Source organism: Microcebus murinus, chromosome 1, assembly GCF_040939455.1.
Source record: "Microcebus murinus isolate Inina chromosome 1, M.murinus_Inina_mat1.0, whole genome shotgun sequence".
NCBI lineage: Eukaryota > Metazoa > Chordata > Mammalia > Primates > Cheirogaleidae > Microcebus > Microcebus murinus.
Window position 1 is genome coordinate 10,305,757 of NC_134104.1, and position 144,179 is coordinate 10,449,935.

Genomic DNA, 144,179 nt, shown 5'->3' on the forward strand with positions numbered 1-144,179 from the left:
TGTAGGGTCAACCAGGAAGGGGAACGTTGTACAGTCCTGAGGCTCCTGCAACCGTGTGGGGTGGTGAGAACAGGAGGCTTCATGTTGTTGATCTAAATCCCAGGGCCAGAGTGATCCACAGTTAAAAACAAAATAAATCTAAAAAAGAAAAAAAAATCCATACAGGCTGCTCAGAGGAAAGAACCACAGAGCCAGTGGGGTGGTGGCTGCTAGGGGGTGGACCAGGCTGCTGGGCTGGAGTCGCCCCAGTGCTGCCACCTTCCACATGGGGGACATTGCCTAGGCTCTTGCCAATGGTCAATTTTCTTATCTAATAAATGGGGCTTATTGGAGTACCTACCGCACAGGGCTGCTGTCAGGATTAAGCTAATTACTGCAGGGCCAGAAATAGAACAGGTGCTCCACAAATACTAGATGGCTTTGTTGAGGAAAATGTGATGGATGAAAAGAAACATTGGGTGGTTCGTGCTCTGTTGGGGGCCTGGTTGAGTGAGGGAGACTGGGGGGACCCTTAGAGCATTTAAAGCAAAAAGGGGGCTGTGAAGGTGTTTGAAGCAACGAGGAACACTGCAGGGTGGGCTGCGGGCAGGGGAAATTCTGGGTCAGACGACAGTGACAAGAAAGAAGAGAGGTCACATGGGATGTTCTGCGGAGCTGGCAGATATGGGGAGTGGCTCAGAGTGGGGATGACTTGGAATTCAGGAGCCCCCACAAGGTATGGCAAGAGCTGCTTTTGTTGTCACAGTGAAAAGGGGCCTCTGAAATTTTGTCCCCTGCAACGGGGCACTCAGGAAGTCCAGCTCTCAAAGTAAAATCCATCATGCCAAGTGGCTGGCTCCCTTGAAGGAAAACCATTAATGACCTAAATTTAGTAGAGACAGAGACCCTCCGTGCCGGTGTCCCTCACCTGCTTGTCCAGTTCCCGCTTGAGTTGAAAGTGCCATCGTGGGAGTGAACCTTTCTGCTAATCAGAGAGAACACGTGTGGCGTCCCGGAGCAAGGGGAGCTGGGCTTCACTGGAATGCGTCTTCAGACTGTCTCCAGTCGTCCACACACATTCTGTCAGCTGTTAGCAGTATACAGACACTGGGATTCTATGAAAGACTGAATACAAAAAGGGAAAGGTGTCCTCTGCTAGAAGTCATTTGCAACCACAGTTCTGCTTCTGACCTGCCTGTGGCATCCCCTCCCCACTCCCACCTCCACCCTCCAACACGGACACAGGCAAAATAATTTCCCTTGCATGGCAGGAAACGCACAGTTGAATGCACTGAGCAATTACGTGTATTCAGCCATCAGAGTTGGAACTGATTTCAGGTGCATCCTGATTTTCTTTTATTAATAATACAATATATGTTTATTGTAGAAATGTTTCAAATACAATTAAGCAAGAAAAAATAGAAACATTTTAAGCACCCCAATTTTGCCATTCAGAAATTGCTACTATTAAAATTTTGAATTCCAGTTCGCATGGCTTTAATAAACACATACACACACTCAGGGGTGGGGAAAGGGAGGCCCCCACCCCACCCCCAGCTTATTTGAAGGCGGAGGAAGCCTGGAAACTTGAAGCTGGGTGCATGGAGCCGGGTAAGACTAGAAAACGAGGAGGAAGCACGACTGCTGGCATGGTCTCTGGTCCCCAGCCTGCCCCGTGGAAGGCTGTTCATCCTCCCAGTTCTTTGCCCAAAGCCGCATGGCCGGACCGTGCACAGGACAAGGCGCAGGCTGCAAAGACCACAGTGGGCATGGGCGGGCATGCTGGCCAGATGGCAGCCCCTCGCAGGGCACCAGCAGCAGGAGCAGGGGTGCAGGCAATGGGAACCTTGAGGTCAGGGAGAGATTTTGAGGGTTCCTGCTCCTGGCACATGAGAAACACCCCTAAATGCCCCTCGGGAATAACTGGGGAGACTGAGGAAGAAAGTGCCGCTGTTATGCAAATGAAGGCCACCAGCCAGGGGAATTTGAGTCATTATGATGAATGCGACTTCATTTTTTCCAAAGACTCATGAAGCCTGGGGAAATTAGCATTTATATATTTTTACATATGGAATTGTAAGATACCATAATCGATCAGTAAGCTGTTTTCTTAACCAGATCTCATGTGCTCGTTTTCTTGTAGATAAAAAGATAATTACAAGAACGAGTTTTAAACTGTGCTCTATCATTTTACTGAATTCTAGAGACCATGAAGGTGTTTCAGAGTCCCCACAGAGGGGAGAGTAGATTTTGCAGGTACAAGTTGAAGATTATCAGTCCCACCCTCTAGTTAACCCAGAAGAGCTCTATTTTCAATAGATCTCTATACAGGGATTCTAGAAAGACTGAATATGGAAAAGGGGAGGTGTCCTCTACTAGACATAATTTGAAACCACAGTTCTACATGATTTTTTAATGCTGTCTAGCATTTCATTGCTTGGATAACTGATAATTTATTCATCAAGCCCCTGTTTTTGGACACGTAGGTTGTGTAGAAGTTAGGAGTTATGTCCAGTTACAGATAGCAAACTCCTGAGAGACAGGGACTTAAACAAATTAGGAATTTATTTTTCTCGTATAATGAAAAGTCTGGAAGGAGACAGCCCTGGCATTGTTGGGTAAGGGGTCATGGTTATCTCCAGCAGCCAATCAGAGCTCCAGGCAAGGTAAATGGGGAGAGGGGTACAGGGTCATTAGTCAGGAGGGTGCTGGTAACTGGGTTGATGGGTACTGGTAAGGCATTTTCAAATGGTTGTCTCCCAGTGACTTCTGTTTATGTCTCCTTGGCCCCTTGGACCTGCAAACAGTCCCTAAAATGGTGAGCTCACTGTCCCCCACCTACAAAACTGGAGTTTTGTCAGTGATGAGGAAGAGAAGATGAGAAAAACAACTAAACCATCACCGTGAAAATTCTTTACACCATATCCTTGGAGCTACATCACAACCTTAATTTTTGTTTAAGATCAAGTCATAAAAAGGATATGGATTCTTTGAAGAGCTGGTGGTCAAAGGATATATAATGACAATTAGATAGGAGGAAGAAGTTTAAGAGATCGGTCATACAACATGGTGACTGTAGATAATGTGAATATATTGTATTCTTGAAAACTGCAAATAGTGGATAAGTGTTCTCACCAAAAATAACTCTAGGAGGTAATGAATTTGATAATTAGCTAGAGTGAACCATTCCACAAGGTGTATATACTTCTAAACAACATCGTGTTGTACATGATAAATGCATATAATTTTGTCTGCCAAGTTTTTAAAATAATAACAAAAGAGCTTTGGATTGTTCTAAGACTTCTCAAATAAGTTGCCTTTTATTTCTAGAAACATTGTACTAAATTACATTCCCACCGGGAGTGTCCAATAAAAATACATCTATTTAACAAAAATATTGGGATAAGCTTTTTATTTTTAATCTTTGCAATTTAACAAGCAGATTTGTGTTACTTTAAAAAAAATAGTTTAAAACATTTTTAAAATATGGAATATTCTTGATTCAATTTATATCATATCAGTGTGACGTGTGTGCCCTAGAGCAGTGCTTCTTAAATTTTCATGAGTATGCAAATAACCTGGGAGCTTCATAAAATGCAGATTCTGATGCAACAGGTCTAGGGTCAGCTGAGACTCTGCATTTCTCACAAGCTCCCAGGTGACTCAGCAGATGCTACTCCTGGTCTACAAACCACACGTTGAGTAGCAAGTTCCTAGACACCCCACCACAGCCATTTCATTTTAAGACAGAGCACATCTGGATTGTTGAGTGGGAGCTGTTTTCTTCCCTGAAGATGATCAACCCGCACACAGCGGAGAGTCAAGCTACCACACATCCCCAGTGTGGACCTGGTCCTATAAGCCAATCTCTTCCCCACAGGCTGCTGCAAAAGGAATAACTTAGTTCTACTTAATTCAATACGAGATTTCTGAGTGAGCTGGGATGCCCTGCAAAGACTGAGGGCTGCCTTAAGCAGGGTAAAGGCGGGGTGAGGAGTGGCATAAGAAAATCACATACCTTCGAAGCTGTGGTCCAAACAGAGACTAGGGCCTGCAGGAGCCCGAGGGAGCATCAAGGTGTTACGGCAGGATCAACTGTTAAAATACTAACCTGGGTTTGGTTCCTTCTTTCCCCCAACCATGCCGATTGCCAACTGGTAGCCCAGCTCCAGGCTTCCTTGCCTCTAGGATTTGGGCCAGCCAAAAAGATTCTTCCTGGCTTCTGTAAAAATCTAAGTTCCTGGATGAGATCATGCCAAAGGCCTGGAGGATGAGAGGAGAAGGACACAGAGCAGGGAGGAGAATGCAGAGCAGGGTGGTGGCAGGAGGAGCTGGGGGGACTCAGAGGGCCTATGGAGCGCCCAGAGAGGGGCCCCGGGCACCCCTACTCTGGTGTCCTGCCCTGACCAAGATTCCCGTTCCAATGGACATGGCCCAACTATAGGGTCTAAAGGGTCTAGTGCCAATGCAGTGTCAGGGTGGAGGAAGAGGAAGGGGTATTGTGGGGTGGGGGGCTCTTCCCTGTTCATACTCCTCATCTTGAAGTTGCCTTCATCTGATCTTAAGATAGCCACATCAGCTTTCTATGCTTAGAGTTTGCAGAGTGCAGTACATCTTTTTCCATCCTTTTGGCTTTATTTGTGTCCTTATCTCTAAAGTGTGTCTCTTGGGCAGGACACAGTTGGCTCATGTCTGTAATCCTAGCACTCTGAGAGTCTGAGGTGGGAGGATCTCTTGAGGCCAGGAGTTTGAAACCAGCCTGAACAATAATGAGACCCCATCTCTACAAAAAAAGAAAAAATTAGCCAGGCGTGGTGGCACATGCCCATAGTCCCAGCTACTTGGGGGGCTGAGGCAGGAGGATCTCTTGAGCCCAGGAATTTGAGGTTGCAGTGAGCTATGATGACACCACTGGACTCTAGCCCAGGTGACAAAGTGAAACCCTATCTCAAAAAAATAATAAAGTGTGTCTCTTGTAAACTTTTGTGTCATAATCGGACTAGGCCATGGGATACAAAAAAATTAAGATTTATTTTGTTTGGTAGAAAAGGGATATGGCATTTACAGGGCTTAGAAAGTCCCCAGGGGTCATAAGATCAAAGAGTTTTTAACACCACTGACATAAATTAAGTATCTTTTTCATCACTGGGAAACCATAATACGAGCGGGAAAAGATTAGAGAACAGATTAGAAGTTGACGTCATGGGCACAGTAGCTTTTGTGGCTACTGGGGACCCTGTGTGACCAGTGCAAGGGCTTTTCAGCCTGGGAAGAGGGTGTGAGAGTGAGTATGAGTACCTGTGTGTCCATCTGCCAGGTGGGCTTAGTCCTTGCAAGTCTTGTTTCCCAAAAACGGGGCCAACAACAAGGAAACCCCTCCCAGGGCCATGAATACTCCTTTGGCCATCAGTCCACATCTACAAATGTCATAGCACCACCCACAGCGACAGATGTAGACCCAGAAATCCCTGCAAATATAGCCATGAAATAGCTTTCACTCCTCAAGTTCAGTAGTTTTCCATCTTGGCTATCTCTTAGAAGCAGCTACCTGGGAAGATTTTTTAAATGCCAAAGCCCAGTTTACATCTCGAAGTGATTCTATTGCATTGGTCTGAGGGTGGGGCTAGGTATCTGTATTTTCTTTTTTAAGGCCATTTCAATGTGAATCAATACTCCTAAAGGCTGCCTAAGTGCGCTGAATGTGCAATCAGATCCTTTTGCAGGCTGGGAATATGCCAGAAGGGAACCAAGTAGAGAGCTGCCTGTTTTAAACAGTCCGATCTATGTCTTTGTGTGACACTACCAGTGACACCGGGGCTGGCTGGCCGATGAGAAGGAATGTGACCAGGCAGTATCAGGGCCCTTCAAAGGCACTGGTCCCCTGGGGAATGACATCTGACACTGCTGATCTGAGGCTCTAGGCGGAAGAGGACCACAGCTACAAAGCACCCAACACGAGGCCTGCCTGCCTCTCGGCAATAGGCCTCAACTGCCACGTTACTCGGTATCTATCGCCAAGGTCATTGCAAACGAATAGGTCTCTTAGCTTGATTTCTTTCCCCAAAGCAAATGTTTCAATAATCTGCATGTTCCTCCTCGATTCAGCTCATTGTCAGGCATGTTTGAGCCACTCTATGAAAAGAAGCTCTTAGCCGGGTGCGGTGGCTCACGCCTGTAATCCTAGCACTCAGGGAGGTTGAGGTGGGTGGATCGCTGAGCCCAGGAGTCTGAGGTTGCTGTGAGCTAGGCTGACACCATGGCACTCTAGCCAAGGTGACAGAGCAAGACTCTGTCTCAAAAAAAAAAAAGTGCATTTCCCTGCTGTAAAGAAGCTCATCTGTCAGTATAATGAAAATGAAACCATTTTCATGAGAAACAGCATTTCTTGTTCAACCCTCTTTGCAAAAGCTTACTCAACCGGCAGAGACGAAAAGCAGTGCTTTTTCCCAAATACGGAAAACTACCCATTATCCATTAGAGAGCTGCCAGTGGAGGTTGAAACCTTCCGGCTTCAGGCAGAACTGGTGAGTTGGAGGCTCGCTTTTTCAATGAGAAATGAATGCTCTTTTCTTCTTTGTGACTCACAGGCAACCAGTTCATGGTGTGAAACCACAAAACTGGGCCCTCTGAAAATGATATTGTCCTAGGACTCGGAGGTTGGGAGAGGTGAGAAGATTTTTATCCAAAGGATGACAACTTTTTTCTGTCCCTTTGGTCAAACTGAATCCCATCCACTTGTCCAATCCAAGATCCTCTTCCTGGATTTACTGTCTCCGGATGGGAACTTGCTAGATTTGATTCATTAAAACCAAGGCTCCCTGCTTGCAGGCACCAAGTCCTACCTGCTGCCACATCTTTGCAGCCCAGTATCAGCCCAGCCTGTCCTCTTCTGCCACCAGCTTGCAGGCTCCTGCAGAACCAGCAGTGGGTATGTATCTGGGGGATTCGTGCCTCGAGTAGAAAAACTTACCCAAAGACCAGTGCCCCATTCCCACATCCGTTTTCTGCAGCCATTTCAACGCAAAAAATGCTTGGGGTGGAAGGCTGGAGAACGGAGAAGGATCAGAAGATTATGCAAGGAACTTACGGCTACTGAAGCCCAAAATATAATTCCCCCCTGCTGCTTATAAACAGCAGCAGGAGACCACGGCCACCTCCTTCTGAACTTCTGACCGCTTGATAAGAGAGATGAAGTTGTATTCATATAAACATTGCTGCACCAACCTTCCGTCCACGCTCAACGAACAAAACTCTTTGAACACAGCCAGGACACATCTTCCATGTTTAAGAGCTCGACTGTGGCCCTTGCCTGCCCCTGTGGACACCGTGAAGACGAAAGCGGGTGGGAGAGAACACTGTATTTCTTCTGAAGCCTCAGGCGGGGGTGGCTTTGCAAAACAGAAAGCCCTGGAAGTAAATGGAGTACTCACCTGGGTAAGTGGCAATGGTCTTAATGCATTGCATGGCCTTGGATGTCACATCGGCTAACAAAGATAATGAGATTTTTTGCCCTTTGCTTAGACAGAAATCCTACTGGCCAGATATCCTTGTCCCATGCAGTATCCAATTGTCTGGAGGGAATTTTACCTTTGAGGATCCTTTCTCTGGAGTCACTGTCTCCAGGCGGGAACGTCCTAGCTTTGATTCCTTCCTGGCTGCGTGGCTTTCTGTAGCTGGAACCGACAGTACACTTACACAAACAAACAGAAGTGGCTCCCCTGTGTACCCCGCTACTCAGAGGCAGATTTTTCTGCATGAAAGAGCACTTGCTATCATGGGTGTGGACATAAAAGACACTTTCAAAGCAACCGAGCTTTGCCATCCGAGACTGCTCTGTGCGTGCCCTGGGGAAGAGACACCAAGGAATGAGTGGACCTGATCTTAGCCTGGAAGCGTGTGGTCTATGTGTGCGCACGTGTGTGAGCAAGCACGCATGTGGGGGGGGGGTGCGTGTGCACACATGCGTGTTCGTTTTCCAAGTCTTGTTTTCTGTCCTCTGTTAGACAGCAACGACAGTACCTGACCCATCTACTTCACAGGACTGCCTGGTATATGAAGTAAGAAATGGATGTGTTAGTCAGGGATCTCCAAATGAAATAGAACCAATGGGATGTGTATAGAAAGACATTGAGTGTTAGGGACTGGCTCATGCAATTATGGAGGCTGACAGGTGCCCAGATCTGCAGGGTGAGCGAGAAGCTGGAGACCCAGGAGAGCCAGTCCCTGCGTGAGTCTCAAGGCCTGAGAGCGGGAGAGCTGGCGGTGTAAGTTTCAGGCTCAAGTTTCAGGCTCAAGTCCCAGGAAGGGCTGATGTTTCAGTTTGAGTCCAAAGGGAAGAAAAAGTTGATGTCCTAGTTTGCATGCAGTCAGGCAGGAGAAATTCCCTCCTACTGGGGGACCGTGGGGACTTTTTGTTCTATTTAGGCCTTCAGTGGACTGGAAAAGGCCCAGCCACAACCGGGAGGGCAAGCTGCCTCACTACGTCCACTGATTTAAATGTTAATCCCATGCAAAAACACCCTCCTGGAAACATTCAAAATAAAGTTTGACCAAATATCTGGGCACCCTATGGCCCAGTCAAGTTGACACATAAAATTAACCATCACAATGGGGTAAAAGGTAATGTCCAGTACTAGGGGGCGAAAAAAAGACATTTCTGGAGGCCAATAGCCCAAGGTCAAGTTCCAGCTCTTTTACTCACTAGGTGTGAGATTTGTAGGTTACTTGATCTTTCTGGGCCTCAGTTGCCTCAGTAAAACGAGGCTAAGAAAAGAGTCGAAACATGACATGTACCAGAAACCAAAGCATTAGTTGTTTTGGATGCAAAAAGTACTTTTTAAAGGTTCAATTTGCCCTTTGCATTTAATGCATTATTATTTTAGACAAAAGGAGCTGTTAGACATAGAAAATATAGGAAGAAAAAGAGAGTCATTAATATCAACAACAAGAAAATCATGAACCAGAGAGTAATACAGACCTTGTTAACACAACTTTACTCATAAATTAGTAGTCCAGGATCTGTGGGCCTTGGGGAGACATCAAAACTACCAGACTACGCCTGTAGTTTCAACTACTTGGGAGGCTGAGGCAGGAGTTCAAGACCAGCCTGGGTGACAGAGCGAGGCCTCGTCTCTTAAAAAAAAAGAAGAGGAACTACTAGACTGTGTGGCTCGGCTCCTCTAATTGAAACTCTCCTTTATTCTCCCAGGGGCCTTGTGGACCCATGTTTGCTTTGGAACTGAATGGAGGGGTGGCTGTAGTCTCTGCAGAGCATGGGCATGTTTCACATTATACGCATGAGTGTTGGATGATAGTGAAACCCAATACATTTGGGACCTGACACCATCATCCACCGAAAAAGCAAAATATTTTCCCATCTAGAAATCAAATTAGCAAACCTCTCTCACAGTTGGTTTAGGTTTGAAAGGCACAGGGATGGCTGAAAAAATGGCCTGTTGGTCCAGATAAGACTTGAGCCAACCTGACACCTCATTGCAGCCCCGGTCCCTCTTCCAAAGTCCTGTTGCAGCGTGTGGGTGGTGTGAACAGTGTCCTTCTGTCAGCTGAAATGGACCCAGAGGAGGGAATGATGGCTGGAGGAGTACTGGATGGTCCAGCAAGACACGCGGTGGCTGGGCTGGCCAGACACGACTACCGGGGGCCAGCACTGTGGCTCCCACAGAGTGCGAGATATTTGGGGTTTGGCAAACCCTAAGAAGCTGGCTGCCAAGTCCCGCAGCTCCCTCTCCCCCTGGTGTATTTCAAAGGAAATTAAATCCACATGTTGCTGATTTGCTGACACTTCAAGCTCATCCAAAGGTGGTTTTGCAAGAGTGGTTTGGACACAAAGAGCCCAGAGAAACTTTAATTATTATTGTTATTTTTCATTTTGAAATGTGGACCTGTATGCTTACATAATACATGCCATGCCTACAAAATCAGAGCCCAGTTTTGCCTTACCAAAACTCTTTGCCCTGGGCCCACCAGTGACGGATAACTGAAGGCAACTAGAGAAGAGGAACAGTGACTTTAACATCCAAACTAGAAATTCGGCACCTAAGAAATGCCAAGGCTAGCATTCAGAAATAAAAGCCCCATGTGGATTGGGTCTGTGGGTCTCATTATGTCCTCAGACGCTGGCCAAGGGGGCAGGCACCAGACTTCAAGATGGTGTCCACACTAGGTCCTGAATGTGGGGTCCGAGGTTCAAGGACGTGGGGCTCAGAACTTCAAGGGCAAGAGGTGTCCCAAAGGTGTTCTGTGGAATGTTCTGAAATTTCCTGCCATGTCTCTGAATGAAACTTAGACAAGGGGCAGCCCAAATTCTGCTTCAGGGAAATAGAATCACATTATACACTGAGAAATAACTTGGCACCTTTGAACATGACTTGTGACTTCTTCAAGCCCTGCCACTTGAAGACTATTTGGCCAGAGAGATCAGAGGCCAAGGTGTCACTGTCTTCTGACCCAGAGATTAATATTCTTGGTTTCTCCCATCTCTCTCCCCTATAGGCACTGCTTGTGGCTTTTTTGTTCTCTGAGGCCGCTCCCTCAGTGCTTACCTGGCAGTCTCGTGGTGGGCTCGGCCACCCCCGCTGGGAGACTGGTGAGTGGAAAGTATGCATTAGGCATTTGCAGCAATAAAGGCTGAGAAAAAGAATTGGAAAACGCCCAAGGCCTCCCTCAGTGGCTCTCTCTACTCCTGAGTCGGATTTCTTTTTCTTTTCTTTTTTTTTAGACAGAGTATCACTCTGTTGCCCAGGCTAAAGTTCCGTGGCATCAGCCTAGCTCACAGCAACTTCAAACTCCCGGGCTCAAGTGATCCTCCTGACTCAGCCTCCCGAGTAGCTGGGACTATAGGCATGCACCACCTTGCCCAGCTAATTTTATATATATATATATTTTTTTTTTTTTTAGTTGTCCAGCTAATTTCTTTCTACATTTTTAGTAGAGATAGGGTCTTGCTTTTGCTCAGGTTGGTCTTGAACTCCTGAGCTCAAACGATCCTCCCACCTTGGCCTCCCAGAGTGCTAGGATTACAGGCGTGAGCCACCGCCCCTGACCATGGATTGGATTTTTCAAGCCCCTCCTCCCCTGGCCCTTGAAATTTCACACTTGTACCACCTCCCCCCACCTTTTAAAATCCAGGTGGCCCTTGCTTCTTGGGTCTCAGCTGAGATGTCCCTTCTTGGGAAGGCTGGTTCCTTTCAGCCCAGCTTGGGGCACCTGGGGTACCTCCCCGTGGTGCGTTCCCCTTCTCCTGGGTGCACTGATGCTTAGTCCTGTTTAGCTAATGAAGCACAAGGTCACCTGCACGGCCTGGCAGGCTTCCCACCTGACTGCTGGCTCCTTAAGGCTAGGAACCAGGGCTTTCTCAGTCACCTCTTCTCAGCGCCTGGCACTGAGGAGGCGAGAAATTGGTGCTGGTTCTCTGACCGGCTTCTCTCCCTAGCCCTGCAGACGTCTTCTGCCACCACGATGGCTCAGTTCTGTGAAGGGGACAGACTGAGAGTGATTAGAGCATAATCAGACACTTTGAAACCAGTACCCACTTGAATCAGTTTGCTAGAGCTGCCACAACTGAGCAACACGGACTGGGTGGCTGACACAGCAGACAGTTAGTGTCTCACAGTTCTGGAGGGCAGAAGTCTGGGGGGTCAAGGTGTCAGCTGGGTTGGCTCCTTCTGAGGCCTTTGAGGGAGAATGTGTTCCAGGCCTCTCTCCTAACTTCTGCCGGTTTGCTGCCAATATTTGGTGTTCCTTGGTTTCTAGATGCATCGCCCCAATCAATCCCTGCCTTCACCTACACATGGACTTCTCCCTGTGGCTCTGTGTCCACAATTCCTCTTTGTATAAGGACACCAATCCTATTGGATTAGGGCCCATCCTAATGAACTCATCTCACGTGGACCATCTGCACAGACCCTATTTCCAAATAAGCTCATGTGCACAGGCAGTGGGGGGAGGTAGGACTTCAACATCTTTTGACGGTTCGCAACTCAACCTACAACATCACTCTTGTTATAAAGAAAAAGGGAAAAAAGGCAGCTTAAAGTTGACATTGAAATACAGTAAGCATTTAAAACTTATTGTCCAAAATGGGACATTTTTTGAGGATGAAAAGGGAGTACTATGGATAAATACAAAATTATCAGTAGTCCTGGGGGTGACCCAGGACTGCCCTGGGCACACAGTGTGGGACATATGGCCACCCTCTGAAATGACGCTCGGTCCCCAGCCTTTCCTACGCAGGGAGGCGTTTTTACCTGCGTTGCAAGTCCCTCTTTGTTAGTACTACCCGGCGAGTCCACTTTGTTTCATACACAGTCGCAGCGAAAGCCGGAGAGTAGCTGTCTTCCGGCGGTAGTTAATTCGCTGCTTCCGGTTACCAAATGCAAGATCAATCTCGGCAGTGAATTTGGCCAGCTCAAGTCAGGTCCTCTTTACACCTGTCCCCTGCTTACTCGGGTCCTAATCTCCCAGGGAGTTGCAGACATCAAGGACCCTTGCCTCAGCCTTGGGTGACAAGGGAGGAGTCACACGCCCCGATGCCACGGCGATGCACATAGGCCATGTTCCTGAGACAGGGCCACCCTTCCATCCAGAGATCTGTCCTGACAAGTGCAGTGCCCCAGCAGGGCTGGGGACACGATCCCCTTGTTCGTCTCCTTTCATCTCCTCCCAAGGGGAGGGAATGTTCCCGGTGGTTCTTCTTGCTGAGGTAACAGTTGGACAGGAGTCAGCAGCGAAGGCTGCCCATCTAATTAACGGGTCTGTCATGACTTACCAGGATAATGAGATGGAAACAAAGGCATTGCTTTTTCATTCCCTTCCTGATATTTTGGCCTCTTTTTTTTCCATTTGGAAGATGACCCAAAAGTAATGAGAAACGAGTCACTTATTGTTGGTATGCAAACAGAGAGATAAATGACATCAGTAATTAAGTCTCAAGCCCTCTGTGGTATAATGCCACCATTTGTCAGGCAATATTATTCAATTAATTAATTCCATTAGGGCTACCACACTTCTCCAAATCCAGCCATTCAACCGTCAGCTCTGATCATTTGTATAATACAAAAATAGAATGGTTAATAAATGCATCGTGAAACCAAAAAGAAAGTATTCTCACCACCCCTGGAAACCTAGCTCGAAGCATTTGATTTGTGAGTGTGTGAAGTGCTCACAGCCAAGCATGTCCCTCTCCCCATCATTGACTGAAAATGCTCTGGATATTCCTGAGTTCAAATCTCTAGAAAGAAAAAGGGTTTGGTCCAGCTCATCTTCTTACGCCCTGTCAGTGGCTGCTGGCAAGGCATCTGGTTAGCTGCCCACCTGTGGCCAGCCAGGGGACAAGGAGTCAGGTGACGTGATGGGACCATCTAAGGTGAAGGGCAGGCAACTACAATGGGAAGGAAATTTTCCAGAACAGCAGCTCCAGACCCGTGTGGTCAGCGCTTGTCTATTTCTTTCCTCTCTGTTGCCAATGTCAGAGGAGACATTGTCTGTCTGTGTCCAGTTACCTCAGTACTGGTAACTCCAGTTAGCTCCGTCTCCACCGATGCTTGTATTGATATTAATAAATCAGCACCCCACATTCTCCTTAATTCCCTTATTCTTTCTACTGCCCTTTTCAGTTCTTGCCAACATGTCTCAGAATTCTTTACCTCCCCCCTCATGGGAAATTTGCCTTCAGAATAAAGGAAGGTAGCAATCCAGGACTATATTTGAGAAATGTCTGCCTGAATGAGTCAGTATCATGACATTCTAAGGAGAAAAGCCAGAAACGACTCTAGAAACTTGACAAATCCCCATTTACCTGGTCATCCATTTCCAAATCAACCTTTCCTTTGACCACCGATATTGGCCTAAATAACTTACTATCTCCCTGTCTCATTTATGGTTTTGCCCTGTTTTGATTACTTGCTTATACACCAGGATTGTTGCGATCTGCTCATTTTCACTGTGACACAGCAGTATTTCAGCTAAATTCAGGACAGACTATGCCCTTGTGTGTGGTATGGAAACCTATTTGCCAGTCCTAGGAAAACAGCTCACGGTCCAAACAGCTGATTTCCAAAGTCCAGAACACCATCTATTTGTAAGCTGGGTGGCTGCCTATACAGTTCCAGCCCCTTCTTTCTCATCTACCAGCTAACCAAGTCATCTCCTGTTTCCTGGGCCCATTTTGTAGACAGGAGTATGAACCAACAGTGAAGGTCCCTAAAAGCCTACAGGCCAGGATGAGGAGGAACAGGCCAATGGCACTGGTTCTCAAACTTGAGCCAGCACCAGGGGCGCCTGGAAGGCCTGTCAAAGCAGATTGCTGAAGATCTGGGGTGGGACCCAAGAACTGGCATTTCTAACCTCCCTCCTAGTGGAAAATTTGCCTTCAGAAAAAGATGGTCCAGTGCAGAGGAGAACCACTGGCCTAGATCAGGTGGGATAGAAGTACAGAGAGGTACAAGGGGTAACTAGATTTTCAGAATCTTGAGCATCCAGCTACATGACCTGGCTGAATTGGAATCCAGCCCTTGCCTGGGATGGATTTTGACAGAGCAAAGCAACCTTCCTTGGTTTCTTCTGCCTTTACCTGAAGGCAGAGACCACACCCCAGAGTGAGATGAACAATTTCCTCGGAATAGGTCAACATCACTTGCAGTTATATAATTAGATCTAGAAATAGTGCAGATGGCTCATGAAATTTGAGGATTTCTGAACGTTGGTGAGAATGTTTTGTTTTCTGTTTCTTGTTGATGTCTCACAACACCCAAAGATGTTCCACAGACTTGACAAGGCTTGGGGATCTTCTCCCACGGCTCTTCATGGAAGACTCAGGTACTCCTCCACCCGGTGGAGCTAGATAGGGACCTGACAGTTCTAATTCCGAATGCTGTGACTGCAACAGCAATCGGGTCCAGAGTTTCCCAAACTTCTTTTGAGTCCTGTTCACAAAGATATGCAATTCAACCAATCTCTTAGCAATCTGTATCCATGTCTTCATGCTGATGTATCATTTTAGTGTCTTGGCCTTGAGTTGCTCTCAGAAGGCACAGCTTGCAACAAGGGCTTTTGTAAAGGAAGGTTGTTTTGGAGCATGATCCTGGCAGACAGGAGTCAGGGACTAGAGGGAGTAAAGCAGAGAAGGAGAGAAGGTGGTGACATGATTCATCTCATGTTCTGTGGCCACCCTGTAAGAAGCTGTATGGAATACACCTCAGAATTTCCAGTATGAAGGAAGAAAAATGGGAGCATTAACTCATGGACTCCCAACCCCTTTTGTTCAAAGGTTGCCTCATGGGGTGTTGACTCCCTTGCACTTCTGAGTTACACAAGCCTGAATGTCAGGATACTGTCTCAGAGAGATGCAAGGCCAAAACCACTGACTGGTTATACCTGCACAAAACTGTTCTCCCCAGCAACGGCTGGCATCAAGGTGGGCCAGAAAATGAGAAATGCACACAGACATCCAATATGGTGTGTATGCAAAAGAAGAAGCTGGGAGTAAAAAATATTTTCTATTTTATCATCATGTGTTATAGGTTTCATGTTAGCTATAATCTTTAATTGAGTTTATAATCTTTATAATCAAGTTTCAAGAGTGTGTGTCTAAAACCAATAAACTGTACAATGCTCCCGCCATGCTCCATTTCTAGAAAGTTCTACTATTTCTGTGCCCACGAGATCTAGGAAGCAGTGGCTACACAATAAATTTCATGATAAACATTTCACAGCCACCAGACACAAGGAGGTAGTCAATAGAAGAGTTATTTTGTGTCAGCTGTTGGGTGCTAGAATTAAAATAAAGGTTGAAATTAACTAGGAGTTGGGACATCAAAAATTGCTTTCATGACCTCATGTCTGAAATTCTTATACTTTGTGCTTAAAATATCAACTAGCTGCCATTTGTAATCACTTCTGCACAACCGTTTGTTCTGTCTAAATGAAAACCAAAATTAGACATAATTGCCACTGTCTTTTCTCTCTGTAGTACTGAGTTTCTGAGGTCCAGGGACAGACTTTGAGGAGAGAAAAGCCATCTTCACATCAAATGAAGACTACCAGGAGGCAATTTGCTGAATTATTAGGATGCATTTCAACGTCTGTGTTGCTAATGCAAATAATCCATTCAGTATATGGACACGCACATTATATTTTCTTACCATATAAACTTCTAAAGTTTTGGAAGAGGTTAAGGAATTAATGCATCCATTTCCATATGACAACTTCCAAACGACTAAGAATAAAGGGCATTTGAAACTGCCCAACAGGTGGAACCCCGGGGGGCTCAGCTCGAACGGACTGAGGCAGAGGCTGAGGCCGAGCATGCGCAGTCGCACAGCCCTGCCTGCCGCGCATGCGCACGTGGTACCCACTCAGGGGCTCTGGGTTCGTTCAGAGCTGAAACAGGGAAAATTTATCATTGAAATTTTCAAAAATGTACGAAAGTACAAAAACTAGTAAAATGAGCCCTCAAATACCTCACCCATCTCACACAACTATCGTGGGCAATCTTAAATACTTTTTAATTTATTTAATTAATGTTTTTTTTTTAAAAAATTCCCACAGGCATCCTTTTTGCTCCTAAAAACAGGAAACCCGGGAAGATTTTCATGACCCTCTGAGGGTTTGTGACCTGCTGGCTCTTTGGTTCACTGACCTCGTTCAATCCTCTCTTTATACAGGGGAATGCTGTGCTTCTCCCATTCTGGCTGTTTCTCATGCTTGCAGCAAATTAAGTGGATTCTTGTCTATGATTTCAGCGACGGTGACATATAATCCCAGTGTTAAAGGATGGAATTTTCCAATGCAAGAAGCAGCAGAAAGTGAACAGAGGAAACGTTGCCATGAGCAAAGGCTCTTCAATACAGTGTCTCCAACTGTGCTATAAAGCCACCCAGCGTTTGGATGAAAAGTGGGGGGAAAAATCTGACAATTGAGTGATTGTTCTCTCTATACAAGCAATCCTACTATCTCTGACCCCTCCATGGGCTGCGCTAGCAATGTGCAGCCATGGAGGTCTTCCTACAGGGGCTGGTGAGCCCAGGGGCAAAGGGGAAGGAGCCCGTTGTTTCCAAGAGACCAAGACCCAACACTAGGATGGCAGTCACCAGACCGTTTCTCCCAAAACAAAGAGGAGGGGGGCAGGGCAGCTACTCACCTCCTCTCATTGGTTCACAAAGAACCCAAAGCCAGCAACATGGATCAGCTTCTTGCTTTTTGTCCAACTACTTGCCTGTTACTCTAGAAAAACAACGGAAGTCTGCCAAGAATCTGCAGTCCCTTAAATCTCAAAATAATGACTAGCCTATCCAGTATTTCCAGCCAAGGAATTGTTGGTTCCTATACAAGAAAACCCTTTGGGGTGAGAGTCAGGAGTCCAAGAAAGGCATGTGGTTATTTTTGCCGCTTTCTGGACCCTGTCTGCACTTTGGAAAGAAAGGGAAAGTCTATTTTTGACATTAGCTATTCAGCTTTCAAATAACATCAGCCCATAGAGCATATCTAATTTAAATGTTGGTTCCAAATCTTACTTAACTTTAAGACCTGCTAGTCTCCTTCCATGCTACTGCTCCAAACACACACATAGCCTCACAAGCACATTCTATTTTCTTGGCATATCTCAGCTGAAGTTTCAAAATAGGTTAAGGAATTGATGCTTCCATTTCCATATGACAACTTCCATCTTTTAAAAAATAATAATAAACTGGAGTGATCAAGTGGAAAATTTGATTGCTTCACTCAGATTACAATGCTTCTAAGTGTGGCAGTAGTTTTAGAATGGGTATTTAAAGTGGGTATCTGACTCATTACACATCAACCCTGACACTGATGGCAGGGACCAGACATGAAGTTCTCTGGGGCCTTGTGAAAACTAATAAGTATTGTAGTGTCACTGACAACCTAATCGCCACATATGCATCCAGACTCCAAAATGACTTCACATGGCCTCCTTGCTTGAAGGGAAAGCCACGAATATGCATTTCGTTGTTTCAAAGAGGAAAAAAAAACTATATTTCTAATAGCCATGGAAACATTTGTAATCCAGAGTTCAGCTTGTCTTTTAGGTAAAAAATAAAAAAAAAAACACACCATTTTACCCAATTATTCCTAACATGAAAGGATGGAGTTGTTTTTGCCCTTGACTCATTTCAAAGGCAAAGAAAATTACTCTTCTTCAGAGACTTTGGTTGATATGGTGCATCCAAAGTAAAATAAAATTACAAAAAGAAAGCAGATTCCCCTGCCCTTCTCAACTCTGCTTTATCAAGTACCCACATTCTCCCAGCTGGAGCCTTTGGTGGACACTCTCTTATGTCACTACCTTCTAGCTATTTGGGGACAAGTTTTCTCACTTCTAGTAGCTACCTTGACCTATCACTGTAGCTCCTGAAGGACTTTAAGTAGGAGCTAAACTGGTGTTGTTGAATGACTGAATGCATTTAGGAATTATAAGAGTTTAATCATATCAATTAACCTCTTTTTATGAAAATAGGAGAGATGGGAGTGGAAAAGAAAATAAAAGTCACAGTTGTAGATTAAGTATTAAACTTCATTAGACATGGAAATAGTAATAAAAATATTAAACTTCAAGGAAACTGACTTTGAACTCCCACGGGGTGGCCAATTATGCCAGGATGCCTGGGACTGCCCATTTGAGGACTTAAAGTCCCACATCCCAGGAAACCCCTCATTCCTGGAGAAACCTTAGGATAGTTGACTACCCAGCAGGCTGTCAATGACTCTCAGAAACCAAAATCCAAATGTTGACTTAGTTGGAAATGAGCAAGATTTGAGGGGGCTCAGGACGCATCTCAAATGCAGGTATACACCCTGTACCCACTTTATTGTAAGGCTCCATCTCAGCTTCCTGTTTACGTCCTTCATTGCACTTAAAATAACACAAAATTGTTCTGTGTATTCATTTATTGTCTGTTCTCCTTACTCAGCGTGAGCTCCATGTGGGCAGAAGAGTCATCAAGCTTGTTTCCTGCTGTAGCCCTAGAACATTCCCCAGCAAACAGAGGATGTTTAAGAAACGTGTCTTAAATGCAGAACTCTCTCCCCAGTTGCAGAATCTGACTGAATTACGAACTCCACTGATTCTAAGATGCACAATTTTTCACAGCGTAACATCCCTGAAATCTGGATGCATCTTAATCGATGGTGCCTTCCAAAAGCCATCAGCCAGCCAAGCGGCAGGCATGACACTGCTGCCATTGTCTTTGCACGTGCATCACTCAGTGGTGGCTGTTCACATTGTCATCTCTTCAATGGAGATGTGTGCATTTGTTAGTTTCACGGGAGAGTTTAACATTGTCCTCAGAAAGATTTCACTATGATTCAGCATGGAAATGACAAGCTATTTTGTGCTCAGAAAGGCACGGGATCCAAGCAGTAGGATGGAAACGTAATATTAGTGAAGAATACACCTTCTGGCAAAGGAACGACCAAGTGCATTGGAAACCTCAGGGAGGAAGATACTCACTCACAAGTCGGTCAAGCTGTGTTACTTTCTGTTGCCGAGATACTCGCTTCATTGCCAAATCCCACAGAAGAGATGAAAATTAATTTAAAAGGAATCTGATGTGCTTGATTCCTATGTCATTCACTGAAGGCATCCATCACAGTCTATTAGTAGGGTTTTTCCTGCCTTATTGATGTATAAAATAATAATTGGTCTTGCTATGAAGGGCATCTTAGACTTGACTTGATGAAATAAGGTATTAGGATTCTCCACTCCTATTCAGGTCTATGAAACAGCCCTCCCTGAGACCAGTAAGAAGTTTGCTGGTATAATACGTGGCAGGGTCAGTGTAGCACTTCACTTGGTCTATATGACTTTTCCAGAACCTTCTGGTGATTGAGTTATCTAATGGCTATGGATGAAAATGATTGAATAATTCTAGAGAAAGGATTTGTGTGTTGAATTGTGTTCCCTCTATAGGACAGAAGCAGGAGAAATGCTCAGAAATTGTGCAGGTACCACCAGAACACAAGACAGAACTTGGTCAGTGGCCCAAACAGGAAAGTACAGTTAGGAGAGTCATTAGAGAGTTTAGCTCATAATTATCAACAGTGATTACCTATTGGGTTAAACAAAATGTGGTCCATTTTTAATTAAAGTTTTTAGAGTCTCTCAATGCATTGTTACATGTTTAAATCATTTCATAGTTCATTCATTTCATTTATTATTTTATTCACCAAATAACTGAGTGCCAGTCTACTAGGTGTGGGTCACAGAAAGATGAACAAAAAAGACACAATTTCTACACAGCATATATTAATATCATAGAGCAGTGTTTTCAAATTGGGGCCCATTGACCTTCCTTCCAGGTAGCTCATAAACAGAACTCAGGGGTCCCTGAATTTGATGGGAAAAAATAACAACATTGTCTCCTCTAACCTCTCACTCCTGGAAATCACTGGCTTGTTCTGTCACTAGTTTTATCTTTTTGAGAATTTCACATAAGTGAACACAGTATGCAGAACTTTTAAGATTGGCTTCTTTCACTCGGCATAATAATACCTTTGAGATTCATCCAAGTTGTGTGTGTCAATGGTTCATTCCTTCTTATTGCTAAACTGAGTAGTCTGCTATCGTAGGAATGTACCAGTTTATGTACCCATTCACTCACCGAAGTGCATTTTGGGTTGTTTCCTGTTATTGGTGATTACGAATGGAGCTGCCGTAAACTTTCATGCACAGGGTTTTATGTGAACATAAGTTTTTAATTCACTTAGGATTGCTGGGTCATATGTTAAGTGTGTGTTTAGCTTTATAAGAAACTGCCAAGTGGTTTTCCAGAGCAGTTGTGCAATTTTGCACTCCCATTGGCAATGTTTGACAGTTCCAATTGCTTTGCATTATTGTGAGCCCTTAGTACTGTTAGTATTTTTTATTTTCCCCATCCTAATAGATGTTTAGTTACATCTCCTCAGGACTTTAATTTGCATTTCCCTAATGGTCAATGATGTTGAACTTCCTTTTGTATGCGTATGTGTTGCTGGATATTTTCTAACATTTTGTTGAAAATTTTCGCATATATGTTCATGAGTGATGTTGTTCTGCACTTTTACTTATTCTACCATCTTTGTCTGGTTTTAATATCATGGCAATGCTGGCTTTATAAAAAATGAATTGGGAAGTGTTCCCTCATCTTCTATTTTCTACAAAAGATTGTGCAGAATTCATTGTATTTCTTTTTTAAATATTTGGTAGAATTTGGTAGTGAGTGAATTTATTGTATTCCTTTTTTAAATATCTGGTAGTATATGTTATTGTATATGCTGAGTGCTAGAATCTGGAGAGTCCATCTACATAAGGTTTCTAAATATAAATTCCATTTTTAAAATAGTAATAGGGCTGTTCTATATGTCATCTTGAGTGAGTTTTGGTAACTTGTGTTTATTGGAGAATCTGTCCATTTTATTAAATTGTCAAATTGATGAGCAGGGTCTATAGTGATAACTCCTCTTTCATTCCTAATATTGATAATTTGTGTTTTCTCCCATTCTCTGCCAATCCTAATAGAGGTTTATCAATTTTATTAAGATTCTCAAAGAACCAAGTTTTGCTTTCATTGATTTTTCTCTATTGTTTTTGAACTCATTTTCAATTTCATTGATTTATGTTTTTAATTTTTTTATTCCCTTTCCTTTGCTTGTTTTGGGTTTATTTTGCTCTTCTTTTTCTAATTTCTTGAGGTAGGAGTTTAGATTATTTGTTTGATACCTTTCTCTTTTTTCATGTGAGCATTTTAATAATGTGAATTTCCTTCTCAGAACCTCTTTAGCTGCATTCCCCAGATTTTTATGTATCTTCATAGTCATCCAGTTCAAAATATTTTCTAATTTCCCTGAGACTTCCTCTTTGACCCATGAATTATTAACAAGTGTGTTGATTAATTTCTAATGGTTTAGAATTTTTTTTATTCTGTTATTGACTTCTAGTCTAATTCTGTTATGGTCAGAGAACATATTTTCTATGATTTCAGTTCTTTAAATTTGTTAAAGGTTTGTTTTATGACCCAGGATATGGTCTATCTTGGTGAAAGTTCCATGCAAATCTGAGAAGAATGTATATTCTGCTGTTGTTAAGTAGAGTGTTCTATAAATATCAATTAGAACCAGTTGTTTATAATGTTCAATTTTCTATACTATAGCCTTTCTGACTGTCTGCTAAGTTCTGTTGATTACTGAAAGATAAATGTTGAAGTTTCCAGCTATAATCATGGATTTGTATGTTTCTTATCTCAGTTCTGTGAGCTTTTGCTTCATGTATTTGCAAGATCTGTTGTTTGGTATGTACATATTTATTATTGTTATGTCTTCTAATGAAAATTATTATGTATTGCCCATTTTTATCCCTGGTAATTCTTGTTTGCTCTGAAGTCTGCTTTGATATTATTATACCTTTGCCACCCTAGATTTCTTCTGATTAGTGATATATATATATATATTACTTATATATAAATACATAGATTTCTTTACTTTTAGCCTATGCATGTTGTTATACTTGAAATGAGTTTCTTGTAGACAGTATATAGTTGAGTTATTTTAAAAATCCATTCTAACAAACTTACCTTTTACTTGGCATATTTAGTCCATTTACATTTAATGTAATTGCTGATATTTCTGATTTAGGTTTGCCATTTTACTGTTTTCTGTTTACCTATTTATTTTTAGTTTATGTTTTCCCTTTTCTTGCCTTCTTTTAAGTTATTTAAACACCTCTTCATTTTCTATTTTATCTGTTGCATTTTTGCTAAATTTCTTTGTGTAATTTTAAAGCAATTGTTCTAGAGATTTATATATGTATACACACACTCAACTTTTCCAGTCCATGTGTTGACAGAATCAATATTTTAGCACTTCAAGTGATACATTACTACCATATAGGTTCATTTACCTGACTACCTTTATGTTGTGGTTGTCTTATTTGTTACATCAACATACATTGAAGCTTTGTACAGTAGTAGTATTGTAGCCAATGAGGTTTATCTTAGGTGCAATTATTACTAATTGAAAACTTTTCCCCATACCCCGCCATCACAACTTGCAATTTTTGACAGTCCCAATGGGGATTGAATTAAAAAATATATATTGAAAACCCCACAAAATTCCACTAGACAATCTTATAATTTTTGCTTTCAAACATCAAACACATTATTAAGAAATCAAGAGGAGAATAGTCTATTTGCCCAGATATTTACCACTTTTGTTGCTCTTCCTTCATATCTTTTTGATATTCCAACTGTCTTTCTGATGTCACTTCCCATTTGTCTGAAGAACTTCCTGTAGCAATAGTGCTGGTACCAACAAAGCCTCTTAGTTTTCCTTCACCTTTTTATTTCATCTTTATTCCTAAAGGATATTTTTATTGGGTATAGAGTTATGGGTTGACAGTTCTTTTCTTCTAGCACTTTAAAAATGTCCCATTTTCTTTTGTAGAAACTTGCAACTATTTGAATCATGTTCCCCTATAATTAATGTGCTGTTTTTCTCTGGCTGCTTTAAATATTTTTTTCTTTAGTTTTCAGAAGTTTGATAATGATGTATTTAGGCATGGATTTCCCTGGATCTATCTAGCTTGGGATTTCCTGGACTTTTTGAATCTGTAGTTTTATGTTTTTCTCCAAATTTGGGAAACTTTCTGCCATCTGTTTCTTTGAATTTTTCCATGTACCACATTCTTTCTATTTTCTTTCTAGAACTCCTAATATAAGACTGTCAGACCTTTTGATATTTTCCTACAGGTTCATGAAATTCTGTTCTTTATTTTTCAATCTTTGTTCTCTGTATTGTTCAGATTTTATCATTTCTCTTGATTTATATTGAAGTTCGCTGATTCTTTTCTTCATCATCTCCATTCTGCTATTGAGCCCATCCAATTAGATTTTTATTTCACTTATAGTTTTTTTCATTTCTAAAATTTCCTTTTGTTTCTTCTTTATTTTATTTCTTTTTAAAGAAATAGTTTATCTTTTCATTTATTTCAAGAATGTTTGCCCTTACATGTTGGAGTATTTGTATTATACTTTATAAATAGCTGCTTTAAATTCTGTTTCTTCTCAGCATTGGTATGTTGATTGTCTTTTCCCATACTCACTGAGATTTTTCTCAATTCTTCATATGTGTTGAGTAATTTTTTATTGTACCCTGGACATTGTGATGATTATAACACTCCAGATCTTATCTAAATCCTTTGAAAAATGTTGGTCTGATTTTTGTTTTGTTTTGTTTGTTTTTAAAGCAGAGGATATATCTAATTGAGTTCAGATCACAAGTTCAAGGTCAACAAGTCTTCTATGCGTTATGGTTCCAATATCAGTTCTGTTTTCCAAGACTTCAGATCTGTCCCTGTGTACATGTACCCTACTCAGTGACCAGTCTGGGACTTGGGCAATGGTTTATTTTTTAGTTTAATTCTCAAAGTCTATAGTATGTTATTTAGGGTGAAGTCTATTCTTGTGCATCTCAGAGGTGAGCCCAGAAGTTCATAAACAACTTTATAGGGTTGCTTTCCCTAGTTCTTTCATATCTCTGGTACTTTCCAGTTCCCAGGAGGTCAATTATTTTGGTCCTCTGGCCAGGAAGCTGGGGCTTTACTTAGGCTGTTATGCTAGGCACTTCCCACAACTATATCTGTGTCTGGGGACAAGGGTGAGAGAACAAAGAGAAAAGAAAAGTACTGGGGATTTTCCCCACCCTTTTGGGACTGCAGCTACTCTGATCACAGGAAAAATTCTCCTCCCTCAGAGTTTTAGGTTCCTGCAAGTTCTAGTGTCTCAGCCACCATGGGATTATTTTGGGACTGGGGCACAAGAAAATGGAAAAAAGAAAAAACCAAAACAGGTGATTGATTTCTCCACTCCTTCTAAGTATTAGGAGACCTCATTCCTGCTCCCTTGAGCCAGACCCTCTGGTCAGACCCGGGCTCCTTCTGGGGTTCTCTCTGTCTCCACCAGTGTGTCCACTTCTGGACTTCAGGCTGCACTGAATCCAGGCCAGGTGATTCTGAAAAGGGAAAAATGGTCACTCACCACCAGGTCAGCACTACTTGACATTCTGTCTTGTTTACCAATTTTCCAGCAACCATTTGCTTTTCAGAGTCTTCAAGTAGCGGTTGCATGCATTCTTGTATGGGTTTTACAGCAGCTTTCTCTGAGAGACAGAGTGCTTACTCCCTCCTGTCCTGAACCAGACTCCAATGTATTTTATTTTGTGCATTTAAGAACATAATTCTGACAAGAGATCCCTAGGCCCTACCAGCTTGCAAAGAGACTCCACGGCACAGAAAGAACCCTTAGCTAAAAGGGAGGGACAGAGGTATCAACAATCACTTGCAAACCAGCACTGTACTTGCTCAGGAGGAGCAGCTAGGATCTTTGGAAGCTCTTGGAGAGCACCTAGGTTGTTTTGGGTTCAGGAAAACTTCCCAGTGAGCAGCAGGGGAAGAGTGTCTCCAGCACTGGAAAACTAAGCTCACACATCAGAAAAGAACCAGAGCATAGAAAGTGTGGGGCATTGCAAACAGATCAGAATGGCCAGGATGTGAAGTTCTATGGGCTCTTGAGGCCAAGCTGAAAAGAGAATAACCTTGTTTTATTGGTTTTATAGCATTGGTGAACTATTACATTCAATGAAATTCTAAGTCCACTGGAGTCTGTCTTCTTCATGATATCCATCGTAGAACCCAATTCCAATCTCCATCTCAGTTCTATACATAGATTCTGCCATTTAGGCATTTAACATTTGAATAAAGAATCCATTCATTTTGTATGCTTGGCAACAAACTCTGCTGTGCATACATATACCATTGGGTAGCTGTTTTAAATTGCTATTTCAGAGATCAAAAATTCAATGAGGAGAAGGAAAGGAAAATACAAAAATGATGAATGCAGAAAAAAAATAGCCAAAGGGAAAAATGTTTAATTCCATCTTTTTATTATGATAAACTAGCAGAACAACTGCAAATAACTCACATCATTGGTAGAATGGATTTCTCTGTGCTTTTTGACAAATTCATATTTGTCAGAGCTTGAGGCAGAGCACAGGAATAAGTACGATGAAATGGAGAAAATGTGTTTAGAAATAAAAAAGAGGAAATAAGTTCCCAAGGAAGGTAAATGCAGCATGCAATAATACGATTCACATCCCCACAGAGAAACACACGTAGGCCTGTTGGGAAACCCCATGGCTTTGCCCCATGGTGAAGCGGTGAGCTGAATCTGACCCGAGGCAGAGAACTCATTTCCGCCCCATGAGATAGAAGGATGGTTTGGACAGAAAGGGAGGCAAGGGAGACCACATATCCACAGCACTGTAGAGGTGACAGGCTAAAGATGAAATGACAATAGGCAATTCAGAGACAGGTCATTTAATTTAGCTTAAGAAAGAATTTGGTGCCATCTCACGCAACACAATTTGCCCGAAAATCCAAACAGAGAAAGAGAATAAATTGAAGGAGCTTCTTTCAGGCACTTGCCCTTTATTGATCAGCTGCTATAAGATGAGCCTGAACTAAGCTCTAGGGGTGTTTTATAGGATGAATTGTTTCCCTCCAAGACTTATATATCGAAGCCCTAATCCCTGGTACCTCAGAGTGTGACTGTGCTTGGAGACAAGGCCTTTAAAAAGGTGATTAAGGGCCGGGTGCGGTGGCTCACGCCTGTAATCCTGCTCGGGCCTATTCTGGCCTGCTCCTACTCTGGGAGGCTGAGGAGGGAGGATTGCTTGAGCTCAGGAGTTCGAGACCAGCCTGAGCAAGAGCAAGACCCCATCTCTACTATAAATAGAAAGATATTAGCCAAACAACTAAAAATATTAAAAAAAAATTAGCCGGGCATGGTGGCACATGCCTATAGTCCCAGCTACTTGGGAAACTGAGGCAAGAGGATTGCTTGAGCCCAGGAGATTGAGGTTGCTGTGAGCTAGGCTGATGCCATGGCACTCTAGCCTGGGAAACACAATGAGACTCTGTCTCAAAAAAAAAAGGTAATTAAGGTTAAATTAGTTCATTAGAGTGGGCCCTGGTGCCCTTATAAGAAGAGGACACTTGGACACAGAGAGAGCCACCAGGGCTTTGTGCACACAGAGGAGAGACCATGTGAGGACACGGTGAGAAGGTGGCATCTGCCATCCCAGGAGAGAGGCCCCAGAAGAAACCGACCCTGCCAACACCTGGATCTGGACTCTAGCCCCCAGGACTGTGAGACAATAAATTTCTGTTGTTGAAGCCACCCGGTCTGTGTGTGGCATCTTATCTTGGCTGCCCGAGCAGACCGAAACAGGTACAAAGGTGGGCGGGTCTCCCAGGCTTGTGAGGAAGCCGACCCAGGGACAAACGGTAACAGTGACCAGAACACGTTGGCAGGGTGACGTGCAAGCTTGGGGGCCCGTAATCAGAGCATGAAGGGGAAAGAGAAGTGGTTCTGGCAAATTACCAAGAAGGTCAATGGATAAATTTAACTTCAGAACTGTCTACACTGCTACTTCCTCTGAAAGCTGATTCATCCTGGCATCGGTCAGACTGAAAACGTCATGTAGGGTCAGCCTTGGAGTCAGAAGCCACCCCCTTACCGAGGTAGTCTCCCCATCAAGGGGTTTGGGATCCTGTTGCCATCCAAGTGTGAACCATCCCCAAGCATTAAGCATAAGAAGTGCTGAGTGCCAACAGTTTATGTCCATCTCTCCGCCTTACACTTTCTCGAGATGGCACCATTAAGCCAGCTGCTCTGAATGGTCAGAGAGAAACTATCTCACAGCACAGAACAAAAATTCAGTGAAGCGAAAATCATGAATAAAAATATAAGAGCCAGAGAGTACAGATTCAAGAATATTGTATACTGGAGAATATTGGCTATTCATTTTTTTTTTTTAAGAGACAGGGTCTCACTCTGTTGCCCAGACTCGAGTGCAGTATAGTACGATCATAGCTCACTGTAGGCTCGAGCCCCTAGGCTCAAGAGATCCTCTTGCCTTGGCCTCCCAAAGTGCTAAGATTACAAGCGTGAGATAGCACGCTGGCTTTGAATACTGAATATGAGAAGTTCCTAAAATAAAAGGGGGTAGGGGGGAAGATGTGGGAAAACAAACTTGAAAAACAAATAGAAGAAAAAAATCCTATTTGTTAAAAACCAATTTTTGGACGATAATGTAAACTGTTAAGTACCAAGTAAGATTAGTAATAATAATTTGAAAAGCAAAAAAAGAGAATCACACCTGGACATAATCTGGTGAATTCCCCAAACCCTAGCTACTGGGGAATAGGAACAAAATACAACAAGAATTTTGCTACACAGTTGAGCTCAAAACCAGAGAGCCCAGAATAAAAAGGGGGTAACACAAGGTAGTGAGCAGTAGCTAAAGTCTCCAAACCAACTTAAGGCCCAACAAAGTCAAATAAAGGTCAAGACATCTGGGCTGGGATTCCAGGTCTGCACAGGAAGAAGAGCCCAGGCTGGGAACTGAAGGAACCGGCAGCATAAAACCATGAGTTCCCAAGAGCGACTTGGCTGCTGAAACCGAACTATTAATAGAAGGACACTACCCACCGACCCAGCAAGCCTGCCTCAGAGCCAGACTGAGCCGTGGATGGAAAAAGAATCACCCATAAGTAATTAGAATGAATGAATATATCACACATTTTCTTCCTGTTGTGAATTCAGAACTACCCCCACACTCCTAAATTGGGGTGCAGGTGCAAAACCACTTCTGCCCGAATCTTTTACCGAATCCCCAAGTAGAACTTCAGACAACTGTGTGTGTCTCTGCTCCCTGCTTCTACACTCAGAGAAATATCTGTTGGAAAACACGAAACCACAGTGCAGCTGATTCCTTTCACCACTGCCCCACCCACTCTGCAAGCCTGAGCTCAAGTGCATCCTGTGAGAGGTGGCCACCGCGGCACCAGTTCCACGGCGGGCTTTGCACATTTCGGAAGCTGGTACAGTGAGGAAGGCCTGGCTTTGGGGATCAAAGAGCTGGACTTCTCCAAACCTCAGTTTCCTCATCTGAAATGGGAATGATAACAACTACTTTTGAAAGTTATCATGTGATATACGGAATAGTAACTGTAGCAAACAAATGAGTATTTTTATTGCTATTATGATGACATGTTTAGGTATCAATAGGTTCCTTGATACGAAGGGAAAAAAAAATGCCCTAATAGTTTATTTTTTATTTTTGGTTTAAATATCTTGCTAGAAATCCAGACTAGATTTATAATGTGTAGGCAAAAGCTCAATGCCTTGGGGATAAAAGTATGATCACCTGAGGCTACCTGCCTGAATGAGGCAGGTGTCTCCCTGGTGGCTTTCCTGCTCTGGCCGTGGGGGCTGCCTGAGTGCGGATTCTACCAGGTAGGCATGCATGGCCCGCTCCACCCTAATGGGGCTGTACACCTGCAGAGACGGCAGGGTGTGGTTTGAGAGCCAGCCTACGTCGACATCTGAAGTGTCCGTGTCTTCTCCCCAGGAGCCCCTCTGCAGGCAGAGGTCTCGCCCTGCCTCAGCCCCCACACAAGCCATAGGCCCTGGGAAAGCTAAATTCAGAAGTCTCGACAAGCTGAGGGTGTGTCCACATCCCGTCATCTCCCGCAGGGCCGTTAGACCCCTCCCTTTTTAGTAACAGCCCTATTGAGATAGAATTCACAGGCCAGTCACCCGTTTAAACATTAACTGCCCCGTGAGTTGTCTTTAACTCGTGCTGGTTTTGAGCCTGGGGCCTTGTGAAGCATATGTAACTCACACATCTTGTCACCTTGGGAGCCACATGAACCATTTTTCAAGTTGCATATAACTCACAAAAAATAAGAAGGAGTAACAGATTTTTATTAAATTAGAAAGGATCGTTTTGTTTTTGAAGATTTTATTCTATTTTCATAATAAAACACCTTCGCCTCAGGGGAAAAAATTTTATTTTCTAGTGTGGCAGTCAATGTGTTAAAGTGTATAAGTCAATGGCTTTTAGTAGAGTCACAGAAGTGTGCAACCATCACCACAGTCAATTCTAGAACAGTGTCGTTCCCCCAGAAAGGAACCCCTTACCCACTAGCGGTCACTCCCCATCTCCCCCCAACTTCCCCACTAATCTACCTTCTGTCTACAGGCTCACCTCGTTGGCACATTTCATTTAAATGGAATAATACAATACCTGGCCCTTTGGGACTGGCTTCCTTCACTTAGCCAGATGTCTTCAAGGCTTAGCCATGCCGTGGCACGTATCAGTGCCGCATTCCTCTTTATTGCCAAATGATATTCCACTGTATGGCCAGAGCACATGGGATGCACCTATTCTTCAGCTGATGGACATTTGGGTAGTCTCCACTTTGGGACTATTATGAATAATGCTGCTATGAATATTTACATACAAGCCTCTGTGTGGACATCTTTTTCCTTCCCCTGGGTATATATACCTGGGTATATTCCCATGGGTTTTATGGTTACTATGATTATCTTTTTGAGGAACTGCCAGACTGCTTTCAAAGCAGCTCTACCACGTTTCGTTCCCACCAGCAGCGTTTGAGGGTTGCGATTTCTCCACATTGGTAGGGTGTTTTCTAAAGCAACTGATGAGCAATTGAGCTACAGAAAAATGGGATATTCAGCATCCCCAACTCCTTCCTAGAGAGCATTACAAATTGGTGGAGATCTGCTTCCCTTATGTTTGTACAGATTGAAACAGAAGCAATAGGGTTTGATCACAGCCTTTCCCCTAAATCGTGGGGCTTTCAGGCAAGGCACGTGCCCTCCCCTGGATAGAAACATAAGTCCCTTATCTGAGTACCTGCTTAGCCCAACTGTAGAAAACATGGTAAAAAAAAAAAAAAAACTCAGTAGAAAAGGGTAAGAAACGTGGCTTCAGACCTAAGAATTAAGGAATGAGAACGTGTAGCAAGGCTTCATGTGAAATACAACCGTTGCAAGCCCGCTTGAGCAATTAAGGAACCACTCTCCTTGATTCTAAGGAGGGAGATTTTGCTTATCCTCTTTCCAGGCCTAAGACAGCAAAGAGCAGGTGATGGAGAAGTAACCCGGGGAGCCCAGGTTGCAGTAACTGAAGGCTGTGCTGAAACACCCAGAGTTACACGGTGTTTTCAGCTGGTTTGACTGGGAAGGCAGAGAAGCCAACTGGGCGGTGTGCTCAGAGCTCAGACTCCTTCTCAGAAGCCCCAACCATCCTGCTGTGCTGTGTAGTGCAGCCTTGAGCCACCCGCCGTGGGAGGAGTGGACTTTGGGTGTGGTGTGCGGTGTTGGCCACACTTTGGACCTTGTGTCCACCTGTGTTGAGTTGACAGGGTTCACACGGAGAGTTCTTTTGATTGTGAAATGTAATTCTGTTGGTCACAGGCACAAAAACACCATGTCATCAGAACGTACAGTGTACAGAATGACGAGCAGGATGCTACATCTTTTTTTTTCCCCCCACAATCAACCATGGGCGTTGGAGGGGGAGTATTCTTTTATGTGTTTCTTTCCCTGTGCAATTCGGAATGCAAGGCAGTACAATAATAAAATTAAATGCGCCATAATGGAAAAAACCCAATGCCACTATAAATAAGCTTTATTACTCCATCTGAGAAAGAAGAAAGGGAGCTGGATGGTGTGTGCCTCTTCCCTTTCAAAACCAAACCGTAATCAAAGGCAAACAGCCTCAAAAACACAACAGAGATAAAACTGGAATTTGCAGCTGTGACAGAGCCCCAGGGAGGGAAGCAGCCCCCACATGGAGAGCCGCGCGCTGTTTTATCCGGGAGGCGCTCAGATCCCTTCACCGGGGGAGCCCCCCGCCCCCTGCAACACCGCGTGGTGGGCACCGGGAGGCAGGAGTCTGCAGCGCTGGGCGGGAGGCAGGAGGGGAGCCGGCCATCTGCAGACCGATCGCCATCCCAGGGTAAAATGCAGCCCTGCAGGCCCTACAGCGGCAGGCGCTGCGTGTGGCTCCAGAGAATGGCCAGTTCCTCCCCAGCTTTCCCCATCAGCAGGCCTGGTGACACGGAAGGCACCGTGTCCTGAGAAAGTCCCAGCATGAGATGTCCACACCACGCAAACCGGGGTCTGAGGTTGCCCCACGCCTCTGGGCTTGGGCCAGGGTAGGTTGCGATGTCACTCGGACTCTCAGACCGTCTGGTCGTGTCACCCAGATAGTGTTCACGGGGGTTGGGCCTCTCATGGCTTCCTCCATCCCAGAGACCGCTTGGCATGGTCCAAAATTGACCCTCTGGGGGCCAGTTTTCTCCTAGACCCTCGTTGCCCCTATAGGTTTCGCATCCCGCTCCCCTCCTTCCCCAAATCCCATTTTAAACAAGACTTTCCCTGTCAGCCTTGTCTTTCCCAAATCCCTCCCTCCACGTCTTCAGTTTTATTCTGGAGTCTGACCCTCGCACCCCTAGGGCTCTTGTTCAGGACGCTGCTCATTGCAGTGGTCAGAATGGGGGCGCCCCCCCCCGCCCCCGCCAGCAGACCCTACTCTCAGCTAGCTGCTGAGGTTGGAAAAAATCCAATTCCCTCTTGCTCACCGAGGGGTTGACTATTCACCGGCTATACCTGAGCAGGGACGCGTCCTCCTGCAACGAATAACCATGTATTCAGCCTACAGGGTGAGGATGGACGTCATGCTCTTAAAGCTGTGCCCTAACGTCTCCTCTTCTTCCTGTCAAGGTATTAAGCTTCAAAAGTTGAACACGTGGCTCTCATATAAATACAAAATGAACATTGAACTCATTCATGAGCAAACCCACAGGACAGTACAGATGACTCAAAGAGCCTTTGTGGAATTTACCAGCATTTAAGAACAAAACACAATGTTAGCAAGATTGCTAGGTTAGACACAAAATGGGTTTTGTGTTATGGGTTAACCATAACCTTTGTGGTTATCTTTTCTATGGGACAGAAATCTACAGGTTAACTCCCCTGTGTCTGGGCTTATCAAAGAGTAAATAGTAAAGTCAAACACAGGTATATTCCCCTCAAGAATGCAACAATGCTTGGGTGAGCTTGTCAACGCCCCAGCGTGACCGGCACAGGACATGCCCATTTGCCTTTATTTCTAAGATTTGGATAATTTTTCTTAACAATTCCTCAAGAGAGAAAATTCTAAACTAGTTACTTCACAATTCCCAAATGTATCCCTTCCTGAACTTAAAAAAAAGAAGAAGAAGAGAAGGAAACCGCTCACACCCACTCACTGGGCTCTCGGTGAGACAGAAATGAGCGTGGCCTGGTAGGGTTTCAGACAGCAGGAGTGGTGCTTTGGCAGCCCCCCAGTCACACAGATGGCCACCGGCTCCCCTAGGACTGGTGCTGGCCAAGAATGGAGACTCTCGGAGTTCCAGGAGGTCGTTCAGGAAGGGATTGGGTGCATTTACACCTTCATCAAGACATCACAGGACTGGAACTTCAAGGAACGTGCTGGCCAGCCCACGGCAGGAAAGCCCCCTCTGGATCTTCTGTGACAGATGGCCTTTCCCCAGTTAGTCCTCCCAGGAGTGCGGGACCACCCCACCCCCGCCTGCGGCAGCTCACCCTCCTCCCTGGCAAGGATGTCTCTTCAATCCTCCTCTTCATCAGTTTAGGGCCATTTCTTCTTGCTCTGTCCTCCTGACAATGCTTAACAATTGATCAGTGTCTCCATCTAAAACCTCTTTACTTACTTAAAGACCATTTTAAAGTCGTAATTTGTTAGGCTAAATAACCCAAACTGTTATCATCTTAATTCTATTATTGCTTGTGCTTTGCCGAGAACCTCTTGGGTCTCTCTGAAGACCAGAACGAGCTTAATAAGGCCCCGGGGACAATGACTTCACAAACCAGGTCAACAATTATTCCAAATCCGATTAGCTTTCTCTAAATAAAAGCCTGGTGTGGCTCCCACGTTTGCAACACAGGAGAGTTTGCTGCGATGACCCTTTGGGCTGTGACTCATATTGTTCTGCTTGTTCAGTCTTTCTTCATTGTTACTGGAAATTTTTCTAATGGGTTTTTTTTTAAGCACATTGTTTTTTAAAAAATTAGAGATTATAGTTAACAAAAGAAAATAAAAATTACTAGCCATCACACTCCTCAGAGGTCACTACAGCCCACAGGTTGGTGCTCAACACTTTTTGGTCTATTTTCCCTGATACTTTTTTTTTTTTTTTTAAAAGAAGAGATCAGACTGTATTGTAAGGGTCTGGAAGCTATGTTTTCCATGTGATGGCATGGAACATGGGTGGACAACCAGGGTCCCACACTCTGCCCCTGCTCAGGGTGGCCTCATGCTTCCCAGCACGTGACCGCCGGCAGAGCTACAAACCCTACCCAATACAAGCAAGAGCAGCTCCCAGTCTCAGGACCGGTCCTCACGGCAGTGGACACGCTTGGGCAAATGCAATGCATCCAACGACATTGACGCGTCTACGCTGAGATCAGCCCAGTGGGAGAACACGACAGCAAGCGCTCCAATGTGCTCGGGCAGGAAGGCACCTTGGGTTGAGAGAAAGACATATAGATAAATATATACACATATATATACATATTTTAAATGTTTTAATTGACAAGTAAAAATTGTATATGTTTATGGTGTACCATATGATGTTTTGATGTATGTATACATCGTGGAATGGCTAAATCAAGCTATTTAACATACTACCGCACATATTTTTTTTGTGTGTGTGTGTGTGGTGAGAGCACTTAAAATCTACTCTCCCAGCAATCGCGTATACACGCTATCACTGCTGACCGTAGTCACCATGATGTACAGTAGCTCTCCTGAACACACTCCTCCTGCCTCGCTGAAATTGTGTGTTCTCAAGCCAACATCTCCCCCTTCGCCCTCGCCCCAGCCTCTGGTGACCTCGATTTTACTCTCTGCTTCTACACAGGAGTTTGACTTCCTTAGATTGCACATTATGCGTGAGATGGTGCAGTCTTCGTCGTTCTGTGCCTGGCTTATGTCACTTCATAATGTCCTCCAGGTTCATCTGCGTTGTCCCAAATGGTAGGATTTCCTTCCTTCTTAAGGCTGGGGGTTGGGGTATTTATTCAAACCCAAACCTCCCCTTTGTTCCCTCTTGAGTCCAGCTGGGTGGCACCGGGCACCCTCTTCAGGGCACTCTGTGCCCTCACAGTGGGTCACCGAGCTGTCAGGACCCTCACGTGAGCACTGGCATCCCTTGTCATCGAAGGAGTGTCTGAGGCCCAGGCTGCTGTGCTCACCACCCACCCAGCCCTTCCTCGTGGATGACTTTCACGCTGCTTGGTTTTCCTCCAAATGGGACACCAACCCAATGTTCCTATGCCCAAAATTATGCCAAGAGCCAGACACTGACTCTCAATTATACCTGATGAACCCACTGACACTACACTGACCCATTGCCTCTACATTTTTCAATTATCTGCAAAGTTGGTTCTCTTTTTCAGTACAAATCTCTTATTTTCAGATCAATCTCATTCCCCTAAGATACCATTAGGGCATTGTTTAAATTTCATTCTACTCCTGTTGATGTCGTAACTATTTTCACACGCTATCACGTGTTGCCTTTTAATGACGGCACAGTAAACTCACACACAGTTTATTTCTGTAGTCTGCTACTGTCGAACATTTAGGTGATTTTCAACTTTTGAGTTTCATTAAAGAGCAATCTGGTGACCATCCTTGTGCCTTAACGCTGTGCACTGCCATGATCAACATGTCAATGCCTGCAGCGGACTCGCTGGGTCACAGGGCACATGTCCCGTACGGCTGCTGCTGACTGCCCCTGCCATGTCACCCTTGGTGGTCTGTGATTCCACATCTACAGGTACTCTGCTGCACTTGTCCTTACTGATCCTAACCCACTCTTTGGCCAGTCCATTTTCCTCCCGGAACACATGGAAAACAGGACTGTTGGGAGTGCTGGCTCTCTTAGAGTGAGAGGTTTCGCAGCTGAGGACACTTGAACTGAGGTTTGCCATTTTCCTCTTAGAAAATTCCTCTTCTCTCAGCCAACTGCTATAGGCCAGGCACTGTTCTAGGCTGAGGATACACTGATGAACCCGGCAGATAAAACTCATACCTCAGTGGAGCTATGTTCCACTTGGAAGATGACAGACAATATAAGGAAATAAAACATATATAAGAAGGCAAAACAAGTGCAGCGGTGAAAACCACACAGGTAAGGAGGTGCGGAAAGCAGGGGTGTGGCTGCATTAATGTTAGCAAGCAGGTGGTCGGAAAAGTCCCCCAGGGAGGGTGACACTTGACTGAGCTTTGAAGGACAGGCAGTGCTCTGTGCCCCTCAGGAGACATGGCACCACGAGCAGCTCATCAGCAGGGCCTGGAGGGCACAGCGAGAGGTGCAAGGGCTGCGGGAAGTCCAGCATTTGTGGAGTTGTTTCTGCTGACTGCCTTCAATTTTTTTCGGTAAAATAGGGAGCAAAGTCACCAGCACAGAGTAAAATGCCGGCCCAAAGGCACTGGAAGACTGAGAAGGGAAAGGAGGTATTTACCTGGGGAGGGCAGACAATCTGTGGACCCGTGGACCGGGGCGTGCCAGGAGCCACGTTCGGCTGCACAGGTTCTCACTGGTGGCGCAGTCTGAGTGTCAAGCAGAGGTCAGGAGAGGTGAGGAGAGACTGCAGTAGCTGACTTGGAGCTCAAGGAGGAGAGAAACAACGAACAGGTGGTAGGATCTGGGGGGCCCAGTGGGGTTGAGGGAACAGGTTTGCAGCTAGGGGACTAAGAGGAGTGAGTTGGGTAGAGCAAGGTGTTTGAAACCAGGATTCTGGATAATGTAGCTCTGGGTAACAACAAGGCCCGAGGTGTAACCAGGGAGCTGGAGACTAAGGTCAGATGATGGCAAGGTGAGGGGAGATCAGGCTGCCAGGAGGACAGGGTATCAGAAGTCGCCCGGAGTCATCAGGGACTGGACTGGCAGAGTGAAGCGTGGCCACGAGCTGAAGTCTTCAAGAAACAATGGAGCACCCAGGGGTTCAGCCTGATGGCACAAGACTCAAGTCTTGGGGTTGAGGGGCTAGAGAGGGCAGCAGCATGGAGGGGCCAAGGGTCAAGGGCACCTGCCCTACTTCTGGGCCTGGTGGGAGAGGAAAGTGCCACCACCAAGAGGGCTTCGGGGCCCCTTTCAGTCTTGTGTGATGATGCACATTACACGTGTATCAGAATGGACACGCTCACAGAAGGGGTGGAGGAGATGAGAGATTCAGCTGACGACTGAGGCTAGGGGCACAGGGAGCACGTTTCAGGGCTGGAGAGGAAACTGAGTCACAGGATGGAAAATACGGACTTGAACGGGATTGGGCTGCCCAGGGTGAGGGACGGTCTGGAAATGCTGGGGTTTCCAGGGTGACTCTCATCAACGCGAACAAAGGGCATTGTAATATCAGTCCTGAAGTTCTCGAGGCAGAGAGTGGAGCCAGGCAAAGTGCAAGGGGGGGGCATGGAGAATTCTGGGGCCCTCTTCACTCCTGCGGGGGCGGGGTGGGCTCTTAAACCCTCTTCTGAACTGCACTTGCATGGTAAGCGCTGCCTGTTTTCTTAGGTCAGAAAAATAATAAACAACCGAGGAAGGAAAGCAGCAAAGTACATTAACAGGCAATTAACACTGAAAAAAAAAAAGAAAAGAAAAACCAGAATGACTGTTACCATGGAAACTCATGCTGATTAATAATAAAAAATATATAAATTTAAAAGAGAGACACTTCTTGACACTCATTAGACTCAAAATTTTTTAAAAACATGGCAACACCATGTATTAGGTGGTGTTTGAAAACAGGAACTCTTAGATCTTGCTGACAGATGTGTAAATTGATACAATGACTTTGGAGAGAAATTTGTCAATGAGTAAAGATGAAAATGAAAATACCCAATGAGCCAGCAATTCTGCACCCAGTGAAACACTCCCACATATGCCCGGGCGAGAGCGAGCTACCAGTAAGGTCACTGCTGCAGTGTTACTTGAAACATTGTCAAGTTGGACCATGAATCCATTTATTTAAAAATCCACAAAACAATGTTATAAACTGCAGCTGAATGTATAAAAGATGGACATAAATGACACATATTATGACTTTAGGCTGGCTCATGGCTACCTTCCTGGGAAGGAAGGAATAGGGTAAGACGGGGTACGAAGAAGGATTTCAACTCCAGCCAACATTTTATTTCTTTAAAATAAAAGATCTGAAAGCTATATAGCAAAAACACACTGTCTGTTAAATCTGAGTGGTAGGTACCTTAAATTTGGTATATTAGCTTCTGTGTTTTTAGTTAGTTTTCAGTTTGAATGTTCTAAAAGATGGAATGTTTCTAGTTTCTCAGTCCATGTGCAAATCTTAGGAAAGAAGGCAGAGCCTGAAGACGGCTGTCAGGCTACAGAGCCACGTTTCACCACGACAGATTTAACCCTTTCATTATGAGTAGGAGGCATAAGGGGGCATTGAGCAAACAGAGACTTCCTTAATATTTTATTTAATCACATTAAATAACTTCTTCCCTATTATTACATTCAGATCTGGTAAGAGGTACATGAGAGAGGAACAAGCCTTTAGAATATTTGTTGTGGCTGGGCACGGTGGCTCACGCCTGTAATCCTAGCACTCTGGGAGGCAGAGGTGGGTGGATCTCTTGAGCTCAGGAGTTTGAGACCAGCCTGAGCAAGAGCGAGACCCCGTCTCTACTAAAAAAAATAGAAAGAAATTAATTGGCCAACTAAAATTATATGGAAAAAATTATCTGGGCATGGTGGCGCATGCCTGTAGTCCCAGCTACTCGGAAGGCTGAGGCAGAAGGATTGCTTGAGCCCAGGAGTTTGAGGCTGCTGTGAGCTAGGCTGACGCCACGGCACTCTAACTGGGGCAACAGAGTGAGACTCTGTCTCAAAAAAAAAAAAAAAAAAAATTGTTGTTAACTGCTAAAATCAGCGCCTCTAAAATTCCTTGTGATTATGCTTTGTGAACAACCCTTTGCTGTTGTTTTAAAGGTTATTAAAACGAATTTAATGCAGAGAGTTTGAAGACCCCTGAGCTCTCATGGCTCGGGAGAGAGGGCTGCTGTACCGCTGATCTCAGTATCCCTCCCCTGGCCTCTCTGAGCCCCACCCGGCCAGCCTGCCCCTAACGCTGGAAGACAAACGAGCACTGTGTCCAGCCTCTTCCGTGCCAGCCTGGCTCTTTCTGGCCACATCACCAAACTCTCCGTCGAGGTACCCTGTAACTGTTCCCTGCAAAGAGAAGGCTTTCTAGTCCACTAGAGAGCAGGGGCTGGTGCAGGAGAACAATGGTAGGAATAAAAATCTTTACTATAGATAAAAGTTGGAGAGTTACAGAAAGATGTCAAAGAAGTCCTCAGCAGAAAAACAAAGTAAAATCGAAGAGTCAAATGCAGTCCATTCTTACGACTCCAAGTAGTTATGTTCTGTAAAGTTGTTGTGAGCGCTGACTTAGAGAATCCTGAACCCCTGCTCCCAGGGGAAATGACAGGGTTAGATTCCGTGAGCCTCTGGTCACACCCCTCATGTCAACCCATCAATACATGACCTTGTTTTGTGTGTTTTCTTTTTAAAGACATCTTATTTACTATATATCATTGATTCATTGAAACTGAACTCAAGGCCAACCGTACTAGAACTCGTGCCAGGACAAAGCTTATCTAACACGTATTTTCTCCCTAAGGCACCTCACGCCCAGCACTTCATCACCACACTTAGGAGCCATTTTAATCGCCACCAAAAAGTACACAAATGCAAGAAACACGGCACTAATTAGACCATGGAAAAGACACTTGTTTACAGCATGAGAGCTCAAACAAGAGGGCCGAGTGTTGCTCTGTTCGGCCTTGGCTGGGAACAGACTTGTCAGGAGACTCAAATTCTTTGCCCCTGTACACATACCCGTGAATGACTGCAAAAACATCCCAAAGTGTCAGTTTTGCAGTTACAAGTCCATCTTAGCAAGTAGGTGAATTTCCAAACATGAAATCCACCAGTTACTGAGCACTGAGTGCAGAGATTAACAGAGCTTGACACCTCTGCCAAACAGTAAGACTTTATCTTCCAGATAGAGGTGCTCACATTTTGGGATCCTTCTAGACAAAGGGTGCTACCTCCAAGCCACTGAGCTCAGCATGAGCTTCACGCAAACAATGGAATTTCCCACTTAGTTGGAATGGAGGGTCAAGAGTGCATTTTCCACAATCCTCACTTCTGGCATTGTCTGCTGAACAATGCATTCTTGTTTTTTCCACCCACAAGGGAATTGTCTCAGGGCAAATGGCCTTCTCTGGGAAATGCGATGATGCTGGCATTCCGGGGACAAGGGCTAAGATGCAATACCTAGATGCCAACTCTGCCCCTTTAGCTTTCCGAAGGACTCGAGTACTTTGGCAAGGAGGTTTGGTTCCAGGAGTCTGACTTGGTAATCTCGTTGGGTCACCACGGAGCTGGGAATGCACAGGGTCGTCTAAGTATTGCTGCAGCTACTATAAACTTAGGAGTTGATTTTGGGGGTCATGGTACAGCTCTCCAAAAACTAGACTTTACTACCACCCATGGGCTTCTTGGTTACGACGCTGTTTTCCTCCTGTGACTAACAGAATGCCTCTTCCCTGTATTTGACTCTAAGTCCACGTCCTCTAAAGCTTCAGTTTTCAGAGAACAAAAAGAATGCTGGCAACATGAGCCCAGCAAATGACTGTGCTGACCTCTGGGGCTCCCTTTGCTGTTTTCTTGTGATTAAAGACAGTGCCTATTCTGTTTAGAATTAGAGTAATAGCCCCACAGAACCCACTGGCAGGTTACGAAAACAACAGCTATGCTTATCACAAGATGAAAAGAAGTGTGCACAGAATAGGCCTCTGAGAAATTTTTAACCCTTCCCACTCCCTATCCTACTGTTGGCCTTGAGTTCAGTGTTCATGAATCAATGATATATACAGTAAATAAGATGTCTTTAAAAAGAAAACACACCGAACAAGGTAATGTACTGATGAGTTGACATAAGCGTTGTGACCAGAGGCTCACAGGAACCTAACCCTGTCACTGCCCCTGGGAGCAGGAGTCCAGTATTCTCTAAGTATTCTCTATGCTCCAGTATTCTCTAAGAATTCAGAAACTACCCAGTTTCTGAATCACCGACAGAACCACACAGCAAACCAGGCAGTGGAACTCAGTCCAGGGCATCACAAGCTTGGAAGGGCTCTCTGAGACCACCTGGTTCCCCAGCCACACGGGGGACAATGATGAGGGAAGAGAAGCAACTGCCCGTGGTCAAGAGGCTGGTGGTGGCAAAGCCAGAGCCTCTGAGTAGGTCTCCGACCCAGAGTCCTTCGCTCATTCCTCCACTCGACTGTTTTCAAGGTGACCAAGAATCCCGCAAATTGCCCTGGGAGCTTTCCACCATCAACACCCTTGTTGCCTGTTCCCAGGGGCAGGGGGCAGGGCAGGGATTGGCAGGTGACGTTACAAGGCCATTACAGGTGCAGCGATTTCTCCGAGTCCTCCTACTGCAATGGCAACAGCTCAGACCACAGCGGAGAGGACGACGCGAGCTTCCCCAGTGCTCCCACGCACAGTGCAGAGCACGCCCTGCTCGGTGGGGTCACTAAGCAGGCACTTCCACCATCCTGTCCATCTGTACCCTCCCTGTGGACAGCAGAAGACCTGGCTTCAGCCCTCTTTCCACTTCTCCTTAGTGAATCTGTAGAATCATTTCTTTCCTTGCAAATATGCAGGTGGCAGGGTTGCTCCACCAGGAGACACATTTTAGACAAAATTACTATGCACAGGACTCATTCTCGGCTCTTGGAAAAGATCCTTCATGAAACCCTTTAGTCTCACCTCCAGCTGCAGGCTCCAAGCCCCGCCACTCCAGGCCCCTGGCCACCACACCGTTCCTGCCTGCTCCAGGGACTACAAGAGCTCAATGCACAGTCTGTCACCTCCCCATCTCCCCAGCCATGCCAGCTGCAATGCCAGCCCGCTGGGAAACCTCCCAGCCCCAACCCACTTCTCCCCATGTCCACAGCGCTTGGTTTGAACCTCAATTATGATTTTTATTATGGCCTGTCATGTATATAGCTGAATATTCCTGTCTCCCACATCGGAGAGCCTTGAGGCCAGGGACACTACCCATTTGGTCTTTGTACCCTGCCCAGGGCAGCACCCACCACGTGTGTGCTCCAAATAGACCCCAGGACAACGTGGAGAGACAAAGGCTCTGTGGGAAATCATGGAGCAGGCAGAACCGTGACAAGAGGATGCCTGGTTTCCAGCAAACACTAACACTTTCTCCTGTCGTTCTCAGCACTTCCTTTGAAGACCCAAGATTAAAACCTCTCCCTCTTGTGGCAGTGAGGAAGCCCAGGGCCTGGGTCCAGGTGTGGGGTTGGGCCAGGAGTAGGTCATGCAGAGGTAGCCCCTGGCAGCCTGGCCTGGGCTCTAGAGAGTGCACAGGCCAGGAGGGGACTCTGGACACAAGTGCTCCCGGTCCGACTCCTCCCTTTGTGGCTGTGGGCCAGCTCCTCATGAGTAGAGCACGCACCTTGTGGAGTTGTCAGGTAAAGAAAGCATCGTCTTTCCCCTCAGGTGGGCTACACTGGACAACAGCTCTTCCAGACTCAACTAGAAGCATGGCAGCAAGGGTCATGCTTGCAACACTCCTCTAATCTTTTAACCAATTACTTCGTCTCAATCAGCATACATTTGGTCTTTCAGCAAAAACCTAAAAGGCTCACTTGGGCTTCATGGTCCTTCTTTCTTGACGTTGCATGGGACGGGGCTCGTCTCTGTTCACAGGCTTCCTGAATGACTGTGTCCATCACTTGTAAACGTTATGGGAACCGCTCATCTTCCATCTCCCTGGGCCCACCTTCAAGCCCACCTGGCTCGCCACAGGCCTGAACTGTGGCCACTGCCTTTGTACGCAGGCACAGCCGACTCCTGGAGGCACTACTGTCACAGGGGACGCCTGGCGCTCTGCCCTGGTGCACCTGAGTCGGCACACTTTCTTCCAAGGCAGGTGGCAGAGCCGGCCGGCAGAAGTGAAAGTCTTTCAGGAAATACCAGAAGGAAGGAGTAACTCCGAGCGCCGGGAGGACGGTGACCCCGACCACTGTATCCTAAATGCTGAGACAAGTTCCTCTTAAATTCCTCTTAGAAGTCCAAGTCGGGGGTCCCACTGGGCAGCTGGGGCAAGCCAAGAACATCAGGCAGATCAAAGTACTTCTGGAAGACTGATCCCATCCAAAGTGCACCACAAAGCGTCAAGGTTGCAAACCCAAGGACACCCCTGTGCAAGGACGTGAGGGCCCCAGGAGTGCTGGAGCTGCTGCGTCACGTGTGGCCACCCTCTGGTGCTTCTGGCTCATTTCCCGGGAGCAGTCCCCTGGCCCTTAGTGCTCACTCCCCCAGGGGTCTCCAGCCTCCCAGATCTCGCCCCTCTCTGCCCTTCGCCCAAGCCTCTGGTGTGCATGCACAGTGTCCCCTGCCCGCACCACACAATGCTGTCACCTTGCAGTTGGCAGCCACCTCCCACGTCACCTCCCACACGGTCCTCAGCAACACTGGCCCGCCTGGCGCCCCACGCACTGCCTGCCTTCCCAGTTGACCTCCAGCCAGGCACTGTCTCTGTCCATGGCTCTGCTTCCAGCCCTTTGCTCACCATTGTCACCGGCCACTCAAGGAGGGAACCACCCAAACAGTGCCCCAGACCACCACCAGCCTGGGCAGAAAGCTGGGGGGCTCGGCTCTGACAGCGAACGAGTAGCCTGCACGAGCCCTGGTCAAAGGCCAGGCACACTGCGGGCAGGTGGCTGCATGGGGGCAAGGGCCCCTTCATTGCTGAGGGGACAGCTGTGAGTCAGCAGCTCAGAGGGAAAGGACAGTGGCTCCATACTGGAGCTTCCAAGGAGGGGAACTGGCACGCTGCATGACCGTCCTACTTAGCCAGCCTCCTTCCTAACACTCTCTAAACTGTGCCACACAACTCTGAACACCCGCATGATCTGGAATGCCCAATGGTGTCAGTCGTCTTCTCAGGGACTAGCAAGGGCAAGAAAAGAAGTGCCAATGCCACACTCAGGCCACGAGGACAAATGCCACTACCTGGGCTGGGCGCGGTGGCTCACGCCTGTAATCCTAGCACTCTGGGAGGCCGAGGCGGGCGGATTGCTCAAGGTCAGGAGTTCGATACCACCCTGAGCAAGAGTGAGACCCCGTCTCTACTATAAATAGAAAGAAATTAATTGGCCAACTAATATATATAGAAAAAATTAGCCGGGCATGGTGGCGCATGCCTGTAGTCCCAGCTACTCGGGAGGCTGAGGCAGGAGGATTGCTTGAGCCCAGGAGTTTGAGGTTGCTGTGAGCTGGGCTGACGCCACGGCACTCACTCTAGCCTGGGCAACAAAGCGAGACTCTGTCTCAAAAAAAAAAAAAAAAAAAATGCCACTACCTGAGTGACGACACTTCACCCCAGACACCTGGTGCCCTGCTTAACCTAAGAGGGCAAAGACAACCTCAGCGTTACAGGACAGAAAAGACCAGATGGCATCAGAGTCCCCAGTTCAAGATCCCAGCTGCCACCTGGTACCCACAGGGTCAAAGTCAAATATGAGTGAGTTTCCTGGTCCAACAGCAGAGGTAACAATGCTCCTTTCATGGGTCGCTGGAAGGACTGAACGAGGCTAACAGACAAGAGCACCTGCGGCCCAGCATATGGCACGCGGCAGGCACTCGATAACCTCCAAGGACAAGGGAGCACGTCCCTCAGGTGGCACCTGCAAGCCCAAGGACACCCAGGCGTCTGGCAGGAGAGCTGCTGCTCTCCCAGCGCTGGTGGAGGCCACGTGCTTTCAGGAAGTTCCTAGTAAAACAGGAAGTAGCATGTTCTCCCAGATCATCTCACGTTAGCCCTCCTATTTCCAATCTAGGGTTCTGAAGGACCCTCTTTACTAAATTACTGCTCTTTAAAGAGACTTTTTATAGCTTTTTGTCTCTGCAGAAAGGTGAAGCTGGATACACCCCGGCTCATAAGAATAAGCAGAGTGACAACACTGCTGACACAGTGCAGAGACGGGTGGCTGTGCAGAGGAAGTGCTGCCCAGGGGCTGGGACACGGGGCCCTCCTGGCTCCTTGGGCATCTCTCGCACATCTCTCCGTCCTCTGGTCTTGCTGTGGTCACAAACAAGGCAGAGCCCAGGGCTCTTGGCTCCTTCCTGCTTTAAGGTGATCTGACCGTACAAATCAACATACCCACAGATCGTGCACTGGAGCTCCGTCACCTGTGCTGGTGACAGACACTCTGTGCAGCGGGGACGGTGGAAGGGCTGGGCCAGTCTTCTCAGCTCTCCAGCCCTGAGGAGACAGCGGACGAGATGCAAGCGGCTGTTCCAACCTTATCCTCACCCGCCCCATAAGCTAAGCCACTTCCACAAGGTGACTTCTTCAAAGAGGCCTGCCCGCGGCCGAGGGGCAGGGAAGGCAGTCGGTGCTCGGGCAAAGAAACGACCCGGAGCAACGCCAGACCTCAACTGCCCCAGAACACACGCGGCCCTCCACAAAGACAAGTGAGATGGAAGCAGAAAAAAAGAGTACTGATTTTGTAGAATGGCCACTGGTCAAGGAACAGACACACCTCCACCTGCCCCCCGATCCATGGCTGAACCCCAGCAGGCGTTCGGGAAACACCTCCCCCGCACTGCTGGGCCTTCGCAGCCTGCCCGGAGCCGCGAGGCCCTGGGCAGCGCGCCACGCTGGGGCAGGCGACGAGACAGAACACCTCGCAGGGTTTCTCCAATCAGGTTTATTACTCTGAGCAAAAGCTGCCCACAAAATCCAGCAGTCTTCAAGTTTTATTTTTGCACAATTACACAGTCTGAATGACTAGCTCACAATCCCAGGCAGTTTTATAAGTTTTGCTCTTCAAAATGACGTTACTGTGGTGAGGGAGGGGGAAAGTCCTGACAGAGAAATTACATCGATGAAAACAAAATCCAGAGTGATTTGCTGGTACCAGATTACAGAGCAGTTCTCAGCAGGCAGTCCCCCCACCTCTGCAAGCAGAGGGGACCGAGAACTAAAAATATCCTAGGAAAATCAGCCGCACCTGCAACACACGCTCACATAAAGGCCACGCCTGTAAACTATTCACATCACCCCGGCTGCTCAAACGGGAGAGAATTAAACACAGGGCTAAAAGCTGCTGAATCTTCTCACTTCTTCTTATTCTTTGTGGAATATAATTTTTCTTCAAGTGGGACCGGGATGATCCCTTCACACTCTTTTACTTCCTGGGTCAGAGGGTGTTTTACGATATTCGGTCTGATCACATCAATGTCTCGAGACAAGTGCTCCATCATGCTTTCAACAGCTGTTGTTGGTGCATAAAAATCCACCAAGAAATACCTGCAACAGAATAAAAATTTGTGAATGCCTGCATTCTGAAACATAATAATTCTACCATTTTGGTCAATGTTTCCACTCATTCTTCCCAGACAGACATCAACTACACCCAAACACACCCTTGTGCAAACAAACTACCAGCTGACCAGCTAAACAGAAGTGCCATAGTTTGCCCGATCTCCCTTTTCCTATGGCCTTTGCCATTATTCTTGTGAAAATACAAATCCAAACGAATGCATGGAAGCAGAAAAACGTCGTGACACAACATACAGTGGGAATGTTAGAAAGCCTGGGGAAATTATGGGTGCAAGAACAGAATTTTCTAACGCATGGATGTGATTGAATTTTCCAAACCATCAGGTGATTTTTTTTTGTGTGTGAAAACATCTATTAAGTAGTCTTCTAATTTTCCGAAGGATTTTATACATGATCTCATGTACCTAAGAGATACGACAAGTACCATGAGCCCCACTTCACAAACAAGGGAAAAGATTAAATAAGAAAGGCACAGGACTCATCTAAGACTACACTGTATGTTCAAGACTAACAAAGAACAATTACAAAAAAAAAAATTACCTGACCCTTGGATACGACAAAGAATGTTCAGGCTCACCTGCTCAGAGCAGACTCACGCCCACTGCGCTCGCTGGACCATTCCAGCAGCAGCCGGCTGGATGGCGACACAAAGAAAGCAGCAGCTTCTTCCCCGCCCACCCCTCCTCTCAGACTGAAAGGCGCAGGCCTCCCTTGCACTGTTTGACTTGGACCACCGCATGGCTGAAGTTTTCAGCGCAGTGTTTCAAAATGCTGCCCCGTTCTAGCTGGCAAAGATGATCTTTTTGACACCACTTGCTACGTTCCAGCCACACCGTTCTCGGGACGCCCAGGCACGTCCCCAGGCTGGGCCTCTGCGCTGGCTGTTGGCTGTTCCTTCAGCCGGAAACGGTCTTTGCCCACATTCGGCACAGCGCACCGCTCACTTCCGCCACCTCTCTGTCCAAATGTAGCCTTCCGAAGAGGCCTTCTGTGACCACTTCTCCTCAAGCAGCTCCCCCCTTGCCCCACCCGCAAGCCCCATGACTCCCAGCTCCCTCACTCAATGCTTGAGTTTGTTCCCCACAGCATTTTGCCACCAGGTGCACCGCCCACCTTTGTCACCGTGTCGCCACGCTAAGACGTAATGGCTCTGCTGCCATCCCCTGCACCCTGAACAGAGACTAACGCAGAAAAGGCCCAGGGTAAATCTCCGACAGTGTTGGTGTCACCATGAAATGTGGAATTTTCAAAGAATGAAGGAAAACCAAATTGAACAGGAACAAATTCAGCAAGAAAGAAACTATAGTAGAAAAGGGATGGCATCTTGCGTAATTCTGCACAAAGAGCAAAACAGGTTCAAAACTTCTAAGAAAATTTCCTGAGGACCATTCACTCTTAGGCAAGCCTAGTAGGAAAATCATTCGAGTAAAGAAACAATTAAAACAAAATGACAGAAAAATATTTAATATATATCAAACAAAAACACTAATCAAAAGAAAGCTCAAGTGTCTATAGCAATGTCAGACAAAGTAGACTTCAGAGCAAAGAAAATTACCAGGGACAAAGACAGACAATACATAATGGTGGGTTCACCAAGCAGGCACAACAAATCTTAAACGTGCGTGCACCAGATAGCAGAGCTTCAGCCAACAGGAATTAAGAAGAAAACTGAACAGAGAAATAGATAAATCCATGATTACAGCTGGAGCCTTTTAACATTCCTCTCTCAGTAATGGACAGAACTACACAGAATCAGCAAGGAATACAGAAAAAGTGAACACCAGCATCAACCAACTGGAAGCGACATGTATAGAACCCTTTACCCAACAATAACAGGATACACATTCTCCTTATGTGCACATAGAACATTTCACCAAGGTCAACCATATTCTGGGCCATAAAACAAGTCTCAATAAATCTAAAGGGATTCAAGTCATGCCGAAAGATCTTGGGATAATCCCCAAATACTTGGAAAACTATATACATATCTAAATAACCAATGGACTAACTGGTCGCAGAAGAAATCAAAAGGGAAACTGAAAAGTACTTTGGATTGAATGAAAATCAAAGCATTTATCAAAATTTGCGGATGCCACTGAAGCAGTACTTGGCAGGAAATTTAGATGCACTAAAAACCTAGGAAAGAAACTGGAAAAAGAGCAAACTAAATCCAGTAAGAGGGAGGGAGGGGGGAGAAATTCCTAAAAGCAGAAAAAAGAAAAACAACAGAGAATATCAATGAAACCAAATATTAAATACTAGTTCACTGAGAAGGATCAATAGAATTAATACACCTCTAGCCAGACTGACCAGTGAAAAAGAGGTAAGACACAAATTACCAGCAACAGGAATGAGAAAGGCGAAATGACTACAAGAGGGCAGTAGGAAATATTATGAACAATTTTTGCAATAAATTTGATAGCTCAGACAAAATGGTCAAATTCCTTAAATAATACAAACAACCAAAGCTTATTCAAGAAGATACAGATAACTTGAATAGCCTGTATCTGTTAAAGAAATTAAATAATGTAGTTAAAAACCTTTCCACAAAGAAAACTACAGGCTCAGATGGCTTCGCTGGTAAATTATACCAAACATTTCAGGAGGTTTACCCCATCCCCACATGGCGGTGATCCTCAAAATAATTATGTTGAGGGAAACTAGGGTAAAAAACCTATATTGTCTGATTCCATTTATATAAAATTCTAAGAAACACAGCTGTTTTTTGACTTACAGGGGGGCTATGTCCTGATAAACCCATCGTAAGTTGAAAATATCCAGAGTTGAGACACATTTAATACACTAACCTAACCTCTCTTAGCCAAACCTATGGTAAATGTGCTCGGAACACTTACATTAGCCTACAGTTGGGCAACTTCATCTAACACAAAGCCTGTTTGATAATAAAGTGTTGAGAAGCTCACGTAAGTTTACTGAACACTGTACTGGAAGTGAAAAACAGAACAGTCAGGCGGGTACTTAAGCACAGTTACTACTGAATGAGAATAGCCCTCACGTCATCGTGTAAAGTCGAAAAAGAGAGTCAGAATAAACAGCCCTAAAGTGAAAGAAAGCAGATGGGTGGTTTCCTGGGATGAAGGACAAGTGGAGGGAGGGATCAGAGGGGCAGGAGGAAACTCCAGGGTGAAGAGTATGTGTACGATCGTGACTGTGATTTCATGGGTGTGTACGTCTGTCAAACCTTATTAAACTGCACACTGTGTAAGTTACACCTCTCTATGGCTGCTGTTTAGGAAGCTGAACAGGCAGGACTTGGCAGTGACCTGGTGTGGGTGTGGATGAGAAGGGACCACCACTACAGCTGACAAAGAGCCCCAGGTTCCCTGGGAAATGAAATAAAATGGTGTAAATGCCATCTCACAAAATTCTTGAGGCAGTGACTCCCACATCTGCTCACCAATGAGACCCCCACTTTGGCTTACTGTGAAAACTACACACCACCGTGGCCAAATTTTCTGAGGTTTAATTCCACTTGCTTATTTCTACTCCAGATAGCAGGTAATAGGACTGCAAACACCCAACTCAGGAACAGCTCATTTATTCAACATTTAATTATTGATTAGTTATTTTGAGCAAGGCTCTGGAATAGCCTTAAAAAAAAGTGTGATCAACTTCAAATTATATCCTCCTTGCCAACCCCCAGCCTTTACCCACACATACACCCACCCTGCCCTCAACAATTTCCCTTTGGCAGCCTGGGTGGCCAGGGCAGGGCAGGGGACTGTCACCCAGCAAAACCCCCACGATGTCTTCCTTCCTATCTATACATGTGTTCTTCCACTCAGTAAATTCGTCGAAGTGTTCTTCCAAACTGCCACAGGCAAGTCATGACTTCACCTCTGTCAACATTCTTGCAACATTTAAGTCTACGGCAGGCAGTCTTTGAACACATGTGCATTCTCGCTTAGCTCCGTCCTCCTTACTGCCTTTTGCCTAGTTTCCCTGGATGAGTCCTCCTGTCTTTATTCCATGGACAGCCCACGCTCACAGCAGTGCACTGGTGAGATGCCATGTATCACGTGGTACTTCTATGGATGGACGTGCTTAGCAAGGGCCGGACACACTGGGGGCATCCAATAACCCAGCCACTGCCACGGCCGGCCCCACAAGTGCTCCAAGTCCCCGCCTCTGCCTCCAGAAGTCCACAGGCACCTCCTGTTCCCCTGAGTTGAAGCTTCCCTTCTTTGCACTTGAGTATTCGACTTATTCACATGTCATTTCTCGGGCTAGTTGGTTTTACTTATGACACCATTAACAACACGCATTGCTTTCTTCCATTTTCCATTCGACTGCAACCCAGGTTTAAGAGGCATTTCTGTGGGCTAGCATAGGAGTCCAAACATGCTCTAAGAGAAAGTGTGTTTCACGTTGCCAACTCAACTGCCCACATATCAATCCTCATACGGTCCTCCTGAACGGCGTTCTCCACACACTCACCCTCACCAAATAACCCTCACAGATACACCCAAAGCTTCTGGATACCATTTTGTGATAAGGCTAAAAAGAACATCCAAGGGTGGAAACTAGCGGCCAGATAAATCAGAAACCTCACAGTCCAAAACTTAGAAGGGTCTGACACGGGACTCTCTAATTTTCAAAGTGCTCTCACGTCTTTCCGACAGCCTTGAGGAGAGGGCGGGAGAGAAGCAGCAGCTCCTCTCTTCGTGGCCATCAGGGGACGCAAGAGAGGCGGCGGTGCCCAGCGCTGGGAGCGTCCAGAGCCCCCCCCAGCAGTTCCCAGGGTGGTCTCCTCACCGCCGCCTCCTGAGAGTCTGCAATCCGCGCAGTTAGGACAGAGACTCGGGAAGGCCAAGTCATCATCAGCCCACGCTCACCCGGCTACTAAGCGGCCATCACCAGGACTCAAACAGAGCAGGTCTTTCGACCCAGCACCCGAGAAGTCACCGACAGCTCTGGGACCAAATGGGCTCCAGAATCACAGAATGGAGGTGCTGGGAATAGATGATGCAGGCCAACTCCTTCGGATAAGGAAACTGAGGCTTCAAGAGGGCACTGATCTGCCCCAGGGCACAAAGACAGTGTCAAGCTCTGGAATCCAGACTCCACAGCTCCTCACTCTGTCCACCACACCTCTTGCTACCCAGCAGGTCGGTTTCTTGAAGATAAAGAGAAGTCTCAGAGAAAGACCTGGAACCCCAAGACCGGGCTGGACAGGCTTCTGAAGGCTGCCCCACTGCTGCCCAAACCGCTCTCACCTCACACTCCGCCCTGCTCTGACGCCCCTCCACCAGCGGCGACACTCCTCAGCAAGCAGCCCGGACAAGAGCACCAGCCAGCAGTGGGTCTGCGCCCCCACCGCGGTCGTGACCCTCGCTTCACACTTACCTGCCGATCTGGGCCCACAGCCCCTGATTCCAACGTGGGAGTCACACGGGAAGGAAACACCGCCTCAACAGTGAGGGGGGCAGCGGCTCGGAGCTGGACACATCTCACCGTGCTCACCGCTCTCGGCGGGAAGCTGAACCTCCTACCTCCGCACCTCTTCTCCCGGGAACCGGCTGTCCCTCCCCCCGCTGAGAGAACAGCACAGAAGTCCGGGACGAACTGTCTGCCGCAGTGGCCCGGGCACACAGATTCATGGGCCAGCGTGGCCTTCCCACACAGGAAGGACTCGACCAATTCCTGGTTGCTTCTAGTAGCCATCCTTTTTTCCTACCTATTGAACCAGGCAAACTTAGCTGGTTAAGGAGCACCTGCTACGGGCAAACCTCAGAAGGAGGCTTAAGAAGATGAGGAACGCACAGTCGACTGCACAGTGTCACAAGCGCCTCTCTGTGCAGCAGAAACCCAGGCCCACGCTACTCCAACAACCCCCACCCCCAGCTCCCTCAGGAGACTTGGCAATGACGCGGCCATCACAGACACCCAACTGCTGGGCTTTGCTAACCACAGACGACCCAAGGAATGAGGACGACACTACACTGGTGCAACAGCACGGAGTACAGCCCTGCCTTTCCATTTTTACACATGTAGAAAGTAAGCACTACAACAACCCCCTTGGAGTTATGAAGCTGTGCTGCTTCTGACGCCTGCAAGGACCTCTTTCCATGACAGTGCAGGTCCATATGAGACCTACAAAAATGGAGATTGGGTTGAAAAAATGACCTTGGAACCCCGGGACGTGCTCCCTCCATCCTCATAAAGGTGGCCGTGGAGAGACCATCCTGCTGAGGCTCAAAGGAGCCGCTGGTCCAGGGAAGGGGCCACAGGAGAGACTCAGTGTCTCGTGGGAAGCTGAGAGCCCTCCACCCCACCGTCCTCCTGGCCCTGGAGGAGGGAGGACCAAGAGGCTTCCACATCTGCAACGTGGTATAAATGTTTGCTGCTTCTCCTGACCAAGCCAGGCAGAACCAAAACACAGAAGCCCTAACATATGCGGACTCTTCTTCATCTCCATCTTCAAGATCAACTCCTCACTCAACGTAGAACAGTTAAGAATTCTGATGGCACTGCAACTGCCTAGACAAGCCCAAAAGCTGACATTCCAATAAGAAAATAATAAAGTGCTCCAAATAGCTGGTTTCCATTTCCCACCTTTAATCTAATCAGTGATTGGATAAGTAGTGAGTGGACAGATCATCTTGAAAAACCCAGCTCCAAAGTCTAAAATCTAATTATACTGCACATTCCCAGCACCTTCAAGCACGTGCTACACGGCAAGAGTGAAAGGGCTGAGCACAGCAGGCAGCCAGGTCCACGGAGGTGTCACCACTGCCATGGGCACAAGCCCAGCAGTGTTTACTGTCACAGGTCTGCTTCCCTGTGTGTGGTGCTAATTACACAATCACTTCATCTGTAAGGTTGCTATCAGCTTTACCCAAGCATCTCCCTTTTCTGTAGAAAAGCACTTCGCTTTTATGCGCACCAGCTCCGCAGAGGTGGCAGTAAGGAGATGACTGACAGGGGCCAAGAAGGAGAGGAGGTGCCAGAGAAGGTTCCAGGCACTATCGCAGCTCTTCCTGCAGGTATCAATGTTCACAGGCTGGAGCAACAGGGCACTACTCCCCAGCTAGAACCTGCCCACCTGGTCTTCAAGCTGAAGACCTTCATCTCCTTTGTCTTTCCTAAGATACTCTCACACTACAAAACTCTCCACTACGTGACCAAAACCCCCTACAGATCTGAGAAAAACAGAACAATGGCTTCCCCAGGATAGATGGTGTCCAATATCGGAAAAGGATGCCACCAAGAACGCGGCATCACTGCAGACGCAGTGTGGGAACAGCAGCTGCCCGGGGCCTTTCTTAGTCACCTTCCGACTCGGGCTACGCGGGCTGCTGGGCCTCCAGCCCCCACCCCATCCCCCTAGTAGTCAAGGGAGAAAGTGTGGTTTCTTAGAATGCTCTTACATGTAAAGGTTGTGTTTTGTTAATTTCACTTTTGTCTTAACCCTGTATTTACAAGTTTTCCATAAAAACAGCTCGCTTGAATTTGAGTTATATTCTTTGTCTGTCTCCCTCACCCTCCCCTTCCTCCAGCAGACAAGTGGAAATTTCCACTGAAGCGCTTAGTGGCTCACAGTGGGTGGGGGAGGGGGCTCCGCAGCCCCGAAGCGTCTTTGAGCCTTTCTGAAGATAGAAAACAGATCTGTTTGAATGCCAGCTCCTACACCGGCTCGGTTAAACCTTGCTGGATCCAGGCTTTCAAACCAAGGCACCCTCTGCATGGAAAAGCCCCAGTTCTTTTTCTATTTGTTGGTTCTTATACATTTTAAAAATCACTAAACAAGCTGCAGAATCCTTACAAATCTTGGGACATTGCCACTAAAAAGAAACCTCCAAGGCCACAGCAGCCCTGCCTTGAAAACTCGGCGCAGAGCACCTAAACACAAGAATGGGGTCAGGATGCTGGCCTTGACTTAATGCTGGCAGAAAGCACGAGAACATGGAAATGTTAGCTAACGGGAAAACTACAGAGGAGAATCAATCTCCTCTAGAGAGGGTGCCAGCGCTCTTGGAGTAAGCTGCAGACACATTTGGGGAGCGAGTCGGTAAAATTCCACTGATTCACCATGGAGCCAGTTATTTTTACCATCCCGCTTACCCGTAAATAGAAGGGTATCTTATATGTAGGCCAGTAGATCTCTGCTATAGGCACCCACCCAGATTTTAAAGCAGATAAGAATAGGGAAAGGTGTAAAACAGGTGAGAAAAACTGCTTTCACTACTTAAGAGTTCTCACACACAGGCATTTGGAAGTCAGCCCGATCTCACTGCGGTAAAATCAGACCTGGGAAAAAGAGTCAAACCCCAGCAGAGGCGTCTTTTACACACCAGCACAGCCCAGGGCTCCCACACCGACTGCCATTCCTACAATTCCCTCGCAGCCTCAGCCCAGCCCCATCTAGTGGAACGAGGACCGCAACGTGCATCCCAGAGTAAGATGCTGACGTAGTCCTGGCACACGGCGACTGCTACTACAACTTGACTCCGTAAAACACCTGCCCCTTTTTAGCAAGGGGCTAAATGAACCTCCATTCCCGCTGCTCCCTCCTGCCTAGGTGACATCCCCTTCCAGACGCCGAGGAATACAGTAAGAATTTTCCACACCACCCTTGCCTTCCCCACAGGGTCCAGAGGATATTGAGGTGAGCACCCTGGAGGCACAAAGGGGACACAGCCTGGGGGCCTGAAGGAGACCAAAGCCAATCCAGCACAGGGGATGATTCCCAGGCCTTTTGAGGCCTCAGCTCCAGGGCATGCTCAAGGGGTTTCCAAACACTGCTTGGTGACAACAGGTGGTGAGTGAAGCCGGAATCTTCCATCCGAGACCCAGCCTCCCCGACCTACAGGGGTATCTAGTGAATGCCCCCTCTTCCTAAATTCACATCCCCTGGGGACAGCTGACTTGAAACAGGGTTGCCCTTGGAAGACAGAAAAATCGTGTTAATAAGTTACAGATGTCTAAGATATTGTCCCCATCTCTAAGGGTGACTCGACCCAGGCCCCATTCTCCTGGCAGGTGGTACACAGAACAGCATTTTTAAAAACAAGGTTAAAATGGTCCTCAGCTGTACATAAATGACTCACCCAGTTCTACTGACCCCCAGAGATTATGAATCAAGTAAATTTCTGTGGACCAGTCTGGGAACTTAACCATCAAGTTGTTCCAATGGGAAAATAAGTTCCCATTTATAAACAACAGACTTACAGACAAATTTCTGGAACATAACCTGCTTCTAAAGTGGAGACTGACTAAATTAATATTTAGAATGACTATATTTTTATTTTTGGCATGAACTGGTAATAGTCGTGATATAATAATAAACACCAGGTGCCACTTCCAAAGTATCCCCTCCCGCTCTGGGAAGACTTCCCAGATCACCCAAGAGCAGCAGGGTCTCTCCTACCTACTTCTCTCTTCCAGCCTACTGGACATGCGTGGGGTGGGGGGGTGGACTTGGAGGGAGGAAGTGGGGATGGGGAACGGTGGAGCTATCACCCAACATGTTGGAAACAACTGGAACAGAGACGCCTGACGAAGCCCCAGGCCTGGCTCCATGCGCTGCTGTTCTGACCACCTTCGCTCACACCTCTTGCCCATGCCTAGGTTATTAGCACTATGCAGCCAACTCCCTGATTAGACTGAAAAACTCCTTGAGACCAGGAACCATGACAATCCCAAGACACAACCTGAGACCTAGGGATACCACTAGGACATACCATTTCTCCCCATAAAATGGAAAAGCAATTAAACACGTGACACCAACAGCACCATAATGGGACAGGGATTCTCAGAGCACCCAGGCTCACTCTGGCTAAAACACCGGCTCTCACACCCCAGCGTCAGGATCAACGTCAGACCAGCGCCTTCCCCAAACTGCAGATACTTGTCATGACCTCCAGGGCTGTTCAAAAAGGGCCAAAATTTTGAATGCTAAATGCATAACCAACAAGACCACTGTTTCTTCCCAACCATTTCAAATAAGTGAGCCTTCCCGGCACCATGCACACCACAGCACATAATCCACTTCATAAATGTTTCTAACACCTTTGGTGGCTATGTGTACACAAAATTTGCCAAATGAGCAAAAAGCCTGGTGACAGACAAGGCTGGGGTTGGTGACTGTGGAGGGACTGGCTGAAGCCAAGAGAATATCTGACTAACCTTAAGCTCCACACTATAGACGTCTGGACACACCGCTCAATTCCAAATCCTTATCCAGGTAACTCTAAACTACACTAGCCCCTCATTTCCCAAAAGTCACTATGAAGCATATTCATGGAGGTTACAAAAATCAAAGGCAATACGGTCAAATAAAATTAATAAATGAAGGGATCTTACTGAAGGACTTCCCTTCAAACAGGCCAATGCACGTGCCAGTGTGCACTGTGAATCTCTGTAAGGCTGCAGTCCCCAACCCCCAGGCCCGGGGACCAGTACCGGTCCTAGGCTTATTAGGGACAGGGCTGCAGAGCTCAGCTCCTCCATTACCCCATGGAAAAATTGTCTTCCATGAAACTTAGGAAAGGGCGGAGGTGTGCATAGCGGGAGGTGAGTGGCCGACGAGCGAGTGAAGCTTCATCTGTATTTACTGCCACTCCCTAGCACTGGCATCACTACCTGACTCTCCTCCTCCCGCCGGGCCTCCAGTCTGTGGAAAAACTGTCTTCCATGACACCGGTCTCTGGTGCCAAAAAGGTTGGGGACCGCTGCTATAAGGGGTTAAATCATGCAAATCTTCCACATCACACACACCCCACTTTTTCTTTTGGTGGAGCATCTCTATAGAAAGCGTTTCAGGGACCATACTTTAAAAAACATGACCTTAAAACAAATAAATACCAGACATTGGTTTATGCCAGAAAAATGAGCTTAAAACGTGAACCTCCCCCTCTGCAGCTGGGCACCACCTTTCTGTGTCTGTCTATCATAGACATATGTGATACAGAACGTTGCTTCTCCTTTGCTGAGGAGGGTGAAAGTAAAAGAACCAGAAATAAGGTCTTCAAACGTCAATGGATGAAGGGAACGCAACACAGTAACACAGTCCTTGGTGAGGCACGTGCCCCTTGTCAGGAAGCCAGAATGCGGGGCCAGTGGGCTCAGCAGTTCTGGCTTAGTCCCAGATGGATTCTTCCAGAACCTGAAATTTTTCCACTTGAAAAGTGAAGCAGCAAGTCCTCTCCCCCACCCGTCTAGCACGGTACACAGAGGCCTGAAAACTAAATGAGTTAATAGGCTGGCTCTCAAAGTGTGGTCCTCAGACAAGTGGCACCATCATTATCCAGGCACTTGTGGGAAGTGCAAATTCTAGGATGCTGGTCACGCCAGCCCTCAGCAAAATCATACCCTCAACTTGGAAAGAGGACGAAAGGAAGCACCCCTCCCAGGCACCCTGCAAGCACAGCGTGGATGAGGGACCTGACTTCTTCCTCCCTCACTCAGTGCCTTCCACCCAAGAACCTTGCTAATAATTTGTGTCCAGATTTTATACGCTCCTCTTTAAACAAAAAGGCAAAAGAATTCATAGCCTTGCTGTTAAACCAACCCATTGTGGTTGCACAGAAAGAAAAGAAAGAAAGAAAGAAACGTTCCACACACACTCACTCATCCCTCATTATTAAGCCGACGGAGGAAGCCTAGCCACTGCATTCCCTGTTGCCTAGCAACGTCCAGGCACTCTCCTCGGAGGTGTTCTCGAGAAGCTGAGCACCAGCACAAAACAAGGTGAAGCAATCAGAAGATGAAACGTGCAGTACGTGCAGCGGAAGGTTTAAATGCAGTAAGGAAGCCAGCATGGGGGAGACGTGACTCCACTCGGGCCCATGGCTGTGCTGCACCTGCACAAGGCCACTAGCTCCACGCGGCGCAAAGCAGCACTGTGCTGCACAGAGCGCATCTGAGAGGCTATCCCGCTTGGGCCCCTGACGGTGCAGACAGGGGAAGGCTTACCCCAGTTCAATGCTCGAAGAAGCTGGAATCAGAGAAGCTGAGTGACTTGCTCGAGGCCACGCCACTGAGGACCGAGGGAGAATCGAGTTCTCTACTCCTGTACTTTCCCCATCATATACTAAAAACCGATTCCCATCTTCCCTAACACCTACTTCTAGGAAACCCAACATGAGAAGATTTTTTGCCCCTAAATCAGAACCACAGGTATTTAAAAAAGCCACCATTATTAGGGCCTATAGAAGCTTCAAACCAACTTTATATTGTTCTCAAAGAACTTCTACAAAGACAGTTATTACTTCAGAATCAAACCCCTGCCATATGTTTGAGGAAGCTGCCTTATACACAGTGGGAGAAAAAAATCCCATTACGGAAAACTGTGACCATTAGTTGGAGTAGATAGAACCATTTTCCTATTGCGGATTAGGCTCTGGTTATATCTATCAGGCAAAAGGAGCACAGTTTGCAACCTACATATTTACAACGGATGCACTAGTATGTGGACAGCACGGTCCACTAAGGTGTTCTAAAGGCAAAAGTTAAATGCCAGGGAGAAACACTGCTTTGGCTGATAAGGAAAGCTGCCCACAATGTAGAGCTTATCAGGCTGTTGCTCCAGGCTGGCCTGCCTGTTTTTGTGCTCTAATTAGAGGCTAGTTAGGGCCAGCACAACTGCATCCCATTTGTTGCTAGGGCATGCGTGTGAACCACACCGGGCACCACGAGGAGCTGACTGTATGCAGTTATGACAATTTCTAATACTGGCGAACAGTAGGCTTGCCATTCCCAGGTGCTTCACGAGGACACTTACCCGCCTCGGCTGTGCCGCTGGCTGTGCATGGAGATCTTATAGGGCAGTGCTCGTTCGCCCAGGTTTTCCAAGGCCCTCACGACCGCTCCTCTGTCCATCAGGGCTTCTATCGTACGTTTCAAAGCAGCAGCAGTCTCTGGCTGGTTTTTGTTTTGTTTTGTTTTCGTTTTTAAAGAAAAGAAAAAATACCATCAGGACCAATATGAGAACGAGAACAATTAAGTCTGGTCAGTTCCAATCATAATAGCTCTATAGTGGTAGGCATCTTTGGGTAAAAGCAACAGAAACTGGTTTTGGCTAACTTAAAATAAAAAGAGAGAGAGAGACATTTATTGTAAGGATATGAGACAGCTCACAGATATGAAGAAAAATCTGAAGAACCAGGCTCTAGCAAGTTCAGGGACCAGAGCAGCTCCAGGGATCTTTGGAGGCAGGAACTAATGAGTGGCTTCTTCAGAGCACCTCGGCCGGGCTGAATCCGTGCCAATCACTGTCAGTCCTTGTATCCCACGATTCAAAATTCAAATTCCAGAGGAGCATCCTGTTGGCAGGACACCTTAACTGCCATCCCACCAAAACCACAATCAGTGGGAAAAGAGGTTGTGTTCCCAAAGAAAAACTGGGAGATTGTAACCAAAAGGGTCTGAAAACGACGAGCAAGACCCAATCTCTGCCCTCATGGGGCTTACAATCTAATAAAGGATATAACACAAAAACACTTGTAAGGTGACCATAAGGCAGAACACAGACGGTGGCACAGGGACCAAAGGGTTCATGGAAGGAAGACGCACATTCAGCTGGAGAAGCATTTCGTTAAGGAAAGCTTACTTGAAAGGAGCCCTGAAAATGGTGAGTGGAGACACAGAGAACGGATGGCACTGAGTAACGGAGCAAGGGCAAGAAGCACGTGTGCACGAGGAACAGCCAGGAGCCCAGCAGACGAGGTCCAGGGCAGGGGCGTGTGGAGAAGGCAGACTGCAGGTGTGGCACGACAGTCTCTAAGTGATAAAGGCCTGTTACAAAAAACAAAACTCAAACAGTACAGAATCCCAGCATCCAGAGACAAGACGACTTTAAACATTTTGGTGAGTTTCTTTTCAGATACCTCTCAGTACATATATGCATACACGAAACATTTTTGAAAGAAAAGGTATTTTACAAGGGTAAATCCGAAAAATGCAACGAATGCAATGTGGAGAATTAGGGCGGGACGCGGCAAAGGTCGGCGCCAGAACCTGCTGGCTGGAGAACGGAACTGTTGTCAACAGCTAAGTGGAGCACTGGAGAGGCTTGTGGGGACAGTAAGAGATGAGTCTGGTTTAGGACATGCCGAGTCTGAGAGGCCCACGGATCCCCTAGGTTGACCTCTTAAGATATAAACTTTAAGCTCAAAACAGGTGGGTGAGCAACGCACGTTACAGTCGTCTGCACGGGCCACCCGAAGCCTGAGGAAGAGCTAAGATCACCAAGGGTAGGGGAGAGGAAGAGAGATCAACAACAGATCTTTGGGGGGCACAAACATGGGGCGGCTGATGACAGGACTTACAGTCAGAGAAGCAAAGAGAAAACGTACAAACAGGACAAGGAGGATCAGGAGGCTGCCTGTCACAGAAACTAAAGAAAAGAGGCAGCCTCCAGAATGACAATGGGGTAGAATAGGGAGATGAAGAAAAAACGCGCAGCGTGGTGGCTGCATGGGCACGTAAGAGAGACGGAGCCAGGATGGAGCTGGAAGGTAGATTGCCAAGGCTTCCACGGCAGAGGTGAGAGAGCAACGGTGACAAGGAGAAAGCGCCAGGGCTCAAAGGATAAGTGTGAGCAATGTGTTTCAGGAGAGAAAATGCATGAACAAGTTAAAAAAGAATGAACCAGTCAAGATGATAAAATGTAGGATTTTTAAAATAACAACGATGACCACTATGAATTACTACACAACTGCCATATGCCCAACATTGGTCTAGTCTGTTTTACTGGTACATATTTAATCTGTAATCTGGGCACTTCTCAAAGACCACGTGAAGGGACACAAGCAAACAAGGAGATTTTAAGGCACAAAAGGGAACTTAAGAAAAGGCTACCTTCCAGTGGCTCATCCAGGGTCAAATGAAAAGAAAATTGCAGAATAAGTTTAAGTGCTCATTATGGCAACCAAAAACAACAATAAAAAAATCCACCAACTTTTATCAATTTCCTTTCTGACAAATGCTGCTAAAATGGTATGAATGCCCTACATATTAGCCTAAGGCTTAGAAAAGAAATTTTTACTTTCATTTCATATTGCAGCCCACTAAGGATTTTTTAAATTCTAACTGAATTGTTTTATTTATATATGTAAATAACTTTAAGATAAAATGGAAATTTCCTGAAGGCAATAAAAACAGAAGCCAAAAATCTCTTCCTTTCTCCTTATGATTGTATCAAACATACTCTTATACAGTCATAATCACAAAGAGACTAAATTCTTCTCATATTTCATTAGTTCACAAAAATATTTCCATATATCTACAGAGACTCATTATTAACAGAAAGATAATATTTCATTAAAAATGCCATTTCTTGACCTGGCATATATCAATTAACTTATAATAAGGTGGATGAACAGTCTATCCAAATAAAAAATGGGTAAGGTTTTTTAAAAGCAAACTTTGATTGATTAGTCTTCTAATGATTAGCTATCCCAATAAATTTTAATTTTAGTTTTACCTGATTAAAAAGGACTATATCTCAATATTCCTTCTTTATGAAACATAGTACTCTCTTCTGAAGTAAGAGCTTGATGAAATAAAAAAAGATTTTCTTCTAACATCTGTCAGAAAAAGGGGAAAGGCTATCTAACAAGAATGTAACTTAGGAAAATATCAAAATTCATTTTGTTGGATTTTGATATGTCAAGGTCAAACTGTAGACTGCATTCTTGAACAGCCACATTCAATGGACTGTAATCTCAAATTACCCAAAAGTTAAAAAAGATGGAAGGAGTAGCAGAAATATTTCTTGTTTGTTAGGGTTGCTGAACATGTCCCATATACCTGACCTCATAATAAAGCAGGGTCAGCGAACCAAGGCCCTGGGCCAAATCTGGCTCGCTGCCTGTTCTGGCAAACAAAGTGTTATTAGAATACAGCCAACTCATACAAGTGCACAGTGCCTACAGCTGCTGTCATGCCAACGGTAGATCTGTAATTACAACAGAAACCGTGTGGCCCCAAATCCTGGCCAACCCTGCTCTACATTGTTATGGGGTTGAGGAAGCTGGCAGGGCCTCTATCCACTCACCCTAAAATGCACCACAAATAAAACCAGTCTGAGCCACTGGCTGAAGTACACGGGGTGAATCCCCACAGACGGGCCACCAGGTAGACACACGGGGCACCACGTAACAAGCACCATCAGCCTGGCTGTTCAACTTGCCACAGGGCGCAGAACTGCTTCTACAAATTCACCCTTCCATCTACCAAGCTCCTAATCTCCTTCCTTTATCAACCCAGGCTGCCAACTTCAACTCTCCTCATTTGATGAAATCTATAGATCTATTCAAATAAAATTCTTAAGCTTGGGGGGCGGGAGTGCCAAGTTCTGCTCAATCCAGCACAATGTTCAATTTGTAAAAGCATATGGTTTACCAGCAGCAAATGATCTTGCTGCCGTAATTCTCGCTTACAAGGTCTTTGAAATATTTAATTCCAATTATTCTAAGATTAGTTGTGCATACTTCTTACAGGCTTCTCCCATCCCATCTGAAAGCAGCTCCCAAGACCTTCCCCTAACTTATCAAATATGTCAATAATAAAACACAATTTTGGTGGGGTTCAGATTGGTGTGGCTGAAAAAACATTCATTTGAAAAAAATACAAAAGAACAATGAATGAATGTGAATGGAAACTAGGAAAATAAGATTCCAGTCCCGGCTCATTCACTAATGAGTTATACAACTCTGGATATGTTACAATGTATCAATTTTACACGTGTGCCTCAGTCTCCTCATCTGCTAAATTAGTGGTTCTTAATTTTTGTTTCTATAAGCTCCACATAAACACTGATATTGCAATTCTCAACATCTCCTGGAGGCATACAAAGTTACATATGAAAGTCTCTCTCTCTTTTTATGCCCTGATTCTGACATCACTACCCAAAAGTGCCACCACAACTCAGGTACTCCTAACATGGCTCTCGTTTACCTCTAACAGCACTTATGGCAATCTGCAAGTATTCTTTCACTAACTAGAATGTAAGCTTCAGGAGGGCAAGGACCCTTGTCTGTCTTGTACACAGCTGTATTCCCAAAGTCTAAAACAGTCCATATCACAGAACAAATGATGATGCTGAACAAAGAGCCGTTCAATGAATTAATGTATCAACTGTACCTTCCTCAGAGGGTCTCTTGCTGATTTACTCCTATCTTTTCTCAAGGAACCCTGAAGTTTCCTCCTATCTCTAATAAAATTTATTTATTTATTTTGTTAGTGACAGGGTCTTGCTCTGCTGCCCAGGCTAGAGTCCAGTGGCATAATCATAGCTCACTGCAGCCTTAAACTCCTGGGTTCAAATGATCGTCCTGCCTCCACCTCTGGAGAGCTAGGACTACAGGCACATGCCAATGCACCCAGCTAATAAGCATTTTTTATTTTTTATAGAGTCAGGGTCTACATTACCCTGGCTGGTCTCAAGCTCCTGGGCTCAAGCGATCCTCCCACCTTGGTTTCCCAAAGTGCATGAACCACTATACCCAGCCTCTAATGTAACCTAAAGCCACTTTTTGTATATGACAAACCTCACTGCCAAGGTATTGACTGTAATACTGAAGCAAAATTGCAATATTAGTGTATTATTATTTATTTCACGCGGTATCAAAATGTTAATACCAACATTGTATTTTAAAAAGATCCAGAATTCATCTAGCAGTGAAAGTAAACACTAAATATTCCATTTCATGCATTTCAAAAACATCAAGTTCAAATACACATACAAATATAAATGTTAAAATTACATTGTTCTAATTATTTGCTCATAAGGTAAGATAAAGTACTAGCCCCCCAAATGAACTAAACAGTATAGTACTTTGAAAAAGAAAATTAATCCTAGAAAAAACTAAAATTTTCGATATTATTATTGTTATTAATTATTAAAACAAACAGTGTTTAGCCTATAAAAGACAACTTAGGGAAAACCCAGCAGCTAACTTCAAATATTTGCAGGGCTATTATGCAGGAGATGAATTTGTTTTATTTTGACTGGACCCCAAGGGTAGACTAGAATCAAAGGGTAAAAATTACAGAAAAACAGAGCTTTAATCTGTAAACAAGAACATATTTCTGAAAAATACAGTTGTATAAAAATGAGACAGGCTGCCTTCCCATCGCTTAAGTACAGGAACAGATACTGGATGGCACTTCAACATTTGCACTGGGCAGGAGGCAGACCTGCACAACTTCTACAGCCCCTGCTGAGACTACAGCCAACACCATCCTGGTACTATCCACCATGCTGAAGGCCACTCTGAAGTGAAACTGGCTCTTCTGAAAACTGCAAGTGCCTGGTGGTGAAGAACATGGTAAAAGCGAATGCTGCTGCCTGGACTTACACAAAAACTCCAGCTGCTCTGCTCACTGCTGCTTTCACAATGATGCCCTCAAAGGGTCCCTGGAGAGCTCAAGGGTCCTCAGACCACATCTTGAAAACCACAGTTCTAGAGATTCTAATGGGGAAATTTCTATAATAAGAGATGAGAGCAAAAAGGCAGGAAGAACAAGAGGAAGAAGGGCATCTCTCCACTTGCCCCCAGAATAAATTTCCCATGCAGTAAGGCTATTTAAGCTAAGAATTCATGGGAGTAGCATAAACACTATTGGTCAATGACCAAGTTTAATCTAATGAAGCCTACTTCTATCTCAGAAGAGAAACTCAACAAAACTATCTTGCAAATTAGACTCTGAGGCAAAGAAGACAGCTTTAAGCCAGTTGCCTTGGGATGCACTCAGCTAGCACTGCCACACTGTCCCGGTCCACCAGGGAACCATCCACACACACAGTCCACAACATGCTACTGGCATGTAGCATCGACCTGCACCTTGCCCCCCCCCCCCACGGTACAGTCATGCAACCCCCAACTGCAGGCAGGACTCGGGGAAGGTACAGCCAGGACAGAAAACTATCAAAACCTGTGAAAATGGAAATGTAAAAAGCCTTTCTCATTCTTTGCTGAGTCTTAATTCCAAGGCTTATTTTCCTTTTAAAAAATGTTCATGAAATTTGAATTTTCAAATACAGAGATTATCCCTGGAAACTCTGCATTGAGATTCTCACAGCAATGTGAGAAGAACGTGTGTGAGCACGGACCTTTCCACAGTAGAGGATTCAAGGGAAGTGGAGACGTTCTGTAACCTGCAGATCTTGGAAGGAGAAGGTGGGCAACAATCCACCTCGAAATGTGCCGAGGGTCAGCCCTGCCTACCGAAAGCTGCAGAATCAACCCCGAAACTGGTTCCACAGCAACCATTTGATCAAATACTTTCGATTCGAGTGAACTCCTTTTGCCCCATTAACTTGTTGAATCACGACGAGTTGTAGTCCTCTAGGTAATGAAAGAATAAAAATTATCAAGCATGGAACACTAAGAAACATAAAGATACATGAATACATACATGTCCAAACATGAGTATTTACCTGGATGGACCTTAACTTGAAGTGACTAGGAAAGTTAACTTATAAAGGCTTTTTAAACATCAAAGATAGAAAACACTTCTGAACACTTAACTGCTCTATTTTGCCTATGAATCACATTTAATGGGCCATCTATAACAAATATGAAGTAGCTACCAAACTAATATTTAACAGGCAGTTTTTAACAGACTTTAAAAAATAGGGGAAGCCAGGTGTTATGGCACTCACCCGTTGTCCCAGCTACCTGGGAGGCTGAGGCACAAGGATAGCAAGCCTAGGAGTTTGAGGCTGCAGTGAGCTATGATGGCGCCACTGCACTCCAGCCTGGCAACAAAGTGAGACCTTGTCTCAAAAAAAAAAAAAAAAAGTAGGGGAGCTGGAGGAGAAGGAAGAGACAAGAACCAATATACAGTTGACCCATAAACACGGGTTTGAACTGCATGGGTCCACTTACATGCAGATTTTATTCAATAAACAAACTGGAAAATTTTTTGAAAATTTGCAACCATCTGAAAAATCTTGCTTTTTCTCTAGCTTACTTTATTGTAAGAATACAACAGTATATAATACATATTACATGCAAAGTATGTGTTAATTGATTGTTATCAATAAGGCTTCCAGTCAACAGTAGGCTATTTGACTCCTGAACAATGTAGAGATTAGGGGTGCCAATTCTCTGTCCAGCAAAAAATGTGCACATAACTTTTAACTCTCCAAAAACTTAACTACCTATACCTGCATCTCACCCTAGCTATTTCAATTCGATTAACCTGTGGATTCAAAAATCCTAGACACCAAGATTTTTTTTTAAAGTTCTCCAGGTGCCAAAAAAGGTGAGAGCCACACTCTAGTGGGAAGTTAGCTGGCTTCTCATCATCCCAAAATGAATGATTCTGGCTTAACTGCAGTTGTAAGGAATTTTAAGCAATGATCTTCTCCAATCCTAATTTAGGGAACATAGAAATTCCACTCTTTCACTAGTGTCCTCCCTGAATGTGAAATGGAGAAATGACAATCCCAATGGATGGTTATTTGTTGTAAATACTACTTCATCAGATGGAAACAATGCAAAAATTCAAGTACTCATGTTTGCTACTGTGAGGACATTCTGAAGCCCATGATCCCCTTGCTGCAAGGTTTCCATTTCTATCCTCCCCATCCCCCTCAGATGCACTCACAGATGAATAAAAGATGGGAAACAGGAAGATTGCCAAGAGTCCTGGTTACTATGGCAGCAAGTAAATGAAATGCCAAAGCATGTGACACAGATGGCAAAAGCAGGAGAATCAGGTAGACTTCACGGAGCTACCTGTCTCACTGACTGCTCTCCCTCATGCACAGTTCAGTGCCGCAGGGAGGAGGGCAGACAACACTGGAATGACAAGACCAGGGGTGGGAAGACTCAACAAAGCATTTAGACAGTAGAGACAAAAGGTTGGTAAGAAAACTCTATGTAGGTCCTGTGCCTAAACACGGGCAAGGTTCAGCAAAAATATCAGTTAGTTGATAGAGTTAAGGAAAAGTTTTTAAAATTATGCCCTGATAGACTGACAAACATGGGCTTTGGCAAGAGACACATTTGCGTGTACTTTGCTGAACAACATACCAAAAGCGTGTCCATCAACTAGGGAGGAAGGCACACTAATGGACTGCTCAACCCTGAGGAGCAGGAAGGGTATAAAAACACAAAAGAATTACAGAAATACATCCACCAAGAGTCAGTTACTTTCTTAGATTTCACGTGTGAGTGGTATCTGTCCTTCTATGCCTGGCTTATTTCACTTAACATGTTCTCTAGGTTTCCATGTTGTCAACAAATGACAGGAGTTTGTTCTTTTTAAGGCTGAACAGTATTCTATTGTGTACAGACACCACATTTTCTTTATCCATTCATCCACTGATGGACACTTAGGCTGACTGCATATCTCAGCTATTGTGACTAGTGCTGCGTACACTGATTTCATTCCTTTTGTACAGGACACCAGCGGTGGGACTGCTGGATCATATGGTAGTTCTATTTCTATTATTTTGAGGAACCTCCGTACTGTTTTCCATAATGGCTGCACTAATTTACATTCCCACCAGCAGTGCATAAGGGTTCCTTTTTCTCCACATCCTTGCTAACGCCTATCTTTTGTCTTTTTGAGAACAGCCATCCTAACAGGTATGAGAGGATACCTCAGTGTGCTTTTGATTTGCATTTCCCTGAATTACGTTAAGTGAAACAAGCCAGGCAAAGGAAGACAAACAGCACATGATCTCACTCATATGTGCAATTTCAAACAGTTGATCTCACAGACGTAGAGAGCAGAAGGGCGGTCTCCAGAGGCTTAGGTGGCTATGGTGGAGTGGGGCTGGCAGGTGTCAGTCAAAGGATATATAGTTAGCATGAATGTTTTTTCAAATGTCCACATTGGCATCTATTGTTTTTGGACTTTTTAATCAAAGCCACTCTAACTGGGGGAAAAAATGTCCAGAATAGGCAAATACATAGAGACAGAAAGTAGGTGAGTGACTGCCTGGGCTGCATGGTGGGGAGAAATGGGGAGTGACTACAAATGGTTATGGACCTTCTTTTTTGGGTGAGAGAAATGTTCTAAAATTGATTGTGGGGATGGCTGCACAACTCTGAACAAACTAAAAACTACTGGATTACACACTTTAAATGGGTGAATTTTATATATAAATTATATCTCAGTAAAGCTGTCTTAAAAAAAAAAGATGCAGCAACTTCCTAGCAGCGTACCTTTCCTCTGTAACCCACATATGTCTCTCATTCCACATACATCTTGCAAGTGTGTGATTGTTTAGGAGTCTCCTTCCCCAAATTAACCTCTTCAAGGTTGCCTCTTACTCCTCTTTACTAGATGCTTGGAGATGCGAAGAACCTAGCATGTAGTACACGTTCAATAAATGCTTGATGAATGTATAAATCAAAAAATAAATGGAAAGTTGAGGGATCTAAGTTGCTAACTGTACTTAATACAACTAGAAAGGAGAGATTAAACTGAGTCATAAAACTTAAGAAAAAAAAATAAGATCTTCACTGCAAAGTGGAAAGCAGCAACATGTTTTTTGAAAGGCAGAGATGCATAATTAAGCTAATATAAATCCTGTTAGTCAAAAACAGAGATGCAGAGTAAAGGAAACAGGGATAAACAAGATGAAAGACAGAAACAAAAATCAAGGTAGAGACAGAAATCCTTGATGGTGCCTCCAAACTTCTAAAAATTCTTGGGACAAAACAAAAACTGGGATGGATGCTCAATCCCTAGTGTGTACAGGGAATATTACAGCAACAACAAAATCCACACTCGGAAAAGCTGATAAACTTCTGGAAACTGAGTCAGAAAGCTGATGTAAACAGGACTTTACCAGGGTCTGCATTAAGAAGTGACGGTGAGATTTAAGATTAGAACTGGAAGGGGAGCAGAAACAAGAAGGAATGGCAGTCCTTATTTTGTTGTATTTCTCTGTCATTACTATATTAGTCCAACATTAGCAGTGTCTACCCTGGAGGACTGAATTCAACTTGGAGGCCACATACAAAAAAGGACCTCAAATGCCTCAAAGTTACCCAGAAAAAAACAAAAGATGAACATGGTAAAGGGTCTGAAACCCATGTCCTGTGTTACCCACCCCTGACCATAGAGAAAGTTAAACCTGATTCTGAGACTTAATACATTTATCTTCAATATTTACTTTCAAATAAAGAAAACACTTGAGAGGCAGAACTTGGGAGTAAAAGCCAGAGACAGATTTGGGGTCAATAAGAAATTTGCTTAAAATGGTAACTTTCTGAAAACAGAAAGAGCATTCTTGGGGGTGGGGGGACTGATAATGTTCTATTTTTTATGGGTGGTGGTTACATCTCACCATTCGTAAAATCTGTATTTGCCAGTTTGCCTACTTGCTAAAATTTACTTGCAACCCCCAAATCAACATTCCCAGCAAGTTCGCAGTCATTTGTAGACAGGCACACATGTAGAGTGGTGGAAAATCTGAGTCGCCTATTGAGCATGTCCCCAGCTGAGGTAGAACAAGGCAACACTGGGCCTTTTTGTTTCAGCTCTCATGCTATAAACAAGTGTCCTTTCTGCAGTCTACTTAGTGCCATGTTTTTCGCATTTGTGTGCTTTCTGGTGGCGATTTCACCATTTAAAATGGCTCCTAAGTGTAGTGATGAAGTGCTGTGTTCCTAAGCACAAGGCCATGATGTGCCTTAGGGAGAAAATGCGTGTTAGATGAGCTTCACTCAGGCACCAGTTTTACTGCTGTTGGTCTTGAGCTCATTGTTAACGAATCAACAACATGTAGTAAATATGGCATGTTTAAACAGAAACACATAGAAAACAAAGTTATATATTGATCAGTTGACAAAACTGACCTGACCAGAGGCTCAAAGGAAAACTGACAATTTGGCCAAGGAGCAATGACTCAGTATTCACTAATTCGGTGTTCCGGGTGAATTTATGAACCTACCTACCGTGAATAACAATAATCAACTGTACTCACTACACTGAACATCTGTGTTGTTGGATGGACTGAGTATTTAAATATCATAATAAAAATGCTTTGATGGGCCAGGCACAGTGGTTCATGCCTATAATCCTAGCACTTTGGGAGGCTGAGGCAAGAGGATCACTTGAGCCCAGGAGTTTGGGGTTGCAGTGAGCTATGATGACACCACTGCACTCTAGCATGGGCGACAGAGCAGGACACTTTCTGGGAGGGGGTGAGGAGGGAGCAAACTTTGATGGGTGGGATTTGTGCATTGTACAAAAGAAATCAACTATACAGCTTCTAAGGCCTCTTAGAATGTGAATAATCTTCATAGTTTTGCACTTAGAAATAGAATTTTAAGACTCCAACCATGCTCCAGGTAGTCAACATGTTCTTTCAAGGGAAGGGCAGAAATGAGCAAAAGCTTCTGAAATTTCAACCATCAAGGCTAAATGAAGAGTGGACACCGGAACTTCCAGGCAAGGTAAAAGATGCAACACAAACATTTAATTGTGCACTCTCCTGAAAACCTACTAGAACTACTGTAAAGAGATTTTTTTCAGCTGAGGTATAGCTGACAAATAAAAACTGCATATATTCAAGGTGTACAACATGATGCTTTGATAAATGTATATATTGTGCTGGGTTTTTTTTTTTTTTTCCAGGTATAACCCTGCAAGAATGTGGGATATAGAAAAGAAGGAACAGCAATAAAATCTTGGAAGAAAGGAAGTAGACGGAGAAAAGCAACAATGGGAAAATCAAGAACTGATCATATCAACAGTCACCTCTGAAAATCGTGGTGAAGTGAGACTAAGATAAAAACTCAGGTGGTCGAAAGTTTAAGGAGAGAATCTAGGGATCCCTAGATGCATAAATATGAATTTGGAGGCTGTTCTCTGGAGTAGAAAAAACAGAAGTCTCTGGATTGCAGGACACATGCATAGCTGTGGGGTATTGCACCAAAAAGAGATTAAGAAAAAAATACAGACCAAATGCTGGGAACCCTGCACTTTCCCCATTTGGCTATCAGAATGATGACGTGAGAACTTTTACCCTTCAGTTAAAGAACTTTCTTTGGGGAACTTGACCTGTTTTAAAGATACTACAGGACTTTCAGACAAACAGCCAGGCTGTGTAGACTCAGCCGTGATGCCGGCACTCTCCATCCACACGTTCAGCTCATTTTTTTGTCCACCTCAGTAAATATAAGCAGACAACCAAGGATCAGCACACATCAGAGAAAAGCCTTTAAAATGAGAAAACACAAACAGAAAAAACTATCTTGGAACATACAATAATGCAGGAGAAGGTGACTACGGTATCTTCAGAGATCAGAAGATAGAGCATTCATGAGACCAGAACAAGCAGCCATAAAAAAGAAAGATTCAGGGAACAAAAGAGCTCTTAAAATCAAAAACCTGGCAGAAACTTTTGAAAAATTATCTTTCAATAGTTTAGAAACACCCCTAGAAAGAGCAAAAAGAGATGAAAAAAGAGAAGACATACAAAACTAAGTGTACCATTCCAGGAGACCCAAGAGCTTCACAAAAGGTGTTCCACATGGGAGAGAGCGGAGGACAGTTATGAGATGCCAAACCGAAAGAGCCCACTGCAGGCCAGCTACAGTGAAAGAAAAGGCACGTTAACTGTAAAATTTCAGAACAGTGACTAGAAGCTAGAAAATACAGTCTTACGCTTCCAAACTTCTCAAGGAAAGTGATTTCCAACCTAGAATTCTATATTCAGTCAAATTTTCAAGCAAACATGAGGTAAAATAAAGACTTTTGACGTGAAAAAAAAATTTTTTATATCACAAGGCAGTTGTAGGATTGGGAAAAATGAGTAGTGTCAATATTATCAGCAGATTTCTCACTGTTGGAGAAGGGAGATACGAACACAGAATGGGGTAACGCTGGGTTAGAACTGGAGGCATCTGTAGATGCTTAACAATGGAAACACATTCTAAGAAATGCATCATTGGGTGACTGTGTTGCCGTGTCATCATAATGTATACTTACACAAACCTAGTTGGCATAGCCTACTGGACACCTAGGCCATGTGGGATAGCCTGTTGCTCCTAAGCTACAAACCTGTACAGGTACAGATGTCACTGTACCGAACACTATAGGCAACTATATAACACATTGGTATTTGTGTACCTAAACATATCCAAACATAGAAAAGGTACAGTAAAAGATACACCAATGGTATAAGGTATATCCAAACATAGAAAAGGTACAATAAAAATATGGTATAAAACATATACCTGCTGTAAAGGACACTTCCCATAAATGGAGCCTACAGCAGACAGCAACTGCTCTGGGTGAGTCGGTGAATGAATGGGATAGCCTAGGACATTACCATGCACTTTTGTAAGACTGGCAGCACAGAAGGTTTGTTGACACCAGCACCACCACAAACTCATAATTAAGTATCGCGCTACACACTACAATGTCGCTAGGCGATAGGGATTTTTCAGCTCCGTTATGATCTTATGGATGCACCGTCACACATGCAGGCCATTGTTGATCGAAACAGCGCTGTGTGGTACATGACTGCGTACGAATTTTCTAGCTCTCTACACTGAAGGGCCCAGAAGTCAGGACACCCCTGTAGGAATGCACACACTCAGACCAATGCCCAGACTGGGGCAGAGAAAGGATAAACTGAGCCCGGAACACCTTGTGTTGGAAAGTAAGAAGTGCTCAAAAATTGACAGGAACATGTCACAAAAGGACAAAGAACTGCCCTGAGAGGGGTTCCGCCAGCTACATCTGCAAACAATTGAGCAAAACAACGACTGTAATGGATTATACCCTACAGAAGAGAATAATCCATGAGTTTGTACAAATAAATGGGAAAAGGGGAAGCTCTTGAGTTCAGTATGCTCCCTTCAAAAGAACTTAGAAAATCAGCCATCATAGCAGTAACTGAAACAAGAATTATGCATGGATGCTAAAACTAGGGATTCAAGTTTGGTGGGAAATAGGTTATTTATATCTCCCCACAAATAATCTCTATCTCCCCACAAATTACTTATTGCCAAAGGGAAAAATAGTAACTTGGCAGTGGAAAAACCTGGTAGACACAACCTTGACCAAGTTTTCAAAGTTAATGTCAACAATAATGGGACAACATATCATTTGCCTCCTCATATGAAGCTTTGAGGACACTACCATCGCTTATGCTATATTCCCGATGAAAATGCATAGTCTGAATCTCATCATGAGGAAACAAACACAAATTGGGGAAGGACATTCACAAAATGGCCTGTATTATGTGAAAAGGGTCAATACCACGAAAAACAGCCAGCCAAGGAATCGCTACAGATTAAAAGAGATGAGACATAAAAGCTAAATGCAATGAACTAGCTTTGGAAAGTTTGAAAAATAATAATAAAGCTTATAAACACATTACTGGAATCAGAAACATTTGAGTATCTCTGGATTAAAAATCACTTAACTTTTCAGCGTTTGATAATTATGAGTGACTGTCCTTAAGAAAAAAAACCCAAAATGCTTAGGAGGTAAAGGGGAATTATGTCCACAAATGGTTCAGAAAAAATGTATATGATTGGTCAGAAAAAATGTGTGCTGGAAAGAACAAATGTGGCAACAGGTTAACTATCAGTCAATCTGGATGAATATGAGAATTCCTAAATTCTTCACTCTATTCTTACAACTTTCCTGTAATCTGAAATTATTTCAGAATTAGAAGTGAAAAAACCAAGAATATTTTAATTCACTCAGTATTTTATATATACTCAGCAGGGTAAATGCTCTGGACACCATTCATGAGCCAAGAGAAAAGAAACTGAGGTAAAACCTCTTCAACTCTAACACACAGAACACTATATAAATTTTGGGGGGTAGACATGTGTTCATACTGAATATACTCAGTCACAGAAATATAAATTTTTCATTTTATTCAAAGTTGGTACAGAATTGCTAACATTTCCATAAAATAATTACTATACTTCAGTTACAGGACAAAATACCACAGAAAGGAATATACTTTGCAAGAAATGCAGTTCATCTTAAGTTTCCAAATACTTTTGAAGGCTAATGCAGCAGCTGGCAAAATAACACACAGTACACAAAGAACAGTGTATTTTACAGAGTCAGTAATGAAAACTGACAGCTCTTTAGCAGATATGCTTCATTTTTTTCATTTTAAACAATAACACTTTTAAAAACACATTAAACCAAGATCATACATGTCTACAATTTTAAAAATCAGATTGTACACAGTAGGTTAGAACAGTCAAGTTAGAACTGTCATGAATGATTAACAATGTTAAATCTACAATTTCAATCATATTCCTTTCGATACGGAAGTAACCTGGTTTTACACCAAATTCTACTTTCTGCTTCCATCTAAAACATTGTACAATGAGATGGATCCAATTAGTCACATCTTAAAAAAACTGTGCACAAAGAGGAGTAAATTGAAATCAGTTTACAATTCAAAAAACTCACCAATAACAAAATTAATGTTTATCAACTTCATCTATAATCACATTTGGTCTACAATGCTTAAGGGACTAAAATGATACAGGTACACAATACACACCCCCAGTGCACTGACTGGTCTCTTACAGAAAATCTGAACAAAGTGTAACAGGCAGGACACTGGGAAAAACATTTTTCTATGTAGACATCTTTAAAAATGCATTAATACTTATATATCAAAATTACTAGATAAAAGCAGCAGTATTCTGCTGACATTTGGCTTAAAAATGAATGAATGAATGAAGCAATTTCACAGGATATTATTAGAAAAGGAATTGGTTTTCTTCTTGAAGAAGACTACTAACTTTTGCACAGCAACTATTTTTGATATCCATCTTATCAAAAAGAAAAAAAAGCACTGAGAAGCATAATACAGTTCATATGTGATTGCCAACATAGGTCTGGACAACAGAAAATGGGATGTCCACACAAAGAATGGGTAAATCCCTGCTCTATTTCGGAACTCTGCTGGCAATCTATAAACTGAAGCAATACGGTGGGGGAAGCAGGGAACAGATTCCATATCATTATCTGACACTAACGTAATATGTCATTATTAAAAAAAATAAAGCTTTTGCATTTCAACAACCCCACAGAAAAGTCCATGAGCAAAAGACTTGATCTGTTTGCCACTCAAGAGTTAGAGATCTCACAGTGAAATTAGAAAATTCTAATTATACATATTTACATTGCTAGGACTACTTTTCACCTAGGCTAATTAAAGCGTTTTCCATGGAATTATAAATGAAAGATATTTCTGCCAAATACCTTAAGAATGCAATCTTTCTTAAAGTTCTTACAAACTATTTTAAATTTAAAAACATTTAAAGGTACAGAATACATAATATATGGGATTAACAGGTTATAACTACTCTGCATTATCACATACTGCTAAGCCAAGGATGTTCCTCAAACTTCTCCTTTTTCCTGCATTTCTGGCACTCCTCTTTCCCCTCATTCTCCCAAGGCTGAGGTTTCACATTCTCAAATAATGTAGGTATACACCTGGCTAGCTTTTTGTTGAAGGAATTTCTCCCTCAAAATGTTCAGGTTAACTCTTCTAAAATATATCACATTAGTTTACACCAGCTATAAGCTCTGTTCTAGACATTTTAGAGTTGACAAAGTCTTTCCCTAAAAAGATAAGTATACAAAATAGAAAAGAATAGGAACAAAGGTAGTCACTTCTCTTCCATTCTATGAATTCTATCTTTCGATATATGGGCAAAATTTAAGACAAAGATATTTTATTCATGCTTGTAGCAGTGACTCCTCAGAGGAAGTGAGGGGTAGGGTAAGTGCCATGCCAACTGGAAGAAAAAACACATTATTCTCTTCTTTTGCATGTACATTCACAGATTTCATCTCATCTAGTCTTGAAGAGGGTAATGGGACAAGTAAAAGAATCCTTTAGACTCCTAGTGCCATTGTGAAAAGCAAGGTAGTTCATTTGGCAAATCTGTTTCAGAATGAGTTTGATGCTCAGAATATTTGGACCAAATTCTCCTCTATTATAATGAAGCAGTCAAGCAAACAGGGACAAAAAAGGTAACTTCATTTCTCACATACAAACCTACACAAAAATTAATGACAAGTGGCATTAATATTTGCCCTATTAAACTATGAATTTCTCCAAGTTTTGGGGGCATTGCTGATAAGAGGTAACATTTCCTAAAGATTTAAGATTTTAAAAAAACAACTCCAATGACTCTACAGCTTACAGCAAAAGTGTGTCACCTGTTCCACTCATCAAAAACCAAGGCATCTATCTCTGTGTCTTTAGTTCCAGATTGTGGGAAAGAGCCCACAGACCCCATTTTAGCTAGTAACCCCCAAATACAATTGCAGCATTAACATTTGTATTCTCTCCCTCTGCCAAATTATTACTTTGAACATTTAGGACCCAAAACTTAGATACCATATTGTCTTGGGCTTTCAAAACTGTATCCTCATAACAACTCTGAGACAAACACCTTGCTGGGCTTTATGGCTGGCACTTGTGGAATACTGACACTACTAACTAGTTTTGTGCTTTCTATGTGTGGATACATACATGTGTGAACACAATTTTGTGCTTTCTATGGACTTTAGCTTTTTCTCTGTCAAGGAATATAAACTGTTGTCACTCATCTGTTCTCAGATATATCTACCAAACCTACAGTGGAAAAACAACAAAATTAAAATAATATCACAGAATATAAGTAAAATTTTTATTATGCATATACAAGAAACAAAGACAAATAAATAACATTTAGGCTGCAACATAGAGCTACCTGGTTTCACTGAACCTAAATAAAGGCCACATATAAAGGATGTAAATATACTGTTTTTGTTTTTTTTTCACTTCCTTCACTAGTTGTAACAAAAATTAAGAAGAGAAATAACAATTAAGAAAGGGAAAGGTGCAAACTAGCAGAGTCAATACTGGCAACCAGAAGGCACTAATTCAAATGTATAAATTTCAAAAGCTGGTTATAGTATGGAATACCATATATATTGGCCTTTGTCAATTTAGAATTTCAATAATAGCAATAAGCCTAGTTTCAGTTTCCATTTATTACAACAAAAATGTGAGTTATCAACGAACATTCCACTTACAGAAGTCTAGGCTACACTGATAACTTTAAAAATTATCTAGACTAGCTTGTCCAAAAGCAATAAAAAAAAGTAAACACTCTAACACTCCTTTATCCAGCAGCACTAGAGAACAGAGTGAATTTACCAAGATAAATTAGGTTGTGGATCTCTACTGTCAACTTGTTAAAAAATTTATTGTTAAAAAAAATCACTGTAATATGTATTTCCCTTATTGCAGAGTTCACTGAACGTAAACCATCTTGAAGAAAGAGGGGAGGGCTTCACTATTATGAGCAATAATTACAGTACAGTGCTTTTCCTAGGACAGCAAAACCACTGCTCCTATACTAAGAAGAATCTGAGACCACTGTGCTTTTATATCTTGACATGCTCTCCAGCTGTTGTTTACTTTATTCTGGCATCCCTTGTTTCAAACATGCTGTGAATTCAGGTAACCAAATTTAAGAGTGGTTACACAAGGTAACGTAATTGGTTTAAGTCAACAGCCTCAGATTATATATGGTACTCCTCTAAAAAGTAAAGTGCATGAGAGTAGTAATGATACAGATACAGTAAATCCTATTTTTCAGTAAAAGACTATATGCCAATGGTTACAGGTGTTGGTTACCAAATAAATGGGGTGCTCACTCCAAAATAAAAAACTAAATCTTACCTTTTACGAAGGAATTAAAATGGAAACATAAACACAAATTACATCAATTCTCACAACATTCCTTTAAAGGTGAATCAGTAGTTTAAAGCCTTATTTCCAGCACTGGACAGAGAGAAGTTTAAATAAAAATATTTATATGACTAAGTGAATAATGGTGTGGGACTCAGCATGGGCAAGGCCTATTAATTACTTTGAACCTCAGCTAAATCTTCTCCCAGGAGTCAAAAAAGCTGAACAGCCAGAGTATTCCAGCAGAGGGGAGAGTTAGATAAAAACATTCCAAATTAAGAGAAGTGACTTTAAATGGAGGAAAAGGGATTTGCAGTCCTGAGTTAAGTCAACCAAGTCTAGTAATCAAAGATTACTTCTTATGCAATCCAGTTTCATACCTACTACTAGTATGAAAGGGTTTAAGGGTTTCTCTATATGCCAACTAGTTCCAAATTTTTACCTTTACTTACTACAGGAACAAGTCCTTTTGGCTTCAAAACAAACTCCATTGCCTCTCTGCACTCTGACACCATCATTCCAAAGGGACTAGTATGAATTTTCACTATTGCTTTCTCCATCGTGCCTGAAAACACAGTTCTGAGAATAAGATACTGATGAACTATTAGTGCTTTTAATATTAGTCAACATAAAGTCTGATAAAAGCATCCTCGAGAATTAACATTTTAAACTAAAAGAAATTTAGTGTTTTAAACCGTATTTAAGGAATCATTATTTAGATCTAAGTCCTCAATCTGGGGCAAAATGGCAATCTTGGACACGATATGCCTAAAAGTGAACCCAGCTGACTAAAGATCAAAATGGGAATCTGGTAAGTGTTGAAAGAAGTGAAGAATTTAAAAAAAGGAAGGAATGTGAATTTAAAAAAAGGAGGGAATGTGAAGGAAGACAAAGAGAAAGACCACTCTCTCGGAATGGGAAGTGGGTATACACACAGAGAAATGTATCCCATTTGTAAAGTCTGCTCAGCCTGATATCAACATTGAAATGACTTAAGCAACCTAGCACCTGGCTATTAAGAATTTTATGGATACTAAACCCTAAAAGCATTTTTCTACTACATTACCATTATCAAATAGCCATTTTTAACCTCTAATGTGTTAAAAGATTTGTACTTTACAATACTTAACATCAAACCAGGGTTTAACAAACTGGATCTTATTCACTGATACCCTAATTTATAATGGGGGAGGCCTTTAAACTAGCTGAGAGCCAAGATGCTTCAAGTTCTAGAATCCAATTAGTATGATTCTACGTCTGTGGATTTTAAGCTAAGTTTGTCTTTTAACAACTTATTAATGTCTGCATGATCCAGGTTTATATCAGCATCTCAATTTTTCTGATTTCTTGGGAAATTTTTGCCCTGGCAGGTCACTGTAGTCACACAATTTAACAGGAATGGTCTTGTATACATCTTCTCTCAACCCAAACCTAGGGACTGGTGAGGTGTCACCACTGGATACCCATGTGGTTCCTTTCTAGTCATCACACCTCAGATGAAAATGAGATGGGAGTAAAGAGCAAGGGACTAATAAGCCTAACGCTGCCAAGTGGGAATAACGAAGGACCTAACCACCTAAAGCTAACAACACAGCCAGTTTGGTCTGGTGGTAAAGAGTAACCCCTAGACTACACTAAATGTGTTCAAAGAGAGGGAAGAGCCATGTACCCAGACAGAGAAAAAAGCCTTGGACTGCAAATATAGAAACTAAAAGACTAATTGCTCCAACAAGACTTTTAGCCCCTCGCTCAGCCTCAAGGTAGACAACTGGGTAACAACCCTCCCAACTCATGTCTTCAAATGTGCAGTTTCAGAGATGGGTCCCTGCTAATTTCTTGGGTATCATCCCTAACAGATATGGCTACGTGACCCTGGCCAGCCTCTCTGTGCAAAAAGACAATAGATCCTTTGAGCCACGTGAAAAGGAAGTCCTGGGAGATGAGAGCTATTGAATTTAGGCCAAAGGACACAGCACCACTGCTACTGCTTGATGCTTTCCTAATCTAAACACAAAAAGAGATAACCTCCCTGTGGAAAGAATAACTGGAAAAGAAGAGATTGACTCAACTGTTTACTCTCTTAGGTGGCAGGACAGAATATCTTAGATGATCAGGGAAATCAGAGGTCCCATAAAGAGCCACTAATTATTCTACGTATCAGTGTAATAAGCCCTTCTCAACAGATCTTCAGACTAAAATTGCCTGAGAAGACAAGAATCTAAGAACTGGGGGTACCATTAACAGCTGCTAAGACAGTATTTTCCTCTACTTTGAAGACCAATGACCTCACCTCATTTTGACCTTTAGCTACTATTTTATTCAATATCACTCTTAAGTTAATTCTGAACCTTAGCTTGAGCTAATATAAAAATATATGTGTTAATGTCTGGAGATCAATGCTATCATTTAGGACACATTTAGTCAATGTAAAAAGTATGAACATTCTGCTAGCTTAAAACAGTTCATGTATCATTCCAGGAACAATCATTCTAATGAAATAAAGACTGAAGTTTGGTCCCTAAAATGAAGTTGCAGTCTGCAATTCACATACTTACTCAAGCACATTATCTATTACTGGGAAGCAATAAAAAGGACAAGCTTCAGGGACTTCAGTCTAAATAAAGTGATGTTTACACTGGCAAGAATAAACAATTCTAATGAATATGCTAATAGTCATTCCTTATTTACAGACATTAGTACTCTAAACTTGACCTACTGCTATATACACACAAATAGACCCAAGATGATATATAATACTTCATGAATCTTACTAAGACAACAACAGAGAGAAGGTGGGGGGACCCTAATACTCTGAACTATTAGAACTCAATGTTAAATAAAGGGGGAAAAATCCACATAAACACCTCCTATTTATTTATGCTGTATATAGAAAAGATAGGAAGGCTGCCCAGCCAGTATGTCAATTCTCACTGCTGAATTAACCTGGCAATGTGTTCAGGGTCAAAGAAAATTTTAATTCCTACAATTTAATGCCAATCTGGAAAAACCAAGATCCCATTACTTTCTCAAATACCAAAAGGTTGTCTCAAAGGAAGAACCATTCCTTTGAGAAAAGAACAGAGCAAAACACGGACAAACCATTTGTCCGGACATTTCTGGACAAACCATGAGTACAGATTTGGAGACCTGGTTACTGTTCTTCCCAAATAGACTTTTTAACCTCAGACATGTCACAGCCTCCACTTCCATACAAGGACAGTCCCTATCTATTTGGCCCCCACATTATAACCTCAAGAATGAAATTGAGAAAAAAATTCTACAAGGCACTCTAAGCTCTTCAGAAATACATGCTTATTCACACATGAGTAACTTTTTCATCTACAGACTCAGTCCATCGGAAAGCCTCCTGAAGATGGGAAGACAATATGCTATCTGATAATTTCTAAAATCAACTTTGGACTAATCAAGCCCACCATAATGAAACTAGTTTGTAGACTACAAAAAATTTAAAGTCATCAGGACTGAGTTTTGATTCAAAATCTACAAAATTATCTATAAAATTAGTTTTCCCTAAAGGATACAAGCTTAATAAAATCATGCAATTAAAAAAGTTTCAAAGACTAAAGAAAGTAGATACACAATTTGCTTCCTTCATCTTCTATGGAGGACAAAGGACAATGTTGAGCACACAGGGACAAAGAAATACATAATCTGTAGAGCTTTTCTCTAACATCTTTTGTACCCTGTTCTCAAGAAGGGGAAATGGCCTGTGAAAAATAGATTCTTGCCCACAGACGCTGTAACTGGGTACCAAGCTGTGTCGAGATAGAGGGTCCTATAATTAAATAGTCCTGTAATACCCTCCACAAGACAAACAACTAATTCCAGGAGTTCTTGTTCATAGCACCTCTCAAACATGCTTATTCATCCTACAGAAAGACTATATTGACAATGTTCCAACAGCAAAGTGTGCACTGAATTCTATTACTGATGGCCAATTAGTACCGAAACATCTTCCTGCTCTAAGTCACTATAACAACAAAAATGTAGAGGCTGTGTACAGATGACCAGTCTTATTAAGAATGTAGTATGGCATCAGAATTAAATTTTGCCTGTAAAAACTCAACCTCAAAATCACGATCTAATGAAGCAGAGCAACCCAGCACACAAAGGCAATGTCAATTTTTCTCCAGGTTTCTGGACATATCTTCCAGCTGGATCCACTTGGGAAGGCATTAGACTAATAAAGAATTTTACTAAATAACAAGAACAAAGCTAGAAAATCAGGAGTATGATCTGCTCAGCAAAAGTTAATCAAACATTGCTTGGGAGTTGGTAATTCCCAAACCACATGAACAAACTTAATATGACTGACAAATACAGGGACCACCAGCAAGACCACTTTATCTTCTCCCTGTGATCAGGGAGACAGTACAATCACGTATCACTTCACAGACTTGGTGGGCATTTGAGTATAGTTCACTGAAACTTCAAAGCAGGAAAAAAGAAAAACAAATCAAAGTTTTTCCCCAATATTCCATATACTGGTGGTACAAAAATACCTACGGGATACATTCTTTCTTTTGGCAACCAGAATCCATAGATAGGCTCATGCTAACAAAATACACCTGGTGAACTAACTAACTTGTCCTGAAACAAGTATCAACACAAGCAGATCAGTTAAGTTTTTCAGTATATAACTGATTGTACAATGTCTAAGAATTCAGGTTTGTTTTTTTTTTTAATTGTAGTGGGAATTATAGAAACAAGAGAAAAAACTTAGAAATGAGCAAATCTTCTACTTCAGGATAAGGTCTGCCAAGACTTGGCAGTGCAGACAGCATACCTTATTCATGGTATCTTAACATATACTCTGCTCTAAGTGCTCTAATAAGAATAACTGGTCTCTCCTTACTTTGGTATGCAAAATTTTAAACCACATTTGCACAATTCAGTCTGTTAAGCTTTGTTTCGCTTAAGTTGAAGATAAATTTACTTTCATCCATCTCTGAGAAAATAAAGTCTTGCAAATAGATGATTTTCTGCTAAGTAAAATTTGGCTAAAACCTACAGCGTAAACAATGCCTGAGAGATCAACAGTTACATAATTTTTTTTCCAACGACCAGTATTTTCTTAGTGTCTCACCATATCCTTAAGTTCATAAGGAGAAATAAACAAACATGAAAATCCCAAGCGAACACACAGCAAAAAGTCCAATATTTAGTATTAGTTTGACTTGTGGAGTCTCTTCCAACATTTGTAAACAAACGGCCTCCTCCTCCATCAGGTCTCTGAGACTCCGCTTGCTCAGGCTCTTACTTTTAAAGCCACAAAACCAGTCTATGAACTTCCAATACCGGCCTACATTCTCCGTTTCCTTCTTTCTCTCTTTCTCACCCATGAGAGCTGCTTGCCCATTGGAGTAAGCATCTACCGGTGTTTCTGCCTCTGAATGACCTAAGGAAGCCACCGGGTTGCTCTCCTCTTTGCAGGTCACCAACAGATTAACATCTTCAGGTTGCAGGCCCTTAATGCTGTCTTCGGATTTCCCATTGGGAATGACGTGGTTGATGGCCTCACTGTTCTCACTGCATCTCAGAATGCTCTTCTCTTGCATTTTGTATGGTTCATCTTTTGGGGAACAGCTCTCCTTCACCACCAAGCTCTTCTTAGACCAAAAGGTGGTGGTACGAATCTGTTCCTTCGTGGGAGGTGGCGTGAGAAGGCTAACAATTACAGTAATGAGTCCTGTGACCCAAAACAGTGCTGTGGCCACATACATATAATGTATGTCTTTGATGAAGCCTGGTCTGTTATCAGGTTGGTCACACTCTGGGGCACGGTAGGCAAAGGCCAGTATCAAACGGACTGCTCCAAGAACAAAGCCAGCCATTCCACCATAGAAAGCCCCTTGTTCATTGCAGCGCTTCCAGAAAATTGCCAGAAGGAACAGGGCTGCCACTGGGGGTGTCAAGTAATCTGCTACCTCCTGAATGTAAAGGTACATCTGGCCGCCTTGCATCTCCACGATGATTGGCACCCATGCTATGCTGATCACCACCATAAAAGCCACAAATATCCTCCCCACAATCATTAGCTCACGGGAGCTTGCACTCTTGCGGATGAGTTTATACACATCAAGGGTGAATATGGTACTGGCACTGTTAAAGATAGAGTCCAAGTCACTCATCAGAGCTGCAATCATCACTGCCATCATTAAGCCCCGAAGGCCGACTGGAACCAGCTTCATCACCAGGCGTGGGTAAGCAATATTGGAGCACCCAGCTCTGCTTCCACACACTTGCATGCAGTGCTCTGGGTTGATGCAAGCTATATCATCAGCAAACAGTATCCTGGAAATCATTCCTGGGACAACTATGATAAACATTGGCAGAAGCTTCAAGAAGCCAGCCATAAGAGTAGAGCCTTTGGCATGAGCAATGTTTTTGGCCGCTAGGACCCTCTGCACGATGACTTGGTCAGCACACCAGTACCATACTGAGGCTGGAGTCTGCCCAAGAATGAATCCAGGCCAAGGAACATCTTCATCTGTTGGATCCCGCAGCATTTTCAGGGCTTCTTTCTTAGGGTGGACATTACAAGAATTTGTGTTGGAAAGGTTGTATGTCAATAAGATGGAAGTAACATTTGGTGAGGCCAACATGTACCTTCTCTTAACTTCCTCAAACCCACCAATCTCCATCATGCTAATAACCATAAGTGTAAGTGCCCCAACGATCATGAGCAGAGCCTGTAGAGTGTCTGTGTAGATCACTGCAACAAGGCCTCCGGTGACAGTCAGCAAAGCCGTCATGCCAATGAGCAGGATGACCGACACATAAAGATTCCAACCCAAAGACTCCTGGATAAAGAGGGCACCCGAATACAGATCCACTGAGAGCTTGGTGAAGATATAGAGAATCAGAGACAAGGCTGCAAAATAGACCTGAATCCTATGGCCACCAAATCGCTTGGACAAGTATTCAGGCATCGTGTATACCCCTGACCGGATGTAAATCGGGATGAAAACCCATCCCAGAAGTTGCAAAAGCAGTAAGGCATTGAATTCCCATGCGCCCACTGCAAATCCACTTGCAGCTCCAGATCCTGCCAGCCCAATGAAGTGCTCACTCCCAATATTGCTCACAAACAGAGAGGCACCAATTGCCACCCAGGTCATAGAGCGCCCCGCCAGGAAGTATCCGCTCACAGTGCTTCTATTAGATTTCCACATGGCAAAAAAACCAATGCACATGACCAGGATAAAATACAGGGCCACTATGGCAATGTCTGCTGTCTCCAGTACAGCCCTCATTCTGGTAACTTGTGAATAAAAGCGTCCAGTAACAGAAGTGTCCGACTTTTTATTTACTTTTTAGTAACCCCAGCCAAGTCTGTAAACCATACGTGAACCGGACTACACAGAGCAACAAAGCAGGTCAAAGTCTTTGTCCTTTGGTTTGCTGTCTTGATGGTGGTGGTTGTGATAAACTTTGAAGGAGACAGTTTAAATTTTCCGCTTCTTAACTGGGACTGAGAACTTAGCTCGTACTCTTAATCCACTCTCCACAAGACCATCAGCATTTACTCAGGTGCTGGAGGAGAAATTCTGAGTTGCAGCTAAGTCTAGTGAAGCCTACTGTACCAACCCTGCAAGGCAGCAAAGACAAAAGACAAAGATTGAATTAGAGGAGGGTCTCACCATGCGATGAGGAAACTTTCAGTCTAGCAAACACGGCGTAACAAGACATTCTTTATAAAAAGAAAAAAACTTTTACAGTACACTTCAGTTCCACAGCAAAGAACAATCTATACTATGGCAGCTAATACTTAAAGTGAGAATATTTATCATTTTGAACTAAGAACAAAAATTTATCAAGTTCATAACTCTAGTAGCTTAACTTCAGTGACTGTCTACCATGACATTGCCCTTTCTTGTCTCACTATGCTAGACTCAAGATTGGAACAGGCCATTAAGATCTTATATCACCGTAAAGAGGGGAAAACACTATTCATAATAAGGGTGTGAAAATGAAATTCAAATACTAAGAATCCCCCCAAGAGACTTTGGGGCTAACTTTATGGCCATTTTAGGGTCCTGGATGGAACAGACAGGTGATGTTTAATAGGTAGGTAGTATCATCTACCCCCAGAGACCAAGTAAGGCTCGGTCTGTGGAAATCCACTGTTGCAAAACTTGACTAAAGTCCTTCTGTAAATGTGTATAGCTATCATAGAGTGACCTAGAATCTGTGAGATGTCTCCTGCCCTACTGGGAAACGAGACATTCTGCACAAAAAACTAGGAACATACAACTTACAGAACAACTAAAATTTTATTATTTCTGCTAGTTTGAAGATATTGGAAGATTAAAAAAAAAACTTTTAAAAAGGTAATTTCCTTCTCTTCCTTTTCATCAGGCAGTATTTCTAAGTACCTCTGAGAGGATAAAGGCACTTACTCTAGGTTTGACTTCATTGAGTATTTTTTCCTTTTAATGCTTTTTTGGTGAAGGGTATTAAAAACAGGGAGGAGGGAAAAGGAGAAAAGTTTTCTGGAAGACTGAAAAATAATTTATCATGTCGTCTTCCAAACCACAACAAAACAACTGTCGACCATTATTAGCTAACAAATCATCTTCAGTAAATCAATCAGATATTTTTCAGTCCTGGATTAAGATAATCACTCTGTAAAACAGACATTTAAATTTACTTAAAAATCAAGTTTATTAATGTGATGGTTTTTCTCCTGGAAAGAAAATTCTGAATCTTCAATGTTAATTGAAATTATAGCTCACAGATCAATACAAAGAAGATTTTTATTCAACCTGACGCCTTCCACATGTTAACTTCTAAGTGATGTCTCCTTCTGCAATTAGGCAACCTCAGAGAGCAAAATGCCTTTCTGTACTTAAAGAAAAGTTGCTTTCCGATGAATCTAGGCATTTTCCTCTTAAAATCAGCAGTAAACTAAAGTCCTATAAATGATACTAAAGCCACCTCTTTTCAAAACTGTTCAAAATAGACCACGGTACTAACAACTTTAAAATGTCTTCCTCACTGGCAAGAAAAGGAGCCAGACATAAGGCCTAAAGACTAATGCCCTACCAAATGAGGTTGTTAGGTCTCCTTTATAAAGCTGCCTGGACAGAAATGTTCTCATCTCATCTTTAAGCCTTTTTTATGCTAAGAAAACTAATTAAAATCTTTCCTCCTAAAGATGTCAGTGATTGGCATAATTGTCAGACAAAAGCAAAAAACATACTAAAAGTTGAGATTTGTATCACTTCATATATGCCAAATCCTGAAGTTGGTCATATTTCTATGACCATGTTCCCCACCCCAAAAAACTTGGAGAAGGCAACCTCCAACTCTTGACCTCAAGCGATCCTCGTCTCAGCATTCCGAGTAGCTGGGACAACAGGCCCGAGCCACCACTCTGGCTTAGTGTTCTATTTTTAGTAGAGACAGGTCTCCCTCTTGCTCAGGCTGGTCTCTTCCTGGCCTCAAGCAATCCTCCCACCTTGGCCTCCCAAAGTGCTAGGATTACAGGCATGAGCTACTGCACCTGGCCAAAAAACTTAAGTTTCTTAAAAAAACACTTTGACATTATTTAGGAAGAATCACCTGAATTTTTAATAAAATCTAATCAGACTGACTAATAAACATTGGTTATTTAAAAAGGGCACCTTTAAGTGTTTCAGTATAAGGGAAAAGTCCTCAATGACAAAACTGCCATTTGGCAGTTCTGAAACCCTGCTTTCCACAGAGCACTCCCAGCCACCGACTTCCAAGCCATACTCATCCGTTTCAATCTCCATAGAGAAGCCTCCTGGCTCACTGGTCAGAAGGTATCACTCTTCTCAATGGTAGCAGCTTACCATGTTTCCCAAAGAAAAGAAAGAAAAACACCCAGGGTGTTTGTTTTTGTACAGGGGGAGGTGAGGTGGGTTATGTGTAGTAGTGGCTGCTGTAGCAGCTTATTTTTTCAGAGAACAAACAAAAATGCACAGAAACAACCACTTCCTTCCTTGATCACTAGGAAATACTGCTACTATCAATTAATTACATTGCTTCTCATTGTCAAATATGGCATGCAAGGCAGGTATCTAGCCATATTCTGCTCCCTGCTGAATGTTCAAACTGGTTGAAATTCCCATGCTGGGCTTAACCCCTAACTTCTCTAGAAGAGCCGGTAAACTAGAAAACATGTTCTGCCCACAGGAGAAGTAGCAGACAGTGGGCAAATGGCAGCTCACGGCTGAGTTCTCAACTCTTTCTGCCTAGGCCTCCTTAGCCCCTTCCAATGCCAATGCAGACAGTCCCCTTCTCACTGGATACTATACCAGTCTGTGGGTAGGTTTTTAGATTTTTCCAACTTAAACAAAATACATCCAGAGACCAGCACCTGGTAAAGACTGGAAAAGGAAAAACAAAATAAAACCAAAAATAGGTCAGTTTAGTTTGTAGAAAGATACAAAATACAATGCTGCTAAATTTCATACTCTAGTCATGAAGAGAGATTGTCACAGCCTTGAATTTCAGCCTTTCAGGAAATAAGTTATATATTCCTTAAAAAGGGTTCCAAATAAAATATACTTTGTAAGTTTTGTATGTTTCATCTTTCTTTTAAAGACATAAACATTTCAACAAAATAAAATGAATACTGCCTGGAGTTCATGTTTAGAAGAATACACATGAAAAAAAATCTTTTCTTCAGCTAACATGAAGTTTACCTTATATTTTTAAATTTATATATGCCCTTTTTTCATAGTTCACAATTCAAGAAAACCTCAAATGAGAAATGTGGGATAAGCAGTAAAACAGGTATAATTATGAAAAGTTATGTGGGTTGGTTCCTTGGTAACTTTTTAAAATTTTATTTCTATAATGATAGTAATATTTGTAGAATGTATAAAGAAATGGTCCCTTAGTGATGGACAAATTTAGACAAAACTTGAATACCAAAGGTGCTTTGAAACAGAGCAGATTCCTCCCCAAAAGAGAGTATTCTTCTCAGAAAGTAATGTTTTTACTGATAGTTTTGCAGAGAATTAGAATGCAATTTCGGTATTATTTCATGTATTTGGATGAATTAAATTACAAATGAAGAATTAATCCAAATAGAGAAGTATATATAAATATTTGCTGCATTTGATCAGTTGATAAAATAAGGTAAAATCAAATTTAAACCAGCTAATTAAACTCATTCAGGTTATATAAAACATATCAACCAAAATATAATTAGTTATAACGACCAAATCTCTCTTCTACTATCTAGAGTGATCATATAATTTATCTTCCAACCAGGAAACTATTCTGGAAAAATCTGTAAAATCAAGACATACGCTTATTCTATTAAAAAAAAAAAAAAAAAGGTAGTAGTAGTCCTGCCATAAACACCAAGTAAGAAACAAGGAAAATGATCCTTAAACTCAGTCAGGGGTCCAAGTCACAAATTCAATGACACATGTAGGCTGACACATGTAGGCTAACAAAGGTTGGAGTATGGTAACCCTAAAAGTGACCAATCTCTTTAGCTCTGGAGTCAATTTACAAACCACACACTCAAGGGACAACCTGAACAGGCCCAGCCTGTCAATGGTAGGCTTGATGAGTGCTGCTCAAATAAAAAATATCTACTTTACTAGCTAATTTAAAGGACATAGAACACACAGACACCTCTGAAAACCTAATGGCCCGAATTATAACATAATTGCCTGTTATGTTACCTGTGTGTAACCTACCAAAACCAAAGGAATAACATAGTCATATTCAAAGCCTGTTTCTTCCATCCTAACCCCCCCCCCCCAATTACCAGATTTCATGATTCAGATTTCACGGGTACAGGTGGTACTATACAGCAGAAAGGAGCCAAACTTTGAAGGGCTGGGTTCTATGCTCTGTCACTTCCTAACTGCAAGACTGTAGGCAAACAACTTATCTCCAGGAGCCTCAATTGTCTTGTTTGTAAAATGAAACCACTTAGCTCCTAAAGGTTTAACATGCAATAAGTAACAGAAGTAACAGAAGGCTCCTACTGCCAGTGCAACAGAGGTGGCTCAGTAAATGTGGGTTTACTCTCCACAACCAGAAGGTACTAGCAGTGATATTAGCTCCTTTCAGTTTAAAGTGCCAACTCTTTGCCAGGCATATTAGGATATTCATGAAAGTTGTTATACATTAAAAAACTAGTTAAAAGAATGCAATTCTCTCACAAATATTTTAAAGACTCCCAACCACCCCATCAACTATGAGCTTCTACTTAAATCGCTTCATTCAAATAAAATATGAAAAAATATATAGGAAAATTTATATAGAATTCTCACAGAATTTTCATACATCCTTTCACTTTCGATATCTTGATTCAAGATCCAAGAAAGGAAATTCTAGTAGTGGAATAAATTAATGGTGCTCAGTGCAGAGAGCACATGAACTCACCCAGGACCGTCCTCAACCCTTGCTTACTTTAAAAATGTGGAGCACAGGTACTGTTAGTGTTTTATCAGTGACACTTAAAAGCAAAATGAGTTTTCCTAATACAACTGACATGAACTCCAGACAATTGTAAATTACAAGCAGAGCTGAAGACAACACTACAGGTTAAGTAGTGTTGTCCTAATCCAAAAATCTGAAATCTGAAATGCTCCAAGATATGAAACTTCTTGAGTGCTAACATGGCACTCAAAGGAAATGCTCATTGGAGTATTTCAAATGTTTGGATTTGGGATACTTAGCTGGTAAGTATAATGCAAGTATTCCATAATCCAAAATACTTCTGGTTCCAAGCATTTCAGATACTCAATATGTAACTGTATAAGCCCCTAAAACATAAGTTGTTTGCCCTTAAACCTTTGACAAAATACTTCTATTATACCTACAATCTCAGCTATTCGAGGTTTCAAAAATACTTAAGCATATGAAACCCTGATTGGACTCAGATGGTATTGAAACCATATTCTGAGGATTCCTCGTTCCTCATGTACCATCACGGGATGGATGGACAGGGAGGCAGAGCAGGCAGGGATTGCAGCCCCTCCTGTACCTTCTATCAACCACAACAGCTCTACTTTCATCAGTTTCTTCTACTATGTTTATTGTTTTGGTGAGGGAGGTGTCTCCCATGTAAGTAAACCATTTCTTCAAAGAAAATCTTATCCACCTAGAAATAAACCACCAAGTTTATTATTTCATCTATATACATCCCCCTCCCAAGATATGTTCATTTTAACCTGCCTCTATCAATATAAAAGTTTGGCTCACAACGCATTTTTTTAAAAAGACATCTCAGTGAAGTAAGACATTTTGGGTATGGCAACAACTGTGAAACTACCACTGGTTTTAACTTTTATGTGAATGATACTAGATCACATATAAGGAACAAACTAACAACCTTTTTTGAGAGAGATAAAAAGACAAAATAGAGCAGCACTGCCTATGATACCATGTCATGTAATCTAATGACTAAACATTTGTGTGACTTGGTGGGAAGAATTCAACAGGCAGAGCACTATCCACTTGTAAAAGACTATTTGTCAAAGGCAATTGAGTTATAAATAGAGATAAAAAATGAAAAGCTGATACTGGCTTTAATCCTGACTACCACTATCTAAGTACTGTGTCTGGAGTTTTATGTGCATTACTTTGATCCTCACAATAATCATGAGGTAAGAGTTTAATTATGAGCATTTTACAGATGAGAAAACAGAAGCCAAAGAGATAGTGTAACTTGCCCCAGGACGTGGGTATTTATGTTGAAGCCAGGATTTGTGCTCACAGCTACGTGTCCAAATAGCTTCTGCCCTAATCATTATGGTTTCTTTACTGATAGGAAGAAACATTAATTGATAAAAAAAAAAAAAAAAAAAATCATTCAACACCATGCATGTTTAAACATTTGTGCTTGCAAAGAAAATGCCCAAAATGGATACATAACAAATAACACAGAAGAAAGACTGCAAACAGCACAAAGGACAAAGTCCAGTTGATCCTATGTGAATGGATATGTGTACGGAGAAATGAAGAGAATAAAAATGAAAAGCAGTCCTAGGCATAGTCTTCTTAGGTAAGTAAAGCCGGAGCAGGAAAACCCTAATGAGTCAACTGTAAGACCAGAGCTTATCAAGGTTTTCACCAGCCAAGTCAAGCCTTGCCTTCATTCTCTTTCACTGTTAATCAGTCCTTCCACCAGAGGAAAGAAAATTAAATCTCAAGGTCTATTCCAGCAGTCCCCTCCAACCTTTTAGGCACCAGGGACAGGTTTCATGGAAGGCAATTTTTCCAGGGGACAGGGATGGTTTCGAGATGATTCAAGCACATTACATTTATTGTGCAGTCACACATTAACCTTTCTGTTAATGATAATCTGTATTTGCAGCTGTTCCCTAGCACTAGCATCACCGCCTCAGCTCCACCTCAGGTCATCGGGCATTAGATTCTCATAAGGAGTGAGGAACCTAGATCCCTGCATGCAGTTTATAGTAGGGTTCACGCTCCTATGAGAATCTAATGCTGCCACTGATCTGACAACAGGCGGAGCTCAGGTGGTGATCCAAGCGAAGGGGAGTGCCTGCAAACACAGATGAAGCTTCCCTTGCCCTACCACCGCTCACCTCCTGCCGTGCGGCTCGGATCCTAACAGGCCACGGTCCAGTACTAGTCCACAGCCTCAGGGCTGGGGACCGCAGGTCTATACTATACTTGACCCAGTTAGCACAGGCTGTATCAACGTGTCTAAGCCAATCTTTTAACTCCCACTATATTAACTAACACACTGTGTTAAAAGAATTGGCAATATGACCCACAGGTACAGGGGTTCTCACAGTAAAAATTCAGGGAGCCCTGCTCTTATTGAATGAAGTGTTTGTGACAGCCTATCCTTCTGTTCAGTGTGTGAACAATTTGGCTTGGCCCCTAAAACCTGTTCTCCTCTCAGTTCTCCCCATTACAGAGAATAGCAACATCATCCTCGATACTGCTCAGGCCAGAATCAGTCACCCCTGACTGCTACCTCATCTTCTTCTTCAACCCACATGCAGTCGATCCAGAAGTCTACTGGCTCTACCTTCTCAATATATCCAGAATCAGACCACATACCATGACAACTGCTAGCAACCTGGTTCAAATCATCCATCTCATACAGACTAACTGTCTCAGCCTCTTGTCGCCATGCTTCTGCCCTTGCCCACTACAGGGCATTAGCACAGCAAGCAGTCACCCCTCAATCACAATGGACCAAACTAGTCTCCAGGCTGGCTCTTCCCTGTGCAGGCAACAAGTTCACCCCCAATCTCCTTAAGACTTGCCCCCCTCCTTTTTATGTCTTTGCTCACAAGTAACTTCCCTGACCATCTCAATCCATATCCCGCTTTATTTTTTTCCACAGTGCTCAACAGCTTCTATACTATAAAAGTATTTGTTTCTTCTTTTTCCTCACTACCAGGATATAAACTCCAAGAGGGCAGAAGTTCTTGTCTGTGTTGTTCCCTGATGAGGTCTGTGTCTAGAACATCATCTTGCACATTGCAGATGTTAAACAACAATTTTTTTGGTTTTTTTGTTAAGTGACAAAACAAATACGAACTAAGTACCTCATCTTCAAAACTACTAGCTTCCAATATCCTACATAACCATCAAGTGTTTTTTTAAGCAGTAAGACATGGACATTAAAAAGGCCAAAGCACAAAGGGCATCCCCCACCAGCAACCTCAAGCTCTGAGGGTGTGCTGAAGGTCAAGGCAAATCAAACTAGGTAAAAATGCCCTTTGTTCAGATAAAAATCTCAGTGGGCCATGACGCAATAAAAACCCGTATCTGGGGCCACCATCTCCCCCTACCTACCTACCCCAAGAGCAGCCCACTTCCCTTCATTGTACTAGCTCCATCTTGGAATGTGTTGCAGGTTTTACTGCTGCTATTGTCGACATCCTCTTCCTAGTGCGCAGACCTTCCCCATGCATGTGTTTATCTGGTGACTGTTTCCACACAGTCGAAAGGGTAGATCGGTATGGGCAAGTGGCACGTCCCTCAGCTCACTCCACACACCCAACCACCCTGCTGATGCCAGCCCATGAAGAACTGCTCCCTTTCCCACCTCTCTATTCCACTGGAGTTCAATGTTCCCATCAAACTGAAAAAGCTGCTTTAGTACTAGCATTTACCAAACAAGCAATAAGCACTACTTTTACACCACATGTTCAAGCTCATCTAATCCTCCCCAAAATACCCAAGAGGCAGGCATAATTATCCCCAATTTACAGATAAGATAATTAAAGACACTAGAGAGGACCACTAAGGGGACTCAGGGACATCTCTCTGAAGTAAAGATGAGGAATGCATCCTTTCACAACACTTTTCAGGAAGACATACTCAAAAAACTAGAAATAAACACAAGTCTGAATGAAAAAACTCCAGCTAACTGATGCAGAAGGAATGCTACAACGAGAAAATCACCACTAGTAACCCCTAACACAGTAATGCACCTAGGCAATGATTCCAAGGGGTGCTATTAATAAAATCCTCTGGTGAAAGGCTGATAGAGGACTTTAAAATGGATGGATGAGGCTGACAACATCTGTTCACCAAGAATCTCATCTGTAAAGGCTAACATGTGTCTTTTGATGTGATGCTACAACCCAGGATGCCTAGTATAATACTCTTGCAAAATAAAACAAAACCTGAATCAAATTTCTATCTGTCGGTCTACAGAAAATACCTAGAATAGAAGAATACATAAAGAACAGGAAGTGATCAGCCACATCCAGACACAGGGGAAGCTATTACAGAGTAAGAGACTTAGAGGCCATTAAGTGCACATAACCTGTGGACCTAGTTTGGAGTCAAACAAGACAATACAGACAACTATAGAGAGACATCTGAGACAAATTAGGGAACTTGAACACGGACGTTGACTGTTAAAGAATTGTAGTTAGGTATGATAAAGGCACTATGGTTGTTCTTAAAAAAAGTCCTTATCTTTTAAACACGTACTAAGTATTTATAGGTTAAATGATGTATCTGTGTTTAAGTACTCCAGCAATAACTGATTCACAATCACCAACAGGTGCTAAATCAGTGGAAGACTGAAGAAAATACTTGCTCTGAAGTTTATTACTCTATCGATCACTTACTATAAAAAAAGTACACTTAAAACAGAGCAATCTGGTGGATGCCACCTAAACCAAATGACTGCTTAACATCCCCAACAATGGGACAAACTGGCAAGCCTCCTGATATGATGCGCTGACATCCTATCAGCGGACTGTGGACTCTTCCTGCTGACAAGGTTTAACCTATCTCTGATCATGAGAAAGCACCTACAGACACAGTGAGGGATTCTGCTGAATACTGGGCCTTGGACTCCTCCAGGTGCCACTGTCATTAATGACAGAGGCCTTAGTACTGTTCAAGGAGACTAAACAACTAAATGCATGATCCTTGATTGAATATTAGATTAGAAAACTAAAAAATATTACTGAAATAACTGTAAATTTCAATATAAATTGAAAAATCTGTAATATTATCATATCAATGTCAATTTTCAGTGTAATGGCTATGTTGTGGCTAGAAAAAAGGCCCTATTGCTAAGAAAGGTATGTCTAAATATCTGGAATGCTCAAATAGTACAGATTTTTAAAAAGATAAAATATGGCAAATTCTAACACCTAGTGACCTAGGTGAAAAGCAGTTAAATAAACTGTTCTTGTTAACAGTTTGAAATTTTAAGATATAATTAAGAAAACATAAAATATTCCAGCAAAAAAAAAGGAGGGGGTGAAGAAAGGTTGGTAAATGTTGATTAACAGTAGAAGCTGAGTGATGGATGGGTACAATATGGAGACTCATTAATCTACTGTATTTATTTTTAGGTATGCCTGAGTCAATGTCTTAATTCTTACTTCTATAAAATAAAAATAAAAAATATGCACCTCAAGGCAAAACCATCAATATAGATTACTAGATAAAAAGTCCTGTGGAAAAAAATTAAGCATTAAACAATTGTCACACACTGTCACAATTCTTCCAGGAAGTCTTTCGGAGGACCATTAAAAACAAACATGCTGAACAGAACTGATGTGAACACAACTGCTCCAAGTCCTCTGCACCCCTTACAGCTCTTCTGCACTAATTAATGGCCTCAACTTGCTCTCTCCCTTCATTTGTTTCTGCTTTGCCTGAGCACCCTAACTAAAATGGAACTTGCCACATTTGATTTCCTTATCCTGCTTTGGTTTTCTTCATAAAATTTGCTAGTCTGTCCCCTTACTAGTAGAACGTAAGCACCTTGAGTTGACTCCCCAAACACGTGGTCACACTGGCACCTAGCAGGCACTCAAAACAGATGTGGAATATATCCTTCAATCTAAAGGAACTTTAACACACCATGACTACAGCGTACACTCTTGTTACATACGCAGTGACCAAAAGCCTAACTTCTAGTTTAAAACTGCCTTCAGAATCCTGGGCTTGGCTATTTAATGAGCTGTGTAACCCTGGGCACCTTTTTACTTCAGTTTCTTCATTTGTAAAATGGAAATCACACTACCTAACCTTAAGACGGCTGAGGATTAAAGAGAAAATAGACATATATAAATCGTAAATATATATACATGTATGTAAACCCTGCTTCTATCAACTGCTAACGTTAGGTATTGCCACTCATCTAACCTCCCTCAAAAGCTAATGACCACAGGTTTAGAGAGATGAAACATCCAGCCAGGTCAACTTTTTTTTCTGTTCTCATCCTACTTGGTTCCAATTTTATGTTCCTACAAAAACCATTTCTAGAAGAACAGACACAAAACAGTTCCTCCTCATTTTTCCATGTGACCAAGGCAGAAAATGTACACACAAGCACCTTCTTGGTAAGATTCTAATTCTCCCAAGACCAGGTCATAAACAGAAGACCTTGAAATTGGGATGTTTCCCCAGAAAGATACTTTTGGTTGGAAAATTGCAAAACTTTCTAATTCTCCCCATGGTTTAGACAAAATAAGATTTCCAAGAAGTAAAAAATAGGACCACTAATAGGATAACTGTAACATTATTTGCAAGGAATGGTAGAAATTATACCCTTTATTAAGCCTAAGAAATAAAAGTGAAACAGAGACGTTGTGTTCTAGATTATGAATGTAGCTAGAATTTCCTCTTGTATTTCAAAGACAGGACAAGTAGCTGGGTATAAAAATCCAGAGAAATAGGTTCAGAACTGCTTTCCTTGTATAGATGTAGATAGGAGATCTTGACATTACAAATAGCTTCTACTGATTTCATCCTAATCAGATAAAATATTTGAAAAGAAAATGGCTTTAGGAAAAATGTTTTTCCTTCACTTAATATTCTTACAGACTGAATATGCAAAAATGTCTGGCCCTTACTTAGTCCACACACGAGAATGTCAATAGCGCTTGCTACCCAGTCTCCCAGACCAACAGCTTACCCTCAAATTTAGCTTTTCACTCAGCAACAGAAACTCACCTTAATTTTGAATTAAAACCAGTACTTAGGTTTTTATATTCCTAATTCACACATAAGGCATCTGAAAACAGGTCCGATGTCTGGGGCTTTAAGTGATTCTGCGCCTTTCGAACACAGGCTAGGATGGCAGTGGAGTATGCCCTCCAGCAGTGCAAAGCAAGCACAGCATCGCCTCTCTGACTACCTCACAGTCAGACTGTCCTCTAACTGGACCTCGTCCACAGCAACCCAGCTACACTTGGGTTTCTTCACCCAACGAAATTAAAGCATTTCACAACCAGGCTAGTGTTAAGGAGAACCTTTTAAACAACTGAAGTCTAAACAAAGACACAATCAGGAATTCTTGATTCTGAGGCAGAAGCAAGTTAATGCCAGTTTGAGGTCTGAGGGCTGTAACAGAAGGTTTGAAGTTTATGCTTTCACTGTAAGCTCATCTTTAAGCTCTCATCTACACCAAGCTGTATTCCCAAAGTGAGTAGACTTTCCCTCAACTGGAATCACAGTAAAAATGATGGGGGCAGGTGTGGTGGCTCAAGCCCATAATCCCAGCACTCTGGAGGCCGAGACAGGAAGATCACTTGAAGCCCGAAGCTGAAAACCAACATGGGAAAGAGCATGACCCCGTCTCTACAAAAAATTAAAAAAAAAAACTCACTGGTCATGGTGGTGTACACCTGTTGTCCCAGCTGCTTGAGAGGCTGAGGCAGAAGGATCCCTTTAGCCCAGGAGTTTGAGATTGCAGTGAGCTATGATGCCACTGTACTCTAGCCTGGCAACAGAGACAAACCCTATCTCAAAAAAAAAAAAAAAAAAAAAAAAAAAGAGCAAGAGGAGAGGGGGACCAAAATGAGCCAATTGTACTGGGAATCAAAAGGTAGATTAAGAACAACTTGGATCTGAGGGTTTTGGGGTTTTTCTTGTTTTTTTTTTTTTTGCTATTTGCAGTTATATGTCTGGAAAGGGAATAGGGAAGGGAAAAGACAAAAAAGGTAAAGGTAGTCAAGGTAATAACTTGGCTTCTATTCTATAGAACATGAAGCCTAGTCAAAAATAAAAATATAACATCACCATCCTCATTCCATACTCTTTTGACTAGAAGAGCACTTGAATTTTTCCCCTAACACTATATCCCAAGGATCATGGGTAACATAAACTATTATGAATTTCACAGATATACCAAGCCAAAAAATGTCATTTTCTAGACAAAGCAGTCTTCACATGGAAGTATTTCAAACCCTTATGAGGCTAATAAAATGAGTACAAATCATACTAATGCATATTTAAAATAAGAAATCAGACATTTCAAGAAAAAGTGGACCATGAATATCAATTCCTGATAGTTTACACTGTTAAGTCATGCTTAAGCCACATGCAACTCTGACATCTGCGTACATTTTAGCCTAAATGGAAACACGCAATCCAACAATCCAAAACTAGGACATTACTTTTAAGAATTGAACATGGTTGCCATTTACTCACGACCTACTAGTCCTATTTTAAACCAATGACAAATTAACAAGGTGGGCTTTGTCAGCATAAATGCTAAAAGAGGTTTAAAAGAACATCTAATGCCAAATATCTAAATACCTAAATTACAAAACAATGGCCATATCTAACCCACAGACATATAAGTACCATGGGCCAAATGTTAATGTATTTTTTAATTAGTTGCCAATTACCTTAGAAAATCAAATTTCCTATAAAACCTAAATTTCTGGCTAGGAGTAGCAGGATAGAAAAGGAAGAATTGGCAAAACCAGGCCTCGAACTCACATGGCAACAGTAGACGGGAGTGTAGTAAGCACCAACACCACTAATTCAAATATTTACTGAGCAAGAACTGTATTTCAGGTTTGACTCAGTCTGGGATTTTGATAAAATAAACTTACATGTAAGTTTATCTTTTGGAGTCTCTTCATCAAAAACTGAGATAATGAAAAACTAGGCAATGAAATCCAACAACTTGCCTGAAATCACAAAGCTACTTTAATGACATATTGAACAAGTACTACCTCCAAGATCGTGTTACCACTTAATCTTCAAAGGCCCTCCAATATAAAGATTAACCCCATCTTACAGATGAGTAACTGAGGATCCAAAAAGGTTAAGATCCCTAGGAAGTAGGTGCTAGAATTCAAAACCAGATCAATCTGCCTTTAAAGCTCCTTCTTGACTCTCAATGCCAGTTGTTTATTCTAACATAACACACCATTGTCTTGAAATCTTACAAGGTTCTTCTCATCTAGAAAACAAAACAATCGGAGCACATACAGAAGTATTCATTCCCAAAACAATCACATCCAGCCAAGAAACCATACATACATACCTTAAGTATTTTATTTAACACACAAACATACATTACTGACTTGCCAACCTTAATACGGGGTCAAAGTACTTGGAGAACATTTCACTGATTTGGAGTTCTTCGAAGACTGAAGTTCTTTCCGCTTGACCTAAGCCACATGCACAAATATATCATCTACAATGTCCAGCTGTAGTTTAATCAAAGTGGAAAGTTTTCAGGGATCCTTTAACACAGTCTACATACAAAATCCTTCAACTATTACTCTTCCTCCCAAACTTTTAGTTATTCCAGTCATATCTAACTCTACAGCCATTATTTTAGGACTCACCTTTTATCAAGTCTTCCCAAAGAATCCAACTTGGTTTTCATGCAAAAAAAAATCTGCACTCATTTCAATCAGTTCACATGACATTTAAATTATTATAAAAACAAGAGTATCTGCCATAAAATAGTCCTGAAAATGAACACAACTTCTGGTACACACAACTCACCCAGTGCAAGCAAAGTACACTAACTTGAAAGCAACTTACTAGAGCACAAGAGGTCAACATGCTGTATCACATCAAAGAATGGTTTTAGAAAAATGAGTAGTGATCCCCCCTCAAGGTAGCTAAGTGAGCACCTACCGTATGTGCAAAGCACAGCAGAGGACAGAAATCAAACAGACTTGACCTTCAAGAATTCATAATCTAGCAGAGGTAAGATACATTCACCAATTAACTGGAATACAAAGTGAAAAGTGGTCCATGTGATGATAGACAGAAAAACACCATGCAACCAAAGGAAAGACTACAGTCTATACAGCAGTGCCAGTCCTCGATGTTTGTTTAATGTACCAAAATGAGTTAGAATGAACTTGAGAAATGTTTTCATGGAGGTGATGGGGTAATGTGGAAAGGGAGGGCATTCCAAACAGAAAAGCAGCGTAAGGCACCAAATAAAATAAAAGGGACTGGTATTTACAGGGATCTACTATAGCTCTGTTTACTCAGTATATGGAATGGAGAATGGAAGGAGAGAGATGAGGTTAAAAAACCAAGTTGAGTCTTGGATGCCAGACCTCTTTCTGAATGCCTTTGAGAAAGACATATATGCTGTGATTTGGCAGCAGAGTTGACACAATCAACCAGTATGGGAATCAGAGAGCCATCACCATACAATGCTTTCTATTATCTCCTTGTTAAAAATGTATCTGCTTAGTTCTTTTAAAGTATCTCAAAGACATATATTTTTGCAACCCAACAAGCATATTTACAGACATTAACTATTCTCTCCTCAGGAGTACATCAGAAGAGACCAGCTAAGAAACTTCAAGAGTTCAAGAAAGAAACATGAGCAGTTCAACTAAGGCAGAGGAGAGACTATACAGGACTGACACCACAGGAAAAGAAAGAATTGCATGTGTTCAGTCCCAAATGACAGAAGACACAGGTAGGGTAAGCAACTCATTATGTTTTGAGCTACACTGAGTTTGCGGTAACAAGGGGACATCCAGGCTATAACCAACACAGAAAGCAGTAGGAAAATGCCTGAGTTGTCAGCTTGTTACAGAAAAACAGCAAATCTTCCATCAGAAGGTTAAAGGCATAGTACATGAAGAAAACAGAAAGGGAGGGATCAAGGAAGAAATGTCAGAAACAGCACCATAAGAAGCCAAGAGAAATGTTGAACCTAGAAAATTCTGTCTGTATACTCTAAATCAGGGTTAGGAAATTTTCTTCTGTAAACAAGCAGGTAATAAACATAAACAAAGGAACAAGATAATGTTCCAATATAACTTTAATTTCACATAATTTTCACACACAATAAAATATTGTTCTTTTGATTTTTTTCAACTATTTAACTGCAATATCCTTTCTGACTCATAGGCCATAAAAATATAGATGGCCAGTCAGATCTGGCCAATTCCTGCTCAAAGTTAAGAGCAACTGACCTTTCCCAAGGGTAGTTCTCCCTTTAGATAAATTGATGACTTACCAGATATTCATCTGACTAATTCCTTAAATTTAATTCCCCTAAATAAAAGATAACTACATGTGCTGATAACTACTGGTTTCAAACTATTGTCTTCCACTAATAGGAAGTACTCCTAATCTGGAACAGATAAACTCATGAGAATATTAGAAATGAATTCTAACACAAAGCCAATAACGAACTAGGAAAAGTTTAATAAATTACAACAGCTTTATAAAAAATATGAGTAATCACACCACAGTAATTCATCATGCCCTCTACTCTTCCTTCTACCTTGATGTTAAACCCCATTTCTGTATTATAGTTTTTAGATAAGTTATACTTTTAGAATGAACACACCAAAGGCACTACATGAAAAAATATCACTTTAGAATTTGTCCGTCATCGCTTTTGAACTCAGTTTTCTTTAAAGTGATTTTTCAATTTAAAGTGAGAAAATTCAATAGCAGCCCACAAATAAATACAAAATACAACCTACATTTTTAAAAAACCTATACACACCAGTATTGAATGTGAGTCATGAATAACAATTAAGAACAAAATTAGTGCAGAATGTCAACTTCTGACAATCAGTTTTCATGGAATTGTCTTCATACATACAAACCATAGGTGGTGAGGAAGGACTCCTTACCCCCAAGCCACTCCTTGTACTTTAGCTGTAGCTCAGGGGCAGGAACAGGATTCCTTCTTCAATCACTTGCTGCGGCAATAGCTGTAACCCAAGAAAACTTTAATACCAAATGAAAGTATAACATTGTCCACAGGCTCAAGTTTTGCATTACTGAATAACTATTTTAAGCTGTCTGGCTTCAAGCAGACAAAACACAGAGAGATTATTAAAGACACAAGGCTAAGCTATTCAGGGAGGGCTCATGAGAAGAAAAAAGACTTGACTTGGCCACCTGACAGCTAGAAGATGTTTCCATTTGAAGTGATGTCTCCCACCAACTAACAGCAGAAATTTCACTCTTTCCTTGTTATCAAATGTTGCCAAGCAAGCCAAGCTAGAATGACCTAAGGGTGGCCAGACCCATAAGTTCATCAGTACCCTACACCTCCAAAAGGTACCTAAATTGCAAACATTTTGTAGGTATCACTTTCAGAATATCCTAACTTGCACACTTTAGAATACAAAACTTTTGCCAGGTTTTCTAATCAAAAAGGCTTCAGTGAAGAGAAAAAGGATACATTCTTCACCACACAACCAGAAAACCTACTGCTTTCTACATTTTAGGAACTGATTATCATTACACTTTTCTATATCTAAATAAAAGCTGGTCTTAAGTTAAACTCAGATCACATCATGCAACTCTTTACCCACAAATAACTACCTCAATGAGTTCTCTTACTATAAAATATAACCTGCTTTTCAATGAAATTTAAAATAAATGGGGAGTACTGAACATAAAAATAACTTATGAAAAACAAACTTACAAAGTTTGTTTTAATGAGAAAAAACTTAACATTTCCCAAATAGTTATCTCCTTACTTATTCCTTAGGAAAACATATACAACAGGATATTGCCATTTTATTGTGCATGCATTCATTTAGCTATTAAGCTAGTTATTATTTAAACCATTTAACCTTCAATTCTTCATGTAAAAATTCCTGAATGGTGATGAAAAGACCTCAGGAAAATTATTATCCCAAGGCTTTCATAAATCTAACCATGCTAATTGTAATCATCTTCTGGGCAAACAAAGTGAGACATGATAATTAAACTGTTCCTAAACTAAGCAATCAAAGTATGTATGTGTATATATGTACCGCATAGATTTTTCTCAAAATTATTCTTCCTGCACCCATCACAGGCATAAAAGTTATCTACAAGGTTTACATAGCTTTTTCTAAGCTCCTCTACAAAGTATACATTTTATCATTCATGTGTTAGTAATTCAGTCTTTTACCTAACTGAAATTAAAAATGAATCCTTAAAATCTATTACAAAGTGAAACTAAAGGATGTCAACCATTTTCCCAGACTCTCAAGAGAGGGGACTCAGAAATCAGTCTCAGAGCTCACCCACCAAATGCATGACCCGTGCTCATCTACCTGAAAGTTTCCACTGCGGGAGGACAAGGTGGAGGTGGAGAGAGAACTCACCATCTCACAGGCAATCCATTTCTTTCTCAGATGTCAGAAAAGGTCTTCCTTCTACTACAATGAGACTGCCTGAGAATTTGCAGCCTTGGTCTTTCCTCTGTGGCTATGTCCTTCCACATTTAGCCTTTGAATACTACATTTTCCAAAAGTGAATAAAACTCTTCTAATGCTATCTGATATAACAGGACTTTAACCATCTTTTTATTCTGGAGACTCTTCTATAAATAGGGTCTAAGACTGGTCTAAGGAACTACTTTTTCAAATTGCTTGTCATCACCCTTAAAGGCCTAGTTTGACAACATCATTACTGTGTCATATTTCAGAATTTAACACTTTTAACTACTTTTCATGTTGAAGTACAGAGAAAATAGAAGTAATTTTTTTAAATACATATATTAAAATTCAAACTAAATGGTATCAAACTAAATAAATTTCTTCTTGGGAGGACAGGTATTTGCAACAAAAGCAGAGACTCATTATAATCAACTCTGAATTGCAAACTGAGAAAGACAGTATTGGAATTTCTGAGTGATTAACACACAACTGTACAGTTCAGTAAGGACCTATTCTACATACTACACTCTAAAATCTGACTTTCAGTGGGAGCTCCCACAAGTGACTTTATTACAATGCAAATGTTGTGAGGGTCTCAATACAGTATCCATATATTAAACTTAAAAACTCTGTTTATGTTCAATTTTAAGGAGTCAAGCTAGGAGACAGGGGGGAGTAACACCCTCCAAAGAGACTAAGAATGCTCTTCAGGCTTATACATTACCACAGGAAAGAAAGAGGAGTTTCTGGGACTCCAAGAAAAGCCTGGAAAAGTACGATCTCTTAACTGACCCATCTGCTATACAAGTTGCCTAACATGGCATATTCCTCAATTCCAAGATACATAAATGATTCTGGGGTGGAGAGGAGGAAAAATAAACCATCACATTAAAGGGGTACCTTAAGAGGTATACATTTCGGAATCCAAAAACATCAAAGATGTGTTCTTAGAATTGAGGAGTTACAATAGCCTTTCTGCAGAAGCACAAACTGCCTCAGCTTACAACTGAGGTTTCCCCAAGAGCTGCTAATGTGTGCAAGTTCACAGTTGCATTTTACATTAAATAAACCTAAATTTTTTCATTCATTTTCCCCCAAGTATTCATCCTCCTTTAACTCAAATGTAAGTCTTTGAACAAAACAAATGAAAAATGTTTGTTGTTTTAATCTTACTTTATTTAAGTCAAGGATCTCCTCAACACAACTTAACCATTGATACAACCCTTCCATCTACTGCCCCAGCCACCCCTCCCCTTCTGTCTCTGCTAAGAAGCAGTTCACCTTTATTACTTGCTTTCTAGGTGGGTTTTGTTTTTTTTTTTTTTGCCCTCTGCCCTCAAGTAAGGATTTCAAGGAAGGTATTTATTCTTTTAATTCAAACTACACTTGGCTTACCTGAACTACAATAAAACCTGTATGCTCCACACCCAAAGACTGTGAATCCTGGTGGTTACAGGATACAAAAAAAAAAAAAAATCCAAGTAGCATAGTAAAGGAAATAAAGTTAACTAATATACTTGCATTCATGTTAACCAAGGTACTGGGCAGCTATGCCAGAAACAAAGGAGTGCAGAGTCTTACATCAAAGGTTTATGGAACACGCAACATTATGCCTGTTGCCTCTTCAGTGATCACCTGCTACCTTCCTAAGACAAGGTAAACAAAAAAAAACTTCAGTAACCACATTTCCCAGGTTCTACATCTCTTAAAAGCATAGGTTAAAGGGAGGGCTTAGACAATTTCCACTTAATTAAAAATGTTTCCTTTTCAATAATTTGCTGTTTTCTTTTCGTTGTTCCTATCCTTTTAAGCTGTATACACTGGTTAAGGAGGGAGGAGAACCAAAGGGGATACTCAAGAGGCTAAACAATACAATCCTAACTTCTCCCAAATTCAGGAACAAGCTTGGGAACACAATGAATGGCATGCCCGGCCAGACTGTCTAGCCCTGGTCAAGAGGCCCTGGTGTCTTTGCCAGTTGACAGAGTGCAAAGCACACTTTCTGACAATCTCCTATGCTCCCTGACTGTTCGTTTTCATCAAAAGAGCCTGGACCATAATGCCTGGCTTAAGTTCAACCAAACTAGGTAACAGGTACGCTTCACAATTGACCCAAAGCCTGAATCAAATATAAAAATGTATCCACACCTCTATCGCTGTAGGAAGCTAAGCTTCCGAAGTTCACACGTAGTACAACGATTTTCGTTTATTATACCTGCGGGTGGGGGCAGAGAGGGAGAAGCAGACATCACACTCTACGTTACCGAACTCACAGGAGGATGGGGATTTCAGCGACGACTTGAGAAGCACCTGACCCAGAACTGAGGACGAAGAGCTGCCTCCGGGCCGCGGGCCCCTGTCCTTGGCCACGCCATCACCTGACGTGAACGGGCTGCTGGTTCGCTTATCATCCCTCCAAACCTGAAATCCCCTACCTCAAGATCAATCAAAAGCAGTGGGGAGAAAAGTGTCTTCTGAAGGCGCAAGAAAGGCCACAACTTGGATGAATGAAACTGGGCTAAAGGCACCCGGAGCAGGATTTTCGCTGAAGTCAGAAAAAGAGAAATCAAAGGTTTTTTTTTTGTTGTTGTTGTTTTTTTAACGTGAGAGCGGTTACAAGCGACCGCGGTACAGACAAGTGCACAGACACGCTTTGGAGGAACGCTTTATTGAGCGCCGGCGTCCCAGGGCGGCCGGCGGGCGGGCGCTAGAGTGGAGGCGGGCGGCGAAGGCCGGCGGGCGGCGGAGCGGGACGGAGCGGGCGGCGGGGACGGCGACGAGGCGGCTCCACGACGAGCGGGGGCGGGCCGAGGCCGAGGCGGGCTGGGCTGTCGCGCGTGTCCTCCCACGGGCCTTCCAGTGGACTCCCGCGGGCCGGGGCCGGGCCGGGGCCCGTCGGGGCCGCCCCGCCCCCCGCCCGCCCGCGTGGGAAGCACACCCTCCCGCGGCCGCGCACACGCGCCGCACAACCCCGCCTCCCGCGCGCACGCGGCCGGGCCGAGCCGGCCCACGCGCGCCCCCTCCGCGCGGACGCCCGCCGCCCGCCGCCCCGGCCTCTTCTGGGCTGCGTGGGGAGGCCCGGATCCCGCGGCCGGGGCGCGCGGGGGCCGGCGGCCTAGCGGCGGCGGGGGCGCCCGCGCGGGAAGACCGGCTCCGAGGGAAGGTCACTTACTCGCTGCATGGCTTTCAGGATCAAAGCCAGCTCGTAGCGGGGCATGCCAGAAGGCGCGGCGCGCGGCTCCGGGCCGAGCCTGCTCCCGGGACGTGGAGTGGCGGGACCGCGGGGACGGCAGCGACCTGGCGGGCACGGGGCCGGGCGGCGAAAGCACGCTCCGGCCGCGCGAGCCCGGGCTTAAAGGCTCTGGCAGCTGCGCAGACGGCGCGCCACGCCCCCTCGACGCGCCGCGGCCCGGCCCGCCGCCCCGCCCCGCCCCCGCCCCGCGCCGGCCGCCGCGCCCCCTCCCCGGCCCCGCGCCCCGCGGCGTCGCCCCCGCCGGGACCCCGTCCCCGCCGGCCTGCCGCGGCGCGGGGGCACTGCGGCGGGCTCGGCCGGGAGCGGGCAGCGGAGGCCGCCCGCCTTCTCGCGACCGCGCCCCCTCCGCCGCGCCTGCTACCTAGGGCTCTCGAACCGGCTGGAACTTTCCATGCCTCGCGTCTCCTCCTGGGCGGCGGGCGAGTGAGTGCCCGCGTGTGCGCGTGCGCCGCGGTGCGGTCTCGTCCGTGCGCGCGCCCCTCGCCCGCGACGCCCGGGCGCGGGGGTCTTCCGGGCGGAAGGCGGGGTCGAGGCGGGACCGCGGGCCGCGGCCGGCGGCTGCGCGCGGGGACTCCGGAGCGTTGGCGCGCGGGGCCGGGGTGGGCGCGCGAGGGGCGGTTCGCCGCTCGCCCCCGGTCCCCGGCCTCCCGCCCTTCCCGGCGCGCGGGCTCGGGTCCGGCCGGGTTCCTCGGCGGCTGCGTGACCTTGGGCAGGCTGCTTGTGCGGAAAGTGGGGGACAGGATGCCTTTGAGTGAGTCCGTGCGCGGAAACCGCGCCGAGCGGTGCTGGGCGCTGACGGCGACGCGCGACTCCGGCGTTTGTTGTGTGCGCCCGGCCTGCCCCACGTGCTGTTGCCAAGGGCAGCCTGATACTTTGGCCTCATCGAATATTCTTTAAATGTTTGCTCAGCGTCCGTTTGACGGATAGGCTGAGGGCTTGGGAGATCGCGCAACAGCTGAGCTGGAGGTTAGGGGGCGCATCCTGCCCTCCCCGAGACCCTGGTACACGCACACAGGGTTCCCCTCCTGCCGCTGTGCAAATAAATGCAGCTTTCCTCAGCGCCGCCTCCCAGAGATACAGTCCCCTGCCACTCTTGGGTTTGCCCCGTGAAAAGGGTCTGTCAGTGAAGTGTTCGTCAACTTTAAAGTGCTTTGATGTCAATAGGTAAAAACGTGTATTGAGCACTTCGTCTGGATCAGGCACCATGCTGAGGTTGATAACATAAGTCATAAAATTCTCACCACAGCCCTGAGGTGACAGAGACTCTTTGCTTGACCAAATTTTATTCAGGCTTTTGAATCTTCTACCAGGCCCATCTGTGCACTTCCTTGTAAAATCCAATTTTAGCAAAGAACCCTGCTAGGTTAGTGTACAGAGAAACCCCAACCCTTCCTTCGTAGCTGAACAGGTTTCTCATCCTCCTCAGTCCCACGTGATGTCTGATCACCCCAGCCTGTCTCCGACAACCATCCTGTTAGGTTGCTTTAGCCATGATCCCCCTCAACCCTGATATTTCCTCTTGCTAGTTTTCCATCCGTAGACCTCACACACTCTGCTCCGTGGCTATGAATTCCCACTTGCCCGCGATGTATTCCCAGTCGAGCCTTACCCCTGTCCCCCACTGCAGTGGTCCCTATGCCCACAGCGATAGTCTTGAATAAAGTCTTTTTTACGGTGCTTTCACAAGCATTATTTGAATAATTTTTTCTTTAATAGAGTCAAGTATAATTAGTCCCATTTTAGGGATTAGGAAATACAGGCATGCAAAGGTTTTGTAACTAGCCCAAGATTACATGCATGGTAATAGAAACAAAATTTGGATCTAGACTGTCTGAAGGCTGATCTCATACTCTTAGCCACCATGCTATATTTCTGGCCTCTGGTTCTCCTACCACACAGATCATGGTGCTGGCATCATTCAATGGATTAATCATGTATTCCATGAAAACCAAGAACAGAGTCGCTTTGTCACGCTACCCAGAGGCTTTACCATTTCACATCTCCTATCTCCCATTCACCACAAAGATGAAGAGGATGGTTTGAGCACAAGTTTTTTCCGTGATCTCTGGGCTTTAACATGTTCTCTTGCTGGACTGGTCCACAGCCCACATTCTTAAGAAAAACCACACAGGTAATTAATCCAAATTACCTGTATAGCATCAACTAACTTCACCTTTAAGAGTAGGAAACAAGGAATTTCTGGAGTTTCATAAGTGAGTTACAGATTTTTCTAGGATAATACCACTTCAACTATCCCTCCTGTTGTCAATTATGTGACCCAGTTTACAAATGGACTCCTCGGTAATGTGCCAAGCCGAAGACCAAGGCGATACCATGAGTTGACTTCAACTTGGAGCATTTCCTCTTGGAATCTGCACAGTTTTGCCTAATGCCCAGGGAGGGATAAGTAAGGATCTGGCTTCTTCTTCTCCCCCTTCCTCTAACTTGACAAGTGGTATAAGGAAATTAGCCTGTTTGCACAATACCTCACCACAGAGTCAGCACTGTCAAACCCTCCCAATTTGGTGACCACCCACGGACTCATTCCATTTCTGAAAGGGAGAGAGAGGGCAGCTAGCCTGATGTTTCCCCTTCAACCTTGTTTTAAAAAGCACAGCAGCAGAATGCTTGTGGCTTCATTAAAGTAAAGGAAAAGATTCTTGAAAGTATAAGAAATGCTGTAAATTTAGTGTCTTCCTGCTATAACTACAAACTTAAATTCACCAAAACAATTTTTAACTTTATATTATGTATAGTCAGCATATGGTATTATAAAACATTACTGCAGTATTTGATGTAGTAATTTAAAAATGTCAAGTGCCCATCAATTCATGAGTGGATTAATGTGATATATACATACCATGGAATACTACTTGGCTATAAAAAAGATGAATTAATACCTTTTGCAACAATCTGGATAGAACTGGAAACCATTCTCCTAAGTGAAGTATTACAAGAATGGAAAATAAATACCACATGTACTCGCTATTATATTGGAACTAACCAATGAGCACACAAGTGCACAGAGGTAAGTAAAATTCAGTGGAAATCAACCAGGGGGAGGGGGTAGGAGTGGGAGAATAAGCCAACTTAATGGGTACTATGAACACTATTTGGGCGACAGGCATATCTATAGCCAGGACTCAGGCTTTACAAAAATGATCCACATAATACATTTGTACCCCCTTAATATTTTGAAGTAAAAAAAATTTTAAGAAACCTTCTGGAATATATGTGGTACAAATTCTGACGGGAAACTCTAATTTTTTTCCCAAATAGTTAATCATTTCTCTCAGTATGAATTATTGGATATTCTATACTTTAATTAATTTGAGATAGACTTTTAATCATATGCTAAATTCTTATATATTGTGGGGAAGTGGTTCTTACTATTTTTTCTATTTCCACAAAATACAAAGGCAAAATGTGCAATGATTTACAACTGGAGGGTTTGATCCCAAAGAGAGGCATGCCAGAATTGCCAGGGGGTGGCATGCATTCTTTGAAAAAGCTCCTATTTTTGAAAATGACTACATTAGGAGCCACATGATCTATTTCATTAATCTAGTAATAAATTCTCATGTTTTGTTTATTGTAGTTTTAGAGCATGCTTTAATTTCTGGTAGAGTTAGCCTCCCTCATTTATCTCCTTTTTAAAAAAATTGTTGATTATTTTTGCTTGTTTATTTTTTGTATGAATTTTAAAATTTCTTCTCACTAGGATAGTAATTCAAATTATATTAAGTAGGTATGTTAATTTGTAAAGCATTGGCACTTCCTCCATATTTAGACTCATTACCTTTTTATGTCTCAGTAAAATTGTATGCTTTTCTTCACATAGGTTATTACTTTAAAAAGTGTCTCTAATTCTTAGGGTCTCCAAAACATGGTATATGTTTAAGATGTGATTAACCAGAAGTTCTGATTAATTTTCAAGTAAGTTTTTCTTGAGGGGGACAGAGGAAAAAAGAATAGGAACAGAAGTTAAAATCCAGCCCTATTTCAAAAAAGTAATTTCAGGATAGGCCCTGGTCAGTTTCATCACCTCTACCTTCTTATTTTATGTTGCTGTATAACGAGACTTGACCTTGAGATTTTAATCGTTCATTCTCAAAGATCACTGTTATTTTTATTACTCAATGTAACATTTATACCATTCAGTATGAGCCAGGACGTGTTTTAAGTGCTTTGCATATATTAACATTCAATTCTTACCACAAAGATGGGTATTATCACATTTTGCCCATAAGGAAAATGAGACAATAAGAGCTTCAATAACTTGCTCTGCATGGCAGAAAACTCAGAGCCTGCACACTTAAGCCCAGTACCACACAGCATAATGTTTACTAGCCAATGCAAACTGAGCAACTATCAGTGGATGAACAAACTTTGCAGCCCTACTCTGTACTGTCAGTGCTACTGCAGTCTCCTACTCGTAGGGCCCTTATAATGGGTCCTCCCTAGAGTGATCAAACTCTCCCTTTGCACAGACTTCTTTCGGGAAAAAACAGCATTATCTTTACCCTGTTGCCCTCCCAATTCATCATTTTTCTTCTTTCTTCTCTCAGCCCCATTTCCCGAACAGTCTAGGCTCACTGCATCTGCCCCCAGCCTTTGCAGCCTGGGTTCGCTCACACCATCACCGCTGATCTCCTATGCACCCATCGAGTAGCTATTTCCCTGGCATCATTGTCAGGGACCCTTCTGCAGCCCTGAGGGTCTCTTCTTCGCCATGCATGACCCTGCACTCTTGGGGTTCTCCTTTGCCTCCTTGGTTCTCTTTTTTCTGGTTCCTTTTTCCTTCCTTCCCCTAAATGTGGCTGTTCTCCAAAGCAAGGAAGAATCCCAGCAGCAAGGATTTAAGGCAGAGCTAGTGCTATAACCCGAGTTCCCGTGATCCAAGTGCACTGGAGTTTGGTTCTGAAAACTGTGAATTGAGGCTTCCAGCCAGGATCCCAGTCTACCGGAACCATTCAGGTGGGCAGTGGAAAGTATATAAAATGAGTGATCTCCCTGTCTGTAGATAAGGAATCTAATAAGGAAACAAGGTAAATTATTTATCCCAAGCCCTAGAGCCCCGGGCTGGCACAAGGCAAAAAAAACAAACCTTCATTTACCAGATTCTTCTTATCCATGTGCTATGTGCTATGATGCCAGTTTTACTGTTGCTAATGGATAAATACAGTGAATAGGGTCCTCCTATATTCTAAAAGGTGAGTTCTAAATATCACTGGGAGAAGGGAAGATAAATCATCATTCTACTTAAGTAACCTTGTGTCTCTAAATAAGCCCCCCCCCAGAAAGTGCAGAAATGTGGATATTTTCAGTTCTTGGAGAAAATGATCCCACAGGAGAACCAAGTCATGTTTTAAGCTACCGGTCATCACTCTCATCATCCTATCATCTTCTTGAAAAAAGTGAGCCTCCATTTGTGGCACAGTGTACGCCACCTGCTCAGTCTGGCTTCACTAAGACTTGTCATCGTCCCATGGCTGCCAGCTCCCAGGAAGGCCCTGGACCTGTGAAAACCCACTTCTCTGTCCAGCTACTCAACGTGCACCTGCATTCCTCAGTCCATGGCCCAGATGCACATCGCAACGTTTCAAACTAATTTTGTTTTTAACTGTTTTACCGGTGAACCCACTGGTATTTTCTATACCCCCCCACACACACCCTCGTCCACCCTTTGGACCCTTAGGTCATGACCATTTGCCCTGGAGTCTTCTTGTTCTTCTCACTAAGGCTCTAAGTACTAAGGAGGCTAATTTTTACCTTACTTGATCAGCTTGCACGTGCCAAGGCTGTGCTCCTTGCGGAATGAAATACTGCATGGAACATATATTCCACACAGACATTTGGAAAGCTTTTTAAGGATTTTCTCCCTTTTAATCCACCCATTTCCTAATTATTTTTCAAATTTTGATCAACTACTTTTGGGGGGCGGTCAACTTTGGGCCCTACTTGTAAGAAATAAAGGGAAGGTGGTCTAAATGCAATACTTCCTTATTTTCACCCCAACTTCGCCATCCCTTGCCAAAAAAAAAAAAAAGAATGATTATGGGAAATATTCTCTTTACCACAATATCTTTTTTAGGAAAGAGATAATTAATACTTTTTTTTTAACTCTGTGACTTGAAAAAGACAAACTACTTCCTGCATCTCCACTTGCTGCAAGAGTTAGTTCTTTCTTCTAACAGTGTTATACAGTGTCCCCCAACAGGCCCACAGGTGTTCTTAGTGTTAAACGTCAATAAAGTTGGACGTATTAAACAGCTTTATGTTATTTCTCCACAAGTGCAAAATCCAGAAGAACACACTGGAAGCCTTGCAGGTTTAGTAAAGGGAGGAACAGAGGCGTGAGCTGGAGAGGGCCGCAGGTGGAGGAAACGTGTCTGCCGGCTCTCCAGGGATTGCTGCACAAAGGGCTGCAGGAGGACCCCACAGAACAAACCTGGGGAGGGTGGCAGCCACTCAGGGTGGGGCAGGAGGCCTGGGCCAGGCCCGGGCCCACTCAGCACCAAGGAGTTTTGAGGCCAGAGATGAAAGGGCAGAACGCGATCAGGCCTAAACTGCTTCCAAGTGGGCAAGAGCATGCAGAATGCAGAGGAAGAAAAGAGTGTTATCGGGTAGAATCTAGAGGACTTGGCGACTGCTTGGATGTTTGCAGGGTTATCTTAGGGGGGCAAGTGTCAACTATGGTCTTAGGTCTCTTCTCCAAAAACATTCTAGACCAACTTTCCTTTGTTCTGGCCACACCCACCTTTGGTGTTTTTCAGCTCCTAATAGAAGGCTTATGTTGCAATTCAATTCGTTAGCATTTCTTCTCTGGATGTTTTACCTTCATAAAACTTCACAGTAAGATGATAATCTTCTGATGAGCCGAGGTTATCTTTTATTGCTCTAAATAGTCTCTATTCCGGGCTTTAACCAGGAAGAGGATGGGGATAGTCCCAAAGCCTGCCTTGGGTCTGCCACTTACGGAATGTTGACAGATGGGTGTCATGACACCACCAGTCACCACTTCCTAGTAAGGTCCATATGCAAGTGTCATCTCCAAGTCTAACCAGCTGTGAGAACCATCCCGCCCCCTATGGCTGGGATTGACTGGGTGCAGTTCTGCTGATCCAAAGAGGAGAGTGCCATCATTCTACTCAGCCAGGCTTGAGTAGAGACTTAGCAACAGGATCAAAGCCTGTAGGTGCTTGATTATACCAATAGTTACGCAACTCACACTGACTGAGAGTCAAGGTTGCCTAGACAAAACAGAATTGTACCCTTGATCTGAACTTCTTTGGACTATCCTTTTACTAAGGAAGAAGAGGGAAATACTGTGTAGGAGGCAGGAGGGCTTCCAACAGAGAAAATATTCAGGAAGTAAATGATCATTTGCAGTGGAGAAGATATCTGGTAGCAAGCCAAAGCCCTCAAAAGTAGCTATGAGGAAGATTTTATATATCAGGTCAGGATATAATATTTCAGTATCAGATAATATCTATTTTTTCAAGTTGCTCATATTTTTAAAAATAATGACAACAATAGCAGTAGGTTTCTAGACTGACAAAAAAAATCCCTCAGGTACAATTAAAATTACAAGGTAATTGGGCGCTATCAAGTGATACCTCCCACAATAAATCATCTTGAACTTTCAGCCTAGGTGTACTGAGATCTTAGGAGAACATGCAAGATATAACCTTGGTCATTTAGTTCCCAACTTGAATAAAGAAGTCCACAATTGACCTTAATATTAAGTATATAACAACTATGAAAACTTTAACCACATTATCCAGATGCTCCTCCATAATTTATTGCAAATGGAACAACTCATTTTAGTAGTGGTAAAGAATTATCACAAATAGTACTTTTTTCTTTTTTTGAGACAGAGTCTCTGTCACCCAGGTTAGACTAATGCAGTGACGTTGTCACAGTTCACTGCAACCTCCAACTCTTGGGCTCAAATAATCCTCCTGCCTCAGCCTCCCTCGTAGCTGGAAATATAGGCACCCACTACCACACCCAGCTAATTTTTCTATTTTTAGTAGAGATAGGGTCTGACTCTTGCTCAGGCTAGTCTCAAACTCCTGACCTCAAGCAATCCTCCCGCCTTGGCTTCCCAAAGTGCTAGGATTACAGGCATGAGCCACCACACCCAGCCCATATAGTGCTGTTATTAAATGATTCCTACAAAAGGTTAACTTTCTGTAAGGATCAACTACTTGCTGTAAATCCTTTTATTTTTTATTTTATTTTTTTTCTCTTGCGTGTGTGTTTCTCCTTTGCCCCCAAATGCCAAAACATTCAGAATGTAAATGAGGAGGCCTTTGGGGCTAGGGATGACACTTTCTCCTCAATCAAATATTTGCCTGATTGACATGAGAGAGCAACCAGATAGAAGAATCTCCTCTTGTCATTAATGATTCAATGCTTAAGAAATGACAAGTCCCTTGATGCTGTGTGACCAAGAACCGTGAGCCATGGGTCTGAGGATGCAGAAGCCCAGACTCAGGCTTTGAAAGCAGAGCTTTAAACTCAATTTAAACCAAGGCCTTGGTGAGGGCCACATGCAGCACCAAGGTCTAAGATCAGAGATTCTCTTCCCCCACTTCCCTGTTCCTCATTTGGTTACTGGGAGACACATCCTTCTATGGCCAGAGGAGCTTTCTGAAAATGCAAATCCCACTCAGTCTCTTCCCAGCTTAAATACTGTACTTACAAGTGGCTCCCCATTGCCCTAAGGGTGAAGTCCACGCTACTCAACAGGTTTTATGAGGCCCTTCCTTCCGTAAGGGCCACCTGCCCACCTCCTCCCCTCTCCACTCCTCCCTGCTGCCTTTCTGCCTTCTGTCCCTGTTCGTAAGTCCCAGAGCTCTGCACTCATTTTCCCTCCTGTCCTTTGCCCTCTGCCTGGAACCCGGGCCTCTCCTTCAGCTGACTCCTCCTATTTTACCCCTTTTTTAAAAAAAATTACAAGATATATCACATAGACAGAAATTGCATGAAACCCATATAGAGAATTTCAAGAATAATTATTAGCAAACATCCCAGAACCCCTCTCCACACCTCTCTGGAAGCACAACCACTCTCTCTCCTACTCCTTTCCTTGCTTTTCTTCGTAGTCTCACCCTTTGAGGATGCATTCCTAAGCAACAGCTATTTCTGCCTGTTTTCTGAATGTTGTGTGAGTGTCTTGCTTGCTCCCCTCACTGTTATATTTATGAGATTCATCAAAGATAGTGCAGCTGTGGTTCATTTATTTTCATTGCCAATGCTATTCCATTGTTCAGCTAAACCACTATTTATCCATCCGACTGTTGATGGATCTGGGTTGTTTCTTTTGGGGATAGCTGTTATACTGCTGGGAACATTGTTGTACACATAGATTCATGCATATATGTACGTGTGCAGGAGTTCCTCTAAGGCCTGCACCTAGAAATGGAGTGCTGCCTTCCATGTGGTTTCTAAAGTGATGGTACTAGTTTGCTCTTCCATCAGTAGTAGATGTGACTTTGCTAACTCCTATTCTCTTCTTAGATCTCAAGTTTGACCACTGTCTGACAGAAAGCCCACCCTTACCCTGAAAGACTGACACAGGCGCCTCTCAGCTATATTCCCGTAGCACCTGTGCCTACTCCATCCTCACACCGATCATACCTTTCTTTTTTCTTTTTTCCAGACAGGGTCTTGCTCTGTTTCCTGGGCTGGAGCGGTACAGTGGCATCATAGCTCACTGCAACCTCAAACTCCTGGCTCAAGTGATCCTTCCGCCTCAGACTCCCAAGTAGCTGGAACTACAGGCTCACACCATCATGCCCAGCTAATTTTTTTTTTCATTTTGTACTTTTTGTGGAGACAGGGTCTTGCTGTGTTGCTCAGGCTAACTCCTGGCCTCAAGGGGTCCTTCAGTCTCGACCTCCCAAAGTACTGAGATTACAGGCATGAGCCACCATGCCTGGCCCCGATCGTACCTTCTTGCATGCACATGATGGAGGTAAAAAGATGCTGCTCAGATCACCAACTGCTGTCCCTCTGGATCCACTACCCCATGGGGCTGAAGCCACGTGTCCCTCAGGCTGCCCCCAGTCAAATGACTGAGCATAGTGGAGGTACAAATGCAGGCTCATTGCTGTCACACACAGGCCTCCTCTGGTGAAAGATGTATGTCCACAATATGCATAATACGTAACCTGAGTCAAAACTCAACAATAAGAAAACACCCAATTTTAAAAATTTTAAACATGAACAGACATTTCATCAAATAAACCATCTGTGGATGGCAAATAAGCACATGAAAAGATGTTCAACAGCGTTAGTTATTAAGATAATGCAAAATAAAACTATAATGAGATACCACTACATATTAATTAGTGGTATTAGAATGACTACAATTAAAAAGACTCAAAAGACCAAATGTTGATAAGGAGATGGAGCAACTGGAACACTCATACGCTGCTGATGGGAATGTAATGGTGAGATCATTGCGGTAATTTCTTACAATGTTATACATAGACCTACCATGTGACCCAGCCATTCTAATCCTAGGTATTTACCTATGATAAATGAAAGTGTGTGTCCATACAAAGACTTGTACACAAACGTTCATAGAAGCTTTATTTGTAATAGTCAAAAATTAGAAACAACTCAAATGACCATTAATAGGTGAATGGAAAAACGAATTGTGATGTACCTATACAATGAAATTCTGCTTAGCAATAAAAAAGAATGAACTACTGATATGTTAAACAACATGGATGGATCTCAAAATAATTATGCTGAGTGAAAGAAACAAGATAAAAAAATTACATACCGAATGATTCTACTTATATAAAATTCTAGAAAATGCAAACTTACAGTTCTATAAAACAAATTGATGGTTGATTGTGGTAGGAGTGAAGCAGAGATATTACAAAGGGAAATGAGGAAACTTTGGGAGCATGATGGATATATTTATTATCTTGATTAAGGCAATGTTCTCATGGATATATACATATGTCAAAACTTATCAAATGGCATACTTTAAATATGTACAGTTTATTGTATATCAATTAGACCTCAAATAAAGCTGTAAAATTATAAATCATTCATATTATTATGCTCCGAGGGAAGTCATTTTAGGTTATTCTCTGATATACTTCCATCCTCATCTTCTCCTGTTGCCCCTTCCTCAAATTCCCGCATAAGGGGCCAAAGTCATACCTACCTTTGGTATTCAAACCAATTAAGCCAAAACGAACAAACAGAAGTCCACATGAAAAGAATTTTTTCAAGTTCTCCAGGAGATGCAAAGGTGTATAAGAAATAGTCCATGTCTTCAAGAAGTTATAATCTGGGTAGCAAGAGAAGAAATAAAAAGAAATTAATTGCCTAATGAACAGTACAGGCAAAAATTTCCGAAGAAAGATTACTTTGGGCTGGGGTGGTTCCGGAATGTTCCACGTGTGATGTGGGATTTAAGCTGGAATGTGAAGAATGGATAACATTTTGCTAAATAAGAGGAGAGAGAATAAGCAGAAGATGTTTCAGTGGGGTCAGAGGATGGTGGCATTGAGTGAATAAGTTTGACAGGAGGAAAGGTTTATGTAGGAGAATCACAGGACTCACCTCTATGAAAACGAGTCCAGATTTGAGAGACTTGAGTGCCAGGCAGAGTCTAAACTCTCCAGGCTCAATTTCATCTTAATGTGAAAAAGAACTTGGGAGGTAGTGAATCTTTCATCACTGCAATCACTCAGCAGGGTGTATGTGCATATGTGAAGCATGTGGAAAGGAGATAACTTTCCTAAATAGACAGTTCTCTCCCAATTCTGAGACACTGGTCACAGATTCATGAGCTTTGAAAGCATCTTTGGAGGTGGAGGTTGTAAAGTTTTCCAGTGGTGAAAGAAACAGAGAGAGAAAGAGAGTGGGGCCAAACAACGTGGCTTTATTGAGCGCTCCTGGGTGAGGTTTGCAGGTCTCAAGGGGTGGGGGCTGAGAAGTTGCATCCGTTTGGAAGGGTTTAAGGCTTTTATACTGTTTGAGGCAGACCATGGACTTTTGGCGGGAAGGGCTGGGGATTTTCCCCTGTGACCTTCGGTGGTTATTGAGAAATAGGAGGGGCTGGTCGTATTTGCAAAATCCAGAAACCGAAAACTTTCTTATCTGGGTTGACATCCAGGTGTTGTTGTTTTCAGCAGGGCCTGGCAGTTGTCTTTGGCGGGTCTGGTCTTGTGAGCCTTTTCTTTTTGATCTAGGGAGGGGAAGGGGGCCCACCACCAGCCTTACAGAGGTGGCACAGGACATTTGCCTGAGAGCATCTTGGTGCCTCTTGGCAGTGGTGCCTGACTCCCATGCTGGGGTCAGCAGAACTAGATTTCCCCCTACTCTACCCACCTTCACCCGGGGAAGGGAAGACATTCAGGTGCAGCCAACCAGACTCTCTCGCATGATTCCGAATCCTAAGTGAACAACTCAGCAATGTGAAGAACAGTTAGAGGTCATTCATCGCGCTGACCAGAACCTTCCTGCTCCACAGCTGTGGCTGTGCCTCCTGGTAACCAGCCCTCCAGAGTATGCTTGGTTCCTGGCCAGTCCCCTGGTCTCTGGTCCATTCTATGATTCCTTCAACTATCATTCCAATAGATTTCATTTTTGCTTTATACAGAGTCTGTTTCTGGAGCTTGCAGCCAAGAACCTTGACTGATGGAACTCTCGGGATGTTAGTGCTTTGGTTCCCTGAATAACCTGTTGGTTTAGTTCAGTCCCCTGGGGCCATATGGAACAAGTCCCCTCGTGCACATGTCTGAAGACAGCTGTATGGCCTGTCCCGAGGCCTCCCTTCCCTGGGCTCGCTGTCCCATGCTCATTTGGTGCTCCCCGTCTCACATGGGCTGCACTGCTTCACCACCCTGGGTGCTTTTCCCAAGGATGCTCAGCTGTCCACGTTCAGACCTTTGTGACTCAACAAGTATTTACTGAGTGAGTGAACCTTGTCAATTTAAAGTGTTGCTTTTGGCTACAATACCTTTTGCAAGAAATAGTCCTTCCTTTTTTTCCCCCCATGCCAACACTTATAGTTAGGGTACTGGTTCGGCTACTGCAACAAAAATCAAAATAACAGTGACAAATGATGGTTTCTTTCTTTCTCATGGAAAAGTCTAAATGTGAGTAGAGTGAGTGGGGGACCTGGCCTCTTTACAGCTTGTTGCTCTCTAGCTAGACATGGCTTTACAACACATGGCTTTTGCCTCATGGTTTAGCAGGGCTGCTCCTGCCCCAGCACCATAGTCACATTCCAGGAGCAGGAAGGGAACAGAGAAGCAAGGTCTTGGGTTATTCCTTTTAAGGAAGTGGCCCAGAAATTGCACCCATCACTTGCACCCATAATCCAAGGGTCAGACCTTAGTTCTTCCTATGGCCCGGCCTTGCCTTCAGGAAGGGCTGGGAAATGTAGCTCTAGTAAGGAGAGGATGGTAAACTAACAATCTCTGCCCTAGACCATATAATGTGCTTTTCATATCATCCCATAGATTACTGTAAGTGAATTGAGATGTCATATGAGTCACAAATGGTTAATTGGCTGTAACTTTCTTATACTCAGTCATTTGTGGACATTATGCAAGTGATTATCAGGCTAGAAGTTACTGGAAGGGTTTAGGTTTTAAGTAAATTTGATTTCATAGGCTTACCAGGGCACATGCCTTGGATCAGTCCCTGCACCCTCTAACACAAAGGTCGGATCTAAGCTGGAATTTTCCACTAATTGAGACAACCAAGTAGCTATTTCTTTTGAAAACAAAACCCACAAGTTTGCTTCACACAATGAGATTCGTATAAGTTTATGCATATTAGGTAGAATTCTTTTGGTTACAAGTAATAGAAACTGGCTCTAGCTTATTTAGAAGGGAGGGATGAATTAGGATAAGTGTACCAGATGTCTCTGGGCGATGTGCAGCTGATTGGACCTCTGGATCTGACTAGAACCAGGATGCTCTCCATCTTTTGCTTCTGCTTCTCTGCTCACCAGCTTCTTTCTTCTTTCTCTGCAAGGACACATTTTCTCTGCTCTCCTTTCTGTGCAATAGGCAATAGCTGGACATTCTCAGCTTCTTGGTCTACATAGAATCCCTCTGACCACCTAGAGACCATCTGAAGCTCTCCATCAACTGGATCAATTAGCCTGACTCAGTGGTCCACCATTGGGCCAGTTAGCCAGGTCTAAAGAATAGGGCAGGGCTGGGCGCAGTGGCTCATGCCTGTAATCCTAGCACTCTGGGAGGCCGAGGCAGGCGGATCGATCCAGGTCAGGAGTTTGAAACCAGCCTGAGCAAGAGCGAGACCCCATCTCTACTATAAATAGAAAGAAATTAATTGGCCAACTAATATATATAGAAAAAATTCACCGGGCATGGTGGCGCATGCCTGCAGTCCCCAGCTACTCGGGAGGCTGAGGCAGGAGGATCGCTTGAGCCCAGGAGTTTGAGGTTGCTGTGAGCGAGGCTGACGCCACGGCACTCTAGCCCAGGCAACAAAGTGAGACTGTGTCTCTAAATAAATAAATAAATAAAGAGTAGGACAAATCCTTTCACTATGGCTGCCAACAACTACCTCTGAACCCTGTACATTTGGGAGGTTATAGGTAAGGAGAAATAGTCTGCAGCAGAGGAAAGGCTAGACAGGCAACCCAATAGTTATCTCCTGTACTCAGGCATGTGTCAAGGATTGTCATAAATTTAGAAATCTAGCTGTGAGGTCTATGAGACTGAGACAGATAGAAACATCAGATAAGGAGGTTTCTAGAAGAAAACCTAGGAAAAACTATTCTTGAAATTGGCCTAGGAAAAGAATGTAACACTAAGACCTCAAAAGCAAGTGCAACAAAAACAAAAATAAGGCCGGGCGCGGTGGCTCACGCCTGTAATCCTAGCTCTTGGGAGGCCGAGGCGGGCGGATTGCTCAAGGTCAGGAGTTCAAAACCAGCCTGAGCAAGAGCGAGACCCTGTCTCTACTATAAATAGAAAGAAATTAATTGGCCAACTGATATATATAGAAAAAATTAGCCGGGCATGGTGGCGCATGCCTGTAGTCCCAGCTACTCGGGAGGCTGAGGCAGAAGGATCGCTTGAGCTCAGGAGTTTGAGGTTGCTGTGAGCTAGGCTGACGCCACGGCACTCACTCTAGCCTGGACAACAAAGCGAGACTCTGTCTCAAAAAAAAAAAAAAAAAAAAAACAAAAATAAGTAAATAGGACTTAATTAAAGTAAAAAACGTAACAAAAGAAATAATCAACAGACAACCTACAGACTGGGAGAAAATATTCACAAACTATAGCTCCAACAAAGGGCTAATATCCAGAATCTACAAGGAGCTCAAACAAATCAGGAAGAAAAAAACAAACAATGCAAAAGTGGGCAGACAACAGTAACAGACATTTTTCAAAAGAAGAGAAACAAATGGCCAAGAAACATGAAAAAATGTTCAACATCACTAATCATCAGGGAAATGCAAATGAAAACCACCTTACCTCTGTCAGAATGGCCATTATTAAAGGTCAAAAAACAATGTTGGCGCGGATTCACGAAAGGGGAATACTTGCACACTGTTGGTAGGAATGTAAATTAGTATAATACAACCTCTATGGAAAATAGTGTGGAGATTTCTAAAGGAACTAAAAGTAGATCTATTGGATCCAGTAATCCCACTAGTGGGTATTTACCCAAAGGAAAAGAAATCATTAGATCCAGAAGATACCTGAACTCACATGTTTATCATGGCACAATTCACAATTGCAAAGATATGGAATCCGCTTACGTGCCCATCAGCCAATGAGTGGATAAAGAAAATGTGGTGTGCATACATACATATATATGTGTATACACACACACACACACACACACACATATAATAGTACTCAGCCATAAAAAAGAATGAAATAATGTCTTTTGTAACAACTTGGATGGAAGCAGGAGCCATCATCCTAAGTGACATAACTCAGGAACAGAAAACCAAACACCACACGTTCTCACTCATAAGTGGGAGCTAAGCTATGAGTATGCATGGTCATGCACAGTGACATAATGGACATCGGAGACTCAGAAGGGGGAAGTGGAAGGTGGGGGTGAGGAATGGAAAACTACCTATTGGGTACAATGTACGCTATTCAGGTGATGGCTACACTAAAAGCCCAGACTTCACCACTATACAATTCATCCATGTAACGAAAAGCTACTTGTACCCCCTAAATCTACTGAAATAGAAAAAGGAATGTGTCTTATAATCCATTTTGTGCAGCTATAACAGGATACTACAGACTGAGTAATTTATAATGAACATAAATTTATTTCTCACAGTCCTAAAGGCTGGGAAGTTCAAGATCAAGGAGATGAACTGGTGAGGGCCTTCTTACTGCACCCTCCCATGGCAGAAGGCTAAAAGGCGAGAGAGGGTGAGAGAGAGAGAGAGAGAGAGAGAGAGAGAGAGAAAGAGAGGGCCAAACTCATCCTTTTATAAGGAACCAACTCCTGCATTAAACATTAATCCATTCTTGAGAGTGGAACCCTCATGGCTTAACCACCTCTTATTCAGCCCCACCACCTGACACTGTGGCATTGAGGAATAAATTTCCAACACAATACTCTCATTTTGATTCAGCTCGTCATTGATTCTACACTGCTCTCTACATTTTCCCTGGGGTTACAAAGTCATTGCTCAACCAAGGGGAGGAGATTTGCTGTCTCCGATCGACTGAGTCTACTGGCGGCAGACTCAGGACCTTGGTGCAGCTACAGATTCAAGTTCTCGGTAGAGAAGTGATAACCAGACATGGACGCAGATGCTTGGTGCTTGTGGAATGATTTTGCCTGAGCAGCAGTGAATACTACAATTTGGAGTAGTGGACTTGGAACCTGTCTACTGTGTCAAGAGAGGATTTTGTGCCCACACCTTTCACCTGGGATTTAGTTTCATAACAATGTATCATGCGTTTTCTGGGTGGCTTTCAAGTTTCACCTTTTGCCAATTTGTAACTGAAACCTCTGTCAACTTTTTGTCGCCTGATCTGAGTGGGCAGACACAGGCACGCTCTTGCCAATCCATGCACACGCTAAGCTGCTAATCTCTTTGTTGTGAGACTAGAGCTCATTGCAACACTCTTTTTATATTTCATATTTTTGCCTGTCTCATGGACCCTCACTTTGTAATTATCACATTGAAAAAGCCAAAGCAGGAATTTATCAACGGACCCTAGATTGGAACCCTAGAATCCAGAAATAGGATGTGCAGCCAGGGCTCCTGAGGAACTAGATGTGACCTTCTTGGTTTCTCTGGGACACATGCATCCTCTCTCTGCTCATGAAGTGTATGCTGCCACCCCACCACTCCCACCCCAACTTGTCTCTCTGGAGACAAGCTCTCTGCTTCTCCGTGCTCACCCTGGAAGACAGCTAGCCCATAACCTGAGTGTCCCGAGGACACACTCATGCTGAGTTTAAGTGACCACAGACACTCACCACCATCTCTGATCAGGAGGGATCTCACTTGACTTTCATCTTGGGGTCCCTCTGAATCCACAAGAGGGTGGTAATGAAGTACAAGTGCTTGGTTCCCAGAGAAGAGCTGTCTTGGGGAGTTGTGGGCAGAGCAGATCTCACCAGGCTGTTTGGGGACAGTAAAGCTTGATGGTTGAGAGCATGGAACCCAAACCAGACTGCCTGGGTCCAATGGCTGTGTGACCTTGAACCAGTTACTGAACTTCTCTGTGCCGCAGTTTCCTCATCTGTAACATAATCATACCTAAGGCATAGGGTTGTGTCTAGGATCACACAGAAAACACACGTGCTTAAACCTGATGCTTTAAAAGAAAAATTGGTTCAGATCATCAAGCCCTGCTAGCCTCCTGTTCCTCAGATGTCTCCTCTTTCCACAGCTGGAGAAGCTTGACTTCACGTGAAGGCTCAGTGGCACTCCAGGAGCTGGGAAAAAGCTGACCTTAATGAACAGAAGGGGCTTCCGGTGCTCTAATTTGGCTCTTCAGGACTCAGCGTCACATCATCCTGTGGCTGCCCAGGCCTTGACCTTGAGAATCAGGTCTGATGGGCGACTTCTGACCCCTTCCCGAGAGGAAGCGTAGTCAGGACAAGGCCTGAGAGCTGAGTACCCACCTGTCTCCTCCCATCCACACACAGTAGGGGAGGTGGGAATTATCTATATTTTTCATGTGAAAAAAAAAATGAGGACTGAGATTCAAAAATATTCAGCATGTTGTTCTCAAACCACCCACTGGTCAGTGATGGAGAAAACCTCACACCCACACGTGCCTGACTCCAAAGCTCTCACTCCCCAAAGACTGCTCCCATGGTGTTCCCTGGGCAGGGCATTTCTGCATGCGTGCATGCATGCAATGATTCCAGAAACCACTAAATGTCTCCTAGGGTTCACCACACTACAAGGGGGTGAGAAAGGAAAGGGGGTGGGGATGAGCCTTGTCCATAAAGAGCTTGCATTCCAGTTGGAGACGAGAACAAGGAAACATGCAGCATGCATGAACTTGCTCCCCAGCTCGGGTGCTAGAATTATCATATTTCTTTATTTTTGTTTATTTCCTAATTAGATAATCTGACTTGGCTCATCTCTTCTCAGTTATGATTTGCCCAAGATGCATCTAAGGGTACAGATTCCATCCTTGTGTGCTAAGCATGAGCATGGGCTTCGGTGAGTCACTCACCTCCAGGGGTCATTCTATGTGCCTGGGGTTGGGGACGCAATGGTGACCAAACCACACATGCTGTCTGCCTCTTGGAGAAATGCTTAAAACTTAAAATCATCTAGGCTCGGTGACCAAATGGGTGAGGGAGAGGAAGGTGTCAACAGTGACTTCTGGGCTTCTGCTCAGTGTCATTGGATGGGACATGGGTGACCTGTAGGGAGAGGACGTGAAAGGGAAATCACGACTTTTGTTTGGGGTGACGTCACATCCTGGTTGACAGCAGGCACTTGGAATCGTGTTGCCCAGGTGCCACCCCAGCTGTGCTGTGGCAGCCAAGTCACTTAATTTCTTTATCTATTTTCTTCTCTGAAAAGAGGAACACAGTGGTCCCAGTGCACAGGCTGTTGTGAAGATGAAATGAGTTCATAAACGTCAAACGTGCAAAACAGTGCCTGGCTCCACAAGCTTCACTAGCCTTTGGCACGTAATGGGTTTGAGGTGTGGCTGAGCCGGCAGCAGAGCGTGCAGGGCCTTGGTCTAATCGCAGCTGGGTCCTGGCCCTCGGTACAACGCCCGACACCTAGAGGGTGCTCAGTAAGGACTTGTGGGCAGACTAAGGAAGGGATTTCCCGGCTTAGCAGCGGGTGAGTCCCCTGTGGGGGTGTTGCCTGAAGCCTTTGTCTGGGTTGAGTCCCCAGGGAGGGAGGAAAAGAGGCCCCAGCTAGAGGTTTGAGGAGCCTTATCCTTGAGGCCACAGGTTCCATTTGGGACGTGGGTCTCTGCCATTTCTGCCCCCATGTTCTCTCCCCCAGGAGGTCCCTTCACATCCTACCTCTCAGGGGACCTGAGACAAAAACATGCTAGGGCAGACAGAGGACAGCTCGAACCCCTCCACCCTAGAGTAGGGTGGGGAAGGTGGCCTTCTCCTTCCTGTGCCCACAGCTGTGCAAAACAATGACAGTGCAACACCGCGGTGTGTTTTCTCCCTCCTGAGGTAGAAAATATTTATCTGCCCTGGCTGTCCTGTTCCTGTGCCTGGTCCCTAGTCCCTACGATATCCTGTCCCCCATCTCTCCCCCCTTGGCTCTTGTTGGCTGACCTCCCAGGCACCAAGACTGGCCCCTGACTCAGGAAGGTCACCCACCGTGGCCGCCACACTCCTCTGCACCAGCTATCGGCTGGCTTGCAGCTCCTGGGTCTCCCTGAGGGCACACCCATGATGCCACCCCCCTGGCCTTGATGGTGTTATTTCCTTGTGGCTGCGAAGTCCACTCTGGGCATGCTCTGCTCAGCTGGAGTGACCTGCAGGGGGCCAAGGGCCCCACCCTCGTGTGCCCCACCCCGGGGGTTTTCATAGCTAGTGTCAGGGGCAAATTGTGATAAATGGGCCTGGAGTACTTTCCGGAAGCTTCCCTGATCACTGCATGCAAAGCTTTAAAGCCCGTATTTAATTGTTTTCCTGTGCATTTTAAAAGTCCACACCCCAGGACAGAGCCAGTGCCTGCCCCACCCAGGGCAAGAGTCTGGTTCCCAGGAACAGCCCTGCGCTTGAGGTATGGCCGAGAAAAGAAGGTAGCTGTGAAACTAGGCTTCAGGGTTTTATTAATAAGAGGTTGCTGTTTTTATTATTTGCATTTTTCTGCTTAAGGTCAATATAACCTCATTACAGAAAATTTGGGAAACAGGAGAAAAAGAGATGCCCGAAATCCTACAACCCGAGCAGAGCCGCTGTTCCCACTTGAGGAGTTTCTTTCTGGACTCCTTATGGACATGTGTTTTTGTTCACATCACTTTAATCAGACTGTACACATAATTTTGCATCCCACTTTTCCCCTTGATATCTAATCATGATCACATCCATGTTCGTAACTAACCTTCGTAACTGTGGTTTCAAACTGCTGTGTCACATTCCACTCGAGGATGCGTTGTCCGTTTCCTCTTTCCCCTGCTCTTAGACTCTTCAGTTTACACTTTTTCACTTTTTATAACCAATTCCTCGGTGCACCTCTTTGTGCATCAGCTTATTCTGCATTTAGGAATGCTTCCTCTGCTTGGCCTTCCAAAGCAGAATTTCTAGAATCGTCGATGGCTCCCTAGCTCCGTTGCCGCACTGTTTTTCCAGCAGGGGGGAGCAGTTAAACGAGGGGAAACCGAGGCCTGAACAGCAAGGGTCCTGTGTTCTAAGTACCTGAACCACTGCAATGAAATTTCTCCAGGAACAGGGTCAGAGGTCAAAGGATCCGGGAAGAGGAACTGGGGATGCTGGACGTGAATGAATCATGTGGAGTCTGTGCCTAAAGAAAGTGAGTAATGAGTCTAGACGTGTAACTGCCCATGTGCAGATGGTGCTTCCAGCTGCACCACCCCAAGCAGCTGATTGCTCAAGCGCTGTTCCAAGAGGCCAGGAGGGTGGAAAATTACAGGCAAAGTACAGGTGAAGGCCAGGACCCCACGGGCATAATATTTAAAGGAGAAGCTCTCATCTCCTGGGAGGTGGCATGGAAAGTTACTCAAAGGCAGAAACCGCCCCATGCCAGTGGTTCCTGAAAGCCACCCCACCCTGCATCTCACCTGGGGGCACCATATAAAAAGGGAGTTCCAGCACCCACTCCCTGCCGGGTTCCAAGCTACCTGCTGCAGCCCTTCCTCCCAACTCATTCTCTCCTGCATTTGAGCCTTTCCTTGAAGGTGAAAATGGCAAGTTCCTTTTGCATGTGACATTGGCTCCCCCAACCATAATTCTGGTTCCACCAGCACTGGCCAGTCAGGACTGCATCACCTCTGCTCACTCCTTCCACGTGACCACCACCATGCCGGCCCCGGGGGTCCCCCTCCCTGAGCCCTCTGTCTAGTTTCCATCGTGGCTCAGACCCTGCTGCCGGCCACACCTTCTTCCAGCCCAGACCTGTCTCCTGGGTCCAGGCCCGCATTTCAGCTGACTTATAGACGTTTCTACCTCGGTATCCCAAATGCAACTTGGACTCAGGAGTCGGCTGAACCTCGTATCTCCCCTTCAGGTTTTGCTTCCTTCTGTCCCGTGTCCTGTGAGTGGCACCTCCAAACACCCAGGCCAGAAATTTGCCACCAAGTAGCTCTCAAATCCATCCCATCCTCCCGGCCCACCTCACCCCGGGGCCCTCAAATGCACTCCCACTGTCACCACCTCATCAGCCTCACCGACCCGGGTGTCCCCTCTTGTCCTCTGTGGCTCCCAGAGTGGCCCTTCTCAAACAGCAACGTGATCAGGTCACTTCCCGGTTCAAACCCGAACTGCCTTCTGGAGCAAGGGGTGCCAAGAGGTAGCATTCCCAGTCCATTCATCCCTTCACTCCGTTGGGAACGTGTGCTGAGGGCCTTGCATCCAGCAGGCTCTGCGCTAGCGCTGGGCGTGCACGGGGACATAGAGCGGACACGATATTCAAGGGCATCTATGAATGGCTCTGCCACACACATCCGGTCTAATCTGCCCCATGTTCCAGCCTTCCCCTACACAGCTACCCTCACGACCTTGCAGTTCCCCAAAGCACTGCACGTCCCTGCCTGGGACAGGTTGCTTCCCCAGCCTTGTATGCGCTTCCCTGCTCTTCCTGTGGATAATTACAATAGCATTTGTTCTTCTCGACTCTGCTGCATCCTCAGTTCCTCTTGCAGGTGTCCCTAACACCCCTCCCCACCCCGATCCAGAGCTACCTGCCCTCCTCTGCGCCACCAGCACCTGTGTTTACCCCTACAATTGTGTTTACCACACAGTATGGTGACACTGTTTACTTGCTATGTTCCCTTCCTCCCACCCCCCCTACACTCACTCTCTCTCTCTCTCTCTCTCTCTCAAAAGCCCCTTAAGATGAGGAGATGAGGGCCTAGGTATTTTTTATCACCAGTGCCCAACAATGCCTGATGCATGGTCCACATTTGGTAAACTATATAAAGATAACAGACATCATTCTTATTGTTGACCTACTTAAAATATCATATTTAATGCATTTATTTATATAGATCATTATAAATGCCAGTTAATGTCTTGATCACCTTGGATATGACATTTAATAAACTCTTGAGAGAGTAGCGTGAAGTTCATCGGGTCAGTGCCTACTGCACACATTTTTATCGAGTGCCTACTGTGTACCAGACATCATTTTGGCACAGGGATATGGCAATGAAAAAAATCAGACAAAGTCCCTGTCCCCATGGAGCTTGTGCTCTAGCAGAGGAAGGACAGGCTGTGAACACATAAGCACATAGAAACCTCGGACAGTGGTAAATGCTCTGAAGAAAACTCGATGACATTGGGAGAGAGCGTTCTTGGGGGCAGGAGAGGGGCCCTCGGCATTGGCAGGGGTGATTGGGGAAGGCGGCTGCGCCCCGACTTCCTCATGGGTGAGTTGGGTGTGATAACAGCAGGTCCAGCACCGGGTACTGGGAGGATTACACTGGGTGCTGGATGGAGCCATCACTGATGCTTAATAAACATTGTCCTTATTGCAGGGCTTGAAGCAAGAGAGAGAGATGATCAAGTTTACACTCTTGCAGGAGCACCCCAGCCGCAGGTAAAAAATGGAGGCTGTTGCCATGGAAACGATGATGCTTCTGACTTCGTGTTTCTGGAAGCAGATCCTGTCACGTCCCAGAGACTCACTGACAGTCACCCCTGGAAGGGCCCTGTTTAGAAGATGGTGCCTTGCACATGAAGAGCACATTCGTGGCCGCTGGAATCTGTGAAACCTGCTGTGTTTCCTGCCACGCACTGATGTCCTGCATCAAGTCCTACCGTGACCATCATACCTGGGCAGCTGTTCACATCTGCATCACTGCTGGTGCAATTGTATGTCTCCCCCTCTGTGGCTCCTCGGCCGACTCCTTGGAGTTTCGTTTCCATCACCGTCTGTTGGATTCCTCCTTACAGTTTTGTCTGCATTTCCTCTGCAGTTTCGCAGAGTCCTATAAGCTGCTCAGCCATTGTTACACTTTTGAGACTTTTAAAGCTTTGATGAACTTGACATATAAGAACACACATAATTCTAAACACTCAGACATGCACACATTCTTATAAACATGATCTACCCAGCACCCATTCATGGTGAACATTTCGAATGTTATCGGAGTGAGGTTTTCATGCGATTGTCAAATGTTTACCTGCTCAGTGGCTGGACTGAAACATGAAAACTATCAACAGCTCTGTTTTGGGGAACACAGTAATATGTTTGTTGAATAAATGAATGAATGAACAAATTCTTGAAATTTATGGCAGCCCCAAAAGTGAAAGCAGGAAAGAAATGTCTAGGGAACATTCTAGGTGAAGTTGCTCAATATCATCTCCGTTGTGATCTTGGGTGGCTTGGTTCAAAATCCTAGGTTTGGTGCTTCCTGCCCTCCCTTTTTTCCACTTTTCCTTCCTTCTTTCTTCTTCTTCTTCTACTTGTTCTTCCTCCTCCTCTTCCTCCTCGCCCTCCTTTTCATCCTCCTCCTCGTCTTCTTCTTTTTCTTCTCCTCCTTCTCCTTCTTTGTTATATCTAATTATACAAGTCACATATTCAGCCCCCTCAACAAATACCAAGGTTCCTCCCTAGAAGTAACCACTGTTTCTAGATTGATGTGGATACTTCTAAAATTATTTCTATGTACTTCTATGCATGTACGGCTACTATATGTGTAAATATGTATGGTATTGTTTTCTTTTTACATAAATGTATCACATTCTGTGTATCATTCTGCAAACTGTTTCATTTCTCAATGGTAATGGTATATCTTCAAAAACTCTCCAAGCTTTTGTTCTCGTGTGTGTGTGTGCGTGTGTGTGTGTGTGCGCGCGTGTGTGTGTGTGTGTGTTAAAATCCAAATACAGAAAAGGGAAAAAACAAAAAATGTGTAGCTCAATGGTTTATACCAAAGTGAATATCCACATAACCTGTCTAAGAAATAGAATATGACAGCACTCTAGAAACCCTCTCTGTATCTCAATCACCACACTATCCCTGTCTGATTAAAGTAGCCACTATCCTGATTTTTATGAAAGTCCACTTCCCTGCCTAATTTTTTAGGGGTTTTTTGGTTGTGTTTGTGTTTGTTTTTTAGAGCCAGGGTCTCACTCTGTCACCCAGGCTGGAGAGCAGTGGTGTGATCATAGCTCACGACAGCCTCAGACTCCTGGGCTCAAGGGATCCTCCCCCCTCAGCCTCCCAAAGTGCTAGGATTATGGACATGAGCCACTGTGCCTGGAACATCCCTGATTTTTTAAAAAATATTTTTACCACCAAAGCTTGTATCCCTAAATGCTATAGTTTAGTTTTGCCTACGTTTTGAGTTTCATGTAAATGGAATCTTACAGTATGCATTCTTTTGTGTTTGGTTTTTCTTTCACTCAAAATTGTATTTGGAGATTTATCCACGTTGTTCCATGCAGCTAAAGTTCCTTCATTTTCATCACTTACTGTATCTTATTCAATGAATACAACATACTTTTATTTATCCATCCTACTGTTAAAGGACAATGGGCTGTTTGAAGTTTGAGGCTATTGGGGACAGCTCTGCTGTGAACATTCTTGTATATGTCTCTTGGTTCATGCCCATGTACATGTCTTTTGGGCATCTGTATGTAAGAGTGGATCTGTAGGGTCATAATGTGTGCATAGCTTCAACTTTAACAGATAATGCTAAACTTTTTCAAAGTGACCGTAGCAATTTATTCTCTTACCAGTTGTGTATGAGAATTTCCTTTGCTTTTACATCCTCACCAACATTTAGTATTATCAGTCTTCTTAATTATAACCATTCTGATGCATGTGTAGTTGAATTTCACTGTGGTTTTAATTTGCACTTCTCTGATTTATAGGTTTACTGGTCATTTGGATACCCTGTTTCATGAAGTGCTCATCCAAGTGTCTTGTCCTTCTTTTTTGTACTGGCTTATCTCATGGGCTTATAAGAGTTGTGTGCATTTTTATTAAAATTCAGAATAATTGCTGCTCAGAATAATTGTTGCTTAGCTTTTCACTCTAAATGGTGTGTTTTAATGAACAAAAATTCTTAATTTTAGTGAAATACAGTTTATTGATTTTATTTTAATGGTTAATATGTTTTGAGCCCTGTTTAAGAAGTCTTTCCCTAACATCAAAGTAGGAAGATATTATACTACATTATCAACAAAAGGCTCTATGTTACCTTTCACATTTAGATCTCTAATCCACCCAAAATTGAGTTTTATATATGGTGTGAGATAAGGGTCGACTTTAATTTTTTCCATATAGATATCCAATTGTCCCAGTGCCATTCAGGTAACTTTGCGCCATTAGAGATAAGTTTGTCAATATGCAAGAGTCTGTTTCTAGATTTCTCTATTCTGTTCTATTGATTCATTTGTCTGTTCATACACTAATACACATTATTTAATTACTGTGGTTTTATGATAATTTGATATCCAGTAGAGTAAATCCTTCTACCTTGCTATTCTTCTAAAGAGTGCTTTCCTATTTTTGGCCCTTTGCATTTTCATACTTTGAGGTTCTTCTGGATATTTTACATATACTATATCATTTATGAATAGTACATTTTATACTTTCCTTTCCATTTCATACATCTTTTAATTCTTTTTACTGCTTTTCTTCTTTGGCTAGGAGATTTCATACAATGTTTAACAGGAATGAGAGTGGACATCTGTATCTTATTCCCATTATCAAAGGAGAACCTTTCAACGTTTTACCATATGTTAGCCATAGGTTTTTTGTTCCCCTTCTGGATAACCTTTATAAGACTAAGGAAGTTAGTTCTCTTCCATTACTAATTTTCCAAGAATATTTTTGATGGATGACAAATTTTATCAAAAGTTTTTCCTGCATCTCTAGATTAGTCATAGTTTTCTTTTTGTGTTAATGTGTTGAATTGCATTGATTACTTTTCCTTTTTTATTTCTGAGATTCTTCAGGCTGAACATTGATTAATTTTGTAATGTTATTCTTGGAACAAATTTAATTTGGTCATGATATTATCTTTTGCATAGCTGCATTTGGCTGGCCAGTGTTTGGGATTTTTGCTTGGATGTTCTAGAGTCTGATTAACTTCAATTTTCCTTTCTTATAATGTCCTTGGCAAGGTTATGCTTTCCTCATATGGCAGGTTTTGGATAATTTCTCCTTTTTCTATTTTCCGGGGCTCTTTGTATAAGATTGGGGTCATTTCTTCCCTTGATATTTTTTAGAATTCACTGCTGAAGACTTCGGGGCCTCATTTTTTTTGCGAGAAGGTTTTAAATGATGGATTCAATTTCTCTTCCAATTATTCAGATAATCTGTTGTTCTGAAGTCTATTTTGATAAGTGGAGTTTTTTGAGGAACTTATCTCATTTTTGGCATAACGGTGTTTCATAATCTCCTCTTGTCTTTTTGATGCCTCCAAGATCTGTAATAATGTTCATCTTTTAATTTCTGACACTTTGGTTTACTTTAAATCTCTAATCAGACCTGGATCTTTATTCACACACACACACACACACACAAAACCCTTTCCTGGTTGTTTCTCTTGTCTGGAAAACCAGACTTTTCTGCCTTGTCGACCTCATTCACCCAACCAGGCTCTGCACAGGGTTCCATGGTCTCCATGTAGAGAATTTGACGACTATCTTATCCCTCAGTGACTTCCCTCTTATCTGGACATCTGTCTGTTTGTATCTCTACATTCCAATTTGTTCTTAATTATATACTTTTTTGGCCGGGCGCTGTGGCTCACGCCTGTAATCCTAGCTCTTGGGAGGCCGAGGCGGGCGGATTGCTCAAGGTCAGGAGTTCAAAACCAGCCTGAGCAAGAGCGAGACCCCGTCTCTACTATAAATAGAAAGAAATTAATTGGCCAACTGATATATATATAAAAAAAAAAAAATTAGCCGGGCATGGTGGCGCATGCCTGTAGTCCCAGCTACCCGGGAGGCTGAGGCAGAAGGATCACTCGAGCCCAGGAGTTTGAGGTTGCTGTGAGCTAGGCTGATGCCACGGCACTCACTCTAGCCTGGGCAACAAAGCGAGACTCTGTCTCAAAAAAAAAAAAAAAAATAAAAAAAAAAAAAAAAAAAAAAAAAAAAATTATATACTTTTTTTGTTTTATTGTCTTGTTTCCTTCCCCCCCCCATAAAACGATATGTTTTCTGAGGATAAGGACAAACAGACATTTCCACGTTTCTCCCATAACTTGGATGGTGACAATTATCCAGAAAGGCTCAGTCAAAAATGCTTGTTGGGAGATAACAGATTAACTCTATAGTACATAAAACTCAATATTGTAGAAATGTCACTACAAGAATTTAAGGAAGTTTTGTTGATAAAATAGTAAAATAATATCCTAAGATAGGAAAAATAAGAACACAGCCGAAACTGTTCACATTATCAGCCCTTGAATAATAAAAGAGCATCACCCTTTTATCCCAGTCTCCATTGTAATTTCTTATCATGAAAATTAAGGTGTAAATTTAATATGCTTACATAGTAAAAGTGAAATTATGAAGTTACAGTTCATTAAAAAAATCCTTAAAGAAGGAAATAAGCAAAATGAAATTAAAATAGGAATGAGAACTCCTTCTAACAGAAACTAAGAAAGCCCCAACCTTTTACTGCAAATGCTGATGGATGTTCAGCTAGAATGCAATATGGATTAAATTCAAAGACAACTCCAGAAGTTTCTGTATCGTTCAGCAGTGCATAAGTCTAGCTCAAGGACAGAGAGCCATTGGAGAGAGAAAAGCATAAAGGCATTGGGAATACTGCAGAAAACATGAGTAACCTTTCAAAAAATTCTAGTTTTCATTCTCATTGATTTTTGTGAAGATTTTACATCCTAAAATCAAGCTGCTATGAACATGGAGAAAGTATCTTAGAAATTTTTTTTAAGTACATCAAAATAACTCCAATATGGCAATGAATAGCTAAATAAACACTTCTGAAACTCAGTGTATGAATAACTTTAAAAAATTCTCCAAAAATAAAAACCAAAAAAATGGACATTTTAAGACTAAGATATGAGACATGAGGCCCGATCTACGAGAGTCAGCCACTTAAATGAGTTTCAGGAGACAATAATTTCACTTGGAGGAAAAGCCATAATCCAATAAATAATAATGATAAATTTCCCTACACTAAAGAAACACTTAAATCTTCACATCAAAAGGACCCTTCAAACACAAGGCAGGAAGACTGAAGAAAACAGTCAACAAAACATGTCATGGTGAAATTTCTGAGTCTTGAAGTTGAAGAGAAAATCCTATACACTTCCAAATAGAAACAAAGAACTATGTTTTGAGGACAGACATTGAAATGCTCGTCAAATGCTAGAAGAGTGAAATGACATTGACAGAATTCTGAGGGAATTCTAGAACTCTATTCCCAGTCAAACCGTGAGTCATGTGTGAAAAATAAACAAGTGACAGGCTTGTGCAGGCAAAGATTTGATTCCATACCACTTATATTTTTTTTCCTGGAGAAGTTACTTGAAGAATAATCCAATTAAAATGGATCAGAATAAGGATGACAAGAAAAGGAAGGTTTTGTATATGCCAAACATAATAGCTAATATTTATTGAGCACTTACTATGGGTCAAACATGTGATAATCAAAGGAAAAGTCTTTTGGAATGCAGGAGAGTAAAACATTCATCATTTGCTTACCTTTTCTCAGAATATTACTTAAGGATGCACTTTAACCAAATAAAAAAGAAGAATCAGAATAAAGGCATGAAGGGGAAAAGTCTAGCATATAGTTGTAATAATAATAGCCCACAATAAATGTGGGCTGGAACTCTGATTCAAGTTCTATTCTGAACAACTTTACAAAGAATTGTTCCAATATCACCGTGTCACTATGGAGTAGGCACTATTACTATCCCCATTATACAGATGAAGAAACTGAGACATAAGAATAATTTGTGTAAGGTTATAAGCCAGAAGGGTGGCAGAGCTGGTCTTTGGGCCCACAGCGAGCACTCTTACCCATCGATTTATTCTGATGGGAAAAAACAAAACCATCCATTAAACACTATTCTAGATGCCAGGACTGCTATGAAGGACAACAGCCTAGGGTAAACAGAATGAGCGGAAGGAAGCTGCTAGCATAGACGGGGTGGGTGGAGAGGACATCCCCGAGGAGACACTGGAGCGGAGACCCAAATCAGGTGAGGGAGGCTGCCCGTGAGGATGTGTGGGGCAAGTGTTCCAAGCGGTAAGGCAGAGGCAGTCTTGGAAAACTCAAGAATCAGTAAGAAGGAGATGTGGCTGGAGTCAAGTGAATGCAAGGAAAACCGTGGGAAGTGGAATGAATGGGAGAGGCACCCAGGAACCAGATACCTTGAGGTCTGTAGACCATCGGAGGATTTGGGATTGTATCCCATTGTGATGGGAAACAGTGGAAAGGATCATTCCATCTTCAGTTTGAAGACAAGATTGTAGGGAGGCAAGAGGGACAGAATCACAACAGGTAAGAGTGTGTCATGGTGATCCGGGAAGAACGCGATGTTGTTTTGGCCCAAGATGATATTGGTAGAGGAACCGGATGTGTACTTTGAAGAACAACAGGATTTGCTGCTATTGGATTGGAATTAGGGAGTGCGAGGGGAAGAGAAGACTCAGGGTTGATTCTAAATTTTTTGACCTGCGTAAGTGGGTGAAGAGGGTGCCACTCACAGAGATGGAGAACATGTCTGGGGAAGAGCAAGTCTGGGGAGAGAATTAAAAGTTTGGTCTTGGACATGTTAATTTCAGGTTGCCTGTTGGACATCCAAGTGGAGATGTCACATTGACAGGTGGCGTTTAGGAGAGAGGTTAGGATTGGGGATGTAAATTTGAGAATTATCTGCAAAATGTGGTGTTTGAGGTCGTGGGACCAGATGAGATCAACTAAGGTGTCAGGTCAGTGAAGAGAGAAGATGTCTGAGGACTCAGTCTTGGGGCTGTCAATTATTTAGGGGGTAGAAAGAAGAGGAGAATCAAGAAAGAGGATGAGCAGGGACCTCTGAGAGGCGAAAGAACACTGAGAGTACATGATGTCACAGAAGCCACAGAAGGAAAGTGGCTTTAAGAAACCAAGGCAAAAAAAAAAAAAAAAAATTATTGACAGTGTGGTTGTACCATTTAATTAAAAATGTTTAAAGGAGGCTTAAAATAGAAGATAAGTGCTTTTTAAAGATCCCAAGATCCCAAACAGTCTGAGAGGTAGTTCGAGGTAGTAGTTAAGAGCTTGGGAAAACAAGATAATGCATAGAAAACAAAACAAACACGACACATGGTACTTAGCATTCAACAAGTAATAATTACATATAATTTTCATTATCATCATTAACAATAAAATCTAGGTTGTAGAGAGGTGAATAGGAGAACAAAAGCATGTTAAATTTCTTGGGCTCCGGAGATGATAGAGGGAGGTTATATATGCTGTGTAATTCTCCATGTCAATGGAGAAATGTGGGTTAAAATAGGATTGTTTAAAAATTTAAGAATATCTAATAAGATGCAATATTTCCTCCCATTTAAAAAAATTATTTTTAAAACTGAGATATATTCACATACCATAAAATTCACCTTTTAAAGTATTCAATTTAATATGTTTTCATATATTCACAAAGTTGAACAGCTATCACCATTATTTTATTTTAATCACCACAGAGAGAACCTCCACACCCCTTAGCACTCACCTCCCATTTTCCTCTCCCCCTGCCGTCCAGCCCCTGGGAGCCAAAGATCTACTTTTTTGTATCTATGGATTTGCCTATTCTGGACATTTTATATGCAATAGTCCCCCCTTAGCCACAGTTTTACCTTATGTGGTTTCAGTTACCCACGGGCAATCACAGTCAGAAAATACTACGTAGAAAATTCCAGAAATAAACAACTTATACATTTTAAATTGCACGCCATTCTGAGTAGCGTGATGAAGTATTGCGCCATCCTTGTGATGTGAATCACCCCTTTGTCCAGCATATCCATGCTGTGTACGCTACTTGCCCGTTAGCCACTTAGTAGCTGTCTTGGTTATCAGATCAAAAAACATGGTCCATATGGGGTGCAATGCTATCTGCAGTTTCAGGCATCCAGTGGGGGTTCAGAACATCTCCCTCACAGGTAAGGGGGACACTCCTGTAAATGGAATCATACAATATGTGGACTTTGATGTCTGGCTTCTCTCATTTAGCACAATGTTTTTGAGGTTCATCCGTGTTGTATCATGAGTCAGTACTTCACTCCTCTTTATGGCTGAATAGTATTCCATTCTGCAGATATTCCATTCTACAGATAAAATAAACAGATATATCTTGCTTACCTGCTCATCTGCTGACGGACGTTTATTTTCTGGCTACTGTGAATAATACTGCCATGAACATTCACGTGCAAGGTTTCCTTGTGGATGTATGCTGTAATTTCTTTTGAAACTGTCCCTAGGAGTGGAGTTGCTGGATCATATGAAAACTCTATGTTTAACCTTTTAAGGGACTGTCAAACTCTTCCAAAGCAGCTGTGCAATTTAATCATCTTACTAGCAACATATGGAGGGTTTAGTTTCTCCACATCCTTGCCAACACTTGCTGTTACCTGTCTTTGATTATGGCCATGCTAGTGGGTGTGAAGTTATATCTCACTGCGGTTTTAATTTATGTTTTCCTATGACAAATGATATTAAACTTCTTTTTATATGTTCGCTAGCCATTTGCATATCTTCACTTGAGAAATATCCAATTCTTTACTCATTTTAAAATTGAGTTATTTGTCTTTTTATTGTTGCAGTGAAATAGTTCTTTATATTGTAGGGATAAAGGGAGAAGCTTTCTCTTCACTCTTGGTAAGTTTGCTGAAAATGAACTGACAAAGGCAGATTAACAGGAGAAAAAGACATACAGATTTATTTTAACAAAGCACGGTGGAATCACAGGAGAATGATTACCCAATAACCAGTCGGTGAGGTACAAATGCTTATATATCCTTCTTCAGAGGGGAAAAGGAGGTGGAGAAATGCGGATGATTTGAGGGACAGTAAGTGATTTTTCGGGGGAAATGAGTGGGCCTAATGTTCAGACAATAGTTAATAAATAATTTTCTTTGGGAATTGTATGGCACGGAGAGCAGATGATGGTTTGGGATGAAGTTTGTCTGGGCTCCTGGTGTGCTGCTTAATTTCCAGTCTCTTCCTCTGTGATATGATCTTCTCTGGTTAATGAAATTTCAAGGAAGGCAATTGTGTTTCTCTTCGGCAGGTTTGGTTTCTAGGTAGAGAAAAGAACTTCAGAGAACAGCTTCATCCTGTGCTTTGGGAAGAACAGAGGATTGGAGGGGGTGTGGGCAGGGATGGGGGCAGGTCAGAGAGGCCTTGAGGCTGCTTCATGTCAAAGCATCTTATTTGGGGATGACATTTTCCAAGCCCCAACAATATAGTCTGTATATTAGGCCCTTAACAGATATATGATTTGCCAGTATTTTCTCCCATTCTGTGACTTGTCTTCTTACTTTTTATTTTCTTTGCTTCTACCAGTGTTCAGGAAATACTTTTTTGATAGTGTACTTTGGAGCACAAACTCTTAACATTTTGATAAAATTCAATTTATCTATTTTTTCTTTGCTTATGCTTTTGGTGTCATAGCTAAGAAACTATTGTTTAATTCAAGGTCAGGAATATTTACACCTGTGCTTTCTTCTAATAGTCTTATAGTTTTAGCTTTTGCAGTTAGGTCTTTGATTCATTTTGAGTTAAATGACATATACGGTGTGAGGTAAGGATCCAATTTCATTCTTTTGCACATGTGGATATTCATTTATCATAGCACCTCTTGTTGAAAAGATTATTTTTACCCCATTGAATTGTCTTGGTACTCTTGTTGAAAATCAATTTACCATAAATGTATGGGCTTATTTCTGGACACAAAATTCTTTTCCATTGTCTATATGTCTACTCTCTTGTCAGAACCACGCAGTCTTGATTACGGTAGCTTAAGCTTTGAAATTGGGAAATGTGAGTCCTCCAACTTTTTTCTTCTTTTTTAAGATTGCTTTGGCTATTATGGATCCTTGCATTTTCATATGAATTTTTGAATCAGTTTGTCAATTTCTGTAAAAACCAGCATTAGATTTGTTTTTTTGTTTGTTTGTTTTGTTTTGTTTTGTTTTGTTTTTGAGACACAGTCTCACTCTGTCACCCCAACTAGAGAGCAGTGGCATCATCATAGCTCACTACAACCTCAAACTCCTGGGCTCAAGTGATCCTCCTGCCGCAGCCTCCTGAGTAGCTGGGACTACAGGTACACACCACCATGCCTGGCTAATTTTTTCTATTTTTAGCAGAGATGGGGTCTCACTCTTGCTCAGGCTGGTCTCAAACTCCTGACCTCAAGCAATCCTCTCACCTTGGCCTCCTGGAGTGCGGGATTACAGGTGTGAGCCACCATGCCTGACCAGCACTGGAATTTTGATTGAGATTTAATTAAACCTAAAAATCAATTTGGGAGTATTGCCATCTTCCAATCCATGAACACAGCATGTCTTTCCATTTAGTTAGATCTTCTTTAATTTCTTTCACCTATGTTTTATAGTTTTCAGTGTAAAAGTTTTACACTTCTCTTGTTAAACTTGTTCCTAAGAATTTTTTGGATGCTGTTGTAAATGGAATTTTTTCTTAATTTCATTTTTATATTATTCACTGTTAGCTTATAAAAATACAATTTTTTTGTATTATTGCTTTTATATTTTTTGTGGATTCCCTACGATTACCTATATATTAATATGACTTTTTCCTCTGTTAGCCATGGTTTCCTTTAGTTTCTTTTTTGTTTTTTTCTAACATATATAATACAACTGAGTTAAGTCTTTGTATAGTAAATCCAATGTCTGTGCTTCCTCAGGACAGTTTCTACCAAGTGCTTTTTTTACTTCCCCTGCATATGGGACACACTTTCTTGTCTCTTTGCATGTCTGGTAATTTTTTGTTGAAAATTGGACATTTGAAATAGCATAACTTAGCAACTCTGGAAATCAGATCATACCCTGGGTTTGTTGTTGTTACTGTTTATTGTTGTCATTTAGTGACTTTTCTGAACTAATTCTACAAAGTGCATACTCTTTGTTGAGTGTGTGCATTAAAGTCTCTGATCACGTAGCTTAGTGGTCAGTTAGTGATTCCACAGAGGTTTCCTTACATGGCTGGAACCAACAAGGCTCCCAGTCTTTCCCAAGACTGTGTTCTCTGTGTGTTTTAGGGCTGCTGGCCCCAACCCCAGGGGCCGTGGCCTGGTACTGGTCCGTGCCCTATTAGGAAATGGTCTGCACATCACCACCTGATCTCCACACCCCACACACACCCCCACCCAAAACCGGTCCGTGGAAACATTGTCCATGAACCCACTCCCTGGTGCCAAAAAAGTTGGGGACCACTGGTTTAGGGGATGCTTCAGCATTTAGCAAAGCACTTTACGACTCTGTCTTAGCCTTCACCTCCTGCTTGAGCAGAGCTCCAGGGTCGCTCAAGGAACGAGCCTGGACCCTGTCAGGTGCTCCCCGAGCACACACACAGCCCCACGTGCCCCCACAGCCCCACAGAGAAAGCTTGCGTGGCTTTCTAGATTCCCAGGAAGGAGTTAGAACTTTTTGAAACCCGCTCCCCCAAGCCCCCCACGGACATCTCATTCCCTTCTCCTTTTAAGTTTTTAATTAGCCAATTGTTTGTCCCAACTGTGACCCATCACCTCAGGCAGCTGTAGTGGTCAATAATTGACTCTGATTGTTTTCAACAAATGCCTCTGGAATTGTGTGCACTGCAAGAGCTTTGAGTAGGCCCCAAAAAAAGACAGACTGGCCAGTGGGGTCTTCCAGGGAACCACTGGACACGTGGCTTGTCAATTCTCTGAAAATGGGGCTTTGAAGGGCCCGCAGCCCTTGCAGTGGCCATTGGGCTTTTCCCTGTGATCACGGGCCTTCTGCAGGCTGTTGGATTCCAGGGCTACTCTGATGCTAAGGAGAGTGTGAATGGGAATATAGCAAATTCATATGCCACAAATCTCACTGTTCTTACCAAGATTCAGCTGTTTTTTTGTTTTGTTTTGTTTTGTTTAATAACTTCTCCCCAAATTGCTGCAAGCCTTTGGTTAATTTCCAAAAGTTCTGAAAAAGTTGATTCTGAATTTTTTTTGCTAGTGCTCTTGTTGCTTTTATGGAGTAGAGAATTTTTGGAGTTCAGTCTTTGCCAGTTTTGCTGATGTCCTAGAATATATTTAATACTTTTAATAGAGACTTTCTAAACTCTAGAAGTTGTCTATGCAGTATGGCAGCAGCCACTCGCACACGTGCTGTTGAGCCCTTGAAATTTATATGTGCTCCAAGTGTAAAATACACGCTGGATTTCAAATTCTTAATACAAAAAAAAAGAAAAGAATTTAAAATATCTCCATAATAATTTCACTCTGAACATATTTTGAAATGAAAATACTTTTGTTATACTATATTAAATAACATGTTATTAAAATTAGTTTTACGTTTTTAAAACTTTTTTTTTTGAGACAGTCTTGCACTGTCGCCCAGGCTAGAGTGCCCAATGTCATCATCATAGCTCACAGCTCACTGTAACCTCAAAGTCCTGAGCTCAAGGGATCCTCCTGCCTCAGCCTCCGAGTGTGCTGGGATTACAGGCATGAGCCACCGCGTCTGGCCTAAACATTTTTTTAATGTGGTAAGCAGGATTCTATGATAATCACCAATGAGTCATGTATTTGTGAGTGCTAGAAAATTTTAAACTACATACGTGGCTCTCAATATACTTCTATTGGACAGTGTTGATCAGAAGGAAACAAAGTACAAAGGAAACTATTAACCTAGTAAAATAAAACAAAATTAAATCCATTAAAAATTAGAAGGAAACAATAGGAAAGAATAATAAACAGAAAACATCAAACATGATTACAGGTATGAGACTAAACATATTGTTTATTATTAATAGATTCTGTACAGTGAAATATTCTGCAGATATTGACAAGATGGGGCCTTGCCTTAGACTGGTTCCTGGGAAGCAGGATCTGAGATGGGGGTTTGCAGGCTAGAGCTTTAATGGGAAAAGCCCTCGGGTACAACACCCGTGAGGAACTGAGGGTGGCCAGAGGGAACAGAAGTTAAACTGAGATGCACTTGGAACAGAGGTCTCGGCTGATTCCATAGGACTCTCTCGAGCTAGGGAAGCTTTTCCCAGGGAAGGTGAGGGTCTCTACTCTGCACTGATCAAAGGCTCTTGGATGTGAGCTGTCCCCTGGGAGACAGTGCAACCTTGACCAAACACAACTCCTGGGGAAGGATTTAGCTGGGAACCGTCAA

At 43.3% G+C, this 144,179-nt stretch overlaps 2 protein-coding genes and 1 pseudogene across 3 annotated transcripts; 1 reads left to right on the forward strand and 2 right to left on the reverse strand.

The window, feature by feature from the left end:
- The first annotated feature begins 22,940 nt into the window (after positions 1 to 22,940).
- LOC142874888 (uncharacterized) lies at positions 22,941 to 23,063 on the forward strand (annotated as a pseudogene).
- Positions 23,064 to 45,738: 22,675 nt separating this feature from the next.
- Positions 45,739 to 107,248, reverse strand: MRPS6 (mitochondrial ribosomal protein S6). Its single transcript, XM_012747049.2, has 3 exons — positions 107,116 to 107,248; positions 59,134 to 59,273; positions 45,739 to 46,355 (listed from the first exon to the last, which is right to left on the reverse strand). Exons 1-3 carry the CDS (start codon positions 107,158 to 107,160, stop codon positions 46,163 to 46,165), a joined length of 378 nt encoding a protein of 125 aa, XP_012602503.1. The 5' UTR covers positions 107,161 to 107,248; the 3' UTR covers positions 45,739 to 46,162.
- Positions 75,193 to 107,807, reverse strand: SLC5A3 (solute carrier family 5 member 3). 2 transcript variants are annotated; one of them, XM_012747046.3, is made up of 2 exons: positions 107,558 to 107,807; positions 75,193 to 85,681 (listed from the first exon to the last, which is right to left on the reverse strand). In XM_012747046.3, the coding sequence occupies exon 2, from the start codon at positions 85,344 to 85,346 to the stop codon at positions 83,190 to 83,192; it is 2,157 nt and encodes a 718-aa protein (XP_012602500.1). In that variant the 5' UTR covers positions 85,347 to 85,681; positions 107,558 to 107,807; the 3' UTR covers positions 75,193 to 83,189. The 2 variants fall into 2 exon arrangements, with proteins under 2 accessions (XP_012602500.1, XP_012602496.1); XM_012747042.2 differs by lacking the exon at positions 107,558 to 107,807 and adding an exon at positions 107,116 to 107,255.
- Between the last annotated feature and the right edge of the window lie 36,372 nt (positions 107,808 to 144,179).

Excerpts from the sequence above, each read along its gene's own strand:
- SLC5A3 (XM_012747046.3), bottom strand. The coding sequence starts at position 85,346 with ATGAGGGCTGTACTGGAGACAGCAGACATTGCCATAGTGGCCCTGTAT.
- MRPS6 (XM_012747049.2), bottom strand. The coding sequence starts at position 107,160 with ATGCCCCGCTACGAGCTGGCTTTGATCCTGAAAGCCATGCAGCGA. Across the intron at positions 59,274-107,115 it reads TCCTGAAAGCCATGCAGCGA|CCAGAGACTGCTGCTGCTTT; the intron begins GTAAGTGACCTT and ends AACAAAAACCAG. Across the intron at positions 46,356-59,133 it reads CAGCGGCACAGCCGAGGCGG|GTATTTCTTGGTGGATTTTT; the intron begins GTAAGTGTCCTC and ends ATTCTGTTGCAG.